The sequence below is a fragment of the Erythrolamprus reginae genome, chromosome 2 (assembly GCF_031021105.1).
Source record: "Erythrolamprus reginae isolate rEryReg1 chromosome 2, rEryReg1.hap1, whole genome shotgun sequence".
NCBI lineage: Eukaryota > Metazoa > Chordata > Lepidosauria > Squamata > Dipsadidae > Erythrolamprus > Erythrolamprus reginae.
In genome coordinates this window covers 254,863,413-255,007,591 of record NC_091951.1, presented here as the reverse complement: position 1 = coordinate 255,007,591, position 144,179 = coordinate 254,863,413, and positions in this window count along the sequence as shown.

Sequence of the window (144,179 nt, the reverse complement as noted above, 5' to 3'; positions counted from 1 at the left end):
TGTATAGTCTGGAGGACAGAAGGGAAAGGGGGGGGGACATGATCAAAACATTTAAATATGTGAAAGGGTTAAATAAGATTCAGGAGGGAAGTGTTTTTAATAGGAAAGTGAACACAAGAACAAGGGGACAGAATCTGAGGTTATTTGGGGGAAAGATTAGAAGTAACGTGAGAAAATATTATTTGACTGAAAGAGTAGTAGATGCTTGGCACAAACTTCCAGCAGACGTGGTTGGTAAATCCACAGTAACTGAATTTAAACATGTCTGGGATAAACATATATCCATCCTAAGATAAAATACACGAAATAGTATAAGGGCAGACTAGATGGACCATGAGGTCTTTTTCTGCCATCAGTCTTCTATGTTTCTATGCATGTATGTGTGTGTGTATGAATGTATGTATATATGTATGTATATATATATATATATTTATTTACTACTGTAAATTACTGTATATATGTATACTAAATACTGATAGTATACAAAGATATAACAATGTTTATATTCATGATATTAGTAAGAGAGAAACATTAGGATAGGGGACAGTAGTCTCACTGGTGCATTTATGCACACCAGCTTCAGTGCACCTTCTTCATCGTCCTTCAGATATTCTTCCAATCCCCTTTTTTGTTCTTCAAATATTTGGTATACTTGAACCATTCCACACTCACTACTTTCCTTGGTAAGTTGAGTGTCAACATTGCTGCATGAATTAGAGGTATGATACATTGTCATTATTATCTTCCTATGCAGGAGTTTAGTTCTGCTTAAGTCTAGTCACCATTGTGCCTGTCCTATTGTCTACTTTTTTATCATTACTTATCTAATGTTTTATATGTACAAATTATCACCCTATAATTGTTTGACAAATAAATAAATAAAATAAATAAATAATTTCAGCATTGTCTCTAATGATTGGGATTGTCTTGATGTTAATTGCCTTGACGGAATTTCCTTCACTGAGTTTGGACTCTAAGATATTTTCTTTGCTCTTATGATTTATTCACTTCTACTTTTCTAAATTTCTCCTGACTTGTCCTTGGTGACAGCTTGAAGAATTGTAGTACTCTTTTTCACCCACTTTTGATGGTTTTTCCCCCATGGGATTCAGTACAGTGGAACCCCGACATAAGAGCTGCTCTACTTACGAGCAACTCGAGATAAGAGCTGGGAGGGGAGAGATATTTTTGTTCTACTTACAAGCCCAAATTCGAGATACGAGCGCCAAGGAGCTGTCTCCTGAAGCCGAACGCTAACTTCCGCGTTCAGCTTCAGGAGACAGCTGCAAAGCGGCGCGCGTGTTTTAAAAGGTTGCAGCCGGCCTGGGGGGCTCGGGGGGTGCTTGCAGCCGGCCTGGGGGGCTTGCCAGCACCCCCCCGAGCCCCCCAGGCCGGCTGCAACCTTTTAAAACACGCGCGCGGCTTCGCAGCTGTCTCCTGAAGCTGAACGCGGAAGTTAGCTCTTTTTCTTTCTCTCTTTTACCTTCCCTTCCTCTATTTCTTCTTTTCTTTCTCCTTCCCACCTTCTTCCCTCCCTCCCTCCCTTCACTCATTCCTCTCTTACTCTCCCCTTTCATAAGTTTCCTTGCTTCCTTCCTCTGTTCCTGTCCCTTCCCTCTTTCCTTCCTTCCTTCCCACCCTCCGTCCATTCATTCACCCATTCCTCTCTTGATCGCTTAAAGCCGGTCCCTGGTGCAAAAAGGGTTGGGGACCTCTGTCCTACAGGATTGGGTGGCAGAGAAGTTGAACATATGTAAATTTAAAAGTTTAAGAAAGTTTACAAGTTAAGTGAAAGAAACTTCATTATTCATTTATATGTACATGTACATTTCTTCATTAAAAACTTGTCTTTCTGCATAATTTAGACTAACTTTGTGAGTTTTTTGAGGGCTGGAACCAATTAAAATTATTTACATTAATTCCTATGGGGAAAAGTCGTTCGAGATAAGAGCTGCTCGACTTAAGAGCCCAGGTCCGGAACGAATTAAACTCGTATCTCGAGGTACCACTGTAGTGGGTTTTAAAACCCAGTAGTGGGTTTCATGTGCGTGCTTGCCAGTGTGATGCTTCTGTGTATGCCCAGAAGCGTCCCGGGTGGGTGGAGCATCCCAGGAAGGTGGGCAGTGTCCCGGGTGGGTGAGTGGAGTGTCCCGGCTGGGTGGGTTCTTAGAACTAACTGAACCAGGAGCAACTCACTGCTGATAGGATTCCTTCAATTTTCACCATTTCCTGCTGTTCTGATAAGCATGGCATGTTTGTCTAGTTCAGCTCTATTGCATTATCCTGGCTACACAATCTGAAGTTAGTTGGGGGAAAGATCAAAAGCAACATGAGAAAATATTATTTTACTGAAAGAGTAGTAGATCCTTGGAACAAACTTCCAGCAGACGTGGTTGGTAAATCCACAGTAACTGAATTTAAACATGCCTGGGATAAACATATATCCATTGTAAGATAAAATACAGGAAATAGTATAAGGGCAGAATAGATGGACCATGAGGTCTTTTTCTGCCGTCAGTCTTCTATATTTCTATGCTTCTATATAAATGGACAGTGTTGAGCAGCAATCACTTTTGAAACGATATTTTTCCACCCAGTTTCAGATCATCCATGTAGAGAAGTGGGATGGCATATGTTGTTGATGTTTGATAGTTTTGGCCTGACTTGTTCAGAATTGTTGACAGAGGGATCTGTCAATGGTAAACAGTGGTTGTGATAGTGAATCTTCTTGAAAGATTCCTCCCTTAATATCAACTGCTCCCAGTCTATCACCGTTGAATAGAAACTGTGTCTTTCATTTGTCATTGATCTTTACGTGTTTCTATTCACTCCAGATTATTTCCTGTTTATTTCTCAGTACTTGATTATCCAATCATGTGACATGGAATCAAATGCCTTCTTCTAATTAATCCAAGCTAGAATTGGTATTCTTTTCTTTGTAAGTATTGCTAGGTTTTGGTTTATCCCCTTTACCTTCACTTTCTTTTACATATCAGCCATTAAGTGGGTTGATTCTCCAATTTTTTAAAACAGCTTTCCAATTTTTAAACACCATTTATAATCCTGTTTCGCTTCTGCTACTTTCAGAATTTCTTTCTGATTTCTTTGAGGAACAGTTTCTCTTTGATGGGGATTTGCTCTTGGCTTATCTTGATTTAGTTATTTCATCTGTGTTCTTCTATTGCTGTCTTATTTTCAGTAAACCACGGAATACATTTTTGTGCTAACCATAGTGCAGAGTTTCTCAACCTTGACAACTTTAAGATGGGTGGACTTCATCCCCCAGAATCCACCAACCAGCCATATCATTTGGATTCTGGGAATTGAAGTCCACCCATCTTAAAGTTTTCCAGTTTGGGAAACCATAATATAATGTCTTCTACAGTGAGCTTGGCATATTTATTTATTTCCTTCAAAGATTTCCTACCCACCCAGGTTGAGGAACACTGCCATAGTTGATCAACCTAATTTTATAGATTTTTATCCATTTTAGATCTCACGCTTTGTACTATTTTCCAGGCAACTGCCCTAGCAGTGTATCTTATCACTGCTATTACCATGTGTTTGATTGCATTGTTACCATTTATATTTGAATTCTGCATACTCAATTAAATTAATTTGACACTTTTTAAACTTTGCCACACAAAGTATGTACGTACGTACATACATACAGTCTTCGGAGAGGGGTGGCATACAAATCTAATAAATAATAATAATAATAATAATAATAATAATAATAATAATAATAATAATAATAATAATAATAATAGTTGTTGTTATTATTATTATTATTATTATTATTATTATTATTATTACACATACATACATATATACTGTACTTTGTGTGGCAAAGTTTAAAAAATGTCAAACTAATTTAATATATATATAATTTATTTTGTCAAAACATGTACAAGGTAACAGATATGGTATAAAGATAAGCAAAAGTAAAGTAGGTATAGGTAAATTTGGACAATAGGACAATAGGACAGTAGGACAGGCACGATGGTGTGCTTATGCATGTCCCTTATAGACCTCTTAGGAATGGGGTGAGGTCGACTGTAGACAATCTAAGGTTAAAGTTTTTGGGGTTTGGGGAAGAAACCACAAAGTCAAATACAGTGGTCCCTCGATCATCGCGAGGGTTCCGTTCCAGGACCCCTCGCGATGATCGATTTTTCGCGAAGTAGCGGTGCGGAAGTAAAAACACCATCTGCGCATGCGCAGATGGTGTTTTTACTTCCACCGCAGCAGCGAGGAGCCGAAGATTGGGGTTTCCCCGCCGCCTCGCTGCTGCCGCTTATCCGCGCGCGTGCCGCCGGGGCTTCCCCCACCCACCCGGTTAGTGTTGTTGCTTCCCAGCTGGGAAGCGGGCCTCGCGCGCGCGCCGCAGGGGCTTCCCCCACCCACCCGGTTAATGTTGTTGCTTCCCAGCTGGGAAGCGGGCCTCGCGCGCGCGCCGCCGGGGCTTCCCCCACCCACCCGGTTGGTTTTGTTGCTTCCCAGCTGGGAAGCGGGCCTCGCGCGCGCGCCGCAGGGGCTTCCCCCACCCACCTGGTTGGTTTTGTTGCTTCCCAGCTGGGAAGCGGGCCTCGCGCGCGCGCCGCAGGGGCTTCCCCCACCCACCCGGTTAATGTTGTTGCTTCCCAGCTGGGAAGCGGGCCTCGCGCGCGCGCCGCCGGGGCTTCCCCCACCCACCCGGTTAATGTTGTTGCTTCCCAGCTGGGAAGCGGGCCTCGCGCGCGCGCTGCCGGGGCTTCCCCCACCCACCCGGTTGGTTTTGTTGCTTCCCAGCTGGGAAGCGGGCCTCGCGCGCGCGCCGCAGGGGCTTCCCCCACCCACCCGGTTAATGTTGTTGCTTCCCAGCTGGGAAGCGGGCCTCGCGCGCGCGCCGCAGGGGCTTCCCCCACCCACCCGGTTAATGTTGTTGCTTCCCAGCTGGGAAGCGGGCCTCGCGCGCGCGCCGCAGGGGCTTCCCCCACCCACCCGGTTAATGTTGTTGCTTCCCAGCTGGGAAGCGGGCCTCGCGCGCGCGCTGCCGGGGCTTCCCCCACCCACCCGGTTGGTTTTGTTGCTTCCCAGTTGGGAAGCGGGCCTCGCGCGCGCGCCGCAGGGGCTTCCCCCACCCACCCGGTTAATGTTGTTGCTTCCCAGCTGGGAAGCGGGCCTCGCGCGCGCGCCGCAGGGGCTTCCCCCACCCACCCGGTTAATGTTGTTGCTTCCCAGCTGGGAAGCGGGCCTCGCGCGCGCGCCGCAGGGGCTTCCCCCACCCACCCGGTTAATGTTGTTGCTTCCCAGCTGGGAAGCGGGCCTCGCGCGCGCGCTGCCGGGGCTTCCCCCACCCACCCGGTTGGTTTTGTTGCTTCCCAGCTGGGAAGCGGGCCTCGCGCGCGCGCCGCAGGGGCTTCCCCCCACCCACCTGGTTGGTTTTGTTGCTTCCCAGCTGGGAAGCGGGCCTCGCGCGCGCGCCGCAGGGGCTTCCCCCACCCACCCGGTTAATGTTGTTGCTTCCCAGCTGGGAAGCGGGCCTCGCGCGCAGCGCCGCCGGGGCTTCCCCCACCCACCCGGTTAATGTTGTTGCTTCCCAGCTGGGAAGCGGGCCTCGCGCGCGCGCTGCCGGGGCTTCCCCCACCCACCCGGTTGGTTTTGTTGCTTCCCAGCTGGGAAGCGGGCCTCGCGCGCGCGCCGCAGGGGCTTCCCCCACCCACCCGGTTAATGTTGTTGCTTCCCAGCTGGGAAGCGGGCCTCGCGCGCGCGCCGCAGGGGCTTCCCCCACCCACCCGGTTAATGTTGTTGCTTCCCAGCTGGGAAGCGGGCCTCGCGCGCGCGCCGCAGGGGCTTCCCCCACCCACCCGGTTAATGTTGTTGCTTCCCAGCTGGGAAGCGGGCCTCGCGCGCGCGCTGCCGGGGCTTCCCCCACCCACCCGGTTGGTTTTGTTGCTTCCCAGTTGGGAAGCGGGCCTCGCGCGCGCGCCGCAGGGGCTTCCCCCACCCACCCGGTTAATGTTGTTGCTTCCCAGCTGGGAAGCGGGCCTCGCGCGCGCGCCGCAGGGGCTTCCCCCACCCACCCGGTTAATGTTGTTGCTTCCCAGCTGGGAAGCGGGCCTCGCGCGCGCGCCGCAGGGGCTTCCCCCACCCACCCGGTTAATGTTGTTGCTTCCCAGCTGGGAAGCGGGCCTCGCGCGCGCGCGCTGCCGGGGCTTCCCCCACCCACCCGGTTGGTTTTGTTGCTTCCCAGCTGGGAAGCGGGCCTCGCGCGCGCGCCGCAGGGGCTTCCCCCACCCACCCGGTTAATGTTGTTGCTTCCCAGCTGGGAAGCGGGCCTCGCGCGCGCGCCGCAGGGGCTTCCCCCACCCACCCGGTTAATGTTGTTGCTTCCCAGCTGGGAAGCGGGCCTCGCGCGCGCGCTGCCGGGGCTTCCCCCACCCACCCGGTTGGTTTTGTTGCTTCCCAGCTGGGAAGCGGGCCTTGCGCGCGCGCCGCACGGGCTTCCCCCACCCACCCGGTTAATGTTGTTGCTTCCCAGCTGGGAAGCGGGCCTCGCGCGCGCGCCGCAGGGGCTTCCCCCACCCACCCGGTTAATGTTGTTGCTTCCCAGCTGGGAAGCGGGGCCTCGCGCGCGCGCCGCAGGGGCTTCCCCCACCCACCCGGTTAATGTTGTTGCTTCCCAGCTGGGAAGCGGGCCTCGCGCGCGCGCCGGCGGGGCTTCCCCCACCCACCCGGTTGGTGTTGTTGCTTCCCAGCTGGGAAGCGGGCCCCGCGCGCGCGCCCACGCCGTTGCTCGCGCCACTTACCGGGGCAAGAGGGGGAAGACCCAGGGGAAGCCGCTCAGCCCGGTGGGGAAACTCCACCATCTACGCATGCGTGGCCATAGAAAAAAAAGGCCACGCATGCGCAGATGGTGTTGTTTACTTCCGGGTTGAAAACTCGCGATATAGCGTTTAGCGAACATCGAGATCGCGAAACTCGAGGGATCACTGTAGTGCATTCCAGGCATTGATCACTCTATTGTTGAAGTCATATTTTCTACAGTCAAGTTTTGAGTGGTTTACATTGAGTTTGAATCTATTGTGTGCAGGTGTGTTGTTGCGGTTGAAGCTGAAGTATTCATTGACAGATAGGACATTGTGGTAGATGATTTTATGAACTACATTTAGACTAGATCAAAGGCGATGTAGCTAAGTTATCTAAACCTAAAATTTCAAGTCTGGTCAAATAGGGTATTCTGTTGCGAGCAGAGGAGTGGAGGATTCTTGTGAAAAATTTTGCACTTTCTCTATTGTATTCTGATTCAATTTTTATAGTTATATGCCACTTTCTACCATGAACAAAAGTTTTGAAGATTCCCATTTTCAAATTGTACCCCTTCTTTGGTTCAATTCTTTTCTTCCTTTCTGGTAATCATCACATATCTGTTTCAACTATTCATATCTTCGTTTTATTCAGATTATGACTCAAGGATATTGTCAAGATGGTTAAAAAAATGGATTCAGTGAATCGCCTTGAAATATTCCTCTCCTGATCTTTGCATTTCCAATTTTATTGCTATTTACCCACAGGTTTGCTTTCTATTTTCCCATAGTTTCTTTTTCATAATTCTAATTGTTTGCACTAATGCAAAATATTTCAAAACATTTCCATTATCCAGCTGTGTGGGAGAGAATCAAATTTTAATAAACAACCTAAACCATTTGCAGATTGATTTTTCTCTGCTTGGAGTTCTTTTCTTTTTTTTATTCTTAATTGAACAAAGAACAATTGAGCTTTTGTTTCTTATGTAATTCAGCAGGTACGTTTTTATTCAGGTGGATTCAATACTTTTTGCATATATAACTCTAAGTCACAGTTGCTAATGTAACAGTGACATTAATTAAACACTGTGTATTTCAATTATAATTATTATCCTAATCAATCATTGCTGTGTGAAGGCCAATTCAATGAAGGTTAGGCACTGTAACACATTATACTGATCCAATGCATATTGGTAGACAATGTTCTGACTTCTCAGTCTACAGCTGAGAGGATAGGACCAGCCCACATCATCCAGCTGCATTTGCACTTAAAGGAGGATTATAATCTGGATCCTCCTTCCCCCTAATCTTGCACCTTTGTTATTATGACACACTGGCTTTCAAAATACAGTGAATATGATAATGAAAGCATTTGTTTACATGATCTTAAATATTACATTTATTTGCTGACCTTTAGAGGTACAGTGGTACCTCGTGACACGAACTTAATTGGTTCCAGGACAAGGTTCCTAAGGTGAAAAGTTCGTAAGATGAAACAATGTTTCCCATAGGAATCAATGGAAAAGCCAATAATGCGTGCAAGCCCATTAGGAGAATCCAAAATATTAAGGCTTTTTTAAAAAAAGCGGTGGCCAGACAAAACTGAGGGGAACGGAGTGGGGGGAGGGAGTCCCAATGAAGCAAGGTGAAAAGAGCCTCTCTTGAGCTCCATGAGTCCCTGCCTCCCATTTTTCCCACCCCACTCTGCTCATCTCCCCTACACCTTTCTCCTCCCTTGAGCTCCATGAGTCTTTTCTTCCCATTTTTTCCCACCCCACTCTGCTCATCGCCCCCACACCTTTCTCCTCTCTTGAGCTTCATGAGTCTTTTCTTCCCGTTTTTTCCCACCCCACTCTGCTCATTTCCCCCACACCTTTCTCCTCCCTTGAGCTCCATGAGTCTTTTCTTCCTGTTTTTGTCCCCTCTACTCTGCCCGTTTTTGTGATCCTGGGATTCCCCTCCTGGGATTTCCCTACAGCATTGCGTTTTTTGCGGAAGTCAGGAGGTGGGGTTTCCCATGGAGGGGAGCCTCAGGGGATCCCAGGATCACAAAAACCAGTGCTTGGCTTGCAACAAAAGTCTGGAGGTGGGGCATCCCAGTGGTGGCGGCAGGTTCGGAAGGTGAAAAAGGTTCGGAAGAAGAGGCAAAAAAATTCTGAACCCTGGGTTCGTATCTCGAAAAGTTCGTATGACGAGGGGTTCGTATCACGAAGTACCACTGTACTTTACAAGGTCCCATGTTTTTCCCCAAAATAAGACCCTATCTTATATTTTTTGCCACCAAAAAAAAAGGCACAGGTCTTATTTTCAGTGATGTGTGTCATACGCTGACTCACCCCACTTCCTCCTTTTTGCTGTCAGAGGCCTTCAGGAACTTCTTCTGTGGTTGGCAAAGCTTTACTGAAGGCTTCTACAGCCAATAACAGAGCTACGGATCAATCTGGAAGTCTGTTATTGGCCTTTAGGAAAAATGGTGTCAGGGTATGCAAAGACTGGCTGCCACTGCCTGAATGGAAACATCTCTGTTTCTGGCACACTGATCTATTATGTACAAAGTTCACACTAGAACCAAATTGTACATTCTTTTAGTAAAAAATTAGTTCCTACTGTTTCATTATTCATGGAGCAAAAATGAATTCCACCGTTGGACGTCTTCAGTTCCCTGCTGCCAATTAGATTGTCTTTCACCCAAGGATTGAATTTGACAGCAATTTCAAAGACCACCATGGTAGAAACAGAATCACCTACCAACATCTCATAAGGGCCAATTGTCACCCTATAGTAGGTGGGGGTGGGTTTTTTTCAGGGCGGATGCAAGATTTAGGCCATTTTCAGAAATAAGATATCACCAGCACACTTAGACTTTCCATGTACCTATAGAATTGTGATCAAAAAGATGAGAAGATATTTTGTGTTGTGTTTACCATGTTGAGTGAGTTGGCTATGTTTGCACAATAAATGAACTGCTATGGTTTATTTTGTGATGCCAAAAGTGACCCTCTAGCCTCTAATATGTTTTTATGGAAAAATTTAGAGGTGGGTTAAATCAAATGTTCACGAAACAGGTCTCTTCTTAGAATGGTAGCTTTGGTTGTTTTATGATAACACTTATAACGTATGAAAAGGTTCCAAGCATAAGAAAGGCATACCGGAAGTACAAAACAAAAATAAAAAGATATCTGGTCAGAAGGTCAATCCCAGAAAGCTAAATTGATGTATCATGCACCAGAGTTATTTCCTCTCCAATTAAATATCGCCCAAGGGTGATAGTGAGGTGAGATAAATTGCCCTAATTGACAAGTGACAGAATTTTAAGGCATGTGGGAGGAGAGGTTATGGACAAACAGCTTGTTTTTTTAAAATAAAATAGCCAGACAAAGAGACATAACTAAACATAAAACAAGGATGGGGACGAGAAAGCAATATGATATTTCTCCTTTCTCTGTGGGATTGTGACACAGGGAATTGTTGTTACTCTAGAAGCTGCTGTAGTATCGGGCATAGGGTAAAGTGACCTGATTTTAAGATTGGGAAAGAGGGACACCATTGAGCGGGGGGGTGGGGAGGGGGTTATCTAAAAAAGTTTAGCTAAAAAAGTAGCAATTTTTTTTCTCTCTCTTTCTCCCTCTTTCTCTCTCTTCCTTCCTTCCTCTTTCTATCACTCTCTCTCCGTCCCTCATCCCTCTTTCTTTCTTTCTTCTTCCTTCCTCTCTTTTTGCTCTCTCTTTCTTTGTCTCTTTCTTCCTCCCTCTCTCTTTCTCTCTCTCTCCCTTTCTTTCTTTCTGTTTTTCTCTTCCTTCCTTTATTCTCTCCCTCCCCCTCCCTTTCTCGCTATTTCTCTCTTTCTCCCCCTCCTTCCTTCCTTGCTTGCTTGCTTCCTTCCTTCTTTCTTTCGTTCTTTCTTTCTTTCTTTCTTTCACTCCTTCTTTCTTTCACTCCCTTTCTTTTTTCTCTCTCCCTCCCTCCTTCCCTCCCTCCCTCTCTTTCTCTCTCTTCCTTCCTTCCTCTTTCTATCACTCTCTCTCTGTCCCTCATCCCTCTTTCTTTCTTCTTCCTTCCTTCCTCTCTTTTTGCTCTCTCTTTCTTTGTCTCTTTCTTCCTCCCTCTCTCTTTCTCTCTCTCCCTTTCTTTCTTTCTTTCTGTTTTTCTCTTCCTTCCTTTATTCTCTCCCTCCCCCTCCCTTTCTCTCTATTTCTCTCTTTCTCCCCCTCCTTCCTTCCTTGCTTGCTTGCTTGCTTGCTTCTTTCTTTTTTTCTTTCTTTCTTTCTTTCTTTCTTTCTTTCTTTCTTTCTTTCGTTCGTTCTTTCTTTCTTTCACTCCCTCTTTCTTTCACTCCCTTTCTTTTTTCTCTCTCCCTCCCTCCTTCCCTCCCTCTCTTTCTTTCTCTCCCTTTCTTCCTCTTCTCCCCACCATCCTCCCCCTCATGAACTTAGCCCTTTCCCCGGGGCTCCGTAGGCACTCCAGCCCAGGAGCAGCTGCACCTGGAGAGAAAGGGCGGGGCTTCCACTCCTCCTTCGGGCTCAGAGGCTGACGGGCAGGATGTCTGCAGCACAGGAGCCGCTCGGCTTTCCTGTCCTGATGGTGCCCAGGTGGAGGCAAAGGTGGGAGAGGAGGCAGGGCAGGGGAAATGGGCAAGCAAAGATCCTGCACAGCTGGCCGGAAGTAAGCACAGAGACCTCCGGCCAAGCTGGGTTGGGGCAGGGAGGGCAAGGCAGCAGTGGAGAGCTTGGAATCCCCTCCCTCCAGCCTCTTCCCAAGGGGGCTGGTTGGGAGAAAAAAGCAAGACATTTTTCAAAGGGCGCGGGACGCATGACAAATGATGAAAATGTGTGACTGTCCCGCTGAAAGCAGGACATCTGGTCACACTAGCATAGGGCAATGATAGAGTTAAAATTTTCATCAAGTAAATGGCGTGTGATTGGGTGGTGGTCTTTATTATTCTTAAAGATAATTGGCCAGTGCAAGCAGCTTAAAACAAATGTTGAGACTGGGAGTAGAAATGGTGTTGTGTTGAAATATCTTAACTCTTTTTTATGCTTCCGCTGGGTTTTTCACTCCCCTCTTTTTCCAGGCCTTTTTACAAATTAGTTTCATGTTTCACCACTAAAAAAAACCCTTGTTTGCAGTATTATTTTTTTTAATCTAGCATTGTAAGGCTCCTTTTCTGTTTATGAGAACTCCACTGGGCCTTCCTTACACATATGCATGTCTGCTCAGAAATAAAAGCTGGTGAGCTCTATAAAGATTTCTCCCAGGAAAGGATTGAAGCTTTAATTAGTATTAATGCAAACTTAGATCATATAATTGGATTCATCATTGATGCAGGAAACAAAGAAGCCATGACTTCTAGCTATTTTCCTTTCAGTAATTTTCTCCATTAATCTCTTAAAATTGCTAAGAAAATTGGAGGATTCTACCAAGTTGCACAACAGATAGCAAAAGGGGTGAAGCTACTATGAGAAAGAGAAGGTAGTTATCTTGTCTCCATTTCATAGTAGAGATACTGAGATATGGGCAGTGAAGGGCTACCAAAATTTTTACTACCACACTGTGGGCTTGGCTTATGCAAGGACGCCCTGCATTTTCTTTCAACTTCTTTCGGTGCAAATTAGGTGCTCTGGGGTAGAGCTCCATTTTCCCTACCCCACTGCGTCCTCCCCATCCGGGCAGCAGCCCACCCCTGGAGATGGGACTGGGTTCACATGCCATACTACTCTAAGTTGTGGCTGGCTATTTGGACTCTGTGTGTAGCACAAACATAGCCTGGTGGTCACTTGATAGTTCAATGAGTTGTGCAATCCCAGTTTTATAGTGTATACCTTACAGTGTAGTGTACACTATCCAGTGCCCAGTTTCTGGTGCACAGTAAATAGGATAGTTTAGTAAACCATAGGTATGTAAGCCAGGTGCTATGGAAACACAGCTGCAGTACTGTTTCTATTGCAATTTTTTCATTACCATGTAGGTGTGTTTCATGGGGGTCAATGTATTCTGTGTCAAAATACTCATGTGAAGGAGTGTATTAGTAAGGCATGCAAAAAATGTATTAATAGCAATAGCAATAGCATTTAGACATATAACATTTCACAATGCTTTACATCCCTCTTTACAGAGAGTAAGCATATTGCCCCCAACAATCTGGGTCCTCATTTTATCGATCTTGGAAGGATGGAAGGCTGAGTCAACCTTGAGCCTACTGAGATTCAGTCTGCCAAGCTGCTGGCAGCTGGTGATCAGTAGAAGTAGCTTGCAGTACTGCACTTTACCCACTGTGCCACCGAAGCTCTTTTTATAATTAATGCCAAATTACAAACTGTCAATACTTTTGAAGGATTGTTATTTTAAAAGGAATACATATTTTATAGACCAAAAATACAATTGTATGATCAGTTTCCAGTCACAATTCAAAGTGTTGGTTATGACCTATAAAGCCATTCATGGCATCGGACCAGAATATCTCCGGGACTGCCTGCTACCGCACGAATCCCAGCGACCGATAAGGTCCCACAAAGTTGGCCTTCTCTGGGTCCGGCTGACAAAACAATGTCGTCTAGCGGGACCCAGGGAAGAGCCTTCTCTGTGGAGGCCCTGACCCTCTGGAATAATCTCCCCCTGGAGATTAGGACTCTCCTTGCCTTTTGCAAACTCCTTAAAACCCACCTCTGTCGCCAGGCATGGGGAAATTGATTCCCCTGGGCCGTTTCCACTTTACGTATGGTTTTTATGAGATGTATGATTGTTTTTTATATTAAGGGTTTTAAATTGTTTTAACCATTGGATTTGTACTGTTTTGTTGTTGTGAGCCACTCCGTGTCTCCGGAGAGGGGCGGCATACAAATCTAATTAATTATTATTATTATTATTATTATTATTATTATTATTATTATTATTTAAAGATGTACAAATATGAGTAGAATTAATAGATTATTTATTTATTTATTTATTTATTTATTTACTTACTTACTTACTTACTTACTTACTTACTTACTTACTTACTTACTTACTCACTGTTCTGCCAGGCTCTCTGATAGAAGCCTCCCGAAAATTCAAGGATACAAATTTCAGACCCACACACATTTGAAAAACAATGTTCTTTATCACAAAAGTCAAAATAAACTTAGCACTCTTTTTGTATTGCAAAGAGCACTCTTCCCAAACCAATCAGATAGTCTGTACAATTTCCCTTAAGCAGTCATTAAGTACTTAGCCAGCAGCTGTGGAGTAACTTCACACCCCTTCTTCTTCCAAGGAAGGGAGACACACACACACACACACGCTGCTCTGCTTTGGTTTCAAAGGCGTGAAAAAGCAACAAAGTTCAGCACACAAGATTCCTGACGAAACTGCAACAGATATTCTTCCACAATGGCCAAACCCGGCTGCTGCTATTTATAGCAGCAGCCCTAATTACTGGAGCCCCATCCAAACACAGGTGGCCTCCCTTATTTCTTGTAATATGTTCTTACTTGGTGTCCTCTATACATAATTCTGCGCTTGCATTGGTCCAACATGTCATCATCTGAAGCTATAGAAGATAAGGAAGATTGACTGCCTTGGCTGTGTGCCAAGCCCTCTTCTGCCGAGTCACTCCCACCTTCTTCTTCATCTGAGGAAACTAAACTCTCAACTGATTGTGTCAGCAATAACACAGGCCTGTGACATGTTGAATTTTCCCCTGCATCCACCTTCCCATTCTCTGGGGCAGGAGCTGGGCCTGAGCCAACCACAACACTCACTAATTTATTTTATTTTATTTTATTTTTTTATGCCACCCTTCTCCTTAGACTCAGGGCGGCTTACAACATGTTAGCAATAGCACTTTTTTACAGAGTCAGCATATTGCCCCCCACAATTCGGGTCCTCGTTTTACCTCGGAAGGATGGAAGGTTGAGCCAACCTTGAGCGGGTGATAAGATTTGACCTGCAGATCTAGCAGTTAGCTTTAGTGGCCTGCAATACTGCACTCTACCCACTTTGCCACCTCAGCTCATTATGCAGGCCATTCAATAAACTGGCTGTGAATTATAGGAACTGTAGCCCATCATATTTGGAAGTTGTGGGATGTGATATTAGTTTGCCATTTAAAATCATTATTCATTTGATTTTTCCTCAAACCTTGAGTTCTCTTACATTTCCTAAAAGTACAGTACATAGAAAGAGTCCTTAATGGAACCAAGCAAGAACATTGCTAACTGAAAAATCTAAAGTACCTCTTCACATAAAAAATGTTTTACTGAGATTTCTATCCACAATGGGTTTTTGTTTGTTTGTCATGAATAATCTGAACAAAGTATAGAATCCAACAAGCAAAATGTGTGCTGAAATAATATTTTCACACCTGAAGCAAGGGTTGATAGAATGGTTGCCAAAGAGACTTCAGAAAATTTTTATGATTCTCTGCATGTATTGGACTCTAGGGAACAGTCAGAAGAATATCAATTATTTTCCAAAAGGAGTAGCCCATGGCGAATTCAAGTAAATTATATTGTTCATTATATTTTGACCATTCTGGAGAATGATACAGAAAAATTACATGCAATATGCTCCATTTGTCCAGAAGACAAGTCCAGCATCTAATAACTCATCCATACATGCCATCACTTCTCAGTTACTTTTAATATGAACAAGAAGAAATTCAGAACATTTGAGTGGGGTTGTGAGGAGGTGGGTGGAAGCCGCAGCTCCGCCGGACTACGGTGGAACATCGTGAATATAGGATTTTTTCAGTCAAGTTTCGAACTTTGCTCTGGCTGTTCAGTGAGGTAAATTGTCCCTGCCTCCAAAGACCCCTGTCTCGAGCATTTACAGGTGGGAGAGATCCATTGCTGGCCCATGGACGCGTTGGGGTTTGATCAGCTGAGATGTGGTGCTGTGGAAATGGGGTCTGCGGATCGGACTCTGTTTTCTGCAAAGTCATACTATGAGGAAAGACTGAAGGACTAAGAATCCGGCCGAAAACCGACCCTGAGAGGTGAGAGAGAGGGGGGGGGGGCGAGAGAGGAATCGGAGGAATCGACACCATAGCAGCCTTCTCCCCCCCCCCCCCCGAACAGATTCAGGATGTTGTTTGATGTAATATCAAGCTGCGGGGAGCCAGAGAAATAAAGAAATCGAGAGGGGTGAGGGAGAGGCGAGAGAGGAAATAAACTAACATCACCACCACAACAGTCCTGATCCCTGAATAGACCAAAGATGCCGAGAACTATATGGTTGGCCTTCTCTGGCTCCCGTCAACTAAACAATGTTGTTTGGCAGGACCCAGGGGAAGAGCCTTCTCTGTGGCAGCCTCGACCCTCTGGAACCAACTCCCCCCAGAGATCAGAATTGCCCCCACCCTCCTCGCTTTTCGTAAGTTTCTTAAAACCCACCTCTGTCATCAGGCATGGGGGAATTGAGATATTCCCTTCCTCCTAGGCCTATACAATTTATGCATGGTATGTTTGTGTATGTTCGGTTTTTTAAATAAGGGTCTTTTAATTATTTTAAATATTAGATTTGTTATATGTTGTTTCATTATTGTTGTTAGCTGCCCCCAGTCTACGGAGAGGGGTGGCATACAAATCTAATAAATAAATGAATGAATGAATGAATGAATAAACAAACAAACAAACAAACAAACAAACAAACAAACAATTTTGGAATGCATGGGAAATTACATATTCCTCATTTAGTAACCATAGTAAGGACTGGCAACTCCATCATTAAGTAAATACAGTGGTGGGATTCAGCTGGTTATCACCAGATCAAGCAAACAAGTAGCTAACTTTCTGAGCATTTTGGTGAATGGCTGTTGGAAGAAATCTCCTTACAACAGCCTTTTCTTTTTCCCACCTTACAGAGTTAAGCCTAACAGGAAGGCAGGAAGGAGGCTTTCTAGTGTTCCTGTGTATGTTGGTTCTATCTAGCCTAATCCTTATCTTTATTTTTTTTATTTTTTTGCAAATCTTTTTATTGTTTTATAGATACATATATCACAATTTGTTTATACAGTTTACAGGTCTTATCCAACTTTTTTACCGGTTACAGTTGTTATATGGATAATATTAACTTATTACTATGCAATGCAAAACAGGGTAAAAACATTCAAATGGTATTTTTATTTTTTATTTTAAGGTTTGTACTGCTATTTTGTATAAGGTTATACAAATCTTTTCCTTTGAATCCACTCGTGCCAATTGTTCCACATGCTTTTAGTTTCTTTGATTCTGTTTCCCTTAAGTAGGCTTGTCAATTTATCCATTTCTGCACATGTATATATTTTTTCTATTATTAAATTTACATTGGGGGTCTGTTTGTTCTTCCATGTTTGCGCAATTGCAATTCTTGTAGCTGTATTTATGTGAGTCACTAAAAAAAGGGTTTGTTTCGAGTAAGATTTTTTCCAAATTCCGAGGAGCATCCCCTCCGGTGAGTACTCTATTTCCTCCTTCGTGATTTCCTTTAACCATTTGTAAATTGTTTCCCAAATTTTTTGGATTTTAGGGCAGGACCACCACATATGGAAGAAAGTTCCTTTTTCTTTATTGCATTTCCAACATACATTTTGTAGTGCTGGGTAAATTTTGGCAAGTCTTGCCGGTGGTAGATACCACCTGTAGAATAGTTTGTAATAGTTTTCTTTATAGGCTGATGATAGGGTAATTTTGGTTATTGTATTCCATGTTTTCTCCCATTCTGCTATATGGATTTTTCTTTGTAGGTTTTTCTCCCAGGCTACCATTGGATTTTTAATCATCTCTTTTTCTTTCTCGTGTTCTAGTAAAATCTGGTATAGTTTGGTTATCTGTTTTCAGCGTTTCCTGTTAAGATCTTATCTAGAGTTTGGGTGGAATTTGCTATACCTGGTATTTGTTTATCCTTATTATATCTTGATTTTATTTGTATATATGTCCACTCGTCCATCCTATAATTTTGTATTTCCAATTCTTGTTTAGTTTTAAGTTCTCCATTTGGATGTAAAATATCTTTATATTTTATGGTCTTGGTAGGGTCTATCAAATTCGGATATACTATAGCTTCCATGGTAGATAGCCATCTAGGGATTTTGTTGTAAAATTTTCTTTTAATCTCATACCAGGTTTTAAGAAGAGATTTTCTTATCATGTGTTTATTAAAGACAGTTTATTTTTGTTTATCGTCTTTCCATAAATAGGTATGCCACCCCAACTGTAGATCATGGCCCTCAAGTACCAGTATTCTTTTATTAGTAAGATTAATCCACTCTTTTAGCCATGTTAGGCACGCTGCAGTGTAATACTGTTTCAGATCGGGGAGTCCTAATCCTCCTCTGTTTTTGGTGTCTTGGAGGTATCTGAATTGAATTCTGGGTTTTTTATTTTGCCAAATAAATTTTGAAAAAGTTTTATTAATCTCTTTAAAAAAAATTTGTTCGATATTAATAGGGGCAGTTTGGAAAAGGTAGAGGAATTTGGGTAAGATGTCCATTTTAATCACCGCGATTCTACCTAACATGGATAGTTGCAAATCTTTCCATTTTTCTAAGTTTTTATTAGTTTCTTGTATGAGTTTGTTATAGTTATCTTTTTTAAGAGATGAAGTTTTATTCGATAGTATTAGTCCTAAGTATTTAATTTTTTTTGTGGTTTGTAGATTTGTAATTTCTTCCAATTTTTAAATTTGTTTTATAGTCATATTCTTTGTCATAAGCATCGTTTTTTGCTTATTAATTTTTAGTCCTGAGAGTTCCCCACAGATTTCTATTTCTCTGATTAATTCTGGGCCAGATCTTATAGGATCTTCTAGGAAAAGTACAATATCGTCTGCGTATGCCTGTAATTTGTATTCTTCGTCTTTTATCTTAATTCCTTTTATTTCATTATTTAGTCGAATTTTGTTTAGTAGTATTTCCTGGGTTAATATGTATAACAAAGGTGACATTGGGCATCCCTGTCTTACCCCTTTTTCTATTGAAATTAGTTCCGTCATGTCATTGTTGATTATTGCTCTGGCTGATTGTGTTGTATAAGTATTTTTAATGATATTTTCGAATTTGGTTCCCAGTTTCAATTCTTTAATTACAGCTATTAAGTATTGCCAGTTGACGCTATCGAAAGCTTTTTGTGCGTCCAGGAATGCCAGGGCTACTTGTTCTCCTGGATGGACTTCACAATATTCTATGATATCTAGGACTGTCCTTGTACAATTTGAGATTTGTCTGTTAGGTAGGAATCCATTTTGGTCCGGGCTGATTATTTTATTTAATATATTTTTTAATCTTTCTGAGAGAATTGCCATAAAAATCTTGTAATCCGCATTTAGTAAGGATATTGGTCTGTAGTTTCTCATTTTTTGTTTGTTCAGGCCTTCCTTAGGTATCATTGTGATATATGATTCCCTCCAAGTATTCGGAATTTTAGCTTGTTCCAGGATTTCGTTGTAAATTTCTAGTAGTATAGGTTCAAATAATTCTTTATTATATTTATAAAATTCTCCTGGAAGTCCGTCTGGTCCTGGCGTTTTATTGTTTTTTTGTTTTTTTAAGGCCAATTGAATTTCCTGTAGAGTTATTTTCATGTTTAAAAGTTGTTTATCTGGCTCTTCTATCTTTAGTATATTATTCTCATTTATATATTTGGCCATTTTAGTGCTTTCTACTGATTCCTCTTTATATAAATTTTGGTAGTAATCTTTCACTATTTCTTTTTTCTGCTGTTCATCGTATTGTAATATTCCGTTTTTATCTTCTAAGTGATAGATTAGTTTATCGCTTCTCGCTTTTTAAATTTTTTGCGAGAGCCATCTGCCCAGTTTGTTGGCCGATTCAAAGTGTTTTTGTTTTAAATATTTTATATCTTTGGCAAGTTCTTGTTGTTCTAAAGTATTTATTTTATATTTGGATTCTCTTAGTAGGTTTATTGTTTGATTATTTGAGGGGTCTTGTTGGAGGATTTTTTCCAAATTTACTATTCTATTTGTGTGGTAGTTGTGTTCTGCTCTTTCTTCCTTTGATTTTTTGGCTGCATATGATATTGTTATTCCTCTCGTGTATGCCTTTAGTGTGTCCCACAGTATTTGTGTTGTAGTGGGTTGTTTCCTATTTTCTTCTAAAAATAATTTTATTTCTCTGTTAATCATCTTTATATATTTCTCATCGTGTAGTAAATTTGTGTTCAATGACCATCTCTTATAACCTTTTTTTGTTCCTTGCCAAATTATAGTAATCGGATTATGATCTGCCCACGTGTTAGGTTCTATTTCCAGGGATTTTATTGATTTATGTAGTCTTTTGCTTAGCCAAACCATATCTATTCTTGATAATGTGGTGTGGTCCAGAGTGGAAAGTAAATTGTTTGTCTTTTGGATGTCTCACTCTCCACATATCTGTTAAATCTAATTCTTCAGTCATTTTATTAAACGTGTTTGGTAATGTGGGTCTTTTCAGTTTACTTTTTTTCCCTGCTTTGTGGTCCATTTTTGGGTCTACAATTCCGTTGTAATCTCCTACCATACAAATGTTTATATAATTAGTTTCAAGCAAAATTTGATGTATATTTTTATAAAATTGTTTTAACTCTTGATTCGGGGCATATATGTTCACCAGTAGTATTTTTTCCCCTAATATTTCAATTTCTGTCATTGTATATCTTCCTTTGGGATCCGTTTTAATTTCTTTTGGTTTTAGTTCTTTCTTCACATATGTGGCCACTCCCCTTTTTTTTTTCATTTTCGCCTAATGAAGCATGTAATTCCCCTAATTTTGTATATTCTAAGAATTTCTTATGTGCTGATTTAATATGTACCTCTTGCATGCATATTATGTGTAGTTTCTGGTTTAGGAGTTTGGAAAAAACCTTTTTTCTCTTACAATTGTTATTAAGGCCATTTATATTTATTGAAATCAATTTAATATCTGAAAGCATTTAGTTAAGTATTCCTCCTAGGGATGAAAAAAGTTGAAGCAAGAAAGCTAGTTTTGTTTATCTACTGCCGCTGCCGTTTGTGATCTAGTCTTAGCCCCTTCTTCCTTCTCCTTTCTTCTCTCTGTTTCCTCTGGTCCTTGCTTTCTGTCTATTTGTCCCTCTGTGTCTATATCCTCTCCCTTGCTTGATTCTAGTCTATCTCCACTTTCTAATTCGGAGTCTAGGGCAGTTATTCGTTCGTATATCTCTTGTGCTTTTTCCACATTGTCGACTTTCACTCTCCTTCCTTCTATTTTTACCATCATCCCCTCTGGTGTTATCCATCTAAATGTTATTTCCTTTTTGTTCAGGATGGAGGCTAAGTTTCTATATTCCTTTCTTCGTTCTCTAATCTTTCTAGGGATTTGTTTCAAAATATTTAGTTCTCTGCCTTTATATGTCATTTTCCCTTCTCTTATCTTTATTATTGCCCTGCTTAAGTTTTCAGAATGCCTTGTTACATTGTAACAGATGGTAATGGTTCTTGGAAGCATACCCAGACTTTCTGCACCTGATCTGGTTCTCTGGAAGTTTTTGTTGTTGTTGTCATTTTGCTTTGCTGGTACTTTTATTAAGGTCTTGACTTTTTAAAAGCCTTTGATTTGATTTGATTTGATTTGATTTGATTTGATTTGATTTGATTTCATTTCATTTCATTTCATTTCATTTCATTTCATTTCATTTCATTTCATTTCATTTCATTTCATTTCATTTCATTTGACGCCCTTCTCCGTAGACTGTAGGCGGCTCACAACAACAATAAAACAATTCAAGACAAATCTAATAATTTAAAAACATTTTAAAAAACCCATTATTAAAGCAGACATACACACAAACATACCATACATGAATTGTATAGGCCCAGGGGAGATGTCTCAATTCCCCCTTGCGTGACGGCAGAGGTGGGTTTTAAGGAGTTTACAAAAGGCAAGGAGGATGGGGGCAGTTCTAATATCAGCGGGGAGCTGGTTCCAGAGGGTTAGGGCCGCCACAGAGAAGGCTCTTGCCCTGGGACCCGCCAAACGACATTGTTAGTCGACCTGACCCGGAGAAGGCCAACTCTGTGGGACCTAATCGGTCACTGGGATTCGTACGGCAGAAGGCGGTCCCAAAGATATTCTGGTCCAATGCCATGAAGGGCTTTATAGGTCATAACCAACCCTATATATCTTTCTCTGACTTCCACAGTTAATGGGATGATCAATTTACTGTACAAGAGAATAAGGAAGAATGCTTAAAACCAAAAATTTAATGAAATGCATTGTGTCATCCATGGATTGATCATATATTTCATGGAAACTGCTGAGAATGTTTAATTACAATGAGAGAGAATAATTCAATGTTGTGAAAACCTTTTTTTTAATTTGAAAAGACTCGATCTTGCTGATTATAAAACCACAAAAGGATAGAAAGGTGATACCTCCAAAAGAACTCTCCATTATTTTGAGGTTTAAAAATTGAGTAAAAGCTCTTGACCTTAATGAACTTATCAGCCAGGAGAAGGGGAAAAAAAGAAAGTGAGAAAATAGAATTGAGCAGAGAATAGCCTCTCCATACTCATGAAATTCAGTGCAGTTGCAGCCTAACATTAACAAAATAATAATACAGCTTTCAATGACATATTCGTAACAAGTGGCATGTATTCTTTCTATCCAAGACCTAACTTTTGGAGTATCTGGCATTGGGAAGCACACAACTTAATTTGTAATTAATGCAAAAACACAACTTTGACGTCTATGTAAGGTAGCCAGAAAGCTCTTGGTCCCCTTCATTTTGGTCCTTTCTTCTCTTAATTTGTATTGTCTTTCCAAGGAAGAGTGGCATTACATCAGTTGGAGATCCCCAAAGTTCAAATTTCAAAGAAATCCTTCTGCTTCTTTCATCGCCCAGATTTTTCACATTTTTATTTTTGTTTCCCATTATGCTTATATGACTCCTGCTTGTTCCTTTCATCCTGTAGGAAGGAAAGTTAATATTTTAGAAGTCACTTCAAATGTAGTTGATATCTGAGGTTAATTATCTGGTTTATTCACTTTCAGCTTGTTAACATCTCCCACCTACCCACCCCCATAGATCCTTCCCCATTCAGTCTTTGCAGGGGATATTGTGGATATATTGCAGGGTATATTGTATAATAATATACAATAGGTCTCAGATAACTCATTGCAGCCAGGTCAGCGTGGCTGGGTGGGCATGGCTGGGTCAGCATAGATGAGTGAATTTGGCCAGGTTGGCATGATGACTCAACACAGCCAGTTTGGGGCAAATGAGTAGCCATGGATACGTTGGTGTGAATGATTGGGTGTAGATGGATGAGTGTGGATGAGTGAGTATGGTTGGGTTCACTTGACATAGCCAAGCTGGGGCAGAAAGGTGGGCATGGCTGGGTGCACATGGACAGGTCAGCATGGGAAACATTGCCCTGACCAATTAGACATGGAGACAACTCGGTGCCCCATATCAACTGCAAACTCAGACCGGAGCCCAGCAGTAGTTGATCCACCCATGAACAACCTACCCTTTCTTCATTTCATTTCATTATTTCATTTTCACCTTCGTTGTTCTTTTCCTTTTTCCTTTCCCTTACCAGGAGAGATGGCTGTGGGGGCAGCCTTACTTGATACATCCTCTTTGGAAGCAGGGAATAGAAAGGGGCTCCCACTTCCTTTGTTACTGGATTTCAAAAGTCAATAGAGTAAGTGATGGATTGATACATTTGCAATTTGTGGATCAGATTAGCCACTGCTGGGCTCTGGGAAGTCGTACAAGTTTCTCACCTTTTGAGGCTGGGGCAAAGGGGGAAGACAGCAGTAGTGAGGATCCCTCTTCCAAAAGTTGCTGTTCCTGCTGCTCCTCACCCCCTCTCCAAGGCAGAGCCAGCCTTGTTGTTTTTCTCCTTCCCTACTCACCCCAGCCTCTAAAGTTGAGAAATTCACAAGGTTTCCTGGAGCCCAGCAGTAGCCAATCAGATCTGCAACTTTCATCTAGTCTTAGACTATTAAAAGCTGGGAATGAAACATCAGGTTGGGACTATCATAATCATATTCATTGTTAGTACAGGGTACATGATTGTTAGGGATTGCCATTGTAAACTGCATATTGTAAACTGTACCAAACTTGTACTTAAAGAGTTAATGTGCACTTAAAGGGTTAACTTGTACTTGAAGAGTTAATATTCAAGGCTGTTTCGTCACTTCCTCATTGAAGCTATAAAAGCTCATTATTTTGCTAGGTCATTTCCTTTCCTTTACTTTTGCCTGAGACGGGGGAGTTGTGCTTGTATTAGCTTCGTGCTTTATCTATATTGTATAAGCTTTGTGCTTTTATCTATATTGTGTTTTGCTTTGTGCTAATCTTGTAATTGCTCAGTGCATATTATTCTGTATTTGCTTTGTGCTTATTCTGGATTGTTTATGTTTTGTTTATATGTAAATAATACTTATTTAAGTAAGTCTGTGTCTTGGCTTTATCACACATCCACGCTCTGTTAAAATTCTCTGCTCGGTATTGTCAAAGGTTTCATAGCCTAGCTAACCGAGACAAGCCAACATTCATTATGCAGAGAATTATATATATTGATTGGAGGCATTCAGCTGAAGCAGCTCAGTTCTGATTTGCCTGCCTGCAAAGTGAAAAGATGGTCCTTTACCACTTATGGTGGGGTAGGGGGAAGCAAGTGAAAACAGAGACAATTTTATCTAGCTTTCCTCTTTAGCGCATGTAGAATATGCATGATGATTTAAAATGGTTACCATAAGAGAACACAAAAATCTAAATTGACCTTAATCCAATGAAGGGCTACCAAAATTTTACTACCACACTGTGGGTGTGACTTATGCAGGACGCCCTGCATTTTCTTTCAACATCTTTCAGTGCAAACTGGGTGCTCTAGGGTGGAGCTCTATTTTTGCTATCCCACTATGTGTGTCCCCCCCCCACCCCGCCGGGCAGTAGCCCACCCCTGCCTTAATTCATGGTGGTTGTGAGTGTCATGCCCCAATATAAAATATTGTTGTTGCTCTCTAGCCCCATCTAGTGGCTTGAGGGACAAATATGCCCAACATATGATCTTATATACTGTTGTTGCACCTTAGCCCCATCTAGTGGCTGGAGAGACAAAACACCAATCTATATTGTTTTGAAGCTGACCCAACCTCTTACCCATCAGCCTGCACTCTCAAACCAGTGCATGCTGGGAAACCAGACTCCATTTCCTTTAGCATTTGGAGAAGGCAGAAACACATGATCATCCTAAGACAAACCCACATCACATACAGAGCATTTCTGGTCAGATTTAAATTGCTTGTATTTGTTAATTGTTTTGTTCAGCAGTAGCTTAATACTGTCTATCTTGTATTTGCTTCTCATTGTATGTATCCCTGTTTTTCCCAGTTTCACCATATCCTATTCTTTCAATAAAGCATTCATATCAGTGGTGGGTTTCAATATATATATTGTATATGTATAAAATATGCCGCTCTGAGTCTCTATCTCTATCTCTATCTCTATCTATCTCTATATCTCTATATCTCTATCTCTATCTCCATCTCCATCTCCATCTCTATCTCTATCTCTATCTCTATCTCTATCTATCTATCTCTATCTATCTACCTACCTACCTACCTACCTTTCTGTCTGTCTGTCTGTCTGTCTGTCTGTCTGTCTGTCTGTCTGTCTGTCTGTCTGTCTGTCTGTCTGTCTGTCTGTCTGTCTATCTATCTATCTATCTATCTATCTATCTATCTATCTATCTATCTTTACAACCAGTTCTCTGGGTATGGCTTGCTTGGCGGGATATGGGATGAGATGAAACCTTCTGACCAGAACTCCTAAGCAATGATCTTTTAATACAAGCTAAATTCCCACTTGTCCTAATTTAGTACTGTCATGAAGATTCACATCAAGGGAGAGTAATGCTCATATTCAAGTGCATAAAACTTGAGGATGCCATTATAAAGGATTCCTTCTAATCCAGAGAATACTTCTCAAATTATGTTCTAGAATATTTCATAACTGATGAGATGCCAGAACTGAGATTATCTCAGCAGTGTATGAAATACAATTATATATCAAGAATATATATGTCATTGCATCTCAAAGTAACTAGTACAAAAATCGATTCTGCTGAACAATTTGGAATTTTTATATTAGAAACTGTGTCTTCCAGTGAGAAGTACGGTAACGTGTTTTTCATACTTTGTAGCTTTGCCAGAATTGTCATACTCTCACAAATCTAATTTTTACTTAGTTGTTTAGATTTCAGTGGTATGCATGGAATTTGGCCAGCCACTTTTTAAATTATATCAAGTATCTTCAAATATCATCATCCTTCTATATTTTTTCCCTTCTTGTTGGGAATGAATTTGTAATTAAAAAAAACCCCAGAACCGTGTTTAAGAAAACTGATATCTTATTTTTCTTTTCTTTAAAGAAGAAAAGTTTACTAGTTTTTATTCTAAGTTGTAGAAATATTTCTTTTTAGTTTAAATACTTGTTATTTTTTTCCTAATGGAAATCACTGGAAAACTGATTTGACACAGTATTCAAAGTAAAATGTATTTTTTGAAACAAAACAAAAACATTGTAAGTAGACCAAAGATAAATTACCATAGCATTTCCAGAATGAAATATCTAACTCAGAGAATACTGAAAGTGAATCAAAGTATAGCTTGGCAATAAGAATATTAAATTAACCTATAGTTATTACAAATTAGGGCAATTTCTCCAGAGCCAATTACCATAGCAACTAGGCAGTTCCCCAGCCAATTGGAATCTCACAGGGAGGGAAAACCTTTGGGCCTATTTCAAATGCCACCATGCTATAAAAATCTTAATCATTTCCCCCCTGTTTTCTTTGAGTTGTATTTATATTAGATAGGGGACCTCTATCTCGTGAGATATTAATTTATGCTGTTTCTCTCCAGGCCATAAAACCTGATCATTACTGAATCATCCTGCTAAATAACAATAATCATTTATAACAGGGGTGAAATTCAGCAGGTTCTGACAGGTTCTGGAGAACTGGTAGCGAAAATTTTGAGTAGTTCAAATGACTGGCAAAAACCACCTCTGGCTGGCTCCAAAGTGCGATGGGAATAGAGATTTTGCAATATCCTTCCTCCAGAAGTGGGGAGGGAATGGGGATTTTGCAGTATCCTTCCCCTGCCACGGCCATCAATCCATATCCACGGAACCAATAGGAATTTTTTTTTAATTTCACCCCTGATTTATAGGTTTATATAGTTTCAAACAGAAGATGCTTGAGTCATGTGAATGGAAAGTCATGCTCTTTTTATGTCAAAATCTGGCAAAAAATGAACATGCAATTTCTCCACCTTGATTTTCCTCATTCAAATATCACAACATTGTGACAATGTGTTCTAAATTGAGATGGCTCTCAACTTTTTTAATGCCGCGACCCCTTAATACAGTTCCTCATGCTGTGGTGACTTCACAACCATAATTCTAGTGCCAATTCTCCCAACAGAGCTTTAAGCTGATTGGCAGGAAGGACACCCCCCACGGTAAACTCCTGATTGATCAGATTGTAAAAATATGTTCCAAGGTGCCAGAATAGAAGCTTTAGTTCCTAACACCATGGGAAATTTGTCTTTTCCCATGGTCTTAGTGGACTCCTGTGAAACGGTTGTTCGACCCCAAAGGGGTCCCAACCCCCAGGTTGAGAACCACTAGGTTAAATGAAAGTGTTCTTGAAAATGTGAAATCACATACAGAATATCTAATCATACTGGTAGCCAAAAAATTATAGAATTGAGACAATTGATAAATTCCTTTTTCAGGGGAGAGTTCTGATATTCCCCCCTTCTCCTCCCTCCCCACTTCCAAAAATAAAACTTAGTGGTAAGTTTCAGAATTTTCTCAAATTATTCCCCATCCATGCCTTCCCCCCCTCATCCTGGCAATTGTCAGTTTGTTTCTTTTTTAAAAAAAAATGTGCTCTCATTTTTAAGTGATACTAATAGGTGGGATGCTTAAATATCTTCTGAAATCAGCACTTTGTTTTCTTGTTATGATATTAAGATGAATCTATCCAAATGGAGCTCTCAAAGATACTGCAAAGCAGCTAAATCTCCATTGTTTGTTCAATTACTTTAAAAAAAAAAGTCAAAATTTGATAAATAAAAGAAGGAAGAGCAGCTTCTCCAACTACTGATTCTGATAATGTTCTGACCTGCTAACATGCTTCATAAACCATGGTTTGTAAAATAAACCACAATGTTTTATAAGAAAGGGATTTACAATTGGCCATAACTATGCTGACAATAATTTATCATATTACCCTTCCAAAATGATAAATACCAGTTTGAAACATGACAAGTCACAATACTAGTTACACAAATCTCTCAAACCTGCTAATGCCAACACACACACACACACATCTCAGATTGACTTTTCTGATCATCTTGTCATCATAATTTGAGGCATCAACTCTAATTAATGCAATTTAACCAAATTTTCATTGACATGAAATAGTTTTGGAATGCAACTATCGTCAGAAAAATGCATCTTCTATATTAACAGCCGTGGTGGTGCAGTGGTTAGAATGCAGTATTGCAGACAAACTCACTGCTGACTGCCAAGAGTTTAACTCTGACTGGCTCAAGGTTGACTTCCATACTTCCAAGCTCCCTAAAATGAGACCCAGAATATGTTGACACTGTAAACTGCTTAGAGAGAGCTGTAAAGCACTATGAAGCAGTATATAAGTGGTATTGCTATTAAGAATTCCATGTGGATTGTGTGGCTTTTTTTCATAATTGATGATTAGAAAATGTAGACCTGAAGAGTTGAAGATAAAAAGATAGATATAACAGGATACTATGCTTGAGTTTGAATGATTAATTTTTTTTTCTTATTTAACTCTAATACAGTGATCCCTCGATTAGCACGGTCTCGATTAGCGCGAAACGCTGCAACGCGGTTTTTCAAAAAATATTAATTAAAAAATAAGTTATCTCTCTCTTTCTCTCCCTGTTGCCGGCGTGGTATATGAGAGAGAAAGAGAGAGGCAGAGAAAGAGAGAGGCAGAGGTCGGGCGCATTACCGGGAGGTGGAGGCGGCGTGGGGACGCTGGGTGCCGGGGACACCGAGGAGGGGGTGGACGTGGCCTCTCAGCTGCAGAGCCGAACAAGGGCGGAGGCAACGGCGGAGTCCGGCGCTGGGGCCATGCGGGGCCACTCATCCAGGGGGGCGTGGACTGGCAAGTCGCCCTCCTTTCTCTTTCTTTCTCTCTCTTATACCACACCGGTAACAGGGGGAGAAAGAGAGAGAGCGGAGGGCACCTTGCCGGTCCACGCCCCCCTAGATGAGCGGCTCCGCATGGCCCCAGCGCCGCCCAGGCAAAGGGGAAACCCCAAGATCGCTTGCCGCTTGCCGTATTGCAGCGAAGGAGGCGAAGCAAGGCTCCAAGCTGCAATACGGCAAGCGGCAAGCGGCAAGCGATCTTGGGGTTTCCCCTTTGCCTGGGCGGCGGGAAGACCAAGGGAAGGTTCCTTCAGCCGCCCAACAGCTGATCCGCTCCGCAGCGCGGCAGCAGCGAGGAGCCGAAGATGGGGTTTCTCCTTTGCCTTTACCCCATCTTCGGCTCCTCGCTGCTTCCGCGCTGCGGAGCAGATCAGCTGTTGGGCGGCTGAACGAATCTTCCCTTGGTCTTCCCCGCCGCCCACACGCAAACTCCACCATCTGCGCATGTGCGGCCATGAAAAAAATGGCGCGCATGCGTAGATGGTGTTTTTTACTTCCGCACCACTATAACGCGGAAATCGATTAGCGCGGGAGGTCTTGGAACGTAAACCCCGCGCTAATCGAGAGATCACTGTACTGTTGATCTGGCACACAGATAGTTGAAACAAATTTAAAGGCTTTCCTAGCTAAGAGGCATCAGTTCTCCGGCCATACTTGTGCTTAGAACTGTATTGATGTAACAGCATTTTATGCCCAGATTCTTATCAAATTAAATAGTTACACATAACAATTTGGGAGAAATTTTCATCCATAAAGGGCAACTATGCAAATCAAATTCTATTAAAAAGGAATAAATATAAGCTAAATTCTTTGTTAGGTGCTTAGGCTCCAATATATTGAACATATAATCAAAGCTAAACATAAACTCAGGTTTTTGCCATTCTGTCTGGATCGGCTGGCTGTTCAGAAAATGTGGACAAAAATCCTATCAGGATTATGGCTTTCTCAGTGTATGCAAAACCAAATCATTATCAGGCGTTCTTTTAGTTTTTCTTCCCATTTTTCCTGGATTCAAAAAAGGGCAAGTATGAGTTCGCCAATAGTCACTCATGCCCTCATCACCTCGAGGTTCAACTACTGTAATGCTCTCTACATGGGGCTACCTTTGAAAAGTGTTCGGAAACTTCAGATTGTGCAAAATGCAGCTGTGAGAGCAATCATGGGCTTCCCTAAGTATGTCCATGTTACGCCAACACTGCAGTCTGCATTGGTTGCCGATCAGTTTCCGGTCACAATTCAAAGTGTTGGTTATCACCTATAAAGCCCTTCATCGCATCGGACCAGAATATCTCCGGGACTGCCTTCTGCTGCACGAATCCCAGCAACCAGTTAGGTCCTACAGAGTTGGCCTTCTTCGGGTCCCGTCGACTAAACAATGTCGTTTGGTGGGACCCAGGGGAAGAGCCTTCTCTGTGGTGGCCCTGACCCTCTGGAACCAGCTCCCCCCGGAGATTAGAATTGCCCCCACCCTCCTTGCCTTTCATAAACTCCTTAAAACCCACCTCTGCATGGGGGAATTGAGACATCTCCCCCGGGCCTATACAGCATGGGATGTTTATGTGTATGTTTTGCTTTTTAATAAGGGTTTTTTTAGTGACTTTTAATTATTAGATTTGTTATACATTGTTTTATTGTTGTCGTGAGCAGCCCTGAGTCTGCGGAGAGGGGCGGCATACAAATCTAATTTATAATAATGATAATAATAATAATAATAATAATAATAATAATAATAAGAACAACAACAACAACAACAACAACAACAACAACAACAATAACAATAACAATAACAATAACAATAACAATAACAATAATAATAATAATAATAATAATAATAATAATAATAATAATAAAATGCCTTACTGAAATCTAAGTAAATTATATCGACAGCATTTCTCTGATCTACTAATTTTGTCTTTTTATCAAAGAATGCAATACAATTAGTCTGGCATGATCTGTTTTTGACAAATCCATGTTGGTTTTGGTTATTACTTTGTTTCCTTCTAGGTTTTCACTGATTTGTTGCTTGATTATATTTCCCAGAATCTTCCCTATTGAGGTCAGGCTGATAGGTGTGAGGTTTCCTGGATCTATTTTCCCCCTTTTTTGAAGATGGAATCTACATCAGCACTTTTCCAGTGCTCTGGCAGTTCCATGGTGCTTCAAGATCTTTGAAATATATAGTTCATGTTTCTGAGATCTCGTCTGCCAGTTCCTTCAGAACCTTGGGATGTAGTCCATCTGGTCTTGGTGATTTGAATTTGTCTAGGGTAGACAGGCGCTCACTTACTATTTTCTTCCCCATTTTAACTTGTGTTCCTAATCTGTTTTTTATGCTGTTTTCTTTTGATAGGTTGGACTGCTTTTTTCCCTTTCTGTAATGACAGATGCAAAAAATGTGTTAAGTACCTCTGTTTACTCCCAGTTGCCTGTCATGTTCTTGCCACATTCTCCCAGCAATAGATCAGGAGGGAATGCTGCTCCGATAGTGGAAATGGAGCTGCATTGTGTGCATGCATGTGCCGTGCATGCACACACACAACTGGCGAGATTACAGTGAAAATCAAAGAAATTGGCTATTTTCACCAAAATCTCGCTGCATGACAGACGTTTGTGTGAGATTTTGGTTGCTGCACATGCATAGCAGCCAAATCTCCCCGTGGCGCCTAGAGTGGCAGAGCCCCAGCCGTACAAGCAGCAACAACAATGGTGGCACTGAACTCTGGTCACCCGGCCTGCTCCCCATGCCGCATCTTTTTGAAGAAGCGAGAAAGCACGTGGCCTCAACACTTCCCCAAAAGGTAAGGGTGTAGTCTAGCTGGGTGTGCTGTGAGTGCCAGGCCCACAAGTGCTGAGGCTGGGCAGGCTGTGAGTGCTGGGGCCATGAGCGCCAGGGCTGGACTTACCTTTTTTTCATCAATTTTCAGTCTTTTTTGCTTCTGTGGATGTGCGGAAGCAAAAAAAAAAAGCAAAAATCTCATTCTTGCACAAGATTTGGCTTCTGTGCATGCGCGGAATCAGAATCTCATGCCGGAGACCAGGAATGGCAGCCCGTCGCTGCAATAGACCAATTGTTTCCTTGACTTTTTTCTTGTTTTTAACAAAAAGCTTTTTTTGTTATTTTTTACTTTTGTTGCAAGCCTTTGTTCATTATAAGCCTTAGCTTTCCTCACTTCATCTTTGCAGACTGAGGCTATTTGCTGATATTCTGCCTTAGTTATTTTCCCCTCTTTCCCCTTTTTATACTTGTCCTTTTTGTCTTTCAATTCTCACCACCAGCTCAAAGTTGACTCAGCCTTCCATCCTTCCGAGGTGGATAAAATGAGGACCCAGATTGTTGGGGAGAAGATGCTGATTCTGTAAAGAAAGGGCTGTAAAAGCACAATATATAGTGTATATATAGTGCTTTTATATAAGTATAATGCTATTTATATCAGTCTAAATGCTTATTTCTATTGCTATTGTCAGAGAGTTCTTTATGCAGCCATACCAGTTTCTTTTGAGAGGTTTTTTTCTTCTTCTCTGGTACTCCCCCTCCTTGCTTGACTTTCTTAGAGGGGAAGGGTTGTTTTAAGCTTTTCACACTGCTGTTGGGGGGAAATATTTCCCTGTTGCAGTTCTTCTGAATTCAATTTTATTGAGATTAGGAGCAATTAGAATTAGATGATTAGGGATTAGGATAGATTAAAATTAAAGGATTAGAAGGGAAGCCAATAGTGCTGCATGACGGACCAGTGAAGATCACTCTGGAGCTGTGGCATGCAAATTGTGCAATCCGTGGGCCGTTACTGAAACAGAGCTCCGGGGTATATAGTAGCAACCCACCCCTGGTTATTTAAATAATGCTGCCTCCTTCTAAAATCTAGTTTTGTCCCCTCGGTCTACCACCATTGAATTCATTTTTTATTCCAAATTCATTACTATGGCTAAATTTACAGGGTAATTAGATTCTTAGGCTTCTTAATTTTAACCCTTGTTACTTCCTCTGTGAAGAGTGTTCGGAAACTTCAGATCGTGCAGAATGCAGCTGCGAGAGCAATCATGGGCTTCCCTAGGTATGCCCATGTTACAGCAACACTCTGCAGTCTGCATTGGTTGCCGATCAGTTTCTGGTCACAATTCAAAGTGTTGGTTATGACCTATAAAGCCCTTCATGGCATCGGACCAGAATATCTCCGGGACCGCCTTCTGCCGCACGAATCCCAGCGACCAGTTAGGTCCCACAGAGTTGGCCTTCTCTGGGTCCCATCGACTAAACAATGTTGTTTGGCAGGACCCAGGGGAAGAGCCTTCTCTGTGGCAGCCCTGACCCTCTGGAACCAGCTCCCCCCAGAGATCAGAATTGCCCCCACCCTCCCTGCCTTTCATAAGTTCCTTAAAATCCGCCTCTGTCATCAGGCATGGGGAATTGAGATATTCATTCCCCCCAGGCCTATACAATTTATGCATGGTATATTTGTGTGTAAGTTTGGTTTTTAATAAGTATGCATGGTATATTTGTGTGTATGTTTGGTTTTTAATAAGGGTTTTTAGTTATTTTAAATATTAGATTCGTTATATGTTGTTTTATTACTGTTGTTAGCCACCCTGAGTCTACGGAGAGGGGCGGCATATAAATAAATACATAAATAAGTTTGATATATTAACACCTATTTTGTTTTCATTTTCAACAATTTCTAAGTGCCCCAAACTATAACTTTCCATTTATGCTAATGTCAGCAATCATCTTAATATATACATTGTGATTATATCAATTTCATGAATTGTTCACATCTTATATATAGGTTTGATAACTTTACATTTTATGCTTTCTTTTAGCAGTAATATACATTTCTTCAGTGCAACCCATCTTATACCAGTCTAATATAAAGTATGATATTGAAGAAAAAAACATTTTCTTTTAAACTGAATAATCATATTAGTTATCTGCACCAAACCTGTGTCCCCTGCATCCTTGCAATTCTGTTCGTTAAAAGTCACACTTGTACTGTTTGGGTCGTATACGACCTGGACCAAAAAAGGTTTATTTTAAGTACTTAAATTTGCTCTTTTTGAAAACCTTTTTCACTGGGATCCTAACGTAAACTTTTCTGAACACAAAGTAACATTGAGATGAAAAAAATTAATGCTTGTATTTCTATTTTGCTCATAAAAGCCCACCCCTAGCGTTTTTGCTATATTTGGTGTTGGATTACTAGTTTCAACAATTCTGAACATAATGAAATGAAAATTGAAATGAAAAAAATTGATGCTTATTTGTTTATTTTGCTCAGAAAAGCCCCCCACTAGGCTGTGCTCAATTTTTTCAGCTTATATACAAATTATGCTGTGAATTCAAAATTACATACTTGGTTTTAGTAAAATGGATTTCTTTCATAAAATTAGTTGTCTGGCTATCATGTACTTGCTTTTCAAAAGGATATTCCAAATATTTTCAGCCAAATCTATATAAAAAGTGGCATACAGCAAGACCAGGTGGTGGTGGCCCTTTTCTGAGGAAAATAAACAAATAAGCATCATTTTTTTTCAGTTCATTTCTATTTTTCTTGTGATCAGGAATAATTGAGATTTGGAGCCTAAAATATATATACAGTGATCCCTCGATTAGCGCGGGGGTTACGTTCCAAGACCTCCCGCGCTAATCGATTTCCGCGTTATAGTGGTGCGGAAGTAAAAACACCATCTGCGCATGCGCGCCATTTTTTTCAGGGCCGCACATGCGCAGATGGTGGAGTTTGTGTGTGGGCGGCGGGGAAGACCAAGGGAAGGTTCCTTCGGCCGCCCAACAGCTGATCTGCTCTGCAGCGTGGAAGCAGCGAGGAGCCGAAGATGGGGTTTCCCCGTTGCCCAGGCAAAGGGGAAACCCCATCTTCGGCTCCTCGCTGCTGCCGCGCTGCGGAGCGGATCAGGTGTTGGGCGGCTGAAGGAACCTTCCCTGGGTCTTCCCGCCGCCCAGGCAAAGGGGAAACCCCAAGATCGCTTGCCGCTTGCCGTATTGCAGCTTGGAGCCTTGCTTCGCCTCCTTCGCTGCAATACGGCAAGCGGCAAGCGGCAAGCGATCTTGGGGTTTCCCCTTTGCCTGGGCGGCGCTGGGGCCATGCGGAGCCGCTCATCTAGGGGGGCGTGGACCAGCAAGGTGCCCTCCGCTCTCTCTCTTTCTCTCCCTGTTACCGGTGTGGTATAAGAGAGAGAAAGAGAGAGAAAGGAGGGCGACTTGCCAGTCCACGCCCCCCTGGATGAACAGCCTCGCATGGCCCCAGCGCCGGGCTCCGCTGTTGCCTCCGCCCCCATTCGGCTCTGCAGCTGAGAGGCAGTAGCTACGTTCACTCCTTTGTCCTCCCCAGCACCTAGTGTCCGGCCCCACGCCACCTCCAGCTCCCGGTAACACACCCGACCTCTACTTGCAGGAGGGGGGGAGAGAGAAGGGAGGAAGAGAGTGTGAGAGAGGAAGAAAGAGAGAGAGAAATGATAAAAAAAAGGGGAGAAAAAAAGAGAAATGAGAAAATGATTGAAGCAGAGAATGACAGGAAAGAAAGAGAAAGAGACAGAGAAGTGACTCTTGGTGATGACGTATGACGTCATCGGGTGGGAAAAACCGTGGTATAGCAAAAAAACCGTGGAGTATTTTTTAATTAATATTTTTTGAAAAACCGTGTTGTAGCGTTTCGCACTAATCGAGACCGTGCTAATCGAGGGATCACTGTATGCTGAAAAAAGTGCTCAAAATCAAGGGGGGGGTCTTTTCTGAGCAAAATAAACAAATAAGCATCAATTTTTTTCAGTTCAATTTTCATATCATTATGTTCTGAAATGTTCAAAGTAGTAATCCAATGCAAAAAGTTTTAGAAAAAGTTGGAACTGGCAGGCTAAAAAAATGTAAAGTGGCAATGATTGCACACAGCCAAAATGTGGTTTTGGCTTTCTGAGTGAAATAAAAATATAAGCATCAACTAGAAATCGGCAGCAACACTCACTGGCTTCTACTTCATATCTACACTACACTACAGCACATATTCTTGCATCTCCTTCCCAGGTGATTTCAATCATTCAGAAATCAATCATTCAGATTCAATTCAATCCAGACATTCGTGCTGCAGGTAGGGCAACTCTTAAGCATTATCTTGTCACCAAAGGCCAAAGAGGGCTTTGCTGACTCCTGGGGTCAGCACCACCACCCAGCTTGCCAACAGGTGTCTCTCTTCTCCCCTGCCCCTTCAGTACGGTTATGGTCTGGTTCCAATAGGTCTGGATTTCCTAACGATGAGGATAATGAAGTTCCCCAACAGAGCACAGGGAACTCTGTCTCGCCAGGGCATTTTGCCATGCTCTCCCTTTATTTTATTATTTTATTTTATTTTATTTTATTTTATTTTATTTTATTTTATTTTATTTTATTTTATTTTATTTTATTTTATTTTATTTTATTTTATTTTATTTTATTTTATTTTATTTTATTTTATTTTATTTTATTTTATTTTATTTTATTTTATTTTATTTTATTTTATTTTATTTTATTTTATTTTATTTTATTTTATTTTATTTTATTTTATTTTATTTTATTTTATTTTATTTTATTTTATTTTATTTTATTTTATTTTATTTTATTTTATTTTATTTTATTTTATTTTATTTATTTTATTTTATTTTATTTTATTTTATTTTATTTTATTTTATTTTATTTTATTTTATTTTATTTTATTTTATTTTATTTTATTTTATTTTATTTTATTTTATTTTATTTTATTTTATTTTATTTTATTTTATTATTTTATTTTATTTTATTTTATTTTATTTTATTTTATTTTACTTTACTTTACTTTACTTTACTTTACTTTACTTTACTTTACTATTTTATTTTATTTTATTTTATTTATTTATTTTTATTTATTTTTATTTTATTTTATTTTATCTTATCTTATCTTATCTTATCTTATTTATTTTTTATTTTATTATTTTATTATTTTATTATTTTATTATTTTATTATTTTATTATTTTATTATTTTATTATTTTATTATTTTATTATTTTATTATTTTATTTTTTATTTTTTATTTTTTATTTTTTATTTTTTATTTTTTATTTTTTATTTTTTATTTTAATTTATTTTATTTATTTTTTATTTTATTATTTTATATTGCATTCAAGAATTGGACATGGCACTTGATACTATCTGATTTTTCTTATGCCTGTATATCATATCAAAATTTAGAGGTTTCCAGGCATTTCCTACAGTCTTTTGGAAGTATCTCAGAATCAGTCGGGATCTTGAACATGTTGAGAAAGCTAATTTACTCAGGATGGGTTGGCTTCCTCTGTTTTTGGCTGGTATGGAGGTATCATTCTTGCTACTGTGTTGGCCTTTATATGAATTGGTGTTGTTTTGCCAAGGATGCTGTGGTTGTTGCTGACACTAACAGTATTTTATAAATATTTATTTGTGCTCTTAGGCTTAGCATGCATTAGATAATGAGAGAGCCATTCCAGGAGAATGGATTTTAGCATAGCTGCCATATAGAATTGTTTTGCCTGTTCAAAGCATAATTAAAATGTATTAAACTACACATTTCCTACTAAATAAAAGACAACCAGTTTTCACACACACACAGACACACACCGAGCATAACATATATTTATTTAGCTATCCATAATGGTTTATACATTCATTCCATAAATATCCTAAAAGACAAGGGTAAATATAGATAGTCTCCTCTGAGGACACAGCATGATGCGAATATCAAAGCTTCTATAAAATTTTTCTCTGTAGGGACTTAATCAGCCAAGAGTTGGTATGGTAACAATGATTGTTTTATTGACTTAACAAAGGAGTCTTAACTCACTTCATACAAGCAAATGATCTGTGTGTTTTAAACAGCAAAATAAAGAACATTTGTTTGGATAGAAATATACCAAGTATACCAAAATGCACTTGTTCATGCCCACATATAGTTACTTAAAATAAGTGCATATTTTGCAAGAGAAAGATGCTCCATGTAAAAACTATTGTCAAACAAAGTGAAATTTATTTTATTTGTGGCAATTTCTGGTTTGAAAGACAGATGGGCTGAGAAGGAAAGTGTACACAGTAGTAAATAAAATTTCTTGTCAGTCAACATAGATGTCTTGAGCTGAGGTGTGAAACATCAAGGGAGATATTTGATTTGAAGGATTTCCGACTGAATTGAACATCTGAATCAAACTGAATTGAATATTTTCACAGACAATCATTCTAAGACGATTCAGAAATCCAATGGATTTTCTGACTTTCACAGAAAATCTCTTGTAGTTTTCGTCTCTACAGTATATGGGTCAAGTGGGAATGGGCGCTGAGTGATGTATTTAGTTATCTGATATTAACACAAACAGATAGTTATTTAGTTTTATCACCCCAGAAACCCTGTCTGCTAAAGCAGTAAGGAAGAGCTTCTCTTCTGTGTTTGTTTGTCTCTCGCTCTCCCTGCTACAATTTTTTAAGCACATCTGCTTGGAGACAAAGAGAAAAGATTATTTTCATGAGAAGTTTGACTTAAATTGCTAACTATAATACAAACAATTTTTAAGTATTTTTTGGAACTGGGTATCAAATAGAAAATAGAACAGAACAGAACAGAATAGAATAGAATATAATAGAATAGAATTTTATTGGCCAAGTATGATTGGACACACAAGGAATCTGTTTTGGTGCATATGCTCTCAGTCTACATGAAAGAAAAGATACATTCCTCAAGAATCATAAGCAACGTATTTTTTTAATTTATGCTTTTATTATGTTTACAAATACTAAAGGTAGTGAACACATATACATTGCCTCTTCCTCTTCCTATTTTCCTAACAGCAACAATCCTATGAGGAAATAAACAATATCAAGTTGATCTGAAAACTGTTGCTTTCAAATCTTGAATAGTTGAAATTTTTTTTTTTTTACAGAATTTCACTGATTAATAATTTCCAATTTTATAGGGAAGGATCAAACTACACTGATTTAATAGGATCAAATTACACTGAAGCAGAGTGCATGTTTCAAAAATACAGTAATTCAGAAGTTCTTTAGACTATTTCCTGCAAGCAAAACACCTCTTTGCTATCACAAGTAAATAAGAAGGAGTAAGTAGGTAAGTAAGTAAAAAAAAAGCTATCATCATTTTTTAGCTTCCTAAAAAACCATTACCTCTGCTCTCAAAGCAACATTTTATTTTCAGACTTGCATTATACCTCATCAGGTGTTTTGTCTATCAGAGGGTCACATTATTTCTTTGAAATCATGTCAAAGTGCACAACCTTCCTAGATTATACTTTAATGGGCTTCTCAGTATGTGGGAAAGAGGTAGTTAGCAAAATATTACAAGTTTGGCAACATCTATGCATTCCTTTTTCATCAGAAAACAAATAGTCATGTCCATCCCATCCCAAGTCCTCAGAAAAGGGCGCCATACAAAACTAATTAATAATAATAATAATTATTATTAGTATCAGTATCAGTATCAGTATTAGTATTAGTATTAGTATTAGTATTAGTATTAGTATTATCATCATCATCATCCCACAACAAGCAGTTAGCAAGACAATTGAAGAATCCTCACTCTATAAGTATTTATATTTATCTAATTATCTAATTATCTAATTATCTAATTATCTAATTATCTAATTATCTAATTATCTAATTATCTAATTATCTAATTATCTAATTATCTAATTATCTAATTATCTAATTATCTAATTATCTAATTATCTAATTATCTAATTATCTAATTATCTAATTATCTAATTATCTAATTATCTAATTATCTAATTATCTAATTATTTGATTGATTATTCGATTATTCGACTATTCGACTATTCGACTATTCGACTATTCGACTATTCGACTATTCGACTATTCGACTATTCGACTATATAACTATTTAACTATTTAACTATTTAACTATTTAACTATTTAACTATTTAAATATTTAAATATTTAACTATTTAACTATTTAACTATTTAACTATTTAACTATTTAAATATTTAAATATTTAAATATTTAAATATTTAAATATTTAAATATTTAAATAGTTAAATATTTAAATATTTGACTTCTATGGTGTCCAATCCTATTAAATATTTAAATATTTAAATATTTAAATATTTAAATAGTTAAATATTTAAATATTTGACTTCTATGGTGTCCAATCCCGAAGGACTCAGGGTGATTTACAACAATAAAAAATTGCAAAACAGTAAAAAGAAGTAAAAAATGCTCTAAAACCCTAATAAGACTTGTTCTGTCTGGGTTCCCCCAGACCTCAACACCAACTGGAAAAAACAGCCAGACACTCAGGTAAAAGCCAAAAGTATTTTATAACTGGAAAAAATAAGCACAGAGGAAAACCTGTTCTTCCCAACAGACAGGATATAATACGGTACAACAGGGTCCTGATGTCCAGTCAATACAGCAAGCTTCTTGCTGGCACACACCCCCAAGGTTTCAATAGTCAAAGGCACAAACCAGGATTCCAAGACGCCAAAGTTCACAGTCAGGTCCCACGACTCTCAAAGATACAACTCCACAAGCCAGGAAGGGTGGGTCTGCCTTTTAGCCTTTCCCAAGAGCACCACACCCAAACCCAGCTGTTGCCACTTTAATGCTGAAAGTATTTAGCCAATTGATTCCATCTCTGAGTAGCTCTTTGTTGTCGCAGATCAATTATGGCTTGTGCACTTTCCTCTAAGGAATCTAGGCTGCTTGCTGGGGAGAGCTCCCCCTGGTGGGACTCTGGCTGTCCTCCCTCTTCTTCAGCCTGGGATTCCTCCTCCTCGTCTGTCTGCACCTCCTGTTCCTCAGCCTCTCCCTCTGAGCTGGAAACCGACAGAAGGTCAGCCGTTCCCGGAGGGGCCTCAGACGGAACCACAACAAGACTTATATAAAATAAACACAACAACATGCATGCACACCAATCCTTTGCATTCAAAAAATAAACTTGTTGTTAATTCAGGTCCCCCAGGCCTTCCCCTCTAGCCAGGTCTTCGTGATCTTACGAAAAGCCAGCAGGGTGGCGGCGGTGCGGATATCAAGGGGGAGTTGATTCCATAGAGCTGGGGCAGCAACAGAGAAGGCCCTCCCCCATGGTCCTGCCAACCTGCATTGCTTAATTGACGGGACCTGGAGGAGGCTGACTCTTTGTGCTCTAACTGGTCTCTGGCAGGTATGTGGCAGGAGATAGTCCCATAACTAGTCTGGTCCTAAGCCATATGGGGCTTTATAGGTAATAACCATTGCCTTGGTGATGGATATTTATAAGTAAATAGGGAGGTAAAATAAATATATTGAGTTACCAAGCAGCCCGCTCCCCTGCTCATTTTTCCTTTTCAATATATTTGCTTAACAAGACTGAGATCTGCTTTTCCTAGTTGAGAACAATTGATAGGACTTAACAATGTTGTTGTCACGTAACATGCAATGGGTGGGAGTTTTTTGTTTTAAATCAGTGTGTAGTTCACAATCTGCAGGGTTGAAGCAGAGGTGGGTTTCATCAGATTCTGATCAGTTCTGGAGAACTGGTAATGGAAATTTTGAGTAGTTTGGGGAACCAGTAAATACTACCTCTGTCTGGCCCCATCCCCATCTATTGTCTGCCTTCCAAGTTACAGCTGATCAGAAGGAAATGGAGATTTTATTTATTTATTATTTATTTATTGGATTTGTATGCCGCCCATCTCCGGAGACTCAGGGTGGCTAACAGCAACAATAAAGCAGTGTACAATAGTAGTCTGATGTTAGAAATAATTAAAAGCCCATTAATATAAAAAACCCAAACATACATACATACATACCATGCATAGAATTGTAAGGGCCTAGGGGAAAGAGTATTTCAATTCCCCCATGCCTGACGGCAGAGTTGGGTTTTAAGCAGCTTACGAAAGGCAAGGAGGGTGGGGGCAATTCTAATCTTTGGGGGGAGTTGGTTCCAGAGGGCCGGGGCCGCCACAGAGAAGGCTCTTCCCCTGGGTCCTGCCAAGCGACATTCTTTAGTTGACAGGACCTGGAGAATATCCACTCTGTGGGACCTAACTGGTCACTGGGATTCGTGCAGCAGAAGGTGGTCCCTGAGATAATCTGGTCCGGTGCCATGAAGGGCTTTATAGGTTAATTTATGCATGGTATGTTTGTGTGTGCGTCTCTTAGTATATGGGGTTCTTTTAAATCTTGTATAAATTTTAAAGTTATCTGGATTATTTATGATTTGTTCTGTCTTGTTGTGAGCCGCCCCAAGTCTTCGGAGAGGGGCGGCATACAAATCTAAATAAAAAATAAAAAATAAAATAAAATAAATAGCCAACACTTTGAATTGTGACCGGAAACTGATCGGCAACCAATGCAGACTGCAGCATTTTGCAGTAACCTTCCCCTAGAGTGGAGATGGAATGGAGATTTTGCAATATCCTCCCCCTGCCCACGTACCACCTACCCAGGATAGCTAGGCCATACCACATCATGCCCATGCCCACAGAACTGGGAGTAGTTTTTTTTTAATCCCACCATTGGGTTGAAGACAGGTTCCCTTCAGTTGCTGCCAAATTAAATAAATATAAATGAGAACTTCATTATCTAGCTTTGGCTTGTTCTTGTGTGGCTCCTAGCCAACTGATTTCATGTCACAATTTTAGAAGAAGAGGACTCAACCTGTTTTGGTTTTTTCAGAAAGTAGAATTTATTATATGTATCTAGGGACGACCACAGATCTCAAGAGACATTATTAGAAACAAGGACAGGACGATCACTGTCAGATACAATTAGACTGGTCACAAATAGCAGAACTGTGCAGAAAAATATGGTAATGAAAGTTTAATGAATATTCAGAATTATTTTAAAGCGAGAATTCCAGGAGTGAGAAATGTGTGTGTATGTGTGTGTGTGTGCGCGTGCACCCCCCCTTATTCCTGGAGTGCTCTCTTAAAAATAACTCTGAATATTCATCATGTATATCTGTCTATCAATCAATCTCTACCTATCCATCCATCCATCCATCCACCCCCCCCCACCCCACCCCCCCCACCGCCTCCCACCAACCCACCCACCCACCCATCTATCTATCTATCTATCTATCTATCTATCTATCTATCTATCTATCTATCTATCTATCTAAAATGATTTTAATCCACCTGAAGCTATGATTCTTGAACTAAAATTATTTAACCCTGCTTTTCTGCTCAAAAACACATCCTAAAGTTCTGTTCCTGGGTCTATTTGACCTGGACAGAAAATTGTTCATTTTAGGTACTTATATTTGGTCTTTTTGAAAGCTTTTTTCACTTGGAAACTAGTTTGAACATTTCTGCACACAATGAAATGAAAATTGAACTGAAAAAAATTGATGCTTATTGGTTTATTTTGCTCATAAAAGGTGACCCCCATGCTTATACTCAAATAGGCTTATACTCAAGTAGGCTATGGTCTTATATTCGAAAATAAACCGATAAGCATATATTTTTTTCAGTTCATTTATATTTTTCTTATGATCAGGAATGTTCAATTTTGTATATCAAACCTTTTGGGGGGAAATCCCTTGGAGATTTGTAGCCTAAAAAATTATAAACTGACACGAAATGCTCAAAAATGGGGGGTGGGGGATTTTTGATCAAAATAAACCAATAAGCATCATTTTTTTTCAGTTTAATTTTCATATCATTGTGTGCAGAAATGTTCAAACTAGTTTACCAGCAAAATATGTTTTCAAAAAGACCACATTTAAGTACCTAAAAAAATATTTTTGGTTCGGGTCCTATATGACCCAAAACAGTAAAAGTGTAAGTTTCCCTCCCCCCCAAAGAAATTTTCCCCCACCCCCTGAAAAATATTTTGATGATGATCAGCAATGTTAAATTTAGTAAATCAATGCCTAAGATGTTAAAAATATTTCAAATTTGGAGCCTAAAAAAATTTAAAGTGAAAATGGTTGCAAGCAGCCGGGGTGGGTGGGGGTATTTCTGATAAAAAACCCCAATAAGCATCATTTTTTTCAGTTCATTTATATTTTTCTTATGTTCAGAAATGTTCAAACTACCAATCCCACACCAACTTTAGTAAAATTGAATGCATTTTGCAGGCTAAACTATCTATAATGTGAAAAAAAGATCATAAAAAGGGGGGCAGGTGCTTTATGATCAAAATAGACCAATAACCATCAATTTTTTTCAGTTCGATTTTCATTTCATTGTGTGCAGAAATGTTCAGACTACCTTCCAAGTGAAAAAAGTTTTCAAATTGACCAAACAGAAGCACCTCAAATGAAGAATTTTCGGTCCGGGGCAGGGTGACCAGGAACAGAACTTTAGGGACTTTTTTTTCAGCAAGAAAGAAGCCCACCACCACCCAAAAAATATCATAGAGAGAACCCCTGAAATGATGCAAAGTCATGAAATTTCAAGTTTTATATTATGCAGGGAAATTTTTTTACAGGGGCTCAAACTTTGATTTCGGGTCTCACAGACCCGAACATAACAGCAGGGTTAAACTGACCTTCCTGAATAGATGTAAGTGCTTTCCTCTAATTCAGAGGGTTTCAAACTGTAACCAAGTTGAAATCACAGAAACTCCAAAATTTAATAGACTTCCAATACATCTTACAGATCCGATGGTAATTAAATTAATAAAATTGTCAATAAAATTGTTAATAAAATCTATCTAATACTAACTTTCTTACTTTATTATTCTGGATTGTATAAGAAACGGAGCTCATTTTCTTGAAATTCTCAAAGCCAACACTATTTGTACACAAACTAGTATCCAGGCCACTTGTTTTCACCTTGTGTAGTGATGAGCAATAGAGATAAATGGAAATCTTCACGTGGCTTGCAATTTCAAGCATCTTTTCAACAAGCTGAAATTCAGCAAAGCAGCTGCAGGTTAGTGGGAACAGTCCTGTCTTCGATAGAGAAGGGCTAGGTAGGAAGAACAGCCTATTTACAGTAGCTCCTTTGAAAAATCAGTCCAGCTTATCTATTGCTATTATTGCCTTGAGGGTGCAATGTTCAATGGATGTGTTGACACCCAGCAATATGTAGAACATTTAATATCACTTGTATACTCTAGCTGTAAAATGAGTATGTTTGTTCTTCTAAACTGCCTTCCAAATAGTAACATGTAAAGGGTAAAATACCGGGCAAAAGTGTGCCTGCTGTTATATATTTTATGTGTTTATGTATAGCCTGTAGGGGAAATCAAGTGCTGGAGTTATTGGCATTGTAGGAAATGCTGCTGAAGCTTTTTCCATGTCATCCCCAGCATGGGGGCCAAGTATTTAGTCAGTCCAGCCAGCAGCAGAACAAACACAATGTCAGAGACATTGGCCTGAGACTCTGATTTGTGTTTTGTGTTAGAAATCTATTCACCCTAACTGAATAGACAGAAGAGAATTTCCTTGGAATGGAGTATTGCAGGCTAACTCTGCCCACTGCTAGGAGTTTGATCCTGAGCGGCTCAATGTTGATTCAGGTTTCCATCCTTCAGAGGTTATAGGAGGACCCAGATTGTTGGGGGCAATATACTGACTCTGTAAACCACCCAGAGAATGCTGTAAAGCAATATGGGGCACTACATAAGTCTAAGTGCTATTGCTATTATGGCTGTTGCATTAAGCAACATTATTTTGTAGGAAACGTGTAACAAGACTACTAACAGGGCAGAGTGAGTGAGCATCTTCAATTGTTAAGGGTGCTCTTTGTTATTAGGAAATTGAGAACCTTTCTCTAATCAATTACATAGGTGGTATGGGAATTTGATTTGAAAAAGGCCAACAGGGACTATATTCTCCTTGCCTCAAATAATGAAAAGAAATGGTTGGAATAGAAACATAAAAGGGGAAGAAGCAGATTTTATGGCATCCAAACAGGAATGCCTTGTAAAAACCAACAAAAGTCCCAATTGCACAGAAAGTCTTCAAAAACAGATTGTCTCTTCCCTGCATTTTTTGGGCGGTGGGGGGGAGGGAAAAGGAGAATGGGATTAGCACACCCATGCGCACTCCTATTGCAGTTTTTGTAATAGTTTAACAGAACTAGAAGTCCTACTGAGCTGAAAATATCAGCCATGGAATTTAGTTGAGCAATATCTAGGAATCTATCTGTACAGAGATTTGAACAGCTGAACTATAGCTAACAGTTAGCTGAAGTATCCTGCAGTGCTGCACTCTAACCACTGCACTACCCTGGCAAAATCAAACATTTAATAAAAAATGTTTGATAAAACCTCTGGCCAGTGTTTCATGCACAGTCACATAGTTATACAGAGTACGTTCCAAAAGTAATGCAATTATTTTTTTAAAAGTAATTTATTGAACAGATTTGCACAAAACTTAAAATTCTTCAAAGTATTGTCCTTGGGCCTCTACACATTTTTTCCAATGACTCTGCCATGACCGGTACGCACCCTGGAAGGCTTCTTCGGGAACCTCTCACAAGGTCTTCGTCATGGCTGATTGGATCTCTTCTATGGATGAAAAACATGTCTTACCACAACGCGCTACGAGTCCGCAAGTTCCTGGCCAAACACCAGGTGCCAACACTGCCCCATCCCCCCTATAGTCCTGACATCGCCACAGCAGACTTCTTTTTATTCCCAGCCCTGAAAGGAACCCATTTTTCATCCATAGAAGAGATCCAATTAACCGTGATGAAGACCTTGCAAAAGATCCCCGAAGATGCCTTCCAGGGCACGTACCAGTCATGGCAGAGTTGCTGGAAAAAATGTGTAGAGGCCCAAGGACAGTACTTTGAAGAATTTTAAGTGTTTGTGCAAATCTGTTCAATAAATTGCTTTAAAAAAATAATTACATTACTTTTGGAATGTATCCTGTATGTACATGTACCCAAATGTCTGTAAGTGTGCCATGTGTAGGCACTTGTTTGTTTGGCTAGAGTTTACAGTTCATTGGGCAAGGTTGGTTGCATTTTCAATCTTTTACCCCCTAAGCTTCCTTTTTTGAGGGAGGAAGTATCATCCTACAATCAGGGTCACCATCCTGTGAGCTAAATACAATATTATTTATTTACTCCTTGGAGTTCGAAGAAACAGAAGTAGATTTTGTGCCTCAGGTGCCAAAATAATTTGGATTAAGGAACAAACAAGCAACTTGGTCATGGATTTGCATATGTTGCTCTGTTTTAGGCTGCAAAGTATTGAATGGTTCTGACTTTACCCGAACTACTGCAAAAGCTTATTGGTTTATTTTTATTTTTTGTTTACAAAGCTCTTGTGTTAGCTTGAGAGTGGCTTTGTTATATCATGTAACTGAAGAGAGAAAGATAGCTCAGGAAGCCTACACAGCTAAAGAAATTGCACAGCTGCTTGATGGTAAGTAACCCAGGTCATCCTTGCCAGGTGGGGGGGGGGAAGGGGATGTTGGTGAGACTAAGTGTAACAGCAATAGCAATCACACTTAGACCTGTGATGGCAAATCTATGGGATGTGTGCCTGAAGTGGCATACAGAGCCATGTAACCTGGGAGGCGCAGCATCACCCATTCCTCTTCTGGCTTTTTGATGTGCATGCATGTGTATGCATGTGCGATGATCAACTGGCCTTCGTGCATGTGGCAGAAACAGGAAGAGCTGGTCTTCTGTTTTCTGGTCAGGTGATCATTGCTCGCGCATGCACACCAGCAACCGAAAGACTAGCTTTCCAGACACAAGTGCATGCTGGAAACCATAATTTCATTTTCCAGTGTGCACATGCCCCTGGACAGCTCCTTTTCTGGGTTACGGCTCCATGAAAGCATGTGCATGCACACATACACTCATGCTCCCTTTTCACTACTCAGTGCCAAAAAGGTTCACCATCACTAACTTAAACTTATATATCACTTTACAGTGCTTGACAGCCCTCTCTAAGCAGTTTTACAGAGTCAGCATATTGCCCCCAACAATTTGGGTAATAATCATCATTATCATCATCATCATCATCATCATCATCATCATCATCATCATCATCATCTATTCTTTCCCCCCTCTCTTCTGTCAACATGGTCTGTAGTCTTGGGATACCTAAACTGGGCTGAAAGTATTCCTTTTTAATAATAATAATAATAATAATAATAATAATAATAATAATAATAATAATAATTTATTAGATTTTTATGCCGCCCCTCTCCGAAGACTCGGGGCTGCTCACAACAATAATAATAACAGCGTAAGCAAATCTAATATTAAAAAACATCTAAAAAACCCATCATTTAAAAAACCATGCAACACACGCATACCATACATAAAAATATAAAAGTCTGGGGGAGATATCTCATGCCTGGTGATACAGGTGGGTCTTAAGTAATTTGCAAAAGACAAGGAGGGTGGGGGCAGTTCTAATCTCTGAGGGGAGTTGATTCCAGAGGGCCATGGCCGCCACAGGGAAGGCTCTTCCCCTGGGGCCCACCAAACGACATTGTTTAGTCAATGGGACCCGGAGAAGGCCAACTCTGTGGGACCTTATCAGCTGCTGGGATTCATGTGGCAGAAGGCATTGGTAATAATGAGAACCGATGGCAACTTGCAACCAGTGCTCTCCTCCAACCCATATGCAAGCAAACCTTTACAGAAAATTCTCCAGAGTTTTCTTTTCTAAAGAATCACAGCCAATACTATGGTAGCCTTGCCACCAGTAAGGGTGATGTAGGAGTAAATCTCTGTGCTGCAGGTCTGCAGAAAATTGACAGAAATGTTTCCCTGTGGGATGAGTTCTTTAAGTTAACTGATCTTGGTCAGGCTTTTATCCCTTTCCCCACAAGGAATGGATGCCCTCGTTTTTTTTATGTGATCTTCCCTGCTTTGCGTCTCATTGGTATTCTTGACGAAATAAGGAAAGCATGATGCTGAGAAGTTAATAATGTATATTTATCCTTGTGAATGCCTCTTGCTAGAGAATAGAGAACATCCCTTGTTTCACTGGCTCTCATTTTGTCATATCAGCCATGAAATAAGCGGGGAGGGAGAATCTTGCTAAATTATATTTATAGCAATATTTATCTAATTTCTTAGTTAATATTCTATAGCACTGGCAGGCACAGCAATAAAATGGGCATTAATATCAATGATTCATAATTTTTACAATGAATTTAATAGAGCATGTCCTCTCTCTTTCAGCTGATGGACAAAGGCTAATTGTCAAGAGATAAACCTTTTCAGATGAGATAAGCATTGAGACACTGGAGCAGAACTAACCTGAATTTATTAATGTGTTATTAAACCTGCAAAACTTTTGTCCTTGTTATACATTGCTAAGCCATTTTTCATACGTTAAAAAAAATTTAAAAATGGAAATGGAATAGTTCTCTTCATTATTTAGTTTTCTTTAAAGAATGTGAATTAAAATAACATTATTGAGAGACTAGGAGAAATTAGAATTAAAATAATATAATGTCTTTGGAAGAAGATTCACTTAAGGCAACTGTACTAAAGTGAGCATATTAATAGTTGAAGAGTCAAGAGTTTTACAGGTGGTTATTTAACCAATGGTAAGATAATTTCTGTCGAAGGTAACAGATACAAAATCTGGAAAAGTACCTTGACAAAACAGATGAACTCACCAATCATAAAAAAAGTTTAGCTCCTGCAATTGACAAATTTGAGAAGATGAAATATGATTAAGATAGTATATGAAAATAAAATGTGATATTATTATTATTATTATTTATTCGATTTGTATGCCGCCCCTCTCCGAAGACTCGGGGCGGCTCACAACATGTAACAACAAATCATAAATAATCCAACAGTTTTTAAAATGTTTAAAGATTTAAGAGACCCCATATACTAACAGACATACACACACACATACCATATATAAATTAAACATGCCCAGGGGGAGATGTTTCAATTCCCCCCATGCCTGACGACAAAGGTGGGTTTTAAGGAGTTTACGGAAGGCAGGAAGAGTAGGGGCAATCCTAATCTCCGGGGGGAGTTGGTTCCATAGGGTCGGTGCCGCCACAGAGAAGGCTCTTCCCCTGGGGCCCGCCAACCGACATTGTTTAGTTGACGGGACCCGGAGAAGGCCCACTCTGTGGGACCTAATCGGTCGCTGGGATTCGTGCGGCAGTATGAAAAAATATTCTGATTTTTTAAATGAATCTCAAAATATCCTTTTTCAATAATTTGGAGAGAAACCCCAACAGTTACAACTATTGATTTAAAGCATTTATAAAGTTACTTTCCATTCAAAATCTCCGGGTCATTCATAGGTTAAAACAATTAGACACAACTTAAAGCATTTGGTTAAGGCAGAGGTGGATTCCTTCTTTTCTTCTGTGCATGTGCAGAGGCCAAGTTTCCGGTATTGGGAATGCATTGCTATATTGGTTTTGGCTTTATTAAAAAAATATTTTATTTTTTGGCACTGTGCATGCGGCCACGCAGCATGGGAGGAAGCAAACTGGCAGCGAGGTAAGTTAGAACCCATCCCTGGCTTAAAGCCTTGTTAAAATGCTGATTTACAGTGCCCTCAGAAAGTATTCAGATCCCTTTCATAAATTGTGCTATGCTACAGCCTGAGTCTACCATTGTTGAAATTCATTTTTTTCCTCCTCATTAATCTACACTAAATATCCCATAATGATAAAGTGGGAACAGAACTTTAGAAATGTCTGTAAATTTATTTATTTATTTATTTATTTGTTTGTTTGTTTCTTTGTTTGTTTCTTTGTTTGTTTCTTTGTTTCTTTGTCTGTCTGATTTTTTTATGCCGCTCCTTAGACTCAGGATGGTTTACAACATGTTAGCAATAGCACTTTTTAACAGAGCTAGTATATTGCCTCCACAATCCAGGTCCTCATTTTACCCACCTCAGAAGGATGGAAGGCTGAGTCAACCTTGAGCCGGTGATGAGATTTGAACTGTTGACCTGCAGATCTACAGTCAGCTTTAATGGCCTGCAGTACTGCACTCTACATGCTGCGCCACCTCGGCTCTTAACAAGAAAACACTGTAATAAAACACAATAAAATACAAGTTATCAACTACATCTAAAAGATGGAGAGAGAGTAGGATGAGCGAGTAGGAGGGAAAATTAAATCTGTTATGATATTCATCTGTTAGCTTCCTCTGGCATGACACTATCCTATTGGAGCCCCAAGTCAACTTGCAAAGCCAAGTCTTCAAGCTTTTGTTGAAAGTCAGATAGGTGGAAACTGGGCTGGAGGGCAAGATGTTCCAGAGATCAAAGAAGGCCCATCTCATGGATCCCACCAGCCAAACTTCCATGCTCAATGGAGCCTGCAGCATGTCTCTTCTGCCAGGACAATTGGGGTGGGCCAATCCCAATGAGAGGAGGTGGTTCCTCACATAATTCAGCTAGTCATGCCACCATTCCATCTTAATTTTCCATAAATGCTACAGTGGGAATCTAACAGGACACATTGATGTGCAGAGTTGCTGTAGAAATGGACCTTTAACCATTCTTTTAGTTGACTACTTTTCAAGAATAAATCAGTATTATTAAGATTTTAAAACATGAACCTTCTGGATTTTCCAAGAAATGTCACACATGCCAAATTCAAACTCCCAGTTGGTGAAAGAGCAGAGAATGACACAGCCTTTGACCTTTCAAGTACAACCTTATTAAACTTAACATTTACCCAGAGCTTCCCTGCCAACAAATATTAGATGTTCTTCTGGCTTCTACACTGATTTATAGCTTCTAAACTAGCTTGATTTCAATTAAATCATAAGAGTAAAGTCAGAGAAGAGTGAGAATACCACAAATAGCTTAGAAGATTGAATATTTGTTCTGCTACCAAACCCTCAATACAGATCTGTCTCTGTTTTTCTGAGCCTTTTCCCCACTTCACTTTTATCCTACCGATCAACTGAAATCTAGGAAACAGAGCCTTGGGGAATTGGGGCTGTTTGGCTAGCCTCTGACAGATTTTAGAAATAATAGCATATTTGCAGGGAAAAGGGAAAGAGGTAAGCAAATATTGGTTCACTTAAAAATAATGCATAAAATAGTGATCAGGGGAGAGAAAATTATAGTAAACACAAAATAATAACTCAGCTAAGCAAATTTCCAAAGACCGAAGGAACATGACAATGTTTTTTTGTTATAATGATCAGCTTTCAAGCTGAGAAAAAAACAGTACAGCCAATCATCAACTTATGACCCTAATAGAACCTGGAATTATGGTTTTAAATTATGGAGGTTATCAAATGATTTACCACATGATTATATTAATTTATTATATTTATATGCTGCTCACTTCAAAATGGACTCTGAGCGGCTAACAACAATAAAAACATCACTAAAATCACATATATAATAAAAACCATACATACTAACAATCAATCTTAATTCCAGGCATGCCAGAAAAGCCAGGTTTTAACCTGGAGGAGATAATGCGAATCTCTGAAGGGGGTTGATTCCATAGGGTTGGAGCTGCCACAGAGAAAGTTCTTCCCTGAAGTCCCACCAACTGACATTGTGTGGCGGGGGGGACCTGGAGAAGGTCAACTCTGTGGGCCCTTACCAGCCACAGTGAGTTGTGAGAGAAGAGGCGGTCCCATAAATAGTCTGGCCCTGAGCCATTTAGGGCTTTAAAGTTAATAATCAACACCTTGAATTGCATTTGGAGACCGACTGGCAACCAATGCAGTACGCATAGAGATGGAGTAATACGGGCGTACCATAGTCATGTGATACCTTCAGACTGGTGGTTAAGATATAATCAATACCTCTTTAATCTATATAGAAAATCAATATTGTATTTGATATTGGTAGCACCTCAGTAGTACAGAAAAAAACACTTCTCTATTTCACATATTCAAATATGCAATGTGACCTTTGCAAGATAATGGGAATGAAAATGGATTTAAAAATCAAATTGATGTTTAGCTGTGTGAGGAAGGCCATTGGAAATAAATATTTGGATATTTCTTCTGTGATTTGAGAACACGAGAACATGTTTGAACATTTCATTTTCTATGACTTGAGAAACTTTCAGTCTCACAAATTCATAAGCATTGGAAGTGGCTGAAACATCCACTAAGCGCAGAATTTTTGTCAGAATTGTGAAACATACAATGTGAGGATGTAATGCAAGCTCTACCATTTATATATGTGAGGGTACAGTGTACAGATTGGCTAAACTGTACACTGGTACAGTTCATGGGAGAAAGGGAAGAATCAGCAGGCGCCCTCTGCCACCCTCCTCTCGGCACTGGTCAATCGCCATCCAGCAGAAGGGAGGAGGAGGAGGAAGAAAGGCGACCTCACACAGAGGGTAGCTGAGGAAGAGCGATCTGCACTTTCCCCTCCGCCACCCTCCTCTCGGTGCCAATCATCGCCATCCAGCAGGAAAAGCTTGGGAAAGCATGGATTGCTCCTAGAAACATAGAAACTTAGAAGACTGACAGCAGAAAAAGACCTCATGATCCATCTAGTCTGCCCTTGGCTCCTCTCTATGTGTGAGGTTGCCTTTCTTCCTCCCGCTCCTCCTCCTCCTCCTCCTCTTTCCTTCTGCTGGATGGCGATTGACGGGTGCTGAGAGGAGGGCGGCGGAGAGGGCTGGCCCCTCCCCAAAGAAAACAGCTCTTTGCCTGCCAGGGAGGCGGACTTGGCCACTGCCACTGCAGCCGCACCCCCTACTGGAAGAGAGACTGCCTCTTCCCACGCCTCCCTCTGGTGTGTGAGCGGCTCGCTCAGATGCGGTGAGACCCGGGAAGGCTCACCCACCCATCCACCCTTAAACCTCGCTCTTCCTTCCTTCTTTGTCCCTCCAGGTCTTCCCTCATTGCTGTGGACCTGTTGTAATTAGCAATTAACTTCTGCACTTCACCATGCACATGGGGGGGAGTAGAGAAGCCAATGTTGTAGACCCCGAGTATCGCCCCCAATGTCACTCTGTGCATGCGCAGATGGAGCCGCTCCACCTAGGCTTATCCGACCCAGCCAATCTTTGTCTATTCCACTGTGTTTTCTTCCCCATGTCGTCCCCGCATGGGAAGGAGTGACGTCCGGTGTGTGTGTGTGTTTGGTTTTATCCATGGGGAACTCCTCCATTTTAGGCAGCTGCTTGGGGCGGATGGTGACTCAACCGTGCACCCAAAACCTAGTTTTGGGTGCATGGCCACACAGGTGCGCACCTTAGAGGGAACAGTGCCCAGGTGGTGGACAAAGGATGACCTTGAACATCTTGAAAGAATGCTTTTTGGCTGCACCTGCTCCCTCAGGAAAATCATCCCTCCCAGATTCCCATAGTTCTCATGCCTTCTACTGCTAGTGTGGCAAACTGAGAATTATACTCCCAAATTCTGCATGTTTGACAGGATAGTGGATTGCCTTCAATCGGAAGAGCCAGAGAGTAAAATGTTTAACTGTTCCCAATTAAGAAAAATAAGGAGAGGGCCTAGATTGCCCTATGCAATGGGTGTCAAACTTGTGGCATCACATTGCCATCTCTTGACATATCATGATATTTTTCTTCTTCATGGAGTTGGGGCGGCCTGGGCGTGATGCATCCAGCCCGTGGGCCATCAGTTTGACATTCCTGTGTCTACACCAATGTTTTTCAACCTTGGGTACTTTAAAATAAATGGACTTCAACACCCAGAAATCTCCAGCTAGCATGGGATTCTGGAAGTTGTAATCCATACATCTTAAATTTGCTAAGGTTGTGAAACAGTTCTAGACTATTATCAATAGAGGAAAATGAAACTAAATTTTAAATGATGGTAGAAAACTCTTGAGTGGCTTCCTGGAATCAATCAGAAGTTGTGTTATAAATTATAACACACTGAATAGACAATATTCAGTTGCCACAACTGCTGATGCAGACATTCCTAGGGAAAAAAATTCTTTCATGAAGAACTTATGTGGTTAAGGTTGGAAACTTGCTATTATTGTCTTTACAGGAAACCTCAGAGACCTTTTTCTAGATCAGTGTTTCTTAACCTTGGCTGCTGGAAGATGTGTGGACTTCAACTCCCAGAATTCCCCAGCCAGCAGAGCGGTCCTAATCTCTGGGGGGTGTTGATCCCAGAGGGTCAGGGCTGCCACAGAGAAGGCTCTTCCCCTGGGTCCTGCCAGACGACATTGTTTCATCGACGGGACCCTAACCGGTCACTGGGATTTGTGCAGTAGAAGGCAGTCCCGGAGATATTCTGGTCCGATGCCATGAAGGCATTGTGTGTGTGTTATATACACACACACACACAGTGTGTGTGTATGTATATATATATATATATATATATATATATGTTTTTTTTTTTTGTTTTTTTTTTTCCTTATGTCGGATCACCCTGGTATATTTTTAAGGAACGTCACAGCTCCTTTTTTTTGCCTATAGGCCCAACCTAGGGCCACTGCAAGGCAGTAATATATTTATAGCCGACAAACTATATTTTGTATGTGTTAAATGTTTATAGCTGGAATTTTAAAATTAAGGGAGACCAGGATAGATCTATTTCGGCCTTATTAGGCCTCATCAGCTGGCCACACCAGAAGCTTCCCAGATCGAATCCCAGTAAAAGAGTGGGTGTGGCCAGCTGATGAGGCCTAATAAGGCCGAAATAGATCTATCCTGGTCTCCCTTAATTTTAAAATTCCAGCTATAAACATTTAACACATATATATATATATATATATATATATATATATATATATATATATATCCCTTAATTTTATATATATATACAGTGGCCCCTCATGATACGAACTTAATTGGTTCCAGGAGGAGGTTCGTAAGGTGAAAAGTTCGTAAGATGAAACAATGTTTCCCATAGGAATCAATGTAAAAGCAAATAATGCGTGCAAATCCTTCAGGAAAATCCCAAACTTTAGAAGGGAGGCGAACAGAGGGCAGGGAGGAGCAGCTAAAGGGGGCGGGTGGAAGAAGCAAGGCTAGGCTAAAGGGTGAGTGGGAAGGAAGAAAGGCAAGGGGGGCGCCCCTCCCTTTTCTTTCTTCAAAAGACACCGTTTCAAGCTACCCCTTCCTTTTCTTTCTTCAAATACCCCTCCCTTTTCTTTCTTCAAAAGACACCGTTTCAAGCTGCCCCTCCCTTTTCTTTCTTAAAAAGACACCATTTTAGTGCTTTTACAAGCATGCAAAATGTTTACTCCTCTAAGCTACCTCTCCCTTTTCTTTCTTAAAAAGACACCATTTTAGTGCTTTTACAAGCATGCAAAATGTTTACTCCTCTAAGCTACCCCTCCCTTTTCTTTCTTCAAAAGACACCGTTTCAAGCTGCCCCTCCCTTTTCTTTCTTAAAAAGACACCGTTTTAGTGCTTTTACAAGCATGCAAAATGTTTACTCCTCTAAGCTACCCCTCCCTTTTCTTTCTTCAAAAAAGGGGAAAAAAAGAAATCCCTTCATCCCAGCAGCAGCTGCTTGGGTTCGTAAGGTGAAACTAGTTCGGAAGAAGAGGCAAAAAAATCTTAAACACCGGGTTCCTATCACGAGTTGTTCATAAGACGAGGGGTTCGTATCTTGAGGTACCACTGTATATCCCTTAATTTTCAAATTCAGCAAAAAAACATGTGATTGATATATATATATATATATTTGTTTTCATAGATTTTCAAGGGTATATGTATGTAGATTGTTCTGAGTTCGGGTTTATTACACGGGGCAAAACCCAAACTCAGAACAATCTATATATATATATATATATATATATATATGTGTGTGTGTGTGTGTGTGTGTGTGTGTGTGTGTGTGTAAAACCTTTCCCTGGTGCAGAGCTGAAGGGATTGGATACTGTAGCCTAGAGGATAATTCTCTGCCTTACTAGGCAAAGGTTGCAGGTTCAAGTCCCAGTGGGTATGGCTAGCTGATGAAGCCAAAATAAGGCCGAAATAGATCTATCCTAGTCTCCCTTAATTTTCAAATTCAGCCAAAAAAACCCCATGTGACATATATATATGTGTGTGTGTGTGTGTAAGTTGTGTTCTGCTTTTGTCTTTGTCTTTTTTTTGGTTTATTTTATGGTATGTGTTTTTTTCTTAATGTAAATAATTAATAAATATTATTTTTTTAAAAAAAAAGTAAGAAAAGCTATTAGCCTTGGTTAGAGACAATTAAAGATACAGTGCATTCAGAAAGTGTTCAGACTTCCTTCACTTTTGTTACGTTGCAGCCTGATTCTACAGTTGTTGAAATTCATTTTTTTCCTCATCTATCTACACTCAGTACCCAATAATGATCAAAGAAAACCATTGGGTTCTTGGTCACTTCTCTTACTAAGGCCCTTCTCTCCAATTGCTTAGTTTGACCAGGCAACCAGTTCTTTGAAGACTTCTGGTTGTGCCAAACGTCTTCCATTTGAGAATTATGGAGGCCACTGTGCTCCTTCAGTGCAACAGAAATTTTATTGTAGTCTTTCCAAAATCTGTGCCTTGCAATAATCCTGTCTCTGAACTCTGCAGGCTGTTCCTTTGACCTCATGGCTTTTGCTCTACTACAGTATGCATTGTCAGCTGTGACACCTTTTAGAGAGAGGTTTGTGTCTTTCCAAATAATGCCCAATCATTTTAATTTACCACAGGTGGACTCCAGTCTAGGTTGAGAAACATGTCAGCAACTATTAAGAAAAATGGAAGGCGCCTGAGCTAAATTTCAAGTGTTGCAAAAGATCAGGATGCTTAGATCGGGATGCTCATGCCAATGTAATATTTCAGCTTTTTTCTTTTTTAATAAATTTACAGACATTTCTAAAATTTTGTTCTTACACTTTATCATGATAGAGTACTGAATGTAGATTAATGAGGAAAAAATGCAGTTTAACAACTATATAATCAGGCTGCAGCATAACAAAATTGTCAAAATTGAAGGGGGTCCCAATACTTTCTAAATGCACTATATATAATATTGGTGGGGTAATGCTCTCTTTACCCTAATTGTCTTAATCTCATGTTATTTGTTTAATGGTTAACCTTTGTCCTTAGGGGAAAAGTACAAAAAAAGAGGTCAAGATGTGATTTATAACCTTATGATTGAAACCCAGTTTCTCATGCATGTGGCATTTATAAAGAGAAGATGAACATTTCAGTGCCAGGCTTAACTGAGAAAAAAGACATTTATCCCTTCAGTTTCACACAGTCTACAAAGGGGCTCAGCTGACTGCCAGAGACCCCGCACCTTAATGAAGTTGTTGATAAATGATTTTTTTTTCTCAGGCAGTTTTGCAATATTCTCTGCCCCAATTCTTTATTTCTTATCATTAACAAGAATTGATGAGCTATAATTAACAACAAACTTATAATAACAAACTTGTAATTGACAAACTATGTGAATCCAGCTGAGAAATATGGGAGAGGAAAAATCAGGAAATGAGAGAAAATAAAAGAATATTCTAGAACTGGGCATGCTTGGGCCACTGAACAGAATAATCCCTTACGGCAGAGGTGGAGAACAATGGGCCCTTTATGACTTGTGGACTTCAACTCCCAGAATTCCCAAGCCAGCCACGGTGAAGTTGAATTTCACAAATCATAAAAAGGTGATTGTTCACCTACTCTACTTTAGAACAACATTTTATTTCGGGTTGTAATTAGGAAAAATAGGACTTGTTCTGTAATCGCCTGATAAAGATCCATGAAAATTAGCCTGTTTGCAACACTAAATGGTAGTGGAAGGGGGGTGGGATCTATGTCATGTTTAATTCCATCCAAAATGGCAGCCTGTACATTTCATTAGTCACATAATTTGACCTTTAAAAACAATACCAACAGAAAACTCCTTTTCATGTCAAATGTCAGCTTAGCTGACCATTTTTTAATAAAAACTCAACTTGCAAGTATATGTCAGACACACAAAAAAATAAAAAAATAAAGGCGCTCTCTTTATACGCTAAGATTGTCAGAAAGCGGCATTAATTTATTGTCAAGACATCCAACCTCATGCTGATAGCATCTATAAACATGTTCACCTTTTTCTAACATACCTATTGGGAAAATAATGAATCTTTCTTACCAAACCCTTCTAGCTGGAGCAGAGAGCACTGAAAGCAACTCCAGCAAATAACTACAAATCTTCCAGGCCCAAGAATTCTTCTGATTTGGAAACTTAGATTAACTTTTGCACCAGATTTCCCAGTTTGGAGCAAGACCTTACTAATGATTTGCAGCACCATATGTGGTTACACAGATATTGTGGTGGCGATATAAAAATCTAGCATTACAGTTAAACCAATGCAAGTAGTCCTTGACTCCCAACAGTTCATTCAAAGATACAAAGGCCATTGATAAAAGTGACTTACAACCCTTTTTCACACTTATGTTGTTGCAGCATCCTCATAATTCATGCAATCAAAATTCAGACACTTAGTAATGGACTGGTGCTGACGTGGCGGAGGTTTGAGTAGTCATCCTCAGGTTGGCTGAAGCAGGATGGTTCCTTACTGTCAAGATGGCCACAAATGCAACGAAGTGGATGATCAGTTTTCTTTGTCACTTCTGGCCCCTTCAGCAACCCACCTTCATCGCCAGTGTTAGAAGACGAAGGGCATGGGAAACTTTCAGCATCTTTTATTCCCTAGATGCTAAGTACTAAGAACTGGCTAGCAGGCTGCCATGACCTCTCTTTTATGGGGTCTCTATAGTCTAGCTAACCACTTAGAGTGGTTTATTTTTCCTGCCACTAGATTAACCAATCAGCAACAGTTATGCAAATCTGTGCTACGTCCATCCGTGTGTAGCATGAGAAGCAGTCATCCAGAGTATATATGGGCAATTTCCCCATCCTCACCTTATCCAGAGAGGTCCAAGGAATCAGTATACTCTCTCTTTGCCATTATGGTCTGCCTTGCTTTTGCAGATCCATCTTCAGTTCACCATTCTTCTCCCAAAAATCTAAGCATCTCCTTTTTGCAAAAGCTAGTTGTCTACAGTGAAGGGCTACCAACGTTTTTACTACCACATGGTGGGCGTGGCTTATGCAGGACGCCCTACATTTTCTTTCAACATCTTTCAGTACAAATTGGATGCTCTGGGGTGAAGCTCCATTTTTGCTACCCCATTGCATTCCCCCCCCCCAATCCGGGCAGTAGCCCACCCCTGGTTGTCCTCAAATACAGGCTGTTTTGCAAACTCAAATTTAAAGATTTGTTCATCTTTTCCACATACACATAAATGGGGATGTGTATGATTGTTTGATATAAATGTTTTGTTATATGGAGAATGAGAGATTCAACTAATCTCAAAGTTTCATCACACATAAACCATTGATTTATGAGCCCCAAATTTTTGTTGGTTAGACAGGGGTTAAGTGACTTTTGCCCCATCTTATTTATTTATTTTATTTATTTATTTATTCATTTGTCCAATACACAAATACATAGGAAGAAAAATAGACATATAGTAATATATATAAGGGTAAAGTGAACTTAGAGGAGAGGATATATGAAAGAAAGAAAATATATATCATAAGTGAGAGAAAGGAAAGACAATTGGACAGGGGACAAAAGGCACACCAGTGCACTTATGTACGCCCCTTACTGGCCTCTTAGGAACCTGGAAAGGTCAATCGTGGAGAGTCTAAGGGAGAAATGTTGGGGGTTAGGGGTTGACACAATTGAATCTGGCAATGAGTTCCATGCTTCGATAACTCGATTGTTGAAATCATATTTTTTACAGTCAAGTTTGGAGCGGTTCGTATTAAGTTTGAATCTGTTGTGTGCTCTTGTGTTGTTGCGGTTGAAGCTGAAGTAGTCATTGACCGGTAGGACGTTGCAGCATATGATCTTGTGGGCAATACTCAAATCGTGTTTTAGGCGCCGTAGTTCTAGGCTTTCTAGGCCCAGGATTGTTAGTCTATTTTCGTAGGATATTCTGTTTCGAGTGGGGGAGTGAAGGAGTGAAGGGCTCTTCTGGTGAAATATCTTTGGGCATTTTCAAGGGTGTTGATGTCTGAGATGTGGTATGGGTTCCAGACAGATGAGCAGTAGTCTAGGATGGGTCTGGCAAAAGTTTTGTAGGCTCTTGTGAGTAGTGTGAGATTGCCTGAGCAGAAGCTGCATAGGATCAGGTTAACAACTCTAGAAGCTTTTTTGGCGATATTGTTGCAGTGGGCTTTAGCCACAGATAAAAGAGTCATCGCAGTTGTTAAATTAGTAAAATAGTTGTTAAGTGAACCTGGGCTTCCCACATTGACTTTGCTTGTCAGAAGGTCACAAAAGGTGATCACATGACAATGGAACACTGCAACCATCATAAATATGATTCAGTTGCGAAGCATCAGAATTTTTGTCATGTGACCATGGAGCTGCTGCAGTACTTGTGTGAAAAACAGTCACATGTTTTTGGTGCTGTTGTAACTTCAAACCTTCACTAAATGAACTGTTGTAAGTGGAGGACTACCTTGTAACAGCTTTTAAATTGACACAGGTTTATTCCATGCTCAGCTTCTGAAGCTCAATGGATGCTTCCGTCATCCCTCACAGATTTCATGTTGTTGGATAACAATAGAGGAGTAAATGCTATTTTTAACTACCTAGAACTCTGTTAGGAAATATGAGTTACAAATTTAATGCATAAATTAGAATGCATTATGCTTCGTATTTTAGTTGCAAAATATGTTAGACTAGCACGTCCTGTAATAGCATGTTCTAGTTTTTGCCCATCTGCCAGTGCAAGAATAAGTAAATGAATAGTAACTTTAAGCTTCAGACTAGATCAGGAGTGTCCAACTCAAAGCCTGGGGGCCGGATCCAATCCCTGGGCTACTTAGATCTGATCCATGGGGCCACCCTGGAAACAGCAGAGGGCCATCCCGTAGTGCCCTGCCAGTGAAAAAGTGTCAGGAAGGCTGCTGGTGGCCCTTCTGAGCTCAGTTTTCACTGGCAAGGGAGTTGTAGGAGGCAATCGCAGCCAACAACAAAGATTGGGCGGGCAGCCCTCCCAAGCTCCATTTTCACTGGCAGAAGGTTTCAGTTGCAGCTGAAAACAGTGTTCAGGTGCCCTTAGGCCACCACAGGTACCCCTGACATGAGTTATACTGAGCTAGTCATGCCCATCCTGACCACACTGACCCTGGCCTCTCAAAGTCAAACACAACCTTGATGCGGCCCTCAACAAAATTTTGTTTGACAGCTCTGGATTAGATAATGGCAAGAAAATATAGCATGGTCTGAGCTAGGCATGAGAGCCCTGAAGTTCAATAGTGGTTTCTAAAATCCTTTACTACTGGTTCACACATGCATTTGTGCACACATGTGACATTTCTGTGCATGTGCAGATGCTTCTGCGCATGTGTAGAAGTGTTTCGGGAAGGTGGGCAGAGATTCCCACCACCAGTGCTATCAGTTCTTAGGACTGACCCGAATCAGGAGCAACCCACCACTGCTGGAGTTTCTCCCTGATATTACAAGAGTGTTTGTTAGGAGAGGTCAGAAAAGTCAAGATAGTGGCTATGGATGCATGAGCGAAAGTTTACCCCATATTTACAAGCATCATGTTCAATACAGGTTTTATAAGGCATTGATTTTGGGGTCACAGCCACCATCTTGAATATTTTTCACCACCGAACACTCCCCCCTCTCTTTCTTTCTCTCTCTCTCTCTCTCACACACACTCTTTATGAGTGATATTATGCTTGTTTGAAAAAGGAAGGGAAAACTACTGAAGCTCATTCACTTGGAAACTCAGGTTACCTGCGATTTCTGTACCTGGTAGATACATTGCAGTATCATTCATCACAACCGATTACACTTGAAAGGTATTTTACTGCTTATAAATAATGTCATATAAGAGGTTACTTACCAAAACATTGTTGTGTTAAACACAAGCTTGCAGCATTTCTCTAAGTGATAAAACAACTTTTAAGCATGTTTTAAAACTTCAGAATCCAAAATGTGTTACTAAATGAATGGCTGATTGTAATAAGCATGTTCTGAAACTAAATGGACATGACCCACAGCAAAGAAGAATTAGTTAAAGGTATTAGGAGAATGCTTAATCTCTTAATAAATAACTTGTGATAGTTTGCCACAGAATTTCACCCAAAGTGAAATTTCAAAGCAAAATTGGAGGATATGTATAGGAACTTAATTTCAAGAGAAGAGAAATAATATTGTTCAATAAAGCTAATGACAGCCCTTAGGAGTTTCCTAAACGAGATACTATCCTAAGGAGAATTCCGCTCTCTTTTTTCTTGCCACTCTTGGGAAACATAAAATAGATATGAACAGCCATCTATTTGTATTAATAAATCTCTTGGAGAAAGTCTGATAAAATATGGGCTTTGGTCTGTTGTCTTATTTTCAGCTGCCCAATAAAGAATTAAGGAAGAGATTGTAAGCAGTGGAGAAAGAACAGGGTAAGAATTGTAGGGAAGGAGAAACAAGGAGAGGAAAGAACAGCAGTTCCAAAATCCAAAATACCAGATGTTCTCAAGGAAGTTCAGAACATGTTGGTTTTCTCTTGATGGTTCACTTTCATTAATGGTGTATGCTCAGTTGGAAAAGTGTGATCTGATGGGTTTTCACTTGCCTAAGAATAAATAACCCATGAAAGTCTGCCTTGCAGAACCAACTCTTTACAATTAAAATTCTACTTGATCCAATCACCATGACAGTTTAAAAAAGTAGGAAATAGTTTTGCCTATCTTTTTTTTTTTTGCTTCTAGTTTATTTCTGCAAAACCCCCAAACCCCACATGGTAATAAAAAAGAAAAGTAGTACAAAATAGCAGAGTTGGAAGGCACCATGATGATCTTCTAATCCAACTGTCTGCTACCATTCCTGAAAATTGGCTGTCCAGTTTTTTCTAAAAAATTGTTGTGGCTCACCGGCAGCCCATGCAGCTGATAGCGGATCCCGTTCAAGAGGAGACCAATTTGATGATGTGCCAGTGGGATGTGCAGTTGGCACCTGAGTAGGATAGTGAGATGGTTGGTGAGGACTCAGTGCCAGAGGCAGAGGTTCAGTCAGGGTCTTCAGAACCTTCAGCATCTCATAGTAGTAATGAAGAAGAGGCTTCTCTTCTTCTTAACGCATGAGCATGCAGAGCTGCCAAACGACAGGAGTGGTTACCCCAGAAGAGGTCCCCTCAGGAGTAAAACTTGTGGCTAATTGGCCACACTCCTCATCTACTTAAGGGAAGCTAGGGCAGTTGAATCTCTGCAGGAAACAACTTCATTCATGTGTGCATTGTATGGACTCGTGTCTGGTAAATCTTTACTTTGCTTATCTGTTTCAGCTTGCTATTTGAAGACAACTTCTGGGCATTTTGCCAAACTTCATGACTAATTGCTATTCAAAGACTAATTGCTATTCTATGATTTAAGGCTTTATGAACTTATGCCAACTGTTAATGACGACTAATTAATAGTTGGATTTTTGCAAGAAAATACTGCCTTTCAGTTTGTGTATGTGTGTGACCTCTACTAAGACAGTTATTAGCAGTCAGTTATTCATTAAAAAAAAGTTTGAACAACCTGTGTGTTTTGCTATGTTCTTAGTTGGGGCAGAACAAAAACCTCCAGTGATGGAGCACCTACAATAAGGGTGTCAAACTTGATTTCATCAGGGTTGTGTTTGACCTTGTGGGGAAGGGGTGGCCATGGTGAATGTGGCCAGCTCAACACCACTCATCAAGGCTACGTTTTCAGCCATGATGTCCTCCTGCAACCCTCTGCCAGTTTAAATGGAGGTTAGGGAGGCCAAGTGCGGCCTCCCAGCTCTGTTTTTGCTGGCAGAGACACCACAGGCTGATCCTTCATTGTTTCCAGGGAATGCCTGCAGACCAGATCTAAGCTCCATGCAGGTTGCATCTGGCCCCCGGGCCTTGAGTTTGAACCACTGACCTACAAAATCTGAAGGCAAACTGTCCCACTACTTAGTTGTTCTATTGTTAGGAAATTTCTCCTTTGTTCTAGGTTGCTTCTCTCCTTGATTGCTTCTTGGCATGCTTTCTGGTACATTGGAAAATAAGTTCACCGCTTCTTTTTTGGATCACAGACTGAGTCACAGACTAAGGTTGTCTGTCATTGGCTCCCAACAGCAAAAGGAGGAGTCAAGTGATGCCACTCTGAAAAGCCAAGCCTGAGCAGACGATCATTTCAGAATATCAACCTATTTTAAATTCATTCCGATGTAAAACATTGTAGAAAAGAGGCTGGCTGAGAGAGATTTAATGCCCCAAAATAACAACTTCTGTAGACTGTACAATTCTGGAGAGAATGCTGGAATTATATGGCTAAAGTAAAAGCCAATTATTTTGACAAGTCTTAAAGCATAAAGTGCATAAAGGAATCCCTTAATGAACTTTTCAAGCAACCTTTGTTGGAATGACAGTAACATGTTTTAAAAATGAAGATGACTGTTATTATTTTGCAAAGCAATCTTACCAGCGATCCTGACAGCGGAGGACTCATGGCATGCCGATATCAGGTAATTTCATCAAGCGACAGCTGCAAGCAAAGCTGAGCAAACAGCTCCCTCATTGTCATGCCAAGTTTAATTAAAAGATTAGGCTTGGCACAAGACATCCAAGGTGCTGGCTGAAAAAGGGCAGCTCTGTGTGAAATTGCCTTTCTTGGCATGGAGCATTTGCAAAACACAAAACCTGTGGCCACCTGAATGCCAACAGCCAGCTGGGGTGGGACTGTTTCCTCTCCAGAACAAAAGCTGGATTCTTCACCTACTCCAAGTAATATTGCAATGCCATTAAGGAGGAAAAAAACCCCACCCTTCTTTATTGAAGGGCTGCCTGGCTAGAATTAGCAAAAGACAGATTGATAAAAGCAGGTTGGCATTAGAGCATTGTAATGGCAAACGGAGAAGAGGAGGAAGCCATGATAATAACCTCATAACCTCAAATAATGTATCTCATGTGGAGCTGTAGGAAGCCTCCACATGCTTCTTTTATATTACTATTGAAATGCTGGGAAGTAACCATGTAAAAAACTAAGGCAGTTGTTATTTACTAAGTGGCATAATAATCGTCCTCATGTTTGGGAAATTTACAGCATCCCAAGTGAAGGCTTCAAATAACAAAGCATCTATTTTCAATTGTCTACCTCCTATTCTGAAATCTCAGTCTCCACGTGCAAGAAACTTGTAATGCTGTAAGTACAGACTCAGAGAGCTTTCTGCTTGCAACACTCAGTCTGTTCGAAGCTAAAGTCCTAAGTCAGTGACAGCGAACCTATGGCACGCAGACATATCTGCTGGCATGCAAGCCATTGCTGTAGCTCAACTCCAGCATGCATGTGTATAACAAGTGAGGCCTTAATTAACCATACTGTTTAATGCAGAACTCGTGCCAGGCAGGCAGGTACAGGCTTAGAGCAAGAATATCACATACAGTCTTATATAGCACAAACAGGCTGAGGCAGGAACCAATCCATAAACCGTAACTTTCCCGCTTACAATGTAACTGGGGATACGCGCCCTATCAGCACCCTGGATAGGGACGCCTATCGCACGGCTCTAACCAGCCGGCTGTTACTAAGCAAACACAGCACTCCTATCCCCTTGAATAATACATACATAATCCTTCAAATATGCAGGTTTGTAACGAATTCTTTCCGAGCGCCGAGGCTTGCCTGGATGATCTACCCTGGGCTCGGGGTGAGGTTCCCTTGTTTCAATTTCAGGAGCCGGAACGCTCTCTGCCCGCGGAAATTCCGCTTTGGCTGGCTCCTCGGGATTCCTTACTGGCAGACAATACTCCTTGCAAGCGGTTTCAGGCTGATCGGGGTTATTATTTCCGTTCCGTTCACCCCCTCTGTCCAGACGGATCTGGTCCAGGTGTCTCTTCCAAATCCTACCATCGGTTAAATCTATCTCGAAAGACCGAGGCCCCAGCTCTCGGCTTACCCTTCCTCTTTCCCAATTCCGCCCCCCGGAGTACGAGTGCACGAACACGGCATCTCCTACCTTCACCTCTCTTGCTGGGGGTTCTGGCCACGGTACAGTCTGGGAATACCACGGGTGCAACCTGTCTAATATAATCCGAAGCTTGCGACCCATTAGTAACTCCGCCGGGGTCTTACCCGTAGCCACACAGGGGGTGGCATGTTGTGCCAACAGCAAATCAGCCAGCCTTGCCTGCCAGGAACCTTGTGGCATCTTTTTGAGGGCATCCTTTACTGACCGAACTGCCCATTCTGCCTGACCATTACTAGCCGGATGCCACGGCGATGTTAATGCATGTCTGATGCCAGCTGACGCCAAGAATGATTCAAACAGTAGCGCAGTAAACTGCGGGCCGTTGTCCGAGACCAGGAGGTCGGGGAACCCATGCGTGGCAAATAGTGTCATTAAGGCATCTATGATAGCCTGGGACTGAGTTGACTTCAGGTGCACGACCTCCACCCATTTGGAATGGGCATCCACGATAATTAGGAATGTCTGTCCCATGAAGGGACCGGCTAAATCTATATGTATGCGAGCCCACGGCCCAGCAGGCGGTTCCCACGCTAGCGGCTCGGCCCGGGGGGGTAATGGACGACTCTCCTGGCATGCAGCACACCCTGCCACCCGTTGTTCCACTTCCTTGTCCATACCTGTCCACCAAACGTAATCCCGAGCCAGACTCTTCATGCGCACAATGCCAGGGTGGCCTCTGTGCAGAAGTGCCAACACCTGGCTGCGCAGCCTTCCAGGAATAACTACCCTGCTCCCCCTAAGCAGGATCTCTTTCTCTACGGAGAGTTCTGTCCTACATCTGAAAAACGGGACAAAAGCTTCTGCAGGGGTAGCTGAGGGCCATCCCCTCAGTACCCATTGCCTTACCTGGGACAACATGGAATCCCGCCCTGTCTCCCAAGCCACTTCGGGCGCAGACAAGGTAATGGCTCCTTCGGAGAGAGAGAAAACAGAGCATGCCGGAGCGGGGTCAACTAAAACATCGGTCAAGGGACATCTACTGAGGGCATCTGCGTGCGCTATGTGGTGCCCAGGTTTGTAAGACAGGGTATAACAATAGTTAGCTAAAAAGACAATCCAGCGTGACATTCTGGGGGACAAGACAGTCGGACTCTGTCAGGTGCCAGACAATAGCCCCAATAATGGCTGGTGATCGGTTACCAGTTCAAAATGCCGGCCATACAGGTAATCGTGGAATCGTCGGACCCCTGCTATCAGTGCCAGTGCTTCCTTGTCTATGTGCCCATAGTTCCTTTCCGCCTTGGCCAGGGTGCAGGAAAAAAGCGCCAAGGGGGCTTCTGCTCCGTTGGGCAGTCTGTGGCCCCAACGTCACAGGTGAGCACTAAGGGCAACCCAGGTGAGTATTGGGCTAGAACATTGTTAGAGGTGAGTATTGCCTTAACCCCTTTGAATGCGACCTCCTCCCTTTCACCCCAACGCCAATTTGAATGCTTGTCCAATAACCGGTGCAATGGTTCGGCCACCGACGCCTTATATGGAATAAAAACCGCATAGAAGTTCAGAAGACCTAAAAAGGCCTGAAGTTCAGCCTTGGATGTTGGCCTTGGGGCGTCCCTGATCGCCCGTGTCTTCTCAGGGGTAGGATGGATTCCCACCCCATCCACAGTGAACCCCAGGAATTCCACCTTTGGGACCCCAAATACACATTTCTTGGCCTTTAGCTTAAGCCCCGCGTCCCTGAATTTGGATAATACCTTCCTTACTCTTGCCATCAATTCATCTATGGAACTCCCCGACACCAGAACGTCGTCAAAATATGGGACCGTTCCTTCAAGTCCATATAATAATCTTTCCATCAACCCCTGGAAAATCCCTGGGGCAATGGAGACCCCAAACTGCAAGCGATGACATTTGAAGACCCCCCGGTGGGTGATGATTGACTGGGCCTCCGCGGTCAGGGGGTCGACGGGGAGCTGCTGATAAGCTTGAGAGAGATCAAGCTTTGCGAATACTCGACCCTTACCCAGGGTATGCAGTAACTGCTGCACAACTGGCAGCGGATATGAATGGTGGGCCAACGCTTTGTTCACGGAACACTTATAGTCCCCACACAACCTGATACTCCCATCCCCCTTGAAGGCAATCACCACAGGGGTTTCCCACTTGGCCTGGTCTACCGGTTCCAAAACCCCTTGGGCAATCAATCTGTCCAGCTCAGCGTCCACCTTCAGGCGGAGGGGAATGGGAACCCAGCGGGCCTTTAAACGAACCGCCGGAACTTGGGGATTTAAACTAAATGAAATAGGGGTCCCTGTGTAACATCCCAAGTTGCCATCAAATACTGAAGGGAATTCCCGTGCCAAAGTCTCAAATCCCCCAGTCTCCTTAACTGCATTTATCCCCGTAACAGAGAGTCCTAATGACTTGAACCAGTCCAACCCTAAAAGGTTAGAGAACGGGCCATTTACCACAATCAGTGGCAATCTGCCTGCAAAAGTTTTGAAGCGGACCGCAAAATGACCCTCTCCCAGAACCGGAATCGGTGCTACTTGGTAGTCCTTCAAATGTAAAGTACATGGCTGCAGGCGACTTCTGCTCATAGTGGGGAAACAACGTTTTAGGGTGGCCCAAGAGACTAACGAATGGGCAGAGCCAGTGTCCACTTGCATAGGGCACCGCGAACTGCCCAGTTGAACCTCAACCTAAATTTTCTCCGCGGAGTCAGACGTCTCCCTGACATACGTGGTAGCCAAACGTGGCTGGCTGTAGACGGCATTGCAATCCTCGCGTCGACTTGAGGAAAATTTCCGTTGCCATCGGGGAGTGAAACCTTGGGGCTCTCGCTGCTCCCTGGATGTGGCTGGAGAAGATCTGCGAGAACGGCAGACCCTGGCAATGTGGCCCTTGGCACCGCAGTGCCAACACGCTGAGTCTCGGGAAGGGCAGCTGGACCTGAAATGATTACCCCCGCACCCCCGACAAGGTGACAGTGGTGGACGGGGGCGTGCAGGAGGCAGGACTCGGCTCTGACTTGCCGCCAGCTTACAAACATCTTCTTCCTCTGCCCCAAGACTGCCTTCCTCTTCTGGGGAAACTTTGGCCTTATCCGCTGTTCCCGATCCCTTTTGAGTGACATTTACGGCGCTGTACATGGCAGCCAGCAATTGCGTTGACAGCTTGAAAGCACGAGCCTCCGCTAGCGCCACCTGAAATGTCAAATCGCGGATGGCCAGGAGGCGCTGCTTAAGACGACCATCCCTCACCCCGAAAACTAGCCTGTCAAGCAGATAATCATTAAGATCAACAAACTCACGGTACAAAGCCGCTCGGCGAAGAGCGGCCACATAGTCATTTATTGACTCTCCCTCGGCTTGGTTCCACTGATAAAATTTGTAATGCCGCGCACACCGCGAGGGCGCTGGGGCATAATGGTCCTGTAAAGTCTTTAAGAAATCTTCCCAAGAAACATCGTGGATGGAGATTGGGGCAAATAATGCTCGGGCCGTCTCGAACATTTCGGGGCCACAAAAACCGAGAAAATATGACCTTTTCCTATCCCCAGAAATCTCCATGTAGCCATTGGAGATCAGGAAGCAATCAAAACGGGCGACATACGAGTCCCACGTCTCCCCTTGTGGGTCAAAGGAGGCAAAAGTAAGTTGCACAGACATCTTCACTTACTGTCAGTGTCTGAGTATAAAAATCCCTCAAGGCAAGGCTCGAATCCTCGTCGCCAGTATAACAAGTGAGGCCTTAATTAACCATACTGTTTAATGCAGAACTCATGCCAGGCAGGCAGGTACAGGCTTAGAGCAAGAATATCACATACAGTCTTATATAGCACAAACAGGCTGAGGCAGGAACCAATCCGTAAACCATAACTTTCCCGCTTACAATGTAACTGGGGATACGCGCCCTATCAGCACCCTGGATAGGGACGCCTATCGCACGGCTCTAACCAGCCAGCTGTTACTAAGCAAACACAGCAATGTGTGTGCCAGCCAGCTGATTTTTGGCTCACACAGAGGCTCTGGGAGAGCATTTTAGGCTTCCAGAAAGCCTCCAGGGGGATGGAGGAGGGCATTTTTACCATCCCTGGCTTCAGGGAAGCCTTTGGAGCCTGGGGAGGGCAAAACATGAGTCAACCAGAAGTTGGGAAACAGGCCCTTTCCAGCCCCAGAGGGCCTCCGGGGAGTGAGGGAAGCTGTTTTCGCCCCCCAGGCATTGAATTGTGGGTGTGGGCACTCGTGAATGTACCATAGCATGCAGCCAATGAAAAAAAGGTTTGCCATCACTGGTCTAGACTCTTATCCTGCTATTAGAGCAAGATGGAATCTGGGAAGAGAGAGTAAGGCTGACTATGCAAATTCATGCACAAGTCTTGACATCCCGGATGTCAAGGTCCTCTTCGAACACGATGAATGAACATCATCATCATGATAGTTAACAGTTAGGAATTATTTATAATTATAAATATAAATATAATTATTTATAATTCCCAATTATTGCATAGCAGGTTTTTAGCATTCCTAGTTGGAGAGGAATGTAGATCGCCTGCTTGGCTGCAATAACTAATAGTTCTGGTTGCTGACCAAGACATCTTAAATGTTAAAAGCAAATATTAATCAGAGAGGTGGAAAATTAAGAACAAATTGGGCAATAGATTTTTTTTGTTTGTGGCTATATTGCACCTGATAAATTTTCATAATAGGAAGAAAATTATAGGTTGCCTCACAATGAAAGAAATAAAATTATTTGTTCATCTTGGAAAATGTCTCATGTTCTCTCCATACTTTAAGAACATATCTGTGCTGATGTTTTGATCATGCATAAAATAGATTTAAGTTTAACTGAATGCGCAGCTCAAAGTAAATACATTTAATTGGTGCATAAACTATGCTTGTATCTTATCCAGCTTTCTCCAACCAATTAATTATGCTTTTTTTTTTTGTTAGTGTATTCTATTTCTGCCATATTTTCACATCGGGGTTCAATTGTTTATATGATATGGGGCCTTGTTGTTATCATAACTAAAACTCTGGATAGAAAATTGGTCTGGGTCTGCCATCTTCTGCTTTCTTTTTAAAAGGGTAAATGTTTAGGATAGGTTTTATTTCCTATAAGTGCTCAAGACAATGGAAATGTTGCGTATTCAGCACTTTTGAAAATAAATCTCAATTGCTTTCCATAATGGCAGCTGATTCCAGGAGTCCCATTGATTTTCATGGCACTGTATTGCCCTATTACAGGGGTCAGCAACCCACAACTCCAGAGCCACATGTGTCTCTTTTACCCCTTGGCTCTGGCCTCTTCCTTTCATCCCTCTGCTGTGGAGAGAAGAGTGCTTCACAATGAGGGAGATGGCAATAGAAGCAGCACCAGTTGCAGTACAGACCTGTATCCTGGGACAGAGAGTAGGTTGTGCATCTCCCTAAATGACCGAGGCACATCCAGCACCAACAAATGTCGGAAGTAATCCCCAACCATTTGCTGCTGCAGTCTGTCAGGCAGCGAGGCTCAGCTAGACATGAGGCATCAAAGAATCAGAAAGACAGAGAGACAGAGACAGAGGCAGAGATAGAAGCAGAGAGAGACAGAGTGAGAGATACCGATAGAGACACAGTTGGAGAAAACAAAGAGAGAGAGACAGAGAGAGAGACAGACAGACAGACAGAGACAGACACAGAGACAGAAACACAGAGAGAGAGAGACAAACGGCAGATAGACAGACACACACAGAGGTGGGGGAAGATAGACAGATAGATAGACAAAAACACAAAAAAGATATTTATTTTATTTATTTATTAGATTTATATGCCGCCCCTCTCCGGAGATGGGGCTCGGCTCGGAGATGGGGGGCAGAGACAGACAAAGTTAGACAAAGACAGATAGACAGACAGAGACAGAGAGGGAGAAAGAAGAGAGAGTGGTAGAGACACAGAGCGAGACACACACAGAGAGAATTGAAACAGAATGTTTCAAATTGCCATAGCAGAGCCCAGAGGAGCCGAGCCAATTCCGTAGGGTATGCATGCACCCCCCTCTCGCTTGCTTTGTCTCTTTTTCTGATGGACACGACAGAGCTACAAGTCCCAGGTAGGATGCGAGTTCAAGAGGTTTGATTGAACTCGTGAGACGTTTTCCTCCTGCCAGAAGTCAGTCTCTATGAGACTTGTCAGGCCACCACACTGCTTTGTGGAGCAGGACTCTGCAAGGCTTGTTTGTTTGTTTCTTTGTTTGTTTTTTGTTTGTTTCTTTGTTTGTTTCTTTGTTTGTTTGTTTCTTTGTTTGTTTCTTTGTTTCTTTGTTTCTTTGTTTGTTTCTTTGTTTCTTTGTTTCTTTGTTTGTTTCTTTGTTTCTTTCTTTGTTTCTTTCTTTGTTTCTTTCTTTGTTTCTTTCTTTGTTCAATTTCTATGCCGGCCAATCCCAAAAGACTCAGGGCGGCTTGCATGCGGCTTGTTGTGCTGTTGCATGCAACAATGGCAGCACTATGCTAGTTGTGCCGGTATGATGAAGCTGGGGGCGGGCCAATCTATGGCTGGTGCCAAAAACAGGGAGGGGAGGCGACGGAGGCGGAACATCTAGTCCCATGCTCACAGTCTACTGCACCCCCAAAATAATAACCCCCTCCCAATAATGAGGCCAAGTCCATATTTCAGGGTTCAAAAAAATATAAGTCCCTATCTTATTTTTGGGAAAACATGGTATGTCCACAGTATTTTGTTGGTCTATTAATTTAGTCACTATTTATTAGTGGCTGAAAACCCCTGGTAGACTTTTTCCTAAAAAAAAGAAAAACAAGGAAAGGAAAAGAACAACACCTATGGCTGGCTTTGTTGTCTTCCATTCCTACCTTAACGGGGATGCCAGAATATAATTTTGGAAGGGTTCACCTTCTCTCCATGGCCTTGGGCTATGGAATACTATAACCCTGCTCTCTCCCCCCCGCCCCCCACTTTATGAAGGTCCCAGATGGGATCACCTGGAATTCTGTAGCTGAACGTTATTTTTATGAGATAATTCTGAGATCAATTTATGCAGCACACTTCAGGACGAAAAGGTACCATGGGGGGGGGGGTGTCTCACAAGGTCCCCACACAGTCTGTTTTCAGCCTCCACAGCCTCCTGAAGGACTCTGCTGGTCAGAAAGGAACCACAAGGGGGAGCATTGCAAGATCCCTGTGTGGTCCATTTTCAGCCTCCATGGCCTATGGCAGCCATTTTTAACTGTTATTAATATTTCAAAAAAGGGAGAAAGAGAAAAGAGACAAAAGCAGTTTGCACCATAATTGTACTACTAGCTCTTCCATTTATAAACAAAAATTGTGACACAACCAGAAGAGCCCTTCACTCCTCTACTCGAAACAGAATACCCTACGAGACTAGATTTTCAATCTTGGGCCTAGAAAGCTTAGAACTAAGATGCCTTAAACATGATCTAAGTATTGCCCACAAGTAGTGGTGGACGAACCGAACCCGCACAATTTGGGTCCATACCGAATTTTGCAGTGTTTGGTGTGCCGAACACAAAATTTTTTCAAACTTCGGGCAAAGTTCAGGGTCATGTTTGGCATTCAGAGCTTTGACGTCATCGGCAGGTTGCTAAGGACGCCAAGGTGATCACTTCCTGGATTCCATGGAATCCAGGAAGTGATCACCTTGGTGTTCTTAGCAACCTGCCAGTGATGTCAAAGCTCCACCCCCGGAATCTCTTCATGGGAGGGATTCCCCATTTGGGTTCGAGTTCGGGTTCGGTTTGGGTTTGGCTGAATTTTGCGTAAAGTTCGTCTGAACTTGCCGAACCCGAACACCGTTGGGTTCGCCCATCACTACCCACAAGATCATGTACTGCAACGTCCTGCCTGTCAGCGACTACTTCAGCTTCAATCACAACAACACAAGAGCACACAACAGATTTAAACTTAATATTAACCGCTCCAAACTTGACTGTAAAAATTATGACTTCAGTAACCGAGTTGTTGAAGCGTGGAACTCATTATTGGACTCCTTAGTGTCATCCCCAAACCCCCAACACTTTACCCTTAGATTATCCACGGTTGACCTATCCAGATTCCTAAGAGGTCAGTAAGGGGCGAGTACAAGTGCACTAGAGTGCCTTCGGTCCCCTGTCCTATTGCTCTCCTATATCTCCTATACCTTTCTTCTATTCCTATATCTCTTCTTCTATTCTTTCATTGATATGTTTTATTCCTATATCTTCTCTTCTATTCTTTCTTAGATATATTTTACTATGAGTCTATCCTCTATAACCTTCAATATGTGTTTTACTATGTGTATACCCACTAAAACCCTCATTGTGTATTGGACAAAATCAATCAATAAAACATAACAACAGCACAACATGCTGCTTGTCCAAGCTCTATAATTGGGAAGCACATGCCTTCTTACAGGTCAAAAGAATTAAAAGAGACAGAAGATTTGAGATAGGAAAAAAAATAGATAACTGAAATTCAGTGCAGCACAGGACTAAAAGAACAGAACATCCTAAACCACGAACTTAAAACAATGCACAGCCTTCAGTCTTGACATTTTAAAATGCCCTCATAAGCTCAATATGACACAAGAACATGCACAAAATAAATCTTGAAGCAACAATCTTGGTTAACTACAGTCTCCACAATGAAAGAACAGAACTGCATGTGAATAAACACTGTAAAGAGTCAATGAGAAGATCTTGAAGGAAATAGACAAGAGCTCTTATATTTAAGAGAGCGGGAAGCAGAATATATCTCAATAAAGTATAGCTTTAATCTTCCTGTGGAGTTGGTATCCTCTTTTTAAAGTTTTATTACAATCTACAGATTACAATTACAACAGTAAAAACTATACAAATAAAATTAAAAGAATAAATTTTAAACAAAGGAGGTGCAGAGAAGAGAGAGAGATAAAAATAAAATAGAAAATAATAATGTAGTAAAATATAGTATAATAATGAAAAAGAAAACAAATATATAAAGAATTGACTTCCCCCTTCAAATATAAACCATTGTAGTAATTTATTGCCTTCTCTTAAAATACAACATTTTTCTCTCTTCTTATATCCCATCTCTTATCTATAAACAAATCCTTTTAAATCCCATTGTTTCCTGATTATTTCATCAAATGCTGACTGTGTTCAGGGGATGTTCCAGATATTTTGGGATTGTATGCAGAACCCTTATTCCTATTGCTACTATCTTGATTTCTATTTCTATTTGCATGTCTCTGTCTTTTGTGACCCCATTCCCTCAGTTCTATCTTTTCTCTTCTATTTCCCAGGTATTTGTAGATATTGTTTTCATCCAGATTCTGGATGCTATTTCCTAGGTAGCAGACATCTTGTTTTCCCCTATGAATAGGGAGGGTGGAACATTTGTCGAGTCCAAATTCAATGAAATATTTTGCCTACATTAATGGACAGCATTGAGCAGCGGTTCTATTTCAGATAATACTTTTCCGTATCTCTTCAGATAATTCATATAGAGAGGTGAGATAGCCTGGCAGATGTTTTTGACGTTTGATAGCCATGGCCTGATATATTTAGAATTGTTGACAGTACAATGACAGACAATAGTGGTGATAGTGACTCTCCTTGAAAGATTCCTCTCTTGATATTAACCTCTCCTAGTCTATCATAATTGAGCAGCAACTGTGCCTTCTTGTGTCATTGATGCTGTGGTGAAATCCATGTTTTAAAAATTACCAGTTCTGTGGGCATGGCTTGGCGGACATGGTGTGGCTTGATGGACATGGTTTGGTAGGCGTGACAGGGGAAGAATGCCACACAATTCCCATTTCCTCCCCACTCCTGGGGTGAAGGATATTGCAAAATCGTCATTTCATCCCCTACTCTGGGAAACCTATGCAGCCCATCTTATTTGCAGATTCGGTTAATTTTAAATTGGACCTGACAATAAATCTTCTTAATTTTCTTTTCTTCATCATCAATGGTTGAAGCATAAATTTGGATGACTTCTATATTAAAAGACCGCTTGCAAAATCTGGTTGATATTATTTGGTCATTTTGTATACCTTCTCCCCAAGTATTAATTTTGCTACATCCTTCTGGACAATGAAAGCAGAGGCTTTCTTTCTATTTTATTTTTTATCTTGCATCAAAACATCTGACCGTCAGTATCCCATTACAGTCCATTCAACTAACTGGTGCCTAAGATGTCAACATGTAGGTTGATTTATTTCATTTTTTACTGTGTTGAGTTTTTCCATGTTCATGTTTCATATGTTCCATGTTCTCACTTTGCTTCAGATTTTCCTTTTCCTGCGAAGCAACAAGAGAAAATAGACATTCTGAATGTTTTATTTTAGCCATGTCATAAACACCACTGATATTCAGGTAGATTCTTAGCAATTTTAGAATCTTTTGAGAGGGGCGGCATACAAATCTAAGAAGTTGTTGTTGTTGTTGTTGTTATTGTTGTTGTTGTTATTATTATTATTATTATTATTATTATTATTATTATTATTATTATTATTATTATTTACACACAGTAGCATGCTAAGTGCCATCCAACTGGAGGGGCACATCAGCCATATAGACTGTTTTTCTTGGTTTACCACTGCATTCTCCTGTACAGCATGAGATCTTGTCTCTGCTATTGTCACAATAGTGATTATCTGCCTCCAGCATATTTTGATATTGCTGCTGTCTGATATAAGTATCTGCTTGCTTTATCTGGATAGTTGGAATGATCTTTGCACCTTCAATGACCCTGCTGAGAATATATATTCTTGATTGTACTCACTCCAGGCACCCACTCTTCTGCTGCCAGAATGACTAACATATATTTATTTATTTATTTGTTTGTTTGTTTGTTTGTTTGTTTGTTTGTGTGTGTGTGTGTGTGTGTGCGTATGTAGTTAGTTAGTTAGTTAGTTAGTTAGTTAGTTAGTTAGTTAGTTAGTCCAATACACCATAATACCCAATGAAAGTAATAGAGGACACCTTTGAGGAAATAGAATTAGAGAAACAATAGAAGAGAGAATATAGGATAAAATAAATTGATGAGAGAATAGAAGAAAGATATAGGGATAGAAGAGAAGATATATGGGATATAGGATAGACAATAGGACAGGAGTCAGAAGGCACTCTAGTGCACTTATTCATGCTCCTTACTGACCTCTTAGGAATCTGGAGAGGTCAACCATGGACAGGGTAAAATGTTGGGGGTTAGAGGATGATACTACGGAGTCCGGTAATGAGTTCCATGCTTCAACAATTATATTACTAAAGTCGTATTTTTAACAGTCAAGTTTGGAGTGGTTAATATTGAGCTTGAATCTGTCATGTGCTCTTGTGTTGTTCTGGTTGAAGTTGAAGTAGTCGTTGACAGGCAGGACGTTGCAGCATATAATCTTGTGGGCAATACTTAGATCATGTTTAAGGCATCTTAGTTCTAAACTTTCTAGGCCCAGGGTTGTAAGTCTAGTTTCATACGGTATTCTGTTACGGGAGGAGGAATACAGGGCTCTTCTTCTTCAAGTTTATTTATTTATTTATTGATTGATTGATTTTGTCCAATATACAATGAGGGTTTTAGTGGGTATACACATAGTAAAATACATAATGAAGGTTATAGAGGATATACTTATAGCAAAATATATCTAAGAAAGAAGAGAAGAGAATATATAGGAATAAAACATATCAATGAAATAATAGAAGAAGAGATATAGGAAGTTCATACCAGAACTTGAGAGCAATTGTAAAATATATATCTACATAGCTGTATATCTAATTGGAATTGTGACATGCAAATAGAAAACAAACCATTGATTGATTGATTGATTGATTCGTTCATTCATTCATTCATTTATTCATTCATTCATTCAATCAATTTTTATGCCGTCCTTCTCCTTAGATTCAGGGTGTCTTACAACATGTTAGCAATAGCACTTTTTAACAGAGCCAGCATATTGCCCCACAATCTGGGTCCTCACTTTACCTACCTCTGAAGGATGGAAGGCTGAGTCAACCTTGAGTCGGTGATGAGATTTGAACCGCTGACCTTCAGATCTAAAGTCAGGTTCATTGGCCTGCAGTACAGCACTCTACCTGCTGCGCCACCCCGGCTCATATCCCATTTAATCATCATTTTAGAGACATTCCCTTACCTAAACAGAGAAACAGAATAACCAAGACCCGGAGGGAGGGGGAGTGACTTCCAACTTTTTGCTGGCTTCCCCATAGAGTTTTCTTGTGAGAATCTGACAGGAAGCATTAGAAATGTCCCCTAGGCTTGCCTTGTCTTCCTTCCCATTCCCTTTTCCTGGAGCAGCCCCTTCTCCCAATTTTATTCACCGAGGAGTTATTTTGTAAGTTAGACAATTTGAGGCAATTTTTAGATAAAATTATTACCATATGATGCTCCCCTCCCCTCAATTAAAGATTGTGATGAAGGAAGTGTAGTGCATAAATAATGGAATGTTTTTAAAAGGCATGCATCTTGCTAATAGAGATGTAGAATAATCCTACATCTGGTCTACCTGGAAATAAAATTGGATTTTTCATTCCTAAAAGCTCTAGGTGGACTGAATGCTAGCAGGATTTGTCTAGTGCTTAAATTTCTGATTTTATTTTAAATCCAGTTTATTCTCAAAAATGTATGAGACACAGTTAGAATTTTTTTTTCTTTTTTATAGCTTCTGGTGGAGAAATTTATGGCCAAATAAATTCAGTCTGCCTACACTCCAAGAGTTGATGGTTAACATCCAAGTCTCTGCTCTCCCTGTTTATGACTTCTATTTTTTAAAATTGGATTTGCACACCCTCTCTTATAGAAGTTACATTATACCGTCTGTTCAGTAGGACATATGACTATCCTATTTTGATCAGATTTCATAAAATTAAAGGTTAACTTATTAAAATGAAATTTCATGTTCCTTCCAAAGGATTCAGTTCTCATCTCCATTTTAAATTCATAACAACTGCACTGTTAAAGATGAGTAATTGTCCCCAATTTACCCTACAAGCTTCCTATTTAATTATTTGAATGTGAATCTTTACATTCTAAGTAATATCGCCGGCCGACTCACCGGCTTCCCGGCGCTTTTGCTGGAGGGCCGGCAGACTCGGGCCCTCCCGATGGCGGCCGCCATCTTGGTTTCGGCCGAAATCTCGCGATGCGAGATTTCGGCCGAGAAGGCCCTGCCCACGTGGCTGGGCATGACGTCGGGTCCGGGCGGGGCCTGCTGGCCCTATTTAAGGGACAGCAGGCCGGGAAGAGAGCCTTTTCGCCCGGACCTGGTGCCTGAGCAGACACTTCTTTGGTGCTGCTCGGCCGCCATTTTGGGTCTCCCTCGTGTCGCGGCCGCCATTTTGTGGCCTGCCGAGGGGGCGAAAAGTGCTGCGTTGCGCAACGAGGTTATCTGGCTTTCCAGCAAGACGACGTGTGGCCTTATTCATCTTCGCGTGGCTACATTCTTCAGGATCCCCCTCGGGCCCGAGGGGGACTGGTAACCTCCTCCCGGCTGGGAGGAGGGCGTGCTGGGGGGTGTTTTGTCTGGGCCCCCGGTCTTGTGTGGCTTGAGGTCAGGCCTTTGAGGCCTGCCTGCGCAGGGAGGCTTGCTATTGGGGATATCAATCACTTAGTACTGTGTTATATATCTATCATTTGTATTATTCCCTATAAAGGGGGTGAAGGGTTTCTGGGGCTTAGGCTCTAGGTTGGGCCCTGCGTTGGGGGAGTTGGGCCTGCCACCCGGGCGGTGGGTTGTGGTCTAGGTATTTTATTGGCTCATTGCATACAAGGAGCAGGGTGATGGCTCCTAAGAAGAGGCCTGCCTCTACTCCGATGGCTCCGCCAGCGGTGCGACCCAGAAGGGCCCTTAGGCCTTCTGCCCGGGCCCGGGCCAGCAGGGAGGGGACTGCGGGGGTGGTCCCTGACCAGGGGGGGGCGGTCTCCTTGCCTCCTGCCCCTCAAACTGATATTTCTCCTGCTTTGTCTTGGGCCAGGGTGTTGGAGAGGCTCGACGAGCTCGAGCAGTGGAGGAGCGGTGCAGTTCCCGGAGCGGCCAGCAACCAAGTGCCCGCAGCGTTGGGGAGGGAGCCGGCGGCGGCCCAGGCTGGGCAGCCGGCTCCGTTCGGACGGCAGGCCCCGGCAGGGCCGATGGCGGCTTTCCCGGGCCCCGCGCCATTGGGCCCCCCGTGGATGTCTTCAACCCCGTACGGGGCAGGTGAGGCTGCACCACACAACACATCCCTGTCTTTTCTTCATCCCCCCGCCCCGGGTTTTCCCCCGGCGGGGGTCGGGAGTGGGTCCAGCTTTTTGGGGTCCCCCGCGGGCACCTGTGGGCAGGTGTGGGCTCCGCCGGCACCTCCTCCGGGGCCGCCGGCGGCCAGCGCTGCTACGGTGTCTGGGACGGGTCCTGTGGGGACACCAGCGGTGTCCGGGGCAGGGGGGTGGGTTCCTCCGGCCCCTCCGGTCATGCCCCCGCTCCCGGTTTTCCCCTATCCCCATGGGGCGGGTGTTTTTGGTGTGGCGGCCAACTCGGTGTGGGACCCCTTCGCTTGTATTAAAGCGGGGGCCATACCGTGCGGGCTTCCATCCACCCCTCTAGGTTGCCACCTTCACCCGTCGGTCAAGGAGGCTATTTGGCGGGGCGAGTATGTGGATCTCTTTTCGCTGTTGAACCGTGAGGTTCCCAAACAGGAGAAGGAGATCGTCCCGGGGGAGAAAACAAAGAAGACCAAGGTAACGAAATGCTTCAGCTCATGGCTGTATGCCTTTCTTACCTATGGGTCGGTAGTGATCCAACGGCAGCCGGCTATGGCCTCTGCCATGTTTAAGTATATAGACTTAATCGCCAGGGCCCATTTTGAATATAAGGGCACCATCTGGCGCCATTATGATAAGGGTTTCCGCATGAGGATGTCTGTGGAGCCCAACTTGCCGTGGGATATGGTGGTCCCGGACCTGTGGTTCCGGGCCACGCATATGTCCGGGAAGGAAGGGTGTGAGCGCACGGATAGTGGGCACTTTATGGAGGAGGAGCCCGGCGCGGCTTCGCCGGCCAAGGCGACTCCTGGTGTGGCTGGCAAGGGGGCCTCGCCCGCTTGTCATGAGTTTGCTGCAAAAGGGGCGTGTTTTCGTCCCTTTTGTAAATACAAGCATGCCTGCGGGAATTGTGGGGGGTCCCATGCAGCTTCAGTCTGTCCCCGCCCCAAGAAAGGGGCGGAGAAGAAGGGCGGGGGTCCAGGTAAACCTCCCCCACCAGCTGGGGGAAAAGGGGCCCAGCCCAATTAATGTTTCTGTGCTTGAGGGTTGGTTGATCGACTACCACCCTCGCCCGAGAGCCGAGTTGCTCTTGAGGGGCTTCTCTGAGGGATTTAGGATCCCTTATGTGGGTATTAGGAGGGCCTTCATGTCCGACAACCTCAGGTCGGTTGTCGGGCATGAAGACATTGTACGGGCTAAGATTCGAAAGGAGGTGGCTGAGGGCAGGGTCCTTGGGCCCTTCCCGGAGCCGCCCTTTCCGAATCTTCGTGTGTCCCCCTTGGGTGTGGTCCCCAAAAAGGCGAGTGGTGAATTTAGATTGATTCACCATTTGTCTTTTCCAAAAGGGGAGTCAGTGAATGACTTCATTCCTGACGAGCTTTGTTCCGTCCGGTACGCATCCTTTGATGCGGCCGTGGCTATGGTTAGGGAGTGTGGGGTGGGAGCCCTTATGGGTAAATGCGACATTAAGTCGGCATTTCGGCTCCTCCCCATTCACCCAGGCGACTTCGAGCTGCTGGGCTTCCATTTCGAAGGTGGGTTTTATGTGGATAGGGCATTGCCGATGGGATGCTCTATTTCCTGCTCCCTCTTTGAGAGCTTTAGTACCTTCCTCGAGTGGGTGCTCAGGAGGCGGAGTGGCCTGGGGTCTGTCGTTCATTACCTTGATGATTTCTTGATGGCCGGGCCTGCGCAATCTGAGCAATGCTTTGCTTTGATGCGGGACTTCGAAGCCCTTTGTGCTCAATTGGGGGTGCCTTTAGCCTCCGAGAAGACCGAAGGCCCTGCCACCAGGATTACCTTCCTGGGTATTGAATTGGATTCCGTGGAGCAATCTTCTAGATTGCCCCTGGATAAGTTGATTAAGATCAGGTCCAAACTTGAGGCGGTCCTGGGCTGCAGGAAGGTTACTCTTCGGCAGCTCCAGGAGTTGGCTGGGATTCTTAATTTTGCCTGTCGGGTAGTGGTGCCCGGTAGGGCTTTTTCTCGCCGGTTGTATGATGCGATGAAGGGGCTGACTTTGCCCCACCATCGTACCCGCTTATGTGCAGGGGTCAGGGCTGACCTCTGCGTGTGGCGGGAGTTTTTGGAACGTTTTAACGGGTTGTCGTTTTGGCGGCAGGAGCTTCTTTTGGAAGCGGAGCTGCAGCTGTGTTCCGACGCCGCAGGGACTTGCGGTTTTGGGGTAGTGTTAGGTGACCAGTGGTGCTGGTCGGCATGGCCTCCGGAATGGAGTGCCTGTTCATTGGTTAAGGACTTAACCTTTTTGGAGCTTTTCCCCTTGATAGTGGCCTTAGAGCTCTGGGGGGAGCAGTTCAGGGATAAGACTGTGCATTTTTGGTGTGACAATCTAGCGGTTGTCCATGTTGTGAACGCCCTGTCCTCTAAGAGTGACAGGGTGATGCGGCTTGTCCGCCATTTTGTGCACAGGTCCTTGTCTTTGAACGCCTTGTTTTTGGCTAGGCACGTCCCTGGTTTAGATAACGGGGTGGCTGACGCCTTGTCCCGTGGTCAGTTGTCCAGGTTTCGGACCCTGGCCCCGTGGGCCCGAGAGTCGCCGGAGGTGTTTCCAGCCCACCTGTGGAGCCTGGGCGGGCTCTCGAGAGCTGGAGAGATGAGGCCTCCAGGGCGATCGCCTTATCGGTAGCTCCTAGTACCCTGCGAGCTTATCAGCGTGCAGGTAAGGAGTTTGGGGATTTCAGGCTGGGTAAGGGTTACCCCCATTGCTGGCCTGCCCCGGTTGAGCACCTAGCTGAATTCTGTGTCCTGCTGAAGGGGCGTGGCCTTTCCGTGAGGACTATCAGGGCCAGGTTAGCCGGCCTCGCCTTTCTGTCCAAGGCGGGGGGGTTTGGTGATTTTACGGGTGATTTTCGCATCCGGAGGATGCTGGAAGGTTGGGTGAGGGAGCGACAGGGGTTTCCCGCTGACGCTCGTCGGGCCCTGACGGTTCAGCAGCTGTCGCTGATTAATCAGACGTTTGGCAGTCTGTGCGCCTCTCCTTACGAGGCTCGGCTGTTCAGGGCAGCGACTTGCGTTATGTTTTTCGGGGCCCTCAGGGTCAGCGAGGCAATGGCCTCCTCGCAGTCTGACTTGTCGCTCCGCGCCTTCCAGCTCGCTGATCTGTCCTTTAGACAGGGGGGTGTCTCTCTTTTGGTGAGACACTCCAAGACAGATCAGTTACACAGAGGGGTTAGACTTGAACTTAGTGCAGCCACCGATAAGTCTGTTTGCCCGGTGGCTGCTTTGCAGCAATTTTGTGTTTTGCGGGGGTCAGGGCATGGGTACCTTTTTATACACCAGGATGGTTCCCCCCTGACCCGGTATCAATTCTGGGCGATAGTGTCTAAGGCTATGTCGCAGGTAGGCATGGATCCCGCCGGTTATGGAACGCATTCGTTCCGTATCGGCGCCGCCACTAGCGCGGCACTTTCCGGTCTCCCGGCCCAACGGATTCAGGAGATTGGCCGCTGGCGGTCAGCGGCATATTTGGGTTATGTTAGGCCCGCTGAGGATCCGGGGCAGGGTTTAGGCTAGGTAACCTCTCTGTGTGTGTCCTCTTCCAGGTTCCCAGTCCAGGCAGAAACCGACGGCGCTGCTGTGTGGCCACAGCATGGTCTTCTGGGCCGGCCGCTCAGCTGCCAGAAGTGCCATCGGGACCCAGCTGTCGTTGGGACGGTGGGTCAATGTTGTTTGGATGGGCCGGAGGGGTATGCGGTGGGAGGGCCTCCTACCGACGCTGCTGGGTACGCAGCATCTCAGGGCGGTACCCGGCGCTGCTGGGCGGGCGGCTACCCAGGGTCGCGCCCAGATGGGACTGGGTGGTCGGCAGCCCATAGCCGCACCCAGATGGCTGGTCTTGCACCTTGGTGGCAATGACCTATGCCTGCTTGGCGGTCTACCGTTGATCGTCCAGGCGCGCGAAGACCTGCGGCGGCTTCGCACGTTGTGGCCCACCACGCAAGTGGTGTGGTCAGAGATCCTTCCAAGGATCTTTTGGAGGGACGCCATTTCCCTTAGGGCCATCCACCGGGTTAGACGTAGGGTGAATAAGGCCGTGGGGAAGACTGTCAAAGAATTAGGGGGGATTGTAGTTGCCCATCCCCTCATCACTGTAGATCGGCCGTGGCTTTACCGGGCCGATGGCGTTCACCTGTCAGAACAGGGGAACGCCATTTTCTTACAGGACCTGCAGAGGTCTCTGCGTGAGCTGGCGCAGATAGAGGGGGGAGTCGGGGGGCCAAGATAGAGATCTGACCCCCGCTCCGTGGCAGGTTAGGGGCGGAAATCTGGGTGGTTTCAGCAACTGCGCGTTCTCCCTTGGGCATCTTTGGGGATGATTGACAGGTTCTCTCCAAGACCATGGTGGGTGCTACCTGCGCACTTGGGGGGAACCTGTCTTTGGGTCCCGCTATTGAAGTCCCAGGGTAGGGGTGAGCCGGCGGGACCCCCCTCATGCGAGTGTATGGCAGGGTCTCAGGTGAGGGAGAGGTCCCTCACCTGGACCAGCATCGATTACGCCCATAGTTGCCCAGGAATGTTGACCTTTTACGTCATTTCCGCCCCGGAAGTTTTTGTTTGACCCTGCAGGTCCATTTGGTTCCGGGTCATAGTTCAGTATGTTGATTATGCAAATTATGCTAATTTATGCTAATTTAATTAATAAATTATGCAAATTTATTATAATAAAAATGACCCAAGTTTAAATCCAGCTCTGGTGTCCGAGTCGTTATTCCGTCTCTTCAGCAATATCGCCGGCCGACTCACCGGCTTCCCGGCGCTTTTGCTGGAGGGCCGGCAGACTCGGGCCCTCCCGATGGCGGCCGCCATCTTGGTTTCGGCCGAAATCTCGCGATGCGAGATTTCGGCCGAGAAGGCCCTGCCCACGTGGCTGGGCATGACGTCGGGTCCGGGCGGGGCCTGCTGGCCCTATTTAAGGGACAGCAGGCCGGGAAGAGAGCCTTTTCGCCCGGACCTGGTGCCTGAGCAGACACCCACCCGCCCTTCCCTATTTTGCAGTGTGCTTCGGGGTCGCCTGCGGGGGCCGAATGGGAATTTTTTGCAGCCTCGCCCATTAGGCCAGGCTGTTTTTTCGCCCATTCCACACTGGGGAGATGGATGGGCGGTTAGGGGGTGTTGGCATTTAATTAGGTTAATTGGCTTACCTCTGGTCATTGGGTAGGCAGGTTAGGGGCGGAAATCTGGGTGGTTTCAGCAACTGCGCGTTCTCCCTTGGGCATCTTTGGGGATGATTGACAGGTTCTCTCCAAGACCATGGTGGGTGCTACCTGCGCACTTGGGGGGAACCTGTCTTTGGGTCCCGCTATTGAAGTCCCAGGGTAGGGGTGAGCCGGCGGGACCCCCCTCATGCAAGTGTATGGCAGGGTCTCAGGTGAGGGAGAGGTCCCTCACCTGGACCAGCATCGATTACGCCCATAGTTGCCCAGGAATGTTGACCTTTTACGTCATTTCCGCCCCGGAAGTTTTTGTTTGACCCTGCAGGTCCATTTGGTTCCGGGTCATAGTTCAGTATGTTGATTATGCAAATTATGCTAATTTATGCTAATTTAATTAATAAATTATGCAAATTTATTATAATAAAAATGACCCAAGTTTAAATCCAGCTCTGGTGTCCGAGTCGTTATTCCGTCTCTTCAGCAAAAAGCTGTACTTCTGTAGTGTGTTACAGATACAATTCAAAGGGTGAGTTTTCTCACCCTTTGAAACAAATCTATGGTTTGTTTCTAAGATTTAAAATGCCATAAAAAAACTTATCTGGAACTTAAGTAGCTCAAGTAAAGTTTTATAATGGTTATAGGAAACTTCTCACTTTTCAACACAATCTTTCTTTCCCTTAAAAACAGAAGGGGTGATTCAACTTAGTCCACTTTTAAAAGCAGAAGGTTTGCAACGTGATTGCAAAGGCAATCTCTCCATTGCAAACGTTCTTGAAAAAACATTGGCAAGAATAGAGAGTATAAAATTGTTTTAACCTTCAGAAATGTTTGAAGATATAAGGTTTCCCTTTGGGTATGGAGGAAGAATAAAGTTGGGGGGGGCATATACCAGAGTTGAAATTCATTTCACACTGTGGCATACAATGCATTTGTAAAGTAAGCTTTATAAATTTTGCATCATAATGACAGGCTACATGAAAAATGCAGTAGAAAAGTTATTTTAGCACTTTGTGCAGTGAGTACAGATTGATCACCAGTAGAATAATATCTTCTAGTTAGCCATAGTTTTAATAGGATTGCCAAGTCTTCCATTAATTCCTGTTCCTATGATTCAGTTTCCGATGTCCCATGTCCCACAAATGTTCAGATCAAAGATTAGTTTAAAAACATATTGGATACTGAAGCTTAGATGTTTTCAAGGAACCAAGCTACAAAACTCTCATAGATTAAGAACGTATCAAAAATGTAGTTGGGAGTAGTTTAAATTTTTATACTGACTAATATAAAATATTTATGTTTTATTGTTTATATTCTAAAAACTGCCTTCCATTAATTTTGCAGAATCAATTTGTTCTCTTATTTTACAAGGAATATAAGCTACTTCAATCAAAGTCAACTGAATGGCAAATAGGTCTAGGCCACTTACGTGAGTAAAACACAGACAAAGTCGACTGAGGGGTATATAATTCTAGCTGTTTACATGGATAAAACATAACTTGCCTGCATATCAATCTTTCTTTGATTATTCAGAGCAGAACTAACCTGACAACTGAAATTGCATTACATTGATACCTAAATGGAATAATGAATTTTATATATCACCATCTTTGGGGATTCTTGTATTAAAGAAGAACACTTTAGCATCCCATAAAGTTAATGTCTGTATAGAAGAGCTTTAGATTATTCTGTCCATTGTACTGATGAGGATCTTCCCAGATTCTTTCAAAATTGTGGTTTGAAAAGAGGCATAGCTGAAACATTTTTAAAATATCAATTATCAATGAATTACTTACTTGAATAGAGTGCTCTGTTAATACAGTACAAAACATATTTCATTTATCTCATCCTAAAGAAATACATTTGTAAAAGAACAGTGGTATTCACATGCATCACATATTGATGTCTCCCTTTTGCAGTGGAAGCAGAGTAACAACGCGGACACAGAGCTGGATTTAAATTGGGTCATTTTTATTAATTAAATAAACTTATTTAATTCAAAACTAAAATGGGACCCGCAGAGGTCAACTAAGAACATTTGGGGTGGAAATTTAGGGATAGCTGGTCATTGATGGTGAAGTAAGTTATTGGATTTTATTGTGCTTATAGTCACAAATGTCACATATATGGGTTTTATGTTTGACAGAAGCTCATCTTTTTTAAAAAAAGAAGTTCCTGTGGATTTTATATTGCTAGTCATTGTCAACTATATGGGGTGCTGCTCAACTTTGTTTCATGGCCATTTAGCCAGCACTGTTTCAAGACATTTCGGCAGTCATATGACCAGCATAATATTACAGAGCTCTGTTACCTTTCCACCAATGTGGTACTCATTTATCTTCTCATATTCACATGCTTTCAAACTGTTAGGTTGGCAGGAGCTGGGGCGAGGATGGGAGCTCAGCCCATCACATGGTGCCCAGGCCTCAAACCTTGCTGAACATCCTAACCACATAGCCACATACCACCCTTACTCATCTCGTAAGCACTTTGAATTTAATTTATTTTCTTCCTTTGGTTATTGGGTTGGGTTTTTTAATTAAGAATTTCTTTGGCAATCTTCTGGTACAACAGCAGCATTCCCACCTCACATTTCGAGAAGTTCAAAATATCAGAAGATGTTTCTCCTGGATGTTTTGCAAAGATATTTTGAAATTAGAATATTTGTGGTACTAGACGCAACTGGCTAACACTTAACCAATTTACTGATTTTAGCAGCTCTATCAGCTAGAAATTAAAAATAGCTTTATTTGTGCACTTTTCAATATTTGAAGAGGAAAAGACGACATTTTCCTTTGTAAATTTCCATCAATATCAGCTAAGGTATTTCTTAGTGAATAGTCAAATTAATATTATGTTATACTTTTTGTTTTTCATTTAATATACGAAATTGAATTTCATATTTTAATAATGCTAAGAGCAAGTAATTGCTTCTGAAACACAAGGCAGAGTGCATTAAGATGGTGTTACGTTCTGTACTCTGGCAGACAGAATTTTAAGCTTTCTGATTTCCCAAACTTTTCCAGGTGGAATGGCAAAAATGAAAAGTCTTTGACAAAATATTGGAAATTTTTCTCTGCCTTTTGATAGCAGTTCTCCTGGTCAGTGCTCTTACCAGCCAATCATGCCTTTTCCCAACATTCTAGATCAGGGATCCTCTGAACGTGGCAACTTTAAGACTTGTGGACTTCAACTCCCATAATTCCTTAGTCAGCCATGATTAGAAAAAAAGCAAAAGGAAGTTATTTGAAATCAGCAATCTTGTAGACAAAGAGCAGACAGACTCATTAAAAAAAAGCGGGAAAAGGGAGAAGTTTTTAAAATGGCCTTGTAATCCCTTAATTCTAGGTAGAATCAGGGTAACTGGATAGATCTCAGTATTTACTGGCTGGATGCCCTTTCTGTCGCCCATGCGGAGTTCCCAGCAGATATTTATATATTGCTTCACAGTCATTTACAGTCCTCTCTAAATGGTTTTACAGAGCTAGCAAAGTCTTCCTCAAAGATGGCATTGGAAAAGCGGAAGCTTTTTGTTAGGATTGAACCAGATCAAGCAGGGGTTGCTGAACCTGCTTCTAAAGGTGCACTGCTTGTGCATCTTCATGTCTCCGAACTGTGTGTGTGTACTCATCTGAGTGAGATTTTTATTCTGTGCATGCGTAGGAAGCAAAATCTCATGAGGGGATGCATGCATGTGAGAGATTTCAGAGAAATCTCTTTGGGGCACAGTATACTGAAAATTTGCCCAGGCACCAGTGCAAAAGAAGCTGGGTAATGGAAGAGTGAGAGTGAAGGGATTTCAGTAGCTCATATCAGAGGTCAAAGTTCAACAATGGAGAAATGTCATTAGAATAAAGAGCAGTGTCCTTCATTCTTTGTCAATAGTTTCTGAGGGTCCATCATTCATTTTCTTTTTGTGCATAAAATTTACCTTTTTATTTTAAATACAGATAGAAAGGGACATGGGATTGTCTCTGAATGGAATTTTGATCTTTTGATCTTTCAGGATTGTAGTATGATTTCTGTAGGTCAAAGGCCATATGGTTGGGCATGCCCAGATATGGCAAAAGCCACACACGGGTGCTTGGTTCACCTTATGCTGTTATGCTAGCATGGGGTTTTTGTTCAGGCTTTGCAGTTCGGTTCTGGTAGGCCTGGAAAGTTGAGGGAAAGTTCATGTTCTCATGAACTGTCAGTGCTGGATGATGTAATGAGCATGCTAGCTTGGTACCATCAAACACATTCCTTTGCCTAACTTTCTCAAGGCTTATATCTGCAGCGGTATCTATAATATATTGGCATGTTTATGAATTACAACATCATGTAAAACTGTGCATGTATATTAGCTGGATTAGGCCATAGAGAACAGGGTATTATAAAAAGAAATGCTGTATGAAATAAAGTTTGGCTTTGGGTTTTTTCCATTAATAAAGTTTGGATTTTTGATTTTTTTCACTCCTGCAATGATCTTTTTCTATCTTTGAATCCTTTGCAACTCAGCCCAGGATATTGAGAGATCTATAGTCTCAAGGCATGCATACATGCATAAACAAATATTTTAAAAGGTGGCTTAAATTACATAAAAACTGCCTATTATGCTGAAAGGCTTTAGGAGGAAATGCCCCAAATCTCCCAACCTGCCTTGCCACATGTTTAGGAGAATAATTGGTGGTTTTTCAAGCCCAAGAGCTAGTGCCAGGCAGAAAGAGACAGAACAGCAGGGAATCCTTCAATGGCTGCCCCAAAACTCTTCTGCAATAAAAAAATAAATAAGGCTTGGACGTGGGGGTGGTAAAATTTATGTCAACCTGCCTTCTTGTCAATGTAATGACAGGAGGAAGTAGCTCTCTCAAAGAGCAATTTCTCAGAATTCCAAAAGTGGCATTTGTGAATGTGGAGGTTTAGCTTTCCCCTGAGGTTGCATTGTCACTGCAGGTTAATTGTTTGGTGTTTATCTGGTGAATTGTGCTCACCTTATGACTTTGGCTTTACAGGCTGTAGAAATATAGTTGCATGGGAAAGTAAATAAAGATACTCCCTGTGGGATATAAATGACTTTTGTAAACACTCAGTGATGTTTGCATTCAATGTACAATAGTGTGCTTTCTACTCAGGTGTGAAATGTCTTTATTAGTGAAGTTGTCATCATTTTGTGCCTGTGAGTCCGAAGTCATCACCTCCTTAGGTGATGCTGGAGACTGCTCATTTAACCATATGCACTTCCTTGGCATAATTATTTCCTTACTATCTATTAACTACTTCATATTTCTAAAAAAAGCAAAGTACACAAAAGAGAAGTCCTGTCATTGATGGATGGCTGCTCTGAGTCCATAGAGAGGGGTGGCATACAAATCTAATACATTAAATTAAATTAACTTAAATTAATCTGGTTCTATGGAAACAAATTCAGAGCATTGCTTTTTCTGAAGTTTTAGCCTATAAGCAAATTATCTTCTCTTTTGTTTGTAAAATGTTCCCATATATTTTTCAGGCAGCACTAACCTTCAACAAAATAGAATAGAATGGATTGGAATGGCATGGGACAGGACAGGACAGGACAAGACAGGATGGAACGGAACGGAACGGAACAGAACGGAACGGAACAGAACGGAACGGAACGGAACAAAACAGAACGGAACAGAACGGAACAGAACAGAACGGAACAGAACGGAACAGAACGAAACAGAACGGAACAGAACGGAACAGAACGGAACAGAATATAATTCTTTATTGGCCAAGTGTGATTGGACACACAAGGAATTTGTCTTTGGTGCATATGCTCTCAGTGTACGTAAAATAAAAGATACATTCTTCAAGAATCATAAGGTACAACACTTAATGATTCTCATAGGGCACAAATAAGCAATCAAATCACATTAGTCAATATAATGTCAGGCCAAAGACATTTTAGTTTTGATCTTTGACCTGCCACACTTTATAATATTTTAATTTGAGTTCTTTACTATGGGGATTTGGGAGAGGGAATTGCATGAGGGCTGTATGTATGTAGTCATAGAAATTCTTTCTAGATAGTCAAGGTTGTCCTTTGTCTTTGCATGCTTGCACATGAAGAGAAGGAGATGGGTGGATTCTTGCCAGGGTGGCAGGTAAAGATTGGTCAACATGATAAACTTGGGGGTGTGGGGACCTGGGCTTGAATTTTCAACTGGGTAGAGAAACCCTATGGACTTCCAATTCGGGTTTCTCCCAGATGTGCCAACATGGTTCTGCTAATAAATTGTAACTTTTAGGAATACTTTGCTTCAGATTTTGATTTAATTTTCAATGCTATTTGGAATCCTGACTTCGTAAGGATACAAGCAACAAAGTTTCTGTCATAAGGTCTTAAGTGTGAGGAAATAACGTGATAGGAACAATGAGAAGTTTAATAGTAATGCAGACTTTGTAAATATTTTGGCAGTATTGAGGGAATTATTTGTTTAGCAGATTAATGGTGTTTGGGAAAAACTGTTCTAGTGTCTAGTTATTCTGGTGTGCCGTGCTCTATAATGTCATTTTGAGGAGTTGAAACAGTTTATATCTAGGATGTGAGGGGTCTGTAAATATTTTCATAGCCCTCTTTTTGACTCGTGCAGTATACAGGTCCTCAATGGAATGCAGGTTGGTAGTAATTGTTTTTTCTGCAGTTCTAATTATCCTCTCAAGTCTATGTCTGTCTTGGGTTGCAGAACCAAACCAGACAGTTAGAGAGGTGTAGATGACAGACTTAATAATTTCTCTATAGAACTATACCAGCAGCTCCTTGGGCAGTTTCAACTTTCTGAGTTGGCACAGAAAGAACATTCTTTGTTTTGCTTTTTTGATGACGTTTTTAATATTAGGTATTAGATATTAGGTATTTTGATATTAGGTATTAGATCTTGAGATATGGTAGAACCTGGAAAGTTGAAGGTCTCTACTGTTGATACTGTTGTCTAGTGTTGTAACTATACTGACAACACAGACGTATGGGCAGGAAGTATGGGTGATTTCTCCTAAAGCTTTGGATGTGGTCAATTCCAAGTTGTTTTGGTTGTACCACGAGGCTAATTGTTCAACTTCCTGAATACGGATTCATCATTATCTTAAATGCCACCGATCACTGTTGTGATCACTATCTACAAACAGGATCCTTTCATATGTCTTTTGGAGATTCAAGGTGGTATAGGATATAGTGCAGAGCTATGTTAACAGCATCATGTGTTTATCTATTTGCTCAGTATGCAAACTGCAGGGGGTCTAACAAGTGGGACAGCACTAGCCTTTCAAAGGTTTTCATAATTACAGATGTTAGACCAATTGGTCTGTAGTCATTCAGTTCCTTGATGTTGGGCTTCTTCAGCACTGGGATGATAGTAGAGTGTTTGAAACAAGAAGGAAATGCCTTCTTGTAGGCATTGCCTACTGGGCGGGGGCGACGGTGAGTTAGCTCTTTTCAGAGCTACGGACTTCCAGGTTCATTTGGAACCCGGAAGTTCGGCTTCTGGCAGCGCGCCAATGAGAGCACACTGCCGGCTTGCCTAGGAGGGTCCCAGATCGCCCTATTTAAGGGCGATCCGGCTGGGACCTCTGCATTGCGGCATTTGGAGCGAACACCCGCCCACCCTCCGCTATCAACAGTGTGTCCTAAGGAGGTCGCCTCGGGGCCGAATAGGAATTTTTTGCAGCCTCCCTTTTAGAGGCGGCCGTTTTTTCACCTATTCCACACTGATGGTGCAGACTGGATTGGTTAGGGGTTGTGGCGCATTTAGATATTTAAATAGGCCTCCCTTTGGTCACTGGGGTTTAGCAGGTTAGGGGCAGAAACGGGCAATTAGAAGCAACTGCGCATGCTCCTTTTGGGCATCCTTAAAGGGTGATGGACCGCCTCTCTCCAGGAACTAGAGGTTCGAGCAACGTCGGGGATTGGAGAGAGGACGTCCATGGGAATCACCAGATCCAATTTCTCTCGGGGATTGGAGGGTGAACTCCTCCCACACGACTAAGGGGCGTGGCTTGGATCCAGGTGAAGGTGGTACCTTCACCTGGTTCAGCAAGGAGTTCTTGCTCAATGTTGCCAAGTAATTTTATGGTAGGAATTTCCACCCAGTTAGTTTGGCTCTGCAGGTCCTTAGTTTGTTTTGAATTAAATATTCAAATTTACGTATTTAAATTTATTTAAAGTTATTTAAATTTAGGCTAATTAATAAATGACCCTTAATTAATCCACAATATATGTCTCAGCGTCTTTACTCTGCCTCCGTGGGGCAATATAGCATATCTCTAGTGAGTTATTGAAGATACTAGTGAAGATAGGGGCCAATTGGTCAGCACAGACTTTTAAGCAAGAAGGAATTTTCTTGTCTGGGCCTAGAACTTTTCTTGGCTTTTGACTGGGAAATAGGTCTTGCACTTCATTATCTGTGATCACTAGGGGTTGCAGGTGGCTTGGGTGTTGTTGGTGTGTCTGAGATGTGGGTTGTATAGATAGGTGGCTGTAGTTTTCTTTCAAACCTGCAGTAAAACATGTTTCAAGTTTTCAATATTAAAAGAAATGACACAAAAAGAAACCAGGTTTAAGGAAAAGGGGAAACTTTTGGATTGGTTCTAAATGTGATAGAAACAAGCCACTCAGGCAAAATAAGTTTTCCTAACAGGCTGGGTGTTTCCCATAATCTTTCCATGGAAGAAGGGTTAGCAGTAAACAAGAACTATTATTGATCCCTGTGTTTATAATTCTTGTTTTCTGTTCCTTTTCTATTTGTTGGTATTTATTCAGTCATATTTGTATAGCACCTATACAACATATTGTTTGGAATTCCATATGCTGAAAAAGACTTAGCAATATGGAGTGCATAGAATTTGAATGTAGAACTGAGGAACTCAGAGTAGGAATTTGGATTAAAGTGTACTAAGACGTCTTAAACATGATCTAAGTATTGCCCACAAAATTATATGCTGCAGCATCCTGCCTGTCGGCAACTACTTCAGCTTCAACCACAACAACACAAGAGCTCACAACAGATTTAAACTTAATATCAACCGCTCCAAACTTGACTGCAAAAATATGACTTTGGTAACCAAATTGTCGAAGCATGGAACTCATTACCAGACTCCATAGTGTCATCCCCAAAACCCCAACACTTTACCCTTAGATTATCCATGATTGACCTTTCCAGATTCCTAAGAGGTCAGTAAGTGCCTTCCGTCCCCTGTCCTATTGCTCTCCTATATCTCCTATACCATTCTTCTTTCCTATATTTATTCTATTCTTTCATCGATATACTTTATTCCTATTTCTTCTATTCTATTCTTTCTTAGATATATTTTTCTATGAGTATATCCTCTACAACCTTCATTATAAATTTATTATATGTGTACCCAATATAGCCCTCATTGTGTAATGGACAAAATCAATCAATAAAATAAATAAAATAAATAAATTCAAACAAGTCATTCCAATAAACAATTATTTAAAACCTTCTATGTGGCTGTTTTTGAGGAAGGGTGTATAAATAATAGGGAGATGAGAGGAGGGGAGAGGAAGGGAAGGGAAAGGAAAGAAAAGAAAAGAAAGGAAAGATGGAATTACTCATTTCACATCTAATTTGAACTAGAAATCCACTCGTAGTTACGCTCCAACAGCTGCAACATGACCAGACAGACTAAATTCATAAAGGAGAAACAGGGGGCTAGATGAGGTAATGAACTCATTCTCTGCCTTCAATTTTTCTGGCAACCTTTTCCTCCTAACTCCTTTACTTCAGCCTAGACTACAGATGCTTTTATAAAACTGTAGAGGGAATGGGGATCAGACGATGAAAATGGAAAAGAAGAGATAAACACTTTGTTACTTCAAATTACACACAGGTACACAGCACTTCCTATGGTACAGTAGTTTGGCAATGACCTAGGCGATTGTTCAATTCACCTACTTGCATGTGAAATGGCTGAAGGGCTTAAGCAGGTATATTTACTGTTGTTTAAACATTGATATTCCCATAAGGTTTTTTTAAAATTCATATGGGTGAAAAGCTCACAACAGTGATGTGCAGCAAGTGTTACGGTTTACAGATTGAGTTTGAAAGCCAATTGGATTGCATAGCCTCCTCCATCAACAATTTCAACAACTCCATGGGATGAAAAACTGTGGGGAAGCTTGGAAAAGAGGGATTGTAGGCATAAACTACCAAGGGATAGCAAGTATCTTAGTCATAGGTGAATTCTACTTACCTTTGTCGTTCACATCGCGAAGTTTCATGTGCATCCCCTCATGCAATTTTGCTTCTGTGCATGCTCAGTAGTTATAATCATCCAGAAATACAACCAAGGAGCTGATCAGCTATACTTCAGGCAAAGGAATAAAGGTAAATACAAACCCAGTGGATGGGCAGGAGGGCCCTTTTTCAAGCAGCAGCGGAGGATAAAACGTCTTTTTTTTTTTTAAAAAAAATTACTTTATTAAACAATATAAATTCAAATACAAAATACAAAAAGCAAACACAAATACATACATTTTTTAAAAAAAGGTTAGACAGATACCTTGCTCTCTCTTTCTTTCCTTATTATGTTTTATACGTAACTACATAATAAAAAGTTTTGCTTGCATTGGCTGCCGATCAGTTTCCGGTCACAATTCAAAGTGTTGGTCATGACCTTTAAAGCCCTACATGGCATTGGACCAGATTACCTCCGGAACTGCCTGCTACCGCACGAATCCCAGTGACCGATAAGGTCCCACAGAGTTGGCCTTCTTCGGGTCCCGTCGACTAAACAATGTTGTTTGGCGGGCCCCAGGGGAAGATCCTTCTCTGTGGCAGCCCCGGCCCTCTGGAACCAACTCCCCCTGGAGATTAGAACAGCCCCCACCATCCCTGTCTTTCGTAAACTACTCAAGACTCACTTATACCACCAGGCATGGGGGAGTTGAGATATTCCTTCCCCCTAGGCCATTGCAAGTTATGCATGGTATGTTTGTGTGTATTTTTGGTTTTATAATAAGGGTTTTTAGTTGTTTTATTATTGGATTGTTACATGTTGTTTTTATCATTGTTGTTAGCCGCCCCGAGTCTACGGAAAGGGGCGGCATACAAATCCAATAAAATTATTATTATTATTATTATTATTATTATTATTATTATTATTATTATTATTATCAGTGGTTTCCCTGGTCAAGTAATTTAAGTGTATGAATTCCAATTCAAATGTGTATAAGAAATAAAAGGTAAAAACAAATTTTAGCAGATATATTTTTTCCTGATCATAAAGTAAACCTCTTATTGGATCTCAAAGATCTGATTTTAATCCAATTTTAATTTATATATATTGTAGCATGATTGACCCACACACACACAAAAAAAAAAATTGATTTCAATCTTACAATAAAACACCTCTTTGTAATGTAAATGAATTAATTTTCTCTATTCCTTGTTCTTTTTTGTAACCAATTATACCATTTGACAACTTCTAAACATTAAAAAAATCAGAAAAAAAATCTACAAAATATGGCAGCACCCACAAACTGGCACTGACCAAACTGGATCCATGACATCATTGTGACATCAGCAGCAGGTTGCTAGCAGTTCGGGTGATCTGGTCCGAAACAGCAGGAACCTACCCCTGGGTTCAGTTGACATATCATCTCATAAGATTTAGCCTAGATGAGAAAAAAACCCTGGGAAGAAGCATTTCAAAGCCTTAATGAAGACTAAACCTTAATCAATTCATTGTAAATGAGGCTGGAAAAGTCCTGTTAGAATTCCTACAACTCTATGTTTGCGATAGACTAGTATTATAGATATTTTATTGAATTATGTTTAAGTCTAACTTTTTTGATTGATTTCCAACACCCCCAACTCCCCTATCAGGAAGTAATTGCGGGATCTGTGTTGATAGAGGGATGGACATTTTTTTGAATGGCCTCTCAAAGAGATCAAGGATGTATGGTATGTAAGGATATTAAATTTGATGGAACAATAATGTGTACAATGGGCCAGAATGCACTGTGGTAGGATAGTGTTTGTTCCTGTACGAAGCGATCTACATTATGATTGGTTGCTGTGGGAATAAAAAAGTTTCCCTTTCCCCCTCCCTTTTTCTTCTGTATGCTCTGAATGTGTCTGGTGATGAACAAGATCATCCTCACCTTTGTTTCTTAATAGGTGTCAGCTATCTCTGCAGCGCCTGTGTCTGTCTGTGTTCAAAACCAATTTTCTCATTTTTTTCTTCACTTTTATAAAATGCATTCTGGTTTGAATAGTATCATTCTGTTATCCTCACTCAAAGCTACTCTAGATTTTCATGTGATGATTTTCTACAGGGATACCTATAATAAATATAGTTGGGGGAAAATATAAAATTGAAGAAACACTGCAGCTGAAAAGAAATGCTGTACATATTTCTTATTTATTTATTTATTTATTCATTCATTCATTCATTCATTCATTCATTCATTCATTCATTTATTTATTCGATCTTTCAATTTTTTATGCCGCCCTTCTCCTTAGACTCAGGGCAGCTTACAACACGTTAGCAATAGCACTTTTTAACAGAGCCAACATATTGCCCCCACAATCCGGGTCCTCATTTTACCCCCCTCGGAAAGATGGAAGGCTGAGTCAACCTTGAGCCATGAGATTTGAACCGCTGACCTGCAGATCTAGCAGTCAGCTTTAGTGGCCTGCACTACTGCACTCTACCCACTGCGCCACCTCAGCTCAAATGATGTTCTTAGGGAATGGATATTTCTGGTTGCACATCAAGTTTTCTTCAATTAAAAGCATCAGCAGCAAAATAAGTTCTTTAAACAGCCACTTGCCAACTACTATCGATCTTTTCCTGCAATATATAATCATAGGAATCAGTTGGGTGTGTACAAGAAGACACATTCATTTTAGATGAATCCATACTAGAGAGCAGCACCCTGATTAATTTAGTTAGAATTAGAGTGTAGAAAATCTATCTAGTCCAACTTTGGCATAATTAAAACTCTGATAGTATCATGCAGAAAATTGTTTTAAAAAAGACAGGACCACATAGACTAAAATGAGCTATTACTAATCTAATGTATCATCCAACCAGGGCCAAGCAAAAATGCACCTGAGTTGTTGTTGTTGTTGTTGTTGTTGTTTTTTAACTAAATGACTTTGGATTGCAGAACCCAAATCAAGGCTGAAATTAAGGCATAGTAATTTCTCTACACTAAAAATAAGATACATACTTAATTGTTGTGGTTGGCTCTGGCCCAGCTCCTGCCCCAAGGACTGTGGATGTGGGGGAGACATCCACATGCTGCAGGCCTGTTTTGCCCCCGGTGGAGTCTGCTGATGAAGGCTTCTCTGACCAAGAAGACATGAGTGAAGGGGAGGAGGAGAGTGTGGCAGACAGCTCAGAAGGAGATCAATTATCTAGCTCTTCCTTGGATTCAGAACAAGAGTTAATGATATAGCCACGCATGTGGAGAGCGATGCATAGGCAACAACAACTAAGAGATTATTATTATCAAAGAAAATGAGGCCACCTGTGGTTGGGTGGGGCTGTGGTAATTAGTGAGGCTGCTATAAATAGCAGCCTGTGGGTTTGGCCATTGTGGAGGATTATCTGATCGTTGTGTTTCATGCCTGCTTTGCTGACTTTGATCTTTGTGTGATGATTTTTCCCCGCTTTGAAACTAAACCAGAGCAAAGTGTGTTTCACTTTGTGAAAGAAGAAGGACTGTGAATTGCCTCACAGCTGCAAGCTAAGTATCACAGAACTGATAAGGGACTTGTACAAATTACCAGTTTGGTTGGAGACGAGCGCTCTTTGCTATACAAAAAGAGTGCTTCGTTTATTTGCATTTTTCGGTATAAAGAACATTGTTTTGAATTTTCAAATGTGTGTGTGTCTGAAATTTTATCTGTGCATTTTTGGGAGGATTCTACCAGAGAGCTCGACAGAACACTTAATCCACTTTTCTAATGATTAAAATGGTCCGTAAAACTTCCCCTCAGACATATACTTTGAGGATATTGCAGTTTGCCACCGTAGCCAATGGGGGCAGAGACATCACCATTTCCTTCTATTTCTTCAGAAACTCCATCATTGCCATATATTTCTAAAACTGTCCTACAAACTCAAGTAATGCTAGCTCAAAAATACCCCTGGGCCACATTGATAGATGGGGCCACCTCCTTCCAACATGAAGGTTTGCATTTTTAAAATGATTTAGAATAAAAGACCATTATCAATGCTTCTAAGCTTTGGTCCTATGCCAGCATCTATTTCGACTTCAGCTTAAATCCAGTCCTGATTCCAACCCCATTTAATGACATGGTTACTGAGCACTAGAACAGTGACTAAAGTGATGAGGAAGTGCAAGGCCACAAGGCTGAATTCTGAATTGATCTTACTTCCAGTTCAATTGGGATTTATCTGTTGTCATGACAGCCAGATTGGTATATGGCTAGAAATCAAGAGACTGTTCAACTTCCTTCTTAAGCAGAAAGCCAGCTGGATAACCTTGGGCCAGTAATTCTCTCAGCTCCACAAAGAAGACAATGGCAAACCCTAACCCTAACTTTATCTAGAAAATTGCAGAGATGTGTAAAGGCAGTCACCTGGAATCAACACTGATGTCGAGAGATGCTGGACTTAGGGCATCGCTCGCCAGACTAGTCTTAGAAGGCCTGATGACAATGGGAATGTGGGAGGGGTGATTTCATGAGGGAGCACATGCAGACATAACACATTCCTTCTAGAGGCTCAAGGTCATCCTTTGTTCACCACCTGCCTGGAAGCTGGGAGGAGGAATGGCCGCATTGGGAGCATCAGATTTGGATTTCCTTTGGATGTGCCAACATGGCTTCAGCAATAAATTGGAACTTTGAGGAAGACTTTGCCTTGGACTCTGACTTCAGTTTGAATACTATTTGGAACTCTGACACCTGAATTGAAAGCATCTCTCTGAATATGTGTCTACCTCTCCATCCATCCATCCATCCATCCTTTTTAAACACACATACACAGCTGATAACAACAGTTGCCAATCCATGGATTAACCTGCAGCTATTCTGGCTTCCTGTCCTAACCAATTTCAGTAAAGATTGGATTTGAGACCATGTTCTTTTTAAAATTTACTTATTGGTTGTTTTCATTTTCTACCATGACATTTGTCCATTCCATATCTTTGATTTCACTGAAGAAGAATAAAAAATAAGAGCATAAGAGGATGCCTTTTCAGTTAAAGATTAAAATCAGAGGAAGTGGGAGGCAGGGAAGAAACATATCCAAGGGGATTTTTTTAAAAAAAAAACACCCATAATGATAATTACTTGCTCTGATTTATGTTCATGAACTTGGACAATCCGAAGAGATCACAGCACCCAAACAGACATGACACATAGGTGTGGGTCCTAACTTACCTTGCTGTCAGTTCGCTTCCTCCCACGCCTTGTGGTTGTGCGCTCATTGCATCCCATGTGGCCATTTCAAGCAGGTGCATGCACATGTGCAGTGCTGAAAATTCAAGCTCTGCTCATGCACAGAAACCAAAAACAAGATGGCACCCATGGACCAGCATCGACAGAACTGGCTCCATGACGTCACCACCAATTTACTAACAGTTCTAAAGAACCAATTAGAACTGGTAGGAACCCACCTCTGATGACAGATGACATATATCTGGGAAGACAATATGAACTGAATGCCAAACAGTTCATTTTCCAGTCCTACTTTGCATGCAAGTGGGAATTTATTGCACACACCAAGGGAAATAATGTATCAACAGTCTCAAAACTACATGAATAGGAATATCCACTAAAATAAGTAAACCGCAAAAAAGTATTTTAAAATAATAATAATAATAATCCTGGCGACACAGGGAAATATTGTTACCTAGTTGCAACATGATTTTTTTTCTGTAATGGAAAACTGTGTTTGTTATAATGTCAGTGGAAAATTCCCTTAGGATACAAAAAAGAAGAAGGAAAAGGGTCCTGGAATGCATGACCTTAAGTTTTGACTATTAAATTTCTTCTTGAAAGCAGACATCAGACTGTCTGAATACAGTTCATGCATAATTTCTCAGTTAAATATCTGGGTTACCAATAATATGAAGCAATATTACAATATATATATATATATATACAGTGGTACCTCTACCTAAGAACGTGTTGGTTTATGGAATTCACTTCCAGAATAGGTCGTGACAGCTGTCAGCCTTGATAGCTTCCAGGCAGGATTAGACAGATTCATGGATGCCAAGTGTATCGGTGGTTACTGAAACAGATGTCCATGTGCCGCCTCTATGTTGGTTGAGGCAGGCAGGATTCCCTTGAGTACCATTTGTTGGGGGTCAAGGGAAAGGGAGGTCTTGCCTTCTCTTTCTGCTCAAGATCCCCATGGACAATTGGTGGGCCACTGTGGGACACAGAATGCTGGACTTGATGGGCTTTGGCCTGATTCAGCATGGCTCTTCTTAGGTTCTTATGCCTCTATTACGAACTTTTCTAGATAAGAACTAGGTGTTCAAGATTTTTTTGCCTCTTCTCAACAACCATTTTCTACTTACAAACCCGAGCCTCCAAAACTGTAACTGGAAAAGGCAGGGAGAAGCCTGCGTGGGGCCTCTCTAGGAATCTCCTGGGAGGAAACAGGACCTTTACCCTCCCTGTGGTTTCCCCAATTGCACACATTATTTGCTTTTATGTTGATTCCTATGGGAAAAATTACTTCTTCTTACAAACTTTTCTACTTAAAAACCTGGTCATGGAATGAATTAAGTTCATAAGTAGAGGTACCACTGTACATGATAGTAGATATGATATTGAAACTATCATTTCTTATCTATCTTCTCTGGCTCTATTAAAAAGAATCTACAGTATAATTAGTGGGGATAACAAACTTTAAAAAAAGAAAACAAATGTCTGCTTTATAAAAAAAAAACATTCTAGGCTAAACAAAGGCTTTCAGAAACACTAACGCTAACTTTAATCCACAGCTTTAATGCAAAGAATCTGACTTTAGGAGCATCTAATCTTTAGTGTTGCTTTTGACTCAATAGCATTACATCTAGAAAAACAGAACTCCTTCCAGCCAGGTACAGAGAAAAATATTTCCCCCCCTCTTTTTTGTAAATTCTGTCCCCAAGTCAGAGAAGTAATAAAATTAAGAACGTCTCAGGAGAAAGCTGGAGCCAGAGCTTCGAGAGACAAGTAATCTGATTTCAACCTTCTTTGAGATAGAAGTTGAGCAAACAATTAGAGGGAAGATTTCAGGCTGCCGCCAGCATTGTCAGACAGTATTAGCCGAATGGAGAAGAAACATTATTGTCTGTGAGGGAAGTACAATGAGGTTAGTCTCTCAGGTCGCGGTAGAATTGTGCTTTATTTTACGTATTGTTCCTGCCCGGCAGTATCCTCTAACCACAAACCTGTGGAACAACAGAAGGTAGATTTGATCCTTTGAGAAAGGTTGGTCAATGTCACCTTTCTGATGGCAACATCTGAAAATCAGGGGCAAAGCCGTTTGAAGCAAAAGGGCTGGCAAAATGGGGCTAGGATCCCAACTTGAATAATGACTAGAAACAAAGATGTTTTTCTCCTTTTTCTTTTCCCTTTGTTTCACCCTATGGTCTGTTCTCACAACTTACTTAACAACTGCTTTGCTTAGTAATAGAAATTTCGGGCCCCAATCATGGTCAAGGATTACTTATGCTAGTAAATAGGGGAGTTTAGTTTTGAAGGGGAAAGGCCTGAGTAACAAAATAAGAGAAAGCATAACAATTATTATTATTATTATTATTATTATTATTATTATTATTATTATTATTATTAATATGCTGTCCCTCTCCGAAGACACGGGGTGGCTTACAGCATATAAAAACAGTATACAGTAGTACCTCTAGATACGAGCTGCTCCACATGCGAGTATTCCAAGTTACGAGCCGAGACGTGAGCAAAATTTCTGTTCGACACCCGAGCTCAAATTTGGGATACGAGCCGAGCTTCCACTAGGTGGCACAAGAATTCCTTGCTTCCAGTTATCTCGGCGCGAAAAACAAAGTCTAAAGGCATTCGTTCGAGATGCAAGTTGATTGACATACGAGCTCGGGTCTGGAACGAATTAGTCTCCTATATCGAGGTACCACTGTACATCAAGATATAATTAATTAAAATTAAAAATTTAAAAATTAAGAATTACAATTAAAAAACTAAAAAGCCTACACATATCTATTCAAACAAGCTCACTATACATTCATTGGCCGGGGGTGGGGGGTGGGGGGTAGAATCTAATGACCCCAAGCTTGGTGGCATAAATGAGTCTTTAGACTCTTACGGAAAGTTTGAATGGCTGCACCCAATGGTGGATTCCTACCAGTGGAGTCCAGAGTCCCGCATTGGTAGGAACCCTCTGATACAATTTTTGGTGATTTTTTTTCCAGAGTCTCCGTGTCAGAAGAAGCTCTCTCGCCCGCCCTCGTCTTAATGTGACCTTTATTCTTTGTCCAAAGCTCATCTGAAAAGCTCCTTCTCAGGAAACGCTGGGAAAAAAATCACCAAAAATTGTGTCATCAGTGGGTTGAGGGATGGGCTGCTACCCAGACGGGGTGGGGGAATACAGTGGGGTAGCGAAAATAAAGCTCCACCCCAAAGCACCCAATTTGCACTGAAAGATGTTGAAAGAAAATGCATAAGCCACGCCCACAGTGAGGTAATAAAAGTTTTGGTAGCCCTCCACTGAGTGGGTTCCTACTGGTTCTGGACTGCACCAGTAGGACCCCACCACTGACTGTACCATACAATTTACGACCACAACGGAGGCCCAATTTTTTGTTGCTGAGTGAGAGTAACGTTAAGTGAATTTGGCCCCCGTGTTACAAGCTTTCTTGCCACAATTCTTAAGGGAATCACTGTAGTTAAGTTAGTCATACGAGCATTAAGTGAATCTGGCCTCCCCATTGGCTTTGCTTGTCAGAAGGTTGCAAAAGAGGATCAAATGATCCCAGGATGTTGAGGACCACCTGTGTTATCTAGCTTAAAATTGCATTAGAGATGAGGGCAAAAGGGCAGGAAAATATAGTATTTCTTGGCTAAATGACTTGACTCTCTCTATTGCACATTAACCTAATTGGCCATTCAAGTGATTATAAAGGAGCATAGGAAAGCCCTGGGCTGGTTGGAATTATTGCATGATACCTAGAGGGGAATTGTCAAGATACAGATGCCCTCATTTAATTTGAATGAAGATCATTTGTAGTTGAAAGGAGAGGCTCTATTCTAGTTTGGTAAAAGTCCCAGAGATGGCTTTTATAATGCAAGAGCTCTGATTAAAAAAAATAAAAATACCCTACCATCTCCTTCTCTGATGCACGTTTACAAAAGTGCAAAAGTGCTTAGGAAGAAGAAAATTATATGGTGATCTGAATTTTCTTAATTCATTATGCAAAGGAGGAAGAGTTGGATATATTGTATATATACTGCTCAAAAAATAAATAAAGGGGACACTCAAATAACACATCCTATATCTGAATGAATAAAATATTCTCATTGAATACTTTGTTCTGCACAAAGTTGGATGTGCACAACAGCATGTGAAATTGATTGTCAATCAGTGTTGCTTCCTAAGTGGACAATTTGATTTCGCAGAAGTTTGATTTGCTTGGAGTTATATTGTGTTGCTTAAGTATTGCCTTTATTTTTTTTGAACAGTGTAGTTATAACAACCATACTATGTGGAGGGCTCTACCATGACCCGGTAGATTGAACTGGAAGGAATCCATTGATTAGGATTATGATTGATATCCTCCTGCCTTCACTGTGCTAGAAATATCTTGTCTTTTCTCTCCTCTCAGCCCAGGAAAAGAAAGAAAACAGTATTCCTTCTTACAGTCTGACATTTTATCGATAATTTTCTAAATCCTGAAGCAAGAGTTTACTTTTGATTACTTTTAATTTACTCTGTTCCCCAAGGAAAGTATAAAAATGCCACTCAATCTTCCAGCAAGTCAGAGAACGCAGTATCCAACAACAGCCATTTCTCTCTCTCATTTCTCTTCTTTTGGTTCAAAGAAAAGAACTGGTCCTCTCTGCAGTAAAAGGGAAGCTAAGTGCATTATTTTCTATATGTCCTTTTTGTTGCACCCTGAGACAATCAAGCTTAGAAACGGACTTTTCCCTACTTTCTCTTAAATTTGCTTTATCCACTTATCTTCCCATTTTACCTACAGCCAGTCTAGACAGCACTGACCTCTGAGTTAACCTGTAGTCTGTTAACAACTTTAAATCTCTTGTTTTACTGGGTTGGCAAGAATTTTCATGTTAACTTGCTTCCCCTCCTTCTCACACTGAATGGGATGCATTAAACCCACTACAGAGAATTGCTGGAAATCTTTGTGCTAACCTATAGCCTGATCTTTCCAGTTCCTGAATAGCAAGTGATGGGTTCATGATCTTGCATCCTATTAGCTTCAATTATTCTTTAATAAACTTTAATAAACTTCTTGAGTGCATTAGCCTGATTAATAACCTACCGTATTCTGTCAAGTCCCTACGGAATGGGCCCTGTGTGGGACTCCAGTTCACTGCAAAATGAAGAACATGCCATACTATACCATACTATATGGAGAAAACCAGCCAAAGCAAAGGCCTTTGCAGGATTGAAGGCGTTCAGGAACATAACAAACCAGTATCATGCCGCTGTGATGCAAGCCTGAGGATTGCAACATCAGAAAAGTTAAAGAGCTCGTCCATGCTGGCACACAGTATGGCTTTTGTTATCCTTCCCTCCCCCATAACACCTTCCTTAACTTGTGCTTCCAAATTGGTAACAATAATATCTTCAACTCAAAGTGGTTCTTGGTAGCTTTGAAGACATGCATGCAGTTTCCCTAGCAATAGTAATAAATAGCAATAGCAATTAATAGGAATAATAATAGTAAATTTAAATACTAAATCTAAATCTAAATCTAAATCTAAATCTAAATCTAAATCTAAATCTAAATCTAATTCTATCTATCTATCTATCTATCTATCTATCTATCTATCTATCTATCTATCTATCTATCTATTTATTAGATTTCTATGCCGCCCTTCTCCGCAGACTTGGGGCGGCTCACAACAAAATAAATACAATAATGCAATAAATAAGAAATTAGATCTAAACCCCCAATACATTAAAAACAATCATCCACATCCATCCCATATACATTCCAGTTGATGGGCGAAGCTAGGTGTAACACTCAACAGCCTGCCGGCAAAGGTGAGTTTTTAAAACCTTGTGGAAGACCAGGATGGTGGGGATGGTATGAAGTTGATTGCAGAGGGCCAGGGCTGCCACAGAGAAGGCACTTCCTCTAGGTCCCGCATTGCCTAGCTGACGGGACCTGGAGAAGGAGAACTCTGTGAGATCTAACCAGCTGCTGGGCTACAATAGCATTACAGGACTCTCTGGGCGGTTTGCAAGGTTTACAATGCAGTAACAAAATTATTTTCAACATACTTTGTCAACTTCCTATTCTAAACCAAATTGTGGGATTTCCTGACAGTTTCCCAGTCATATATTATGAAGTCTGATCATGCTTAGCTTCCGAGTCCAATCAAAGTTGGCTGAGTGCTGCTGTATATTATGACAACTAAAGGGAACATGAAGAGAAGTTATGGGGTGCTGCAGTAGAAATGTTTTAAGTAGTCATGCTGAGTTTTATAGCGCCCACTTCCAAAGGGCACTTTGTGTCCTTTTACATTGTTGAAATTGTGCTAATTTTGCCAATATTATGAGAAATATGTAAATTTTGATTTACCTATATACTTGCAGATTCATAATGAATTACAGAAGCATAAGATGATTGGTCAATCATAATTTTCTCTCTCTTCTTTGTGGAAGCCTCTCGAATGCTGGAACACTGCTATTATGTCATCCCTTCTTCTTCTTTTCTTTAGACTAGCTAGCCAAATACAAATCCTGGAGCTGTTCTTCATATGTTTTACTCTCCAGGCCTTGGAGATTATGGGGGATAGGACATGACAATTATCTGACAATATACTTAAAGCAGAAATTCCTTATGTCCAGTTATTGACTTGCTTAAATCATAGTAGAGGCTGCATATTTAGAGCTGTTAGGCTAGCTACTCCCCAGCTTCATCACCAATGAAGATGGCTGTCAGTTGTCTGCAGGCCTAGTGAGTAAATTTACTTTTAAAACCCCCGAAAGTTACCATTCCTATTTAGTATGAACAGTACTGTGTATTTTGCCAGTGGGCTTCTGTTTGCAGACAGGTAGCTACTGGGCTAATGTGTAAATATAAGTGTATGTGTTCATTGTATGTATCACCCATGGGATTAAAGCTGCTGAGTTTCTGAAGTTGTAAATTCTAAATTTAGGAACTAAGCTAATATAATTTGTGAAATATTAGCATTAACTATTATTATTGCAGGTACATTTAGTACAAACAGACCCAAATTGTTATGTCTATTAGGCAAGCATTAGAAACAATAGGCAATAAAAATAGCTATTTTTTTAAAAAAAATGATAATATTTGTAAAATTGCATTGCTAATTATTATTACTATTACAGGAATTTTTAGTACAAACAAACCCTAATGTTTAACAAGCATAACATTGCTTTTTTTGTTATGTCAGTTAGGTGGGCATTAGAAACAATGAGAAACTTCAGGATGCTCTATAGTCATGTCATTTTTACATGGGATAATAAATGCTACACTTTTTTGCGAATGAATAAAAGAATGTTTCTTTTTAAATTAAAATGCTTTATAAAAATCATTTTTGTTTTCTCAAAACTCAGGAACACCCCCCCCCCAGGGAATATTTAGACCAAGGTTCTTTTTGTAAGCTTAAAATAAGGCATTTTCCATTTTGAGGATGCTCCTGGCATTACATATTTCTGACATTTGACAGTTATTCCATCTTTGACAATGTCAACAGTGAATATAAAGCTATGTATTTCAGCTTAGATGTAAGCAGAGTTTAAAGGGCTGCAGCCTTATTTCAATGCAAAAATAGCATGACTACAGAGCATCCTGAAGTTGTGGCATCTCATAAGTTCATCTCATAAAAGCAAGTAGGAGCCAACACATCTTATAATTTTCCCAAGTTTTGATTACCATGGAAGCTTCTTCCAAACATCTGGCCACCTTGAGTCTGCAATGGATGCAAGCAATCACTCTATTCTAATTGCAAAGAAGTAATTAGCTCCAATGGTTCTAATGGCATTTCTTAACACTCAAGCCTAGGCATATGCTTGAGATACTTTACTGAATCAATTGCTGTGTAGATTTCATCTACATAAACGGAAATGTATATGAGACCCAGTATTTCTGTGGCCTCTGACAGTTTCATAAGCCCTGTAGTACCATCAGGCCTCTTATTTGCCATTGCTAAGAAAATCAAGCTATATTGTTTGCCATTCTTTTATGTTTCCTTCTGATGTGAAAGTCAAATTCAAAGAGCTGTGTCATTAAGCTCCTATTTCCAATGGGACAAGATGTTTTCCACTCAGATAATAAACATTATCTGCAAGTTTTATGAGGGGAAAGGGAGGAGGAATACCTTCCTCCTTTTCATCTAGAGTAGCTTTGAAATAGGAGATTTTGAAAGTCGCAAGTTAAAAACAGCCTGGCATTTTCTCCTTCCATATCAAATAGCCCTTGGTGTCTAACTTGCTGTGTTGGTTTCTGTAACAAACCTTAGTCAGAGATAGTTTGCCTATGTCTATTCTGCTATTATTTAAACCCTGGGACTAGTTAGTTTTCAGTTGATTAATTTAATGATGCACCAATTTTTTTTTCTCATTGTTAGGGATGTATATGTCTTAATCTGCTATATTTTATCTGTATTTCCACATTTGAGTTTTGAAACATTCTTGGCAGTTAAACAGAAATAGTTGTCTTTATCTTCTAGATTTTTTTATTTTTATTTTTATTTTCAATTATTATTTTGGACTGGCATGTCTAGTTTGTAGCCCTCAAATTTCTTAATGGTCTCCCATTTTTGGTGTAATGAAGGCCAACCCTATTTAGCTTTTAATTCTCTCAAGGACAGTTAGTTGAAGGTGAACAGCAATGTAGTTTTTATTTTATTTTAACTACTCCTGATACGTTTTAAAGAACATTGCTATTTTAAAACAATTTACAAAATAATATTTGAAGGAAGAAAGGAAGGGAGGGAGGCCCACCAATACCACCTTTAAAAAAGAAAGAAAAAAAAGGGAAAAGAGAAACTGTAAGAGAGAAAGAAAAAGAAGAAAGAAAAGAAATAAAAACCCCTCTTTGAATATTTAGCAACTTTTCAAAGAGAATCAGTTTAGAATTGTGGTTGTTAACTAATTAGAAATCAGGAGATCTTGAATTCTCATCTCATTTTGGGTATAAAGTCAGCTGGATTAATTTGGGGCCTGCCACTTTTTCTCAGTTTTAAGAAAAAGGCAAGAATAAAGAATTTCCAAAAATCTTTTGGAAAAAAACCTGTAGAGATTGGTCAAACAGTCAGAGGAACCAACGCTGACTTGAACATACACATACACACAAAACAAACAAACACACACACACACACACAAACAAGCAAACAAAACTCAAAATTACATCTAAATATAGAAGGATAAAAGAAAGAAAAGAAAAGTTATGAATGATAGGTTTCCTCAATTTCATAACTATAATTCAATATTTAAGCAATGAATTATTCCTGGACCATATAGAATCAAATTGACTTGTTCCGCTTCTCCTTCAAAGTAGTTATTTGAAGACTGAGAACTGAGAACACAAATATTTGTTTATTAGCAACATTTAAAAATGGGTTGATTGTGGCTCTTGGCCCATAATTCAGCCTGAGAATCTAACATGAATTTAGGATATATAATTTGGGTTAGTCAGAATAATCAGGATGAATGAAAATTTCTGATCTGATTTTATCCTATCTCATATTGTCAAATGCAATAACTTAATGCCCGAGTATGTATGCATGTATGCATGCATGCATGTATTTGTGTGTGTGTGTGTGTGTGTGTATGTATAAAAACAAGATTTAGAGGTCACACTTTGCCAGATAAATGGTTTTGCATTTCCAAACTAAAATTATATTACATCTTCTTTTAAAAAAAGAAAGGATTAGATGTATGTTGAAAATAAATGGTAGGGTTGTTTGATTTATTTTATTTATTCTGCCTATTCATTGCTAAAGCAATTTTGAAACAATAGAATATTGAGGCAATCCTTTTCCAGATTATATGATGTAGGCCATACTGTGACAGATTTACATGCATCTTTTAGCACTTGGTTAATGGGCAGACTGTTCTTACATGGAAATGCTAGCAGCTAAAAAAGAATCCTGGCTCCTGATCTCTTTCCATTAATATATTAGTGCTACGGAGTCATTTTGCAGCACTCAGTAATTCTCAAAACTTCCATACTTGAATAGTTGCAAAAATTTATAGACAGCTAGATTTCTTGGAAAAAAGCTGTCTTCCATGCAAATATCTTGGGGGAGAGGGATCTAATTTTTTTTTGTATTTGTAGCCAGCTTCATTTCAAGGTTAATATCAGTAGTGGGTTCTAAAACCCTTTACTACCAGTTTGCACATGTGATGCTTTTGCGCATTTGCAGAAGCATACCAGGCTGGTGGGCGGCGCCTCCCACGACCAGTACTACCGGTTCGAACCAGGAGCAATCCACAGCTGGTTGATATGTCAGTCTTTGTCGATTTTATCAAATATGTTTAATCAAAGCTTCCCTCTTTTTAATCTTTGTTTTATATGTAAATAATTTAAGATAAAATAATAAAATAACATTTTACATACAAATGAATCTCCAACGTTTGATGGATTGGTTACACTTTTGAAATGCTCATACTGAACACACAAACAGGGAGATACAATTTTTATATATATTAGAATGATTTTGTATTATGTTTTATCCATATTTCAATCTAATCACAAGTTAAGAGTTAAGAAAAACACTGTACAGTGTTCCCTCGATTTTCGCGGGGGATGTGTTTAGAGACCGCCCGCAAAAGTTGAATTTCCGTGAAGTAGAGATGCAGAAGTAAATACACCATTTTTGGCTATGAACAGTATTACAAGCCATCCCTTAACACTTTAAACCCCTAAATTACCATTACCATTTCCCATTCCCTTCACAATTATTTACTCCCCATTATTACTGGTACTCACCATTGAATAAGACACTTAGTGATCCTGATATTTATAAACATAATTATTAATCAGCAATGGCAGATGAAGGTTTGGTGATGACGTATGACATCATTGGGCGGGAAAAACCGTGGTATAGAAAAAGAACTGCGAGTATTTTTTAATTAATATATTTTGAAAAACCATGGTATAGGCTATTCATGAAGTTTGAACCCATGAAAATCGAGGGAACACTGTACATCTGAATAGAAGTTGGTAATCAAGAGATAATGTATCTGTCTTTTAAATTAACTTACTGTGTTTTCTTCATTTCTTTGCTGTAATGTATGTCGTGGTCATTATACTTTATGCACACACACACACAAACTAAATAAAAACTATTGACATCAAGATAATCAAGATAATCACAAGTTAAGAGTTAAGAAAAACACTGTACATCTGAATAGAAGTTGGTAATCACAAGAAAACATATCTGTCTTTGAAGTTAACTTATTGTGTTTTCTTCATTTCTTTGCTGTAATGTATATTGTGACCACTATACATTATGCACATACACACACAAACTAAATTTAGATTAGATTAGATTAGATTTATTGGATTTATATGCCGCACCTCTCCGCAAACTCGGGGCGGCTCACAACAATAATAAAAAACAGCACAGTACATAATACCAAATCCAATGCCCACCAATCTAATTACAATTTAAAATTAGTAATCTCATAAAAACAGTATATATAAAAAACAGGCACACAGTCAATCAATCAACAAACAACATGAGCAAGGGGGAGGTGTTTTAGTTCCCCCATGCCTGACGGCAGAGGTGGGTCTTAAGGAGTTTATGAAAGGCAGGGAGGGTGGGGGCAATCCTAATCTCAGGGGGGAGCTGGTTCCAGAGGGTCGGGGCCCCCACAGAGAAGGCTCTTCCCGTGGGTCCCGCCAGATGACATTGTTTAGTCGACAGGACCCGGAGAAGGCCAACTCTGTGGGACCTAACCGGTCACTGGGATTCGTGCAGCAGGAGGCGGTCCTGAAGATATTCTGGTCCGGTGCCATGAAGGGCTTTATAGGTCATAACCAACACTTTGAATTGTGACCGGAAACTGATCGGCAACCAATGCAGACTGCGGAGTGTTGGAGTGATATGGGCATACTTGGAGAAGCCCATAATTGCTCTCGCAGCTGCATTCTGCACGATCTGAAGTTTCCGAACACTTTTCAAAGGTAGCCCCATGTAGAGAGCATTACAGTAGTCGAGCCTCGAGGTGATGAGGGCATGCGTGATTGTGAGCAGTGACTCCCGGTCCAAATAGGGCCGCAACTGGCGTACCAGGCGAACCTGGGCAAACGCCCCCCTCGCCACAGCTGAAAGGTGTTTTTTCTAATGTGAGCTGTGGATCGAGGAGGACGCCCAAGTTGCGGACCCTCTCTGAGGGGGTCAATAATTCCCCCCCCAGGGTAATGGACGGACAGATAGAATTGTCCTTGGGAGGCAAAACCCACAGCCACTCCGTCTTGTCTGGGTTGAGTTTGAGTTTGTTGACACCCATCCAGGCCCCAACAGCCTCCAGGCACTGGCACATCACTTCCACTGCTTCGTTGACTGGACATGGGGTGGAGATGTACAACTGGGTATCATCGGCATATTGATGATACCTCACCCCATGCCCTTGGATGATCTTGCCCAGCGGCTTCATGTAGATATTAAATAGCAGGGGGGAGAGGACCGACCCCTGAGGCACCCCACAAGGGAGAAACCCCCCCACTAACACTGACTGCGACTGACCGGAGAGGTAGGAGGAGAACCACTGAAGAACAGTGCCTCCCACTCCCAACCCCTCCAGCCGGCGCAGAAGGATACCATGGTCGATGGTATCAAAAGCCGCTGAGAGGTCAAGGAGCACCAGGACAGAGGACAGGCCCCTGTCCCGGGCCCGCCAGAGATCATCCATCAATGCGACCAAAGCAGTTTCCGTGCTGTAGCCGGGCCTGAATCCAGACTGCTGAGGACCTAGATAATCGGCTTCATCCAAGGACCACTGGAGTTGAAGTGCCACCACCTTCTCAACAACCTTCCCCATGAAGGGAAGGTTGGAGACTGGACGGTAGTTATTAAGCACGGCTGGGTCCAGGGAAGGCTTCTTGAGGAGGGGGTGCACAACCGCCTCCTTATAAAGGGGCGGAAAGGACCCCCTCCCCAAGGAGGCGTTGACAATCTCCTGGACCCAGCTCTGTGTCACCCCTCGACTGGCCGAAACCAGCCAAGAGGGACACGGATCCAGTAGACAGGTGGCGGAACTCACAGCTCCAATGGCCTCATCCACTTCATCAGGTGTCACCAAGTCAAACTCCTCCCAGACAGATGGACAAAGACGTTTAGCCCCAGTCACCTCGACTGACTCATTGTCAGTCGACTCTGTTTCACAATTGGAGTCGAAGTCCGCTTGGATCCGGGCGATTTTATCAGCGAAAAACGTGTTAAAATCCTTGGCACTACTCTGCAAGGGCTCCCCAACTCCCCTCTGATTGAGAAGGGAGTGGGTTACCCTAAACAGAGTGGCTGGGCGGGATTCCGCTGATGCAATCAAGGCGGCATGATACGCGCATCTTGCCGCCTTGAGCGCCACTTTGTAAGTCTTAATATGAGCTCTTACAAGTGTTCGATCGGATTCGGACTTACTCTTCCTCCATTGCTTCTCCAGACGTCTCTTCTGGCGCTTCAACACCCGGAGCTCCTTGTTGAACCATGGAGCTCTACGGGGTCTAGTGCCACGGAGAGGTTGCAATGGAGCAATCTGGTCAAGAGCCTCCCCTGCCGCCTTGTTCCAGGTCTCAGCAAGATACTCTGCCGAACTGTGGACAAGTGTATCTGGAATAACCCCAAGCGCCATCTGGAAGCCTTCTGGATCCATCAGGCGTCTAGGGCGGAACCTCCTAATTGGTTCCGCCTCCCTGCGGGGAAGGATTGGAGCCAGGAAGTTAAGCCGCAGTAGGAAATGATCTGACCACAACAAAGGCAACACTTCTAAGCCCCTTAATGCCCCTACCCAGATGGGCAAATTTCAGAGAGAGGAACTCCTCCCTCCGGGCCCAGCCAGGTTTCGGTCACACAAGCCAGGTCGGCGTCCTCATCCAGGATCAGATCCCGGATGAGGAGAGCTTTATTTACCATCGACCTGGCATTGAGTAGCAACAAGTTGAGCCCAGGGCCAGAATTACACTCATCACCAGTGCCTTGAGTTAAGCTCATGGAGCCTGAAGAAGGGATCGCTACTAAGCAGCGATCTCTCCTTCCCCTAAAATAAATATGTTTATTTTATAAATAAACAAAGAATACAAATAAAGAATTCTATTCTATTGTACTTAAAATACTTTTTTATATGACTGATTTTTTTTTCCATTCAAAGGTAGTGGTTTTTTCAGATATAACCAGTGTCGTCCCCCCCCCTCCCCAGCAAACGTTTGGCAGCCTTTGTGGCTGTTATAAAAATAAGAGATCCTTAAAAGGCCAACAAACCTCAATGATCTGTAACATGCAGACTAAATAGTAAGGCAAAGATGTAACTAGGAGGATAACCTCTAGAATTAGTATAGAACTTTTGAAAGAGTGTTAATAGCTTTACAATTCACCTCCTGTTCCTCTGAATGTAAAGCAAAGATTAAAAAAAGAGAAGCATTGATTAAACATACGTTGCAAACAGCCAAACAGAAACACATTTACTTTAGTCCAATCAAGGGCGAATTGCACTTACTGCTGCTACTGGTACACTGTGCGTGCAGTTTTTGGTCTCTGGTGTATGTGCGTGTGCCCCTTCATGTTTTTACTTCTATGCATGCGCAGGAAGCAAAATCTTGTGAGGGGACACACACATGTGAGAGATTTTGGCAAGTTTTTTGCTTTTGCACAAGCAAAAAAAATCACCAAAATCTTGCATGCATGTCCCCTCATGCGACTTTGCTTCCTGCACATGTGCCGAAGCAAAAACACACTGGGATGTGTGTGCGCGCACACCAGAGACTCAAAACTGCACGTGCAGCTCAACTTTTACTACTAGTGTGGCATCCTTTACCATTCTGGTAGGAATGCCCTACTGAGTTCAATCCATGGCCAAGTTATCTGGAAAGACATGGAATCATAAAAGAAACATGATATGAGATGAACTTTGTAAACTTAAGATGTCTCCACTTTGGAAATTTCTGGATTAAAGACTGCCTTGCCTGGAATATTTTGTAGATTTTCCTCTTTGAAAGTATCATTTTAGACTTCAAAACATACATTATCATAATAAACATTCCATAAGGATTTGTGTTATTTTTTCTTTAAAAGAAAAGAGGGCACATATGGACATCTAAATCAAGATGTTGTCCTACAATAATAATAAATTGTTCTTTTTCATGTTATTTTCCATACATATATTTACCTTGGACATGGGTGTGTGCAGAAGAGGAACGGGGTAAATGACCAAATATCAATCAGAATAGAGTTGGAAGGGACCTTGGAGGTCTTCTAGTCTAACCTCCTGCTCAAGCAAGAGACCCTATATAATTGGAGATAAGTTGCTGTCCAGTCTCCAGTGATGGAACAGTCACAGTTTCTGAAGGCAAGCCTTTCCATTAATTGTTTTAACTATCAGGAAGTTTCTCCTTCATTCCAGGTTACACATATATCACAACACAACTTTATATTAATCAACCTCATGTCAGAAACAGTAGGTGGTGTGTGTGTGATGACATCACAAAACACATTATTTTGATCGTGTTGCTTCTTCTGGACACTACAGTGCCTGCAAACAGCAAATGATACCTTGGTAGCAAATAAGAAGTTAGATTCAGTAACTTTCTGCTTCATCTTTTGCAGGAGAGGCGGAGTAATGACACGGACACAAGAGCTGGATTTAAAACTGGGTCATTTTTATTAACATAAATTTACATAATTCATTAATTAAAATTAGCATAATTAGCATAATTAACTATGACCCTAACAAGGACCCGCAGGGTCAAACAATTGCTTCCGGGGCGGAAAATGACATATAATAAACCTCCGGGGCAACTTATGGGCGTAGCTCCATGCTAATCCAGGTGAGGGACCACTCCCTCACCTAAGACCTTGCCATGCACTTGCATGTGGGAGGTCCCGCCGGCTAACCCCTAGAAGGGGAATTAAATGGGCGGGACCCAAAGACAGGTTCCCCCCAACTGCTCAGGTCACCAATACCACAAGCCTTTGGAGAGAACCTGTCAATCATCCCCAAAGATGCCCAACGGAGAACACGCAGTTGCTAAACCACCACCCAGTTTTCCGCCCCTAACCTGCCTACCCAAATGACCAAAGGTAAACCAATTAACCTAAAACAGGTGCAAGCACCCCCTAACCGCTTATCCGTCTCTACAGTGTGGAATAGGTGAAAAAACGGTCACAGCTAAGAGGCCAGACCGCCAAAAATTCCTATTCGGCCCCATAGGGCGACCCATACTAGCACACTGCCAGATAGGGAGGGCAGGTGGGTGTCTGCTTTCCTGATGAGTCCAGGCAAAAAGGTTGAGCCCCGGGCCTGCCCGCCCTTATATAGGGCTGGCAAGCCCCACCCTGGCCTGATTATCGGCCGAAATCTCACGAAATCTCACAAGACTTTGGCCGAACCCAAGATGACAGCTACGCCATGTGACCCTGTCTCCCCGAGCCTCCAGCAAAAGGCGCCGGTGAGTAAAGACCACTGGCGCTATTTTCTCACTTCAGTGTGGAAGGTACCATCTCTCTCCATGACCAGGAACCTGAGTCCAATTCATGTTTACTATATCAGTATTATCTTGCTCTGTCCATTTTAATGCAAGCTGTTCAACCTCTTGCTTCAATTAAGGTTCAGATGGATGAGAAACAGAGTGTGAAATTATGGAAGCATGCGATCCATGGAATATGTGTGTTAACAGCATAATCACCCATGTAAAGTGACTTCACCTCAGTGATATCTTATATTTATTTACATAAATTTGTATTATATTATTTGTACTTTTCTCGCTCAAAGATTTAGTAATTTTCTCTTCTTTAGATAAATATCCTATCTCCTTCCTATAATAAATAACAAAGATTTCTCCAGAAACGTATTTTGATCTGAGTAAATGATCTGAGTGGAATGTGCACACAGTTCCTTCTCTTTTTAGTTGTATTTATAGGCTGCTCCAAACATCTATGGCCTAAGATGTGTGGCTTCCAAAGCTTGGTTAACCTTTTTAGTTAATTCCACCAAGTGATCAGTCACTTTCCACAATGCCATGCATACTGCCAGATATCTAAATTGGTGCAAATCTCTTCTAATATACTATTGTCACGCAAGTTTATTCCTAGGTAGAAGGACAAACTTTGACCCATCACTAGGCCTTCTACACAGTAATCATCCCATTTCTGTGGAAATTCACAGAGTCTTGAAATATCCCTGTGTCTCCCTGCCTTTTATTCCAGAGGGCATAGAGACTTGACATTTGAAGAGCAGTTCAATGATATTTTGAGAGGTATATCTTTGAGTGGAGTCCTTGAATTATCCTTGAAGCTGCCATATTCCTTTAGTCTCCCTCACCCCAATATTTCTGTTGATAATTGTTAATTTAAGTGCCTCTTCCTCTACTTGCCTTGTGTTGTTATTTTTTATATCATGTTGGAATTGAGCCAGGAAGAGGAGGGGGGGGGAAAGAAGTTGTTGTCCAATAATATTAAAAAATACAATAAGAGAAATATAATCTTATACCCATGCCTGCCACTCAGGAAACCTCAGACATGATAACAATAGGAGGATCTCTTAAAAGCTAGTAAATATGAGACCCCTAGTCACATAAATTTCTATCCCACTGGGGAGTGGGTGTTGATTAATTTATATAGGGTATGAGTTATTATTATTCCCATCGTTTTTTTAACTGATTCCCTTCTTATTGGAGTTTGCCAAGTATAAAGTCATGCTTTGTCCAGGCGCTGCCTAAAAGGTTTAAGGTTTAGTTGTTTGTCAGGTGGCGACAAGATCATCTCACAGTTAAAAAATATTTCTTTCCAAAGGATTTTGGATTGCTGATAAAAAAGATCTTCTTATTATACACAGATGCCCCCAACATAATGTAATTCAAGTTATACACTTTAGTTATAAATGTTTGCTTAATTTTGTATTACTTATACAACCATTACATAGCAGACAAGAGTTTTACATACCATCCTCTAAAGCAGTGGTCCCCAACGTTTTTTCCACCAGGGACCAGTTTCAGCAAGGCAATTTTTCTATGGCCCGGTGGGGGCGGAAAGGGGTGTGGTTGGGGGCGGGATTAAGCATGGGGATGCTGGTCCTTCCCACCCCTCTTTCCCGCCATCGCCCTGTGGCCGGCAGAACCTGCCTCCCAAACCCTCTTGCCCGGCGGCAGGTGAAGCGCTGGAGGGAGGGGGTCAGGCCGGCCCTCCTGCCTCCCCCCCCAGCCAAAAACGCAAAGGCGTGCCACGGCAGAAGCCAAAAGAGGCTTGAGCCTCCCGGTCCTTCCCGCCCCTCTGTCCCGTCCATCGCCCTGTGGCCGGCAGAACCTGCCTCCCGAGGCCGCTTTCCCAGTGGGAGATGAAGCACTGGAGGGAGGGGGCGGCGGCAGGAGGACTGGCAGCTGCTGACTCCACGGACCGGTGCAACATGCCCCGCGGCCCGGTACTGGTCCGCGGCCCGGTGGTTGGGGACCCCTGCTCTAAAGGGAAAGAGATTCACACCACTTCATCAATTTTCCAATAAAATCAGAAACACTATAGGCAGGTGATGGATTGGCCATGGAGACAGGAAATCCGCCCAAGTCTTTGGAGAGGGGCAGCATACAAATCTAATAAACTAAACTAAACTAAATCTCACATTTTTTTTCTTGCTGAGTCAAGCACAGATGGACTACATTTTAATTTTTCAATGAAGAAACACCCATAATCTGGGGAAAGTATTATTCTTGGCTTTCCAGCTCAATATGCAACTTGGTGGCACTTTTAATGGTTTGAAAAGTTCAACTAGCATCACCTTCCAACATTCAATATAATATTATAAATAGGGATATAAGATTACTGTAGAATATAAATACACCAGGGATTTTAATGGTAGCAGGCTTTTGGATTTCAGATCTGAAATTAATCCATTCAGTTCATTTTTCTGCTTTTTCTGGTCAAATAACCTCACAAATCTAAAACGCTATTCTTTGTGAAAGATAAGTTTGAAAAAATGTATTTCTAAAAGTTGCATACAAACATGGTGTAAAAGTATGAGTTTACACTGGGGAAATCTAATTTTTAAAAGTCTGCCTTGGGAAAATTTAAATCAGATGAAAGGGGAAAAGAAGCTTTAGAGGAAATTGTGTTAGAAGATTTTCTTAGGGAATGGACTACCAACTATGTACCTTAGAAAAGCACAGTGGAAAGTCCGTCTTTCAGAGAAAGATGCAATCCAAAATAGATTCTTTGTGGACAATTGAATACATTAGAGAGAATATAGATTGGAAAGATTCCAATTTTAGGGTAAATTGAGAAGAAGAAGAAATGAAAACAATGATACATGCAACTTGAGTTGCATCAATATATATATTCTTACTAGGGTACCTTAAGGGAAATGAATTTTAACATTTGGTGTGTCTTTACAAGGAACTTTATTTTCAGAAGGAAACAAGAAATCAACAAAAATATGTAGGAATTAGCACTCATAGTACACTCAAGGAACTCATTAATTCCTTGAGCGTTCTTCAAAATGAGTAATGCTGGAACAGTCACTGCTGATCAAATTTAAAGTGGACTGAGCGAGAATTAAAACTAGCCCAAGCAGGTGTTTTATTCACTGGAATTCATTTTAAATATTGTATGTATTATTTATGCTTAAATATCTGCTCCAGAGGCCAAAATCTTCTTAGAACTTAAGACTGAACCTTTAAACTCCATTTTTTAAAACATTTCTACACTGAAAACTGTATCTCAGAGAAATAGGGAGAAACCACATCCCAAACTGCATCTGACAGTATCAAAACAACCAAGATAGCAATTCACTATCTCAGAAAAATAAAACACATACACACAGAGTTGTGAAAAAAAAACCATACCATATTATTTTTTTGCCAGATTTGATAAAAGTGTGATTGAAAAATCATTTGACTTACAATGTGTATCCATTTAATTTTCTTTTTTTTTCTTCCTCTCAAAATAAATTGTTAATGAAAAGCATGAACTTTCTGTATTTGACTTCTCTTGAAGGGAATAAGTATTGCATTGTTGTAATTGCAATTTACCCTGAAAGGGCATTCATGTTCCTTTATTATTCCTTCTCCTCCTATTCAGCAGCTTAATCCAAGTGTAATGAAAACCTTGTCAATAGCTACGAAATACTAGAAAGTCTCAAGCTTTTGAATACTTCTCTAGCCAACCAGAAGCTATAGTTTAAAAAAGTTGTTTAATTCAACACGGAAGACAAATATGAACTCGTGTGTTGACAATTTCTCAGAGCACCATCTAAATTCTAAAGCAAAGATATCAGAAGAAAGATTCCTTTACCATAAAATGTCCAGGAGTGAATGTGATTAAAGAAAATCTTGCATTTGAAATGGAAGAAGGAAATTTGATGAAGGCTGATGAAATTTGATGAAGGACAACAGAGCCTGTCTTGGCATGGGGGGGGGGATTTTTATCCTATGTTCTTTCCTGCATTTTTGTCATCTTCTTCATTGTTATTGCCATTTATTTACGGCTGCTCAGCTTGCTATATACTTGAAAGAGACCTTCATATGTGGCTATTTATTTATTTGTTTATTTGTTTGTTTGTTTGCTTGCTTGCTTGCTTGCTTGCTTGCTTGCTTGCTTGCTTGCTTGCTCGTTCGTTCATTCATTCATTCATTCATTCATTCATTCATCCATTCATTCATTCATTGGATTTGTATGCCGTCCCTCTCCAAGGACTTGGGGTGGCTCACAACATATCACATATCAAAACAATAAACAACATACAAATCTAAAAAATCCAATTAATATAGCTAAAAAACTTTAAAAACTCTAATAACATTTAAAATCATTCATCCCCATTCACAAGACATACTACACTCGTCAGACAGGGGATAGGGTCTAATGCCCCCAAGCCTGGTGGCATAGATAGGTCTTTAAACTTTTACGGAAGGCGAGGAGGGTGGTGGCAGTGCAAATCTCTGGAGGAAGCTGATTTCAGAGGGCCGGGGCCACCCCCCATAAGGCTCTTCCCCTAGGTACCATCAAAAGACATTGTCTAGTTGACGGGACCTGGAGAAGGCTGACTCTGTTGGATCTAACTGGTCACTGAGACTCATGCGGCAGAAGGTGGTCCCGGAGGTAATCCGGTCTGATGCCAAGAAGGGCTTTATAGGTCATAACCAACACTTTGAATTATGTCTGGAAACCAATCAGCAGCTAGTGCAGTCTGCGGAGTGCTGGAGAAATATGGGTATGCCTTGAAAGGCCCATAATCGCTCACGTGGCTACATTCTGGACGATTTGAAGTTTCCGAACACTCTTCAAATGTAGCCTCATGTAGAGAGCATTGCAGTAGTTGAACCTCGAGGTGATAAGGGCATGAGTGACTGTGAGTAGAGACTTCCTGTCCAGATAGGGCCACAACTGGTGCACCAGGTGAACCTGGCACAGCTGAAAGATGATAGTCCAATGTCAGCTGTGGATTGAAGAGGATGCCCAAGGAAGGCAGTTCTAAGGCAGTTGCCATAACTATCTGTCTTGGCTACAAAGTCATTTCATATGGTTAAAATTATATCTTAGCATTATATTTACAATTTCTTAGATATAGACATTTCTAGATATTCCTCATAAGTCATACCTTTTGTCCCTATTAATACTTATGGCTTGTGACTTTGTTTTCTTCTTTTAACCTAGTCTCTGACTTCATATACTTTGGAGGTGTTTTCTTATATTTTGCTGTTTGAACATCATGCATATTTTAAATATTTTTGTATTTAGTATTTATACTTCTCTCTCTCTCAATATTTTAATTACAGTAATAAAAATTAACATAAACAAATCTCAAAGAAAGAAATAAGAGAATAAAAAGTGCCAAACATTAAAAAGAAAAGAAAAAAGAAAGTGAAATAAAGAAAAAAAGGAAATATATGAAGTAATAATTTTCAATCTTTATTACAAGTATAAACATGTTTGATAGCTTTTCATCCCTTAAAAAGTTGCACATTTCATTGTTCATCAAAACCCATCTCTTATATATAAGGAAATCTCTAAAATATCAATTTGTTAATTCTGGTGTCAGCAAAAGTATTTTCAGAATTTGATAAAACTTTTTAATCATGATCAAATAAACCACTTTATATCCCTTTCTTTTATCTCTAAAATTTTTAACTTATTGTTTATTCAAATACTGTAATAAAATTTGATATTTCTTTAATTCTTTTTTATCCTATTGTATAGGCTTCTTAGAAGCTGCAAGCATGCCTTTTTGAAAATTTCAATGAAAAGACAATATTCATATTATTTACTTGATTTACTATATGCATTTTCCCTTTAATTTTTAAAAGTCAGCTTCTTTGCTTTTTCCAATAGAGTCCTAACCCAGCTCATTCTCTTGGCCTGCCACTTGTATTTTCACTTTAAATGAATGTTTTTATATTGTAATTCACATATTTTTGATTCCACAATTTTGGCATTAGGCAAGATTTGTTTCACATTTATCATTCCTTCATTAACATCCTTTAAACAAACATTCTTATTTATAATTGTTGATATTGTGACTACTAAGTTTTGGCATCATTCTTCAAAGATCTCCTTTAATATTTCAAATATTATAGTATGTTGTATCATTTTGTAAATCCAAATCATTTTGTTTTTCTTCTTGCCTGGAATCCATAGTCCCCCTCTAGTGTCCAATTTGAATAATAAGATCTTTAATCTTGGGTCCCCATGTAAAGTTGTTTATTTTATATAGTTAGTTAGTTTTAAAATCATATCAAAATCATTTCAAAATCAATCTTCCAAATTTGTCTGGATTCTTAATTTTCTTATAACTTTCTTGGCTCAAAATCTTATTTAGCCTTTTGCCATTTATTTTAATTTTTTTTAATTCTTCAACATATAATTTTTCTTTCTTTTAGAAATGAATTTACCAGATGAATTGAAAAAGATACATGCAAAAAAAGGGAAAAATTTAAAAGTAGTAAACATATAACAATTTAATTAGGGCAGGGAATATTAATTGTATGGATTAATTTGCTTGTCCCAAACATAAAATTTTGGGTAGCTAAGTTCCTTGGAGAAAGGAGAGACATCAAAAATGTCCTTTCTTTGTAGTCCTTCATATAATGGGTTCTCTCTTGTAAACAATTAGCTAGGGTTATTTATTCATCATCTTTATTCTCATTCTCATTAAATCTTCTTCCAGTCAATTTGTTTATTTAACTTTCCAATTCTCTTTTTTTCCCCAACCTCCCCTTCTTTTCAATCTTTTATTTTGTTTAAAGACAACCACTTTTCAATTGTGATAGTTGTTTTAATTTAGTTTACAATTTTAATTTTCCTCATTTATCCCTCCAGCAAATTTTTCATTACCTATTATTAGCCTCTAGTTTTTAAATGTGGTATATAATTGTGAATAATATATCACTGCGTGTGTTTGTGCATTTAGCATGTCTTCAGAATGAGTAAAAGGCTTCTCGCATAAGGCAAAATGGCTAAGAAAATTTGGGAACATCCAATTTGGGAATAACTTTAGATAAGTAAAACCAAAACTCAGAAGTTGGGGAAAATGTAAAAGTGAGCTGTAGAACTAGGTGTAAAAGAAGCACTTTGTGGAAGAATTGTTCATTTGGAGGAATGATTAAAAAAAGAAGAAAAGGAAAATATTAGCCTAGAAAGCAGTAGCCTAAGAAGATATGAGACAAAATCAAAAATAAATCAAGAACAACTGGTTATAAACAATGTTCCCTGAAGATATCAAGAAGGAAAAGTAATTTGAAGGTATAAAGGAACTGGCACTATCAGTTGGAGCTATTCAGCCAATGGAAAGAGAAAGGATGGAAAGTTTTCACCAATGAAGAAACTGCCCTAATGATTCAGTTATAGAAAGATGGAGGCTTCAAAACCAAGAAAGAAAGAAAAATGGATCAAATGAGATAGGAAGAACAATTTATCAGGAGAGATCCAATAATGTCAAGCTTTATTTTAAAGTAAATTGCAAATGAACTTTCCCTCCCTCTTACTTCCCAATAAATCAGGGAGAACTGTGGCTTGATAGCTTGAATTCTATTTGTTTTCTTCCTGTCCTGTCCTTTTACCTAATTTTAAGGAACGTTAATGTCAATGTCATCTATTTTTCTCACTAATGTATCAATTCACGAATTCTCACTGAATCATGAATGAATGAATGAATGAATTAATTAATTAATTAGTAAGCAATTGCGCTTTCAGCACAACTGTCTGTAGGAAGAATAACTTCATGGGAATGAAGCAGTTGATTTTTTAATGGTCAATTTCTAACTTTAGGTAGTTAAGTTTATTTTAAACCATTAACTTTTTTGTGGGGGGGAGCATACTGTTCCCACCCCCAATGGAAAAGGGAAAGACACGAAAAATATAGCTGTTGAGACCACCTAAGTTGTTCTCTATTATATTATGATGTTGCAGCTTTAAAATCATTTGTTTGTGCACATGTGCACCACACTTTTAACTGTTCCATGAATAAGATAGCTGGTTTTATTTAATTTGAGTGTGATCTGAACTGGAATGTTTGTTCTAAACGTAGCCAAAAAATGGAAATTTATTGGGTGGCGGTGGTGGGAAACACTGTTTTGTTTACATTATTTTGGGTAGAAGTCTTTCAAATCTTTGATTCTGTTTTAGATGCTACTATTAAATGCTTCATCTCTTTCAATTGGATTCTTATCTTTTCTCACTCGACCAATGCCACTGAAGTAGGGGTGGGTTCTGCCCAGTTCGGAACAGCTTTGCCTGAACCAGTAGTGATCCACTGGTGACATCATGATGTCGTCACGGATCCAGTTCAGTCAGTGCCAGTCAGGTCCACCATCTTTTTTTAAAAAAATCTTTTGAGCATCTGCAAACTGAGTTTCTGGCACTGTGCATGTAGTCCTCATCCTGTTTTCGGCTTTTGGGGGGGATTCTTTTGGCACTGCGCATGAGTATGCCATCAGGCCAGCCCATGTAGCACAGGAGGAAGCAGACTGGTAAGTTGGAACCCACCCCTGCACTGGACAATTGATTGCATCCTTATTATAAGAAGAGGAAGAGGCACAGCACAATCAGACTTGCAATATTCTGTTCAGCCAATCTTAATAAAAATAGATTGGCCTACTTAATGGAGCGAATACTCTCCAATTTGAATCTCCTGCAAGTGATGGTATTTGTGACCCAGCATGGCTACTAGAGCATCTGCGCAACAGGCTCTCATGTGTTTAAAGACTTTATTATGCTTATGATTGCAATGCACAAATTAATAAAGGGAGCCAGCCATAGTTCCCTGTAAGCTGCGCAGTGCACTATAGCGCAGAGGTTTCTACTCGTCGGCCCGGGAATTTCAAATTTAGCGCGGAGGACCGATCTCCGTGCTGGAATTTGAAATCAGAACGGTTGCTGCTCTACAACATAGGGCAGCAACAGTTCCTTAAGCAAAGGCGGGAAACAAAGTGCAAAGTGGCCAATCACAGCAGGCCCGCTTTCTTCCCCGCCCCTTAAATCCTGGATTTTCTCCTCCCCGCCCTCCGGCAGCCAAACGGTTGTTTAGCTGATGTCGGGTAAGGTAAGAAAATCGGGCCTCTAAGCCTCGGTGGGGTGGGGGTTGCCGCTGGACTGCCGAGACGGGTGAGGCAGGGCTGGTGGCGCAGCCCACCGCTAGGCCTCTAAGCCTCGGTGTGTGTGTGTGTGTGTGTGGGTTGCTTGCTGCCGACCGGGTGCCTCGTTGGTGTGCGTGTGTGGGGTTGCCGCTGACTGCCAAGAGTGACGCAGCAAAGTAAGAGGTCTGGTGGCGCAAGGCCTCTAAGCCTCGGTGTGTGTGTGTGGGTGGGTTGGTTGCCGCCGACCGGGTGCCTCGTCGGTGTGCGTGTATGGGGTTGCCGCCACCCGCCGACTGCCGAGAGTGACGCAGCAAAGTAAGAGGGCAGGTGGCGCAGCCCACCGCTAGGCCTCTAAGCCTCGGTGTGTGTGTGAAGGGGGGAGGTTGCCGCCGACCGGGTGCCTCGGTGTGTGTGTGTGTGTGTTGTAGGCCTCTAAGCCTGGGGGGTGCCGACGACCGGGCGTGTTACCTTTCCGCGGGGCCCTCTTACTTGTGCCTTCCAACTTTTCCAGCAGCTGCAGCGCTCCGCCTGGCTGGAGTTTCCCTTGCGGGGGCCGCGTATGAGCTTTGGGGCCTGGAGGGAGGAAGGGTGGCTGGCCGGCAGCAGCGGCACCGGGAGTAGCCGCCTCACAGCTGACCACCTTGCCGCTGCCCCACAGCTAGTCAGAGTGCCGCTGCTGCCACCGGCCACCTTTCCTCCCTCCGGGCCCCAAAGCTCATACGCGCCTGCCGCAAGGGAAGCTCCAGCCTGGCGGAGCGCACCGCAAAATAAGAAGAAAAGGTCCCGCAGAAAGGCGGGGGGGAGGCGCACCTCACAGCTGACCTTTTCTTCTTGTTTTGCGCTGCACTCTGCCCGGCTCGAGCTTCCCTTGCGGTGGCCGCGTGTGAGCTTTGGGGCCCAGAGGAGGGCGGCAGTGGGAGGGTGGCGGCACCGGCACCAGGGCGGGCAGTAGCCATGAGACGGCGGCACGGTGGTCGGCTGCGAACTCCAGGACAGAGGCACCGATGTGACGTTTGGACGTGTTGCTACACGCCGTACATGCTGGCGTTGCCTGGCTGGCACTTGCCTCCTGGCTGGGCCGGGACGGAGGCTCCAGCCCCATGCCCAACGCAACGCCAGCATGTACGCTGTCTAACACGTCCAGATGCCACGTCGGTGCCTCTGTTCTGGCCGCCGCTATTGCCCGGTGCCGCCGCCGCCGGGCAATAGAGGGATGGAGAGAGAGGGAATGAAAGATGAAGGAAGGGAGAGAGAAAGGGGGAGGGAGAGATAGAAAGGAGGGAGAAGGGGGTAGTTAGGGAGAGGGAAAAGGAAGGGCTTGGAGAAAGGCAGGGGGAAAGAAAGATAGAAAGGAAAGAGGGAGGGAGTGATAGAAAGGAAAAAGGGAGGGAGGAAAGAGGGAGGGAGAGATAGAAAGGAAAAGGGGAGGGAGGAAAGAGGGAGGGAGAGATAGAAAGGAAAGAGGGAGGGAGAGATAGAAAGAAAAGAGGGAGGGAGAGATAGAAAGGAAAGTGGGAGGGAGGAAAGAGGGAGGAAGACATAGAAAGGATAGAATTATGGATGCAAGAACTTGCTCATGTGTGATAGCGCACGCCCACACTTACTTACTTACTTACTTACTTTATTTATTTATTTATTTATTTATTTATTTATTTATTTATACTTATATGCCACCCAGTGCCAAAGGGACTGCCGCTCAGACACTATACTTTTCCGCTCACCCCGAAAAAAAATTAGAGGGAACACTGGAGCCAGCTACTTATGAAATCAGGTGCTCAAGTAAGGATGAATCATAGGCACCCTTCCATTGCTTGTAGCCCTAGGCAATGCAAATAAGAAGAACAAGATTCTTGTGCAGTGTCAAAGCAGCTATTGGGGCAAGCTGCAAAGTGGAAATCAGATGATGTCTTTGGATGAGCAGCATTTAGAAGATTTTGATGATTTCTCCATCTGGTTTCCCCAAGTTCTAAATCATCTCAAGCACAATCTTCAGTAGGTAGGTAGCTGTATTGCCAATGCAGGGAGAAACCTTTGGGATTCCTATAAGAAATATGACTTCACACTGACATTCATTTCATCTCCAACATTGGATTCAGTTAAGGTTGACTGCAGTTCTTGCCACAGCCTCATTGTCATAATGCAAGGATCCCCAAGATACTGTAGCCAAGATACTGTATGAGGCTAACACGGCAGATAAGCTAAGCTTGGTCTTGAACCACATAGTTGAGAGCTGGGTCTCCGAGAGATTTCCTTATTCCTGAATTTCTTATTTGAGAGATGGAGGATAGTGTGACTTTCTATGAGATGTCTCTTGATTTGAGAACCACAGGTTGCAGGTTCCCATGGTTCATGTTGGCATTTTTCTGTGTTTTGAAGAATTCATCTTCAGATGCAGAGAAGGGAACAACCTCAAGTAAGCAAATATATTGATTCAGGATGAAAACAAATTCTGTTCCTGTTGTTAAATTATATGCCTCCAAACTTCTCTAAATAAATGATTGATTGTTTGATTAGGTGCCATCAAGCCAGAATCAACTCTCAATAACTATACAGATAGATTTTCTCCATGTTATTATGTCTCCAACCTTGTCTTTCAGGTCCTCCAATGGTGCATCTACTGTCACTGTAATTTAGTCCATCCCCCTTGCTGCTAGCACTTTTGTCCTTTTATCTTCCATTGGAACGTTTGGCCATTTCTGGGAAGGATACTGAAGTACATAAGATGACCCACTTTTGCTTAGCTTTGCAATAATTGATTACAGGTAGTCCTCAAGTTATGTCCACAATAGAGTCCAAAATTTATTTTGCAACAAAATCATTTTTTTAATGACAGTCCCAGAGTCATGTGAATGCCCTACAACCACATTACCAGCTTAAGAATTGTAGTGATTCACTTAACAATTGTGGCAAGAAAGATCGTATATGGGAGTTAAATTCACTTAACAACTGTCTCGCCTAGTGACAGAAATATTGAACCCAATTGTGTTCATAAATCAAGGATTACCTATATTCTCACAAAACAAACCTGCTTTTCTTCCATTTTTTAATATTTACAACTTTTGGGAGGGATTATAATACAAAACAAAAAATTATAATTAAGAAACAATTCTCCTTTTTTGAAAGACATAGACTACACAACCCCCCCCAAAAAACCCCCCAATTTTTCTTCCAAACCCTGTTATGTCCATGATTTTTGAGACCATTTAACTGGACACATGTGTTGTATGCAACCAATACTACAAAAACATCCTGACATTTTCAACTTTTTTTGTTAGGAGTTGTACCGTTAGCAGAATACAGGCCAGAGGGGCTAAACATGACTTAGTATTCAGTTTAAAAACTAAGGTGAGATTTAATTCTTTTGTCTGATTATTTGTTTCCTGCCAAGAATCCAAAGTGAAGAAGAAAGGCAGGATTAATGACAAATCATCCGAAGCAATGCGATTCAGTAATTCAGTTATTTCTTACAAAATTGCAACTGTCATAGCAAAATGAAGTCTGAGGAATTCAACTGAAGTAACCCTCCTCTATCTAGGATCTGTCCTGACATCAGGCTACTCCATCTTGAATAGCTAATTACTGCTATGAAGCTGATATCTTTAGATCCATTTATCATATTATATATGAAAGTTAGGAGATAGACTGTTTATGTTGGCTTACTTGTGGGACTAAGTCTGCATGGCTCATCTGCTCATAAGAGATGCTGCAAAATACAGTACTACAAGGAGCTCTCAATCTTTACATTCTTTTAAAAAAACAATGAAATAAAATTTAAAATACTCCCACTTTTTTTACTCCAGTCTTCCCAATCTTCCCTCTTTGTTTACTTCTCACTTACAGAGTGCACACCATACCATCACTCTCTCCACATTTCCTGACTCTATTAATCCAAAGCAGTACCTGATATGTACAGTTTTCTCAAAGACCTACTAATCTTTTCCATAGTTAGTTAGACATACTAACCTATGGTCCCCATGCTGTGGAATCTTCTCCCTACCCAAAGGCCAGGATGACCTCATCATTTCCAAGCTTCTGAAAAGTTGGTTATTCCAATATTCCTGGAAACTACAGGGGAAACTACTGGTGAGGTGGCTCTGTTATTATTAACACTCTTCACCTATTAATATCGTTTTAACTGTTCTTATAGTTTTTAATGGGATTTTTTTTTGTTATTGGTAACGATTTTAGATACTTATTGTCTTTCATCAGAACCATGGTGGTACAGTGGTTAGAATGCAGTAATGCAGGCTAACTTTTCTCACAGCCAGGAGTTCGATCCTGACCGGCTCAAGGTTGACTCCATCCTTCTGATGTCAGTAAAAGGAAGACCCAGATTATTGGGTGCAACATGCTGACTCTGCAAACTGTTCAAACAGAGCTGTAAAGCACTTTGGATCCAGTATATAAGTCTAAGTGCTATTATTATTGCTATTATTCCTGTTGTATGACACCCAGAGTCACTTATGAGATGAGCAGCTATGTAAATTAGATAATTAAACAAATACTAGTAGAACTTGAAAAAAAATCATCTTTGTTGATTGCAACATGCCAGGTCATCAAGACCTTTTCTCCAGTCTAATATCCTGTTTCCCCCAGAATAAGACATCTGATAATAAGCCCCGTTGGGCTTTTGAGTGCATGGCAATAAGCCCAAGCACTTATGTCAGGGTTCAAAAAAATATAAGACAGGGTCTTATTTGGGGGGAAACATGGTGTAATTTCTAATGCCTACTAAAACCAGAATATTACAACCTTACTGACCTTAAAGATGATCCTCAAAAAGCTATGCATATTTTAGCATGAGTGTAACTGTATTGAAAACTCAGTTAAAAGTAGAAGAAGCTATAATTTGTCTTGAACAAAGACTGGAAAAATAACTAAAATGGTTGAAGTTAATATTTTGGAAAAAAGTTTTAAGTGGACAAAAAACTGTGTTTGTGTGTGTGCGTGCGCGCGTATGCATGCATATACATACATTATGTATGTATAAATGACTATTATTTTTGTGAATCTGGGCATAGAAACTGGATTCTGGCAAATTGTACTGTTCACCACTAGTCTGGGCCTTTTAGTTCAATCTGTAAGAAAGGCACAAAGGTAGACTATGACTTCCAAAAACAGAAGAGAAAAAACTCTTCCAGAGCTAGATTTAGTTAAGAAATCCAAGCTACTTCTCAAGATGGAGTAGAATTTCAATTTATTTCTGAAACCATTCTGTTTAAGCTCTGGGTAGGTCATGCATCTTTAATGATCTGTTCCTATTAGCTTGTATAGTGATAGAAGTAGGATTGGATGGGTCCAACCTAATTTATACATTCTCTTTTTAAATGGTCTGAAATTCAGAGCATTGGAGGGTGGGATTTGTCAACAGCCAGAGGCCCGAAGAGTAATGAAATATTGAAATTGTCTCAATGTTTTCCTTTCAAAATGTTCTGCTTACAATTACCTGCTGCTTTTATTCTAAGCCTATGATTTCAGCATTGTACAGCATACATATTTACGGTATGAATAAAAACGACTGGTAGTTTTTGGAAAAAAAACCCACCTCATTTGCAGAAAGATAGTTCCAGATGACCTGCCTTGCTTTTCCTAACAAGCTTTTGACTCTTTTTTCCTCTCTCTTCCATTTACCCCACTAGACTACTAGGAATAGTACATTTTTGGTCAATAAAGTCTATGTGTAATGGGCCATGGAGCTTTGATTCATTTTTACTCTTAGCCAAATTTCCACATTTTCAAAAAGAGAGTTTATTCATTTTTAAAAATATGATTAATTTGCAATACAAAACGACGAGATTGGAAATAGTAGAGACTTTTGTCCCTTCGTCATCTATTTCCCTCGCTAAAAGTTAGGAGGTCCTACTTTTTCGTGTGGTGGTTATGTTACTGAACTAGAAACAAAGAGATTGTGTTCCTTAAATCACAAAAGACCAACCTACTTCACACAATTGTTATTACAGGAAAAAGAATAGGCAGAAGCATTATGTATGGTGACTTGAATTGTCTAGCATACAATTACAGATAATCTTCTACTTACAGTAGTTCATTTAGTGACCAAAGTTACAATGGAACTGAAAAAAGGGACCTGTGACCATTTTTCATACTTGTGACCTTCACAACATAAATGTGGTCACTTGATTTACATTCAGATGCTGGACAAAGAGGCATGCATAAGGACACCACATGCCTACTATCCCTGTTCTAATGTTTCTCTATTATTAGTACCAATATCATGCATATAAACATTGTTATCTTTATTTATTTATTTTATTTATTAATTAGATTTGTATGCCGCCCCTCTCCGTAGACTCGGGGCGACTAACAACAGTAAAAAACAATATAAACAAATCTAATATTGAAAATAGTTTTAAAACCCCAATTTAAGAAACCAATCATACATACAAACATACCTTGCATAAATTTTGTAAGCTTAGGGGGAAGGGAATATCTCAATTCCCCCATGCCTGACGACAGAGGTGGGTTTTAAGGAGCTTACGAAAGGCAAGGAGGGTGGGGGCAACTCTAATATCTGGGGGGAGTTGGTTCCAGAGGGTCGAGGCCACCACAGAGAAGGCTCTTCCCCTGGGTCCCGCCAGACGACATTGTTTAGTCGACGGGACCTGGAGAAGGCCAACTCTGTGGGACCTAACCAGTCGCTGGGATTCGTGCAGTATGCTACCAGTATGTACATGACAAAAAAACAACAACAACCCAACCAAATTTAGTCATATTTATGACAATTGCAGTGTTCTGGAGTCATGTAATCCCATTTAGTGACCTTTTAATAAGCTAAGTAAATGGGAAAACCAGATTCGCTTAACAACTGTGTTACTAATTTAAAAACAGCAGTGATTCACTTAACAAATGTGGTGAGAAAAGTCGTAAAATGGAGCAAAACTCACTTAACAAATTTCTCACTTTGCAACATAAATTTTAGGCTGAATTGTGGACATGCGTTGAGGACTACCTGTATTCATTCCAGTTACTTAAAAGATTTGCATGGCTACCTATCTTATGCATGACAAGTATGGGTGGCTCAGAAAATCACAATAAAACTCATCAGGAGAGTAAAACAAACCTACCAAAAAGAAAAGAAACAGTTTGTGTGTGACTTTTTGATTTGAAATGTTTAGTTTTAAGAATTTTTTTCAAGTTATTATCCTATTAATTGGCCTAGAAAGTTTTATTTATTGTATTTTTTACTAAAATGTTGTAAGCCGCCCCGAGTCCATGGAGAGGGGCGGCATAAAAGTCCAATAAATAAAATAAATGAACAAATAAAGCCAACATCTCCCAGTTGATCCATAATTGTAGTCAGGTTCCATAATTGCAGTCAGGCAGCCACCTGTCCCTCTATACCAGGGCCTGAGGGAAAAGCCATTTTTCCAATGATAGTAAACAATATAATAGTGTCATCTGAAAATCTCTGTCAATCAACACATATATCTTCTTTACACAGTAATGTGTCTCTAGGTAGGAGGTCTGATCCTTTTCTTTATAATGGACATAGCTTCCCTATTGTCAACTGAGAAAAATAAATAAATAATACTTTGGAATTAAATGAACACCACCGTCTTTTAAAAAAAGGAAGAAACTGTTTCTTAGTATGTCCTTCTGGCTTCAGTTCCAAGTGGGGAAAAAGACACTGGAAACGTGGAGACTGCTTGGAATGATGGTTTAATGGTGGACAGGATCACATAGTTTGAGTTCCTGAACAGAAAAGTTGACATGCTTCAAGATGTTGGCTGAAGAACAAAAAGGGGTATGTGTGAGATGCTGAGAGTGCCTGAGTTTTATATTCTCTTTTGGGGCCCACCTCAGAGTTTCCTGTTCCTGTATAAAAAATACACTCTGCGTGCCACTTGTGGCATCCTTGCCATAGGTTCACCATTACTTGCTTAGCCAATGGGACCAAGAGGAGGCCAATCCTGTGAGTTCTTATTGGTCGCTGCTGTAAATCAAGGACTACCTACTGTACACTGCATGAAAGTAGCTTTTTCTCCGGTAGGTGAGGCCCTTTCTTTGCATAATTCTCAATATCCCTCCTGTGGAATGGCTTTTGTTAAAGGAGAAGAACTGGCTTAAAGTTACTCAGTAAATTCTGGATTTGAGTGACGATTTAATATGGTATTTTTAATCGCACATAGCCTGTCAAAGGGCTTGAGAAATGAGGCTTCATTTAAAATAAAAAAAGAAAGGAAGAAAAACTGATTCCTTTTAATATTGGCCATTTCTTTATTACTTATTTGCAGTGTCTTTTGGCATCACCCAGTCATCACTGCCTCAGCATACAGCCTATCTTTATTACTTTGGTATTAGCACAGCAATGATTGGATGGTGCTATTAAAAGGCTATAATGAGTAGCTAATTTCTATTCCAGGATCAAAGCAGGGGACAAAGTAGACGATAGCTGCTCCCAGAATGCAGAGCTATCCAATTGTAAAGAGAGAAGGGGAAAGGATATGGATGAGAATTGATTCCCAAAGCAAAATCTATGGGAAACCGAGGTGAAAGGAGATTTTATTGCACTCCTTATCTGGGCAACATGCTTGCTCTGAAAATTGAACTCCTGGTTTTCAATCTCTTTCTACATATGGAAGACAGTGAAGAGCAAAGAGCGGAAAGAGCTCCAGAAGATGCCAGTTCTAATTATTTGAAGCAGTTTGCAGAGGTGGATCTGCGAGAAACAGTTTGCTTCCCTTCTCAACTTCTCAATGCCTTTTTTGGGGGGGAGGGGCTTAGAAAGTACAGTACAGGTAGTACCTTGAGTTACCACTGTAATGAAGGCTGTCCATTACAGATGCAAATCATTATGATCATAAAATAGTTCAGTCACATTGTTGCGGTAGTCATGAAGTGAACACAGTGGTTATAAGTGCAAACACCGTGTTACGTGAATGCCAGGGTGAAGGGCTTTGATTGACTGAGCACAAAGCTGAAAGCACCAGCCTGAAGATGATGAATGGAACCTCATAGAAACATAGAAGATTGACGGCAGAAAAAGACCTCATAGTCCATCTAGTCTGCCCTTATACTATTTCCTGTATTTTATCTTAGGATGGATATATGTTTATCCCAGGCATGTTTAAATTCAGTTACTGTGGATTTACTAACCACGTCTGCTGGAAGTTTGTTCCAAGCATCAACTACTCTTTCAGTAAAATAATATTTTCTCACGTTGCTTCTGATCTTTCCCCCAACTAACCTCAGATTGTGTCCCCTTGTTCTTGTGTTCACTTTCCTATTAAAAACACTTCCCTCCTGAACCTTATTTAACCCTTTAACATATTTAAATGTTTCGATCATGTCCCCCCTTTTCCCTTCTGTCCTCCAGACCATACAGATTTAGTTCATTAAGTCTTTCCTGATAAGTTTTATGCTTAAGACCTTCCACCATTTTTGTAGCCCGTCTTTGGACCCGTTCAACTTTATCAGTATCTTTTTGTAGGTGAGGTCTCCAGAACTGAACACAGTATTCCAAATGTGGTCTCACCAGCGCTCTATATAGCGGGATCACAATCTCCCTCTTCCTGCTTGTTATACCTCTAGCTATGCAGCCAAGCATTCTACTTTCTTTCCCTACTGCCTGACCACACTGTTCACCTATTTTGAGACTGTCAGAAATCACTACCCTTAAATCCTTCTCTTCTGAAGTTTTCTGTGGTTTTTCTGACCTCGTAGAAATGTTCCCAGGATTCTATCAACCTTACACAGGAAAAGAACCAAGTATGCCAAGTCCTACATATTATATGTATAGATCTTGATTAGTGATGGGCGAACCCAACGGTGTTCGGGTTCGGCAAGTTTGGATGAACTTTACACAAAATTCGGGTGAACCTGAACCAAACCTGAACTCGAACCCAAATGGGGAATCCCTCCTACGAAGAGATTCTGGGGGCGGAGCTTTGACATCACCGGCAGGTTGCTAAGGATGCCAAGGTGATCACTTCCTGGATTCCTGGAAGTGATCACCTTGGTGTCCTTAGCAACCTGCCGGTGACGTCAAAGCTCCGAGCACCGAACACGACCCTGAACTTTGCCTGAAGTTTGAAAAAATTTTGGGTTCGTGTTCAGCATACCGAACACCACAAAATTCGGTACGGACCCGAATTGTGCAGGTTCGTTTCGCCCATCACTAATCTTGATTTAGAACAAGGTTTTTTAAATATAAAATAAAACTTGTCTTAATGCCCCAGTTCCTTAATACTCATTACACATAATACTCTCTTGTTAATTCAGAAGGTTTTAGTGTTAAGGTTAGTGAGCTCCAAGATAGACATCAGTTTGCACTAATTTACTGATGACATGGAGAAAAAGAGCTTAGCATCATCCTTTATATTATTTAAATATCAGCAGATTTCGGGATGGATAAATAAATAGTCGAAGTATTTATCTGCTTATCAGGAAAGAGATTTCTGAGATTAGAAACCAGATATATAGTACTGTGGCCTAGAACAGACCACAAGGAGAAAACATAGCTGGACCAGTAAGAAAATAAATAAATTAGAACAAAACCGAAGAAAGCAGTATTATGGAGGCAGCTATAATCCATTGCCAGGGCAGTAGAGTGAAGAGTGGTTAGGGAATGATTGAATATGTTATGACATGATTCAAAACCCTCACGTTATGTATTTGCCTGAGGCATATGGATGCCAGTACACCAGAGCAAAAGTCACATCATAATACCTTATGTTAACATTTTAAAACCAATTTGATTTGTGGGCGATGCCTCTGTTGCAGTTTAATTTTTCACTCTCAATCTAGCGTCCCCTTTCCCATTGTACTGAGAGTGCAGTTATCAGAATTCCCAGTTAGCAGAGGTGGTGGAAAAATCTCCAGGTCTGTCATGGCTTCCAAATATCTAGAGCTGTCAGGCTGGAAAAGGTTGCTGTATGCTTAAGAAAATCCCATTGAACTCAGAATAGATGTCTGAGGCCCAAAGCCTAAGATTGCATTGCAAGATGTAATGTGTTCCCTAAAGCAATACTTTTCGTAGTTATTTCTATTGTAGCTGAGGACAATTATGGTTAAAAAAAAAAAGCTGACCAATGGTGAAATAACTTTCCAGGAAGTTTTTCATAAAATAACAAAATGAACTTGCAAAATGCTTTTAAAAAAAATAAAATAAAAATGGAGTGTTATTAAAACAAACAGTAAAGTTTAATAGTGGTTTAACATAGGAAACTACTTGAGTACAGTGTTCCCTCGATTTTCGCGGGTTCAAACTTTGCAAATAGCCTATACCACGGTTTTTCAAAAAATATTAATTAAAAAATACTTCACGGTTTTTTTCCTATACCACGGTTTTTCCCATCTGATTATGTCATACGTCATCGCCAAACTAATAATTTTTGCAAGTAAATAACAAAAAAAAAATATTGTTAATAAATAATTATGTATATAAATATCGGGATCACTAAGTGTCTTATTCAATGGTGAGTATCAGTAATAATGGTGAGTAAATGGTTGTTAAGGGAATGGGAAATGGTAATTTAGGGGTTTAAAGTGTTAAGGGATGGCTTGTGATACTGTTCATAGCCAAAAATGGTGTATTTACTTCAACATCTCTACTTCGCGGAAATTCGACTTTCGCGGGCGGTCTCGGAACGCATCCCCCACAGAAATCGAGGGGACACTGTAATCTCATTTATGCTTGAAATGAATCCATCCTGATGGAGACATGGAAAATGAGTCTTTCGTATTGTACAATTAAAAATGCTTCCATATGAATAGGGATTTTGACTTTTATATTTGTTTGTTTTTAGCAAAGGCTGTTTATTTTGTCTTTATTTCTCAAAAGCGCATCATAACTACCGTCTTAATGTGACTTTCCAGGCCTGTGAAGTGAATGTGATAAAATTCACAGCAGATGTATCTCTGGTGTGTTAAGTAGATTTCATTGTAAATAAGCCCATTTATCTTTATTTTCCAACAAGGAAATTAAAGGATTTAAATGGTTGTATTAGTTTTTTACCCTTTGTGATATTGGTTCATGAATAATAATTAATTGATTTTTCTTCACAGTTATTTCTTGAACTAATATATTGTTCTTTTCCTCTTTTAATTCGTTTAATGGGTTGCATTTTAATTTTCTCCATTGGCCTTGAAGACAACTTATGTACTTATGAGGGTTATATTTACAGAGTAAATGGCAGTGGGCGGAATAAATTTGATCCCTTATTCAAATCCTTGCAAGCCATTTGCATCATTCCTTCTCTATTGCAATAATGTTCAGTTGTGGTGGCCTTTAATGGCTGGCAATAATACACTGCATTTAATCATAAGTTAAAAGATAGCAATGCATATAATTTTCGTTAAATTGCTCCAATCCAAGGAGATGGAAAGAAGCAATTTATGATGCCTCTTCTATTTAGTTACTTTATATTCATAGCACTTTGAGACACCCATACCTATCTGTTTTTACTGACTCCTTGGAGATGCTAAAAGGAAAACATACAGGGAGATTGTCAAGTATATGCAAGACTTAATGTGCTGGATCACTTTTACCTTGACAGCTCAGAGGTGTTAAATTATTTGGAGGGGATAATATCCAATTGAACAAGATTAGAGCTTTAAAGTGAATCGGAGTTCTGTTCACTCTAAAGCAGAGGTCCCCAACGCCCCAGCTTGTGGCATGGTGCTGGGACACAGCCCACTTTGAACTGGACTATGGAAGTGATGAGTGAGTGTGCACGCAGCTGCATTTGTGAAAATGGTGTGTATGTGTGAAACCATCCCCTCCCCACCACTGCCTCTGCTGCCTGCGCTAGAAAGATTGGAGACCGCTGCTCTAAAAGAATATCAGACCAAAAGAGAGTAGTATTGCCTCCATATCTCTCTCTCTCTCCTTATCATCCATCCTATCAGGAATGATCCTGTAGAGCAGTGGTGTCAAATTTTATATCATTGAGGGCCTCATTAGGGTTGTGTTTGAACTTGGGGGGGATGGGGATGGGCGGGGGGAACATAATGAAGGTGGGCATGGCCACAGGGGTGATGCACGTGCATCGTAACATTTCATGTGTGAGCGCGTGGGCATCCCCTTGTGTGGTTTTGCTTCTGCGCATGCGCAAAGGGATGATTTTCCTTCTGTGCATGCTCAGAGAGCAAAATTAGAAAAGATGGCACTGTGTGCGGATTGGCAAAGTTAGCACCGGAGCCTTCACATGCAAATTGTGCAATCGATGGGCCACTACTGGAGTGATGCACCAAACCCACCTCTGCATGGCCAACTTGACATCACTCACCCTCTGCCAGCAAAAATGGAGGCCATGCAGTAGGACTATAGACCGCACGAATCCCAGCGACTGATAAGGTCCCACAGAGTTGGCCTTCTCCGGGTCCTGTCAACCAAACAATGTCATTTGGCGGGGCCCAGGGGAAGAGCCTTCTCTGTGGCAGCCCCAGCCCTCTGGAATCAACTCCCCACGGAGATTAGAACTGCCCCCACACTCCTTGTCTTTCGTAAATTACTCAAGACCCATCTATACCACCAGGCATGGGGGAGTTGAGACACCTTTCCCCCAGACTTTTTTATATTTATGTTTGGGTATGTATATGTTGTTTGCTTTTTAAAATATGATAGGGTTTTATGTGCTTTTTAATATTAGATTTGTTTTCGCTGGAATATTGTTTTTATTATTGTTGTGAGCCGCCCCGAGTCTTCAGAGAGGGGCGGCATACAAATCTAATAAATTGAATTGAAAAATTGAATAGACTGGTTTTTCACTATTCCCATGGGCCTTGAGTTTGATACTCCCGAGGTAGTCTATTTGCTCCTTATCTCTCTGGTTTCATTTACTTTTTTACTTTGGAAAACCATAATCAATTAAACTAAAGCTATACTTATCTTATGCCAAATGTCATCTCATAAAATATTTCATATATAATACAGAAACCTCAATGCGGTGATGAGGGGTGGGGGCAGTGAATGAACAAAATGTGACCAGTAGTCAGTGTATGGGCCAGATGAATTTTCTTCCTAAAATAGGTCTACCTGGAACTTACAAAAGTCCAGATTGGTCTGAGTTTTGAAATTTCCTGAGTCGTCTCTTGAGGGATTTCAAATATATTTAATATATAAGAGCCACAGTGACATGGTGGTTAAAATGAAGTACTGCAGGCTACTTCTGCTGCCTGTTGGCTGCCTGCAATTTGGCAGTTCAAATCTCATCATGCTCAAGGTTGACTAAGCCTTCCATTCTTCCATGAGAGTGGTAAAATAAGGATTCAGATTGTTGGGGGCAATATGCTGACTCTGAACCGCTTAGAGAGGGCTGTAAAAAAAGCACTGTGAAGCGGTATATAATTCTAAGTGCTATTGCTATACTGCAGGGGTTTTTTTTCATCTTGGAGAATCTAGAAAGTGGTATTAGATTCATCTGCTTCTAGGAATACCAGGTGGGAGTTGCTGCTACTGCTGCTACGGTACGCTGCGTGCATAGCTTCGGGTCTCTGTCGTGTAAGCACATGTGTCGCAGTGAGACTTTGCTTCTGTGCATGCACAGGAAGCAAAATCTTGTGAGGGGATGTGGGTGTGCAATTTCAGTTTTTGTTGTTTCCATGCATGGTAGGAACTCAATACTGATGGATACCTATTACATCACCTTCCTGCTGCACTATGGAGATAGAATAGCAGAGTCAGTCTGGCACAAAAATGATAAACTGTACCAGGAAGCTCCAAATTTATGCGGGAGAAGGCTGCTTAGGAAGAGCAATTTTTGCCATAAGCTAAGCAAGTTATCTACTTGTCTGTGTATTTAATGACTTTATTTTATTTTTATTTTTGTTGAGTGCAAGGTAAAAGTCCTTGCTCCAATCAGCTTGTCATTTAAATAGGATACAATTATGTTTTTATACATGGATAAACCATGGTCTTTTGAATAAATTAAAATTGACTATGTATATAAAACATGCTAAGCCAAGGCCGAGTAAATCACTTTGGAAAGAGTTGTACAGCATAGTCAATTTTTAACAAGGGCTTATAAATCAAATTACATTGACATATTAGAGTCACTTATGAATGGGTGAGAATAGAAATAAAACATCAACAACATCAACATCAACACCGTATGCCTGATAAACTTGGTTTCACAACATGGTACCATGGCAAGTTTTCCACAACACACTAAATGAAAAAACTACCCTAGCTGAGCATCAGAGGTGGGTTCCTCCTGATTCGGATTGGCTTGCTTGAACTGGTAACAACCTTCTGGTGACATCACAATGACATCACGGAACTGATTCAGTCGGTGCCAGTCCATGGACACCACCATCTTCTTTCAAAAGTTTTTTAATTTTTTTTTTTAAATTTGGGGTTCTTTTTTTCCTTCTGAGCTATGCACAGAAGCTGAGTTTCTGGCACTCTGCATGTATCACCATCTTATTTTCAGCTTTTTAATTTTTTAAGGTTTTTTTTCGGCATTGTGCATGTGTGCATGCGTAAAGCGTGTGTGCACCCATGTGGCGCAGTCATGCGGCATGGGATGAAGCAAACCAACAGAGAGTTAAGTTCGAACTCCACCCTGCCGAGCATGTTGTATAAACCCAGTCTCTATGACTTGGCGTAATGTAAGAATTCAGTCATGAAAAACAATAGGTGAGATAGTGCTCAATATATATTTATATATCATTGCCTTTCAGATATAAGCAGCTTCCCAAATCAAAATTTATTAAAATGTGTTAAACAAAGTATCAGTTATAGCATACAGCTATATAGCATATAGCAACCATTCTAATTCAAAACCTAATATCTTAGGAAACTCAAACATGACACAAAGGCACACAAAGCCAGTGATTATTTCTTTCTCATATTTTCCCTTTCCTTTGGTCTATTTTTCTACAACTCTACAAAGAGACAAATACATACATATTCACACATCCACTCTTTCTCTCTCACACACACATACATACACAACACACACATACACACACACTTTACATTATCTGTCTACTATCAATCTATCAATCTATCAATCTATCAATCTATCAATCTATCAATCTGTCAATCTGTCAATCTGTCAATCTGTCAATCTGTCAATCTGTCAATCTGTCAATCTGTCAATCTGTCAATCTGTCAATCTGTCAATCTGTCAATCTGTCAATCTGTCAATCTGTCAATCTGTCAATCTGTCAGTCTGTCTGTCTGTCTGTCTGTCTGTCCGTCCGTCCGTCCGTCCGTCCATCCGTCCATCCGTCTATTTTATTTTAATTGATTGATTGATTTTGTCCATTACACAATGAAGGTTAGAGTGGATATACTTGTAGTAAAATACATAATGAAGGCTATAGAGGATACGGTATACTAGTAGTAAAGTATATCTAAGAAAGAATAGAAGAGAAGATATAGGAATAAAATATATCAATGAAAGAATAGAAGAAGAGATTTAGGAATAGAAAAAAGATATATGCTATATAGGAGAGCAATAGGACAGGGGATGGAAGGCACTCTAGTGAACTTATACACACCCCTTACTGACCTCTTAGGAATCTGGAGAGGTCAACCATGGATAGTATAAGGGTAAAGTGTTGGGGGTTTGGGGATGACACTACGGAGTCCATCAATGAGTTTCATGCTTTGACAACTCGGTTACTGAAGTCGTATTTTTTACAGTCAAGTTTGGAGCTGTTAATGTTAGATCGATAATAATAGATAGATCGATAATCTCTCTCTCTCTCTCTCTCTCTCTCTCTCTCTCTCTCTCTCTCTCTCTCTCTCTCTCTCTAACTATCTATCTATCATGTATCTGTCATCTATCTATTCCTCTGAGTCAATAATGATTCCTGGAAATTGGATGGACAAACCATTGCAGTTACTTGTCAAGATTTCAGAAGTGGTTTGCTACTGCCATCTTTGGACTGAGAAATACTCATTGGTCCAATGCCCCCACCCCCAGCTACCTTTGAGCCCAAAGCAGGACTAGAACTCACAATCTCTTGGTTTCCAGCCTGGTGCCTTAACTATTACACTGACTCTACATTCCTAAAACTAAGTGTGAAATAAGTGGTAGATAAGAGGCTCTGTAATCCAAATCAACAGGAAGGCATTACCAGGAAGGTTGGAATCAGAGGATCATTTAATATTGTGTCTGTGTCTAATTTTATGGCCTG